Source organism: Dryas octopetala, chromosome 9 (genome assembly GCF_963921425.1).
Source record: "Dryas octopetala chromosome 9, drDryOcto1.1, whole genome shotgun sequence".
In the NCBI taxonomy this organism is placed as follows: Eukaryota; Viridiplantae; Streptophyta; class Magnoliopsida; order Rosales; family Rosaceae; genus Dryas; species Dryas octopetala.
This window is the reverse complement of record NC_141374.1, coordinates 13,035,469-13,173,397: the sequence shown is the minus strand read 5'-3', so window position 1 is coordinate 13,173,397 and position 137,929 is coordinate 13,035,469. Positions and strand designations below refer to the sequence as shown.

At 35.9% G+C, this 137,929-nt stretch overlaps 15 protein-coding genes, 1 non-coding gene and 2 pseudogenes across 19 annotated transcripts; 11 read left to right on the top strand and 7 right to left on the bottom strand.

Annotated features, from left to right (window-relative positions):
• The first annotated feature begins 12,228 nt into the window (after positions 1–12,228).
• Positions 12,229–14,859, top strand: LOC147274321 (BTB/POZ domain-containing protein At3g05675 pseudogene; annotated as a pseudogene). 2 transcript variants are annotated; one of them, XR_015124264.1, is made up of 2 exons: positions 12,229–12,387; positions 13,142–14,859. The product of XR_015124264.1 is annotated as a BTB/POZ domain-containing protein At3g05675 pseudogene, transcript variant X1 (transcript). The 2 variants fall into 2 exon arrangements; XR_015124265.1 differs by having other exon boundaries at positions 12,236–12,387; positions 13,184–14,859.
• Positions 14,860–15,306: 447 nt separating this feature from the next.
• On the top strand, positions 15,307–17,716 carry LOC147274320 (uncharacterized). Its single transcript, XM_086257527.1, has 3 exons — positions 15,307–15,748; positions 16,770–16,918; positions 17,296–17,716. Exons 1-3 carry the CDS (start codon positions 15,572–15,574, stop codon positions 17,432–17,434), a joined length of 465 nt encoding a protein of 154 aa, XP_086113653.1. The 5' UTR covers positions 15,307–15,571; the 3' UTR covers positions 17,435–17,716.
• A 2,141-nt stretch (positions 17,717–19,857) lies between these two features.
• Positions 19,858–22,047, bottom strand: LOC147274319 (dof zinc finger protein DOF4.6-like). Its single transcript, XM_086256308.1, has 2 exons — positions 21,868–22,047; positions 19,858–21,281 (listed from the first exon to the last, which is right to left on the bottom strand). The coding sequence occupies exons 1-2, from the start codon at positions 21,889–21,891 to the stop codon at positions 20,370–20,372; spliced, it is 936 nt and encodes a 311-aa protein (XP_086112434.1). The 5' UTR covers positions 21,892–22,047; the 3' UTR covers positions 19,858–20,369.
• Positions 22,048–40,336: 18,289 nt separating this feature from the next.
• Positions 40,337–44,551, top strand: LOC147274318 (Transducin/WD40 repeat-like superfamily protein). Its single transcript, XM_086256314.1, has 9 exons — positions 40,337–40,474; positions 40,588–40,743; positions 41,014–42,211; positions 42,324–42,414; positions 42,568–42,725; positions 42,817–42,868; positions 43,273–43,352; positions 43,439–43,532; positions 43,633–44,551. Exons 3-9 carry the CDS (start codon positions 41,072–41,074, stop codon positions 44,220–44,222), a joined length of 2,205 nt encoding a protein of 734 aa, XP_086112440.1. The 5' UTR covers positions 40,337–40,474; positions 40,588–40,743; positions 41,014–41,071; the 3' UTR covers positions 44,223–44,551.
• Positions 44,552–47,318: 2,767 nt separating this feature from the next.
• LOC147274317 (transcription repressor MYB6 pseudogene) lies at positions 47,319–48,253 on the top strand (annotated as a pseudogene).
• Positions 48,254–50,683: 2,430 nt separating this feature from the next.
• LOC147274316 (copper ion binding / methyltransferase) lies at positions 50,684–54,926 on the bottom strand. The gene is made up of 12 exons (XM_086256315.1): positions 54,735–54,926; positions 54,356–54,621; positions 53,996–54,069; positions 53,769–53,863; positions 53,454–53,551; positions 53,268–53,351; positions 52,689–52,769; positions 52,478–52,561; positions 52,257–52,352; positions 51,898–51,980; positions 51,407–51,495; positions 50,684–51,244 (listed from the first exon to the last, which is right to left on the bottom strand). Exons 1-12 carry the CDS (start codon positions 54,868–54,870, stop codon positions 50,910–50,912), a joined length of 1,521 nt encoding a protein of 506 aa, XP_086112441.1. The 5' UTR covers positions 54,871–54,926; the 3' UTR covers positions 50,684–50,909.
• Positions 54,927–56,918: 1,992 nt separating this feature from the next.
• Positions 56,919–59,154, bottom strand: LOC147274315 (short-chain dehydrogenase TIC 32 A, chloroplastic-like). The gene is made up of 7 exons (XM_086256316.1): positions 58,848–59,154; positions 58,522–58,753; positions 58,333–58,412; positions 58,078–58,234; positions 57,873–57,954; positions 57,643–57,730; positions 56,919–57,541 (listed from the first exon to the last, which is right to left on the bottom strand). The coding sequence occupies exons 1-7, from the start codon at positions 58,969–58,971 to the stop codon at positions 57,294–57,296; spliced, it is 1,011 nt and encodes a 336-aa protein (XP_086112442.1). The 5' UTR covers positions 58,972–59,154; the 3' UTR covers positions 56,919–57,293.
• A 7,782-nt stretch (positions 59,155–66,936) lies between these two features.
• On the bottom strand, positions 66,937–72,405 carry TRE1 (trehalase 1). Its single transcript, XM_086256550.1, has 11 exons — positions 71,577–72,405; positions 70,676–70,795; positions 69,890–70,005; positions 69,640–69,740; positions 69,418–69,527; positions 68,685–68,757; positions 68,438–68,605; positions 68,271–68,358; positions 67,928–68,027; positions 67,555–67,768; positions 66,937–67,392 (listed from the first exon to the last, which is right to left on the bottom strand). The coding sequence occupies exons 1-11, from the start codon at positions 72,188–72,190 to the stop codon at positions 67,309–67,311; spliced, it is 1,788 nt and encodes a 595-aa protein (XP_086112676.1). The 5' UTR covers positions 72,191–72,405; the 3' UTR covers positions 66,937–67,308.
• An 8,358-nt stretch (positions 72,406–80,763) lies between these two features.
• On the bottom strand, positions 80,764–81,292 carry LOC147274313 (uncharacterized). Its single transcript, XM_086256552.1, has one exon. The coding sequence runs from the start codon at positions 81,267–81,269 to the stop codon at positions 81,036–81,038; it is 234 nt and encodes a 77-aa protein (XP_086112678.1). The 5' UTR covers positions 81,270–81,292; the 3' UTR covers positions 80,764–81,035.
• A 608-nt stretch (positions 81,293–81,900) lies between these two features.
• Positions 81,901–81,971, top strand: TRNAG-CCC (transfer RNA glycine (anticodon CCC)). Its single transcript has one exon. It is a non-coding gene; the product is annotated as a tRNA-Gly (tRNA).
• A 670-nt stretch (positions 81,972–82,641) lies between these two features.
• ABCF3 (general control non-repressible 3) lies at positions 82,642–89,195 on the bottom strand. Of its 2 annotated transcripts, XM_086256346.1 has the most exons (18): positions 88,802–89,194; positions 88,299–88,517; positions 87,909–88,098; positions 87,498–87,706; positions 87,244–87,390; positions 86,701–86,829; positions 86,503–86,604; positions 86,235–86,381; positions 85,916–85,978; positions 85,679–85,725; positions 85,491–85,550; positions 85,185–85,267; positions 84,795–84,889; positions 84,332–84,418; positions 83,680–83,767; positions 83,345–83,430; positions 83,147–83,209; positions 82,642–83,000 (listed from the first exon to the last, which is right to left on the bottom strand). In XM_086256346.1, the coding sequence occupies exons 1-18, from the start codon at positions 89,000–89,002 to the stop codon at positions 82,878–82,880; spliced, it is 2,139 nt and encodes a 712-aa protein (XP_086112472.1). In that variant the 5' UTR covers positions 89,003–89,194; the 3' UTR covers positions 82,642–82,877. The 2 variants fall into 2 exon arrangements, with proteins under 2 accessions (XP_086112472.1, XP_086112471.1); XM_086256345.1 differs by having other exon boundaries at positions 86,503–86,829; positions 88,802–89,195.
• Positions 89,196–91,337: 2,142 nt separating this feature from the next.
• LOC147274310 (carbon-nitrogen hydrolase family protein) lies at positions 91,338–97,029 on the top strand. The gene is made up of 14 exons (XM_086256140.1): positions 91,338–91,456; positions 91,553–91,763; positions 92,024–92,329; positions 92,851–93,074; positions 93,298–93,401; positions 93,623–93,757; positions 94,107–94,275; positions 94,732–94,867; positions 95,059–95,197; positions 95,347–95,523; positions 95,751–95,918; positions 96,092–96,187; positions 96,405–96,533; positions 96,656–97,029. The coding sequence occupies exons 2-14, from the start codon at positions 91,570–91,572 to the stop codon at positions 96,878–96,880; spliced, it is 2,202 nt and encodes a 733-aa protein (XP_086112266.1). The 5' UTR covers positions 91,338–91,456; positions 91,553–91,569; the 3' UTR covers positions 96,881–97,029.
• A 613-nt stretch (positions 97,030–97,642) lies between these two features.
• On the bottom strand, positions 97,643–101,389 carry LOC147274309 (endoplasmic reticulum chaperone BiP). Its single transcript, XM_086256141.1, has 8 exons — positions 101,225–101,389; positions 100,097–100,364; positions 99,791–100,005; positions 99,450–99,692; positions 98,883–99,362; positions 98,642–98,796; positions 98,454–98,536; positions 97,643–98,364 (listed from the first exon to the last, which is right to left on the bottom strand). Exons 1-8 carry the CDS (start codon positions 101,280–101,282, stop codon positions 97,866–97,868), a joined length of 2,001 nt encoding a protein of 666 aa, XP_086112267.1. The 5' UTR covers positions 101,283–101,389; the 3' UTR covers positions 97,643–97,865.
• A 7,299-nt stretch (positions 101,390–108,688) lies between these two features.
• On the top strand, positions 108,689–113,170 carry LOC147274308 (importin subunit beta-1-like). The gene is made up of 3 exons (XM_086227410.1): positions 108,689–108,850; positions 109,768–112,193; positions 112,300–113,170. Exons 2-3 carry the CDS (start codon positions 109,774–109,776, stop codon positions 112,496–112,498), a joined length of 2,619 nt encoding a protein of 872 aa, XP_086083536.1. The 5' UTR covers positions 108,689–108,850; positions 109,768–109,773; the 3' UTR covers positions 112,499–113,170.
• A 1,341-nt stretch (positions 113,171–114,511) lies between these two features.
• On the top strand, positions 114,512–119,836 carry LOC147274307 (beta-amylase 1, chloroplastic-like). The gene is made up of 4 exons (XM_086256938.1): positions 114,512–115,217; positions 116,885–117,095; positions 117,181–117,297; positions 118,738–119,836. Exons 1-4 carry the CDS (start codon positions 114,673–114,675, stop codon positions 119,542–119,544), a joined length of 1,680 nt encoding a protein of 559 aa, XP_086113064.1. The 5' UTR covers positions 114,512–114,672; the 3' UTR covers positions 119,545–119,836.
• Positions 119,837–122,645: 2,809 nt separating this feature from the next.
• Positions 122,646–123,767, top strand: LOC147274306 (uncharacterized). Its single transcript, XM_086228477.1, has 3 exons — positions 122,646–122,729; positions 122,822–122,874; positions 123,364–123,767. Exons 1-3 carry the CDS (start codon positions 122,669–122,671, stop codon positions 123,478–123,480), a joined length of 231 nt encoding a protein of 76 aa, XP_086084603.1. The 5' UTR covers positions 122,646–122,668; the 3' UTR covers positions 123,481–123,767.
• A 2,182-nt stretch (positions 123,768–125,949) lies between these two features.
• Positions 125,950–126,678, top strand: LOC147274305 (uncharacterized). Its single transcript, XM_086228108.1, has 3 exons — positions 125,950–126,093; positions 126,184–126,212; positions 126,369–126,678. The coding sequence occupies exons 1-3, from the start codon at positions 126,021–126,023 to the stop codon at positions 126,504–126,506; spliced, it is 240 nt and encodes a 79-aa protein (XP_086084234.1). The 5' UTR covers positions 125,950–126,020; the 3' UTR covers positions 126,507–126,678.
• A 2,211-nt stretch (positions 126,679–128,889) lies between these two features.
• LOC147274304 (protein KINESIN LIGHT CHAIN-RELATED 1-like) lies at positions 128,890–132,677 on the top strand. Its single transcript, XM_086227643.1, has 3 exons — positions 128,890–129,811; positions 130,813–131,721; positions 132,165–132,677. The coding sequence occupies exons 1-3, from the start codon at positions 129,159–129,161 to the stop codon at positions 132,403–132,405; spliced, it is 1,803 nt and encodes a 600-aa protein (XP_086083769.1). The 5' UTR covers positions 128,890–129,158; the 3' UTR covers positions 132,406–132,677.
• Positions 132,678–137,929: the final 5,252 nt, after the last annotated feature.

The following is a 137,929-nucleotide window of genomic DNA, read 5'->3' as shown; positions in this document are numbered from 1 at the left end:
ATTTTTTTTGTTTAGTTCAGTTTCTGAAACTGCAGTTTTCTGCAGTTTCAGAAACTGAACTAAACAAAAAAAATCAAGAACCTAAACATACTCATGCACAGACCTTGATAAGAAGATAGAAAAGTCAAGATCTGAATTATTTGATTAATTGATAAATTGAATCGAAATTAGTGGCGAGCAGCAGCAAAATGGCAAAGCTGGATGACGAGAAGATTGCGGAGCTGCTCGTGGTGGTGGTGTTCGTCCTGGAGGTGCTTGCTCTGCGAAGAAGAAGAACAAGAAGATGATGAAGAAGAAAGAGAAAAGAGACATAGTGGGGGGGATAAAGAGAGAAGATGAGCGTGAAGAGAGAATATAGAAGAAAGAGAATGACAAAAATGAAATAAAATGGCAATTGACCAGATTTCAAGATAGCAACTTACCTTGTTATTAAAAAAAATTAATTGGTGTACTAGAGAATAAAAATAATAAATAAAAGGTAGCTTAGGGTAATTAATTCAAAAAAATATTCCCAATATGAAACAATGAAAAGCACGCAATAACTCACGAGAAGGTCAGCATCAAAAAGCCACAAAATACAAAACCCTACGTCCCTATCTATCTGAACTCAAAAAAGAAAAAAAACACAGCACAGCCTACTAAACATTGAAGTGGCAATGATATTATTATGCAAAATCTTCTTTGCCCATTATTACTTCTATAAATATACATCCTAATGCAATGAATAGAAAAAGCCACTTGCTAACTTGCGCCACAAATCCCTGGCGCACCCTCAGACCACCCCAGTGTATCACCCAAACTCGGGTCTTGCGGACCACAAGCCTACGCACAGCTGCGCAAGTTAGTAACACCGATTATTATAATCCATGGACGGTGCAACTTTATAGCATCCTTATTTTACTATGGCTTTCTAAGAATACCATAACCATATTATTCTGCTTAATTTTCTTCTTTTTTGTTTTTCTTATATTTTCATTCAATTTAAACTCACACTTTCTATCCTCTTTCTCTCTTTTGTACGTATGACAAAATAATGTACTATTTTTATAGCTTCAATAGCAATAAGCTACTAAAATTAATTTGAGTTACATTAGAAATTGTTTGTCATGAGCCATCATCCTATACACTTGATTCATAACTTTTTCAAATGAATAAGAATAGAGGACCATTAATGTATAATAAAAATGATATTCATACCAGCTGTATTATTAGTTTCATGATTATAGCCTTAATCTATTAGGAAAAATGATTAAATTGCAAGGCAAATGAAAAATATTGATGAGAGCTTCAGTTTGCATCTAAAAAAGAAAAATACTCAATACATCCATGATTCAATGATCTGAAAAATAAATTACACTTATATTATAAATCTACCTATGTGTATACTTATTAATATATTTATTTTAATAATATTACGGTACTACGATTACACCTAAAATAATTTTCAAAATGTGATAGAGAAATTTGGTTTACTCTTGTAGCAGTGAGTAATTAAGTGACAATTGTAAGACCATCATCCATTTGGGTGCATCATGTGGTCATTAAGCAATCAAGATGATGGATGATGTGATGGTTGGGGGAAGAGTGGTGGCGGCTAATGGTTATAATGGGCAAGTGGTCATCGCCGGAACACCAAGATTTTGGGCCAGAGAATATTCCGGATGGGAAGAGCTGAGAATGAGATGTTGGTGGGGGCCAGTGGGGGAGGGGTGGAGGTGGGTCCCATCCTCGGGAAATGTAACATTATAAAAGTGCAAAGGGATAGTGTTGGTGGGGTGGTCCCCAGCTATAGGGTTGTGGGGTTTGTAGGGATCATCTTCTGATTTCACGTCCCCCCCCCCCCCCCCCCCCCCTCGTTTCCTACGACTGCAAGTCTACAACAACTCTACACTCTATACAAGAAAGAAGAGCATGTATGCCAATAATTAATTAATTGGCAATTGCCTACAATTTTAATTCATGTATTTACATATATCTAATCCATCAATCATCATGAAGATGATGGGTATCAACGGTTGATGGTCCATTCATGTTCTACACATGTGAATCAACTCGATCAACTAGTGTGCATTTCCATTGGGAAAAAAAAAAACGAAGAGAAAAATCATTAAGTGTGCAATGTGCATGGTTCATTAGTCACTAATCCCATTTTTAAAGGTTTTTTATTTGATATTTTGATAGATTTGATTTTTAGAGTATAAATTGTCCTCACATTTTAGGTTTTCCTGTTGTTTATTTATCTAATTCAACATTCAAATCTTCACCTAAGTATTGATGTGATTCTTCCTATAGTATAAATATTACTGATGTCATTTAAGATGATTTCTTAATTTTTATGGAATTTAAAATTGATCTTTGTTGTTTGTTATATTTTTTTTTTCTTTTTATTTAGTAAAAAAGAAAGACAAAAGTTACATATATAAATCTTATACTGAATGTCGGGTTAAATTAAGTATGTACATCATCATTAAGTTATAAACCCCGTCTTTTGGTACCTGGTACATCTATTCTACATACTAATTGAAGTATATGTATGCAAATTCTCATTCAATTTGGAATATACCCTTTATCCCATATCCCCTTGTACCAATTGAATTATGGTTGATGGCTATACATGTACAGTTCCATATATATATATATATGTTGATCAAAACAAAAATGCATTATGCTGGTGAAAAGAGATCTTATGCAATATTTATGAATAGGGCTGGAAACCAAGTATATATATATGTATATCTTCTTCTTATATTCCTCTGTTCACAATTCATAGCCTTTTGAATCTGATGCATTGCCCCATATTGGTGAGCCACGGCAACCTGCACAATTTGTTTTATGCTCCCATAGGGCTTAGTCAATGACTTCAGTCTTAATTGATACAGCTAGCTAGATAGTTCAAATTAACCAAAGCTAGCTACAATATTAATTGAAACAAGTGCTCTCTCTCTCTCTCTCTCTCTCTCTCTCTCTCTCTCTCTCTCTCTGTGTAGGGTATCCAAGGTCCCAAACTCTAAAAGCTTAGGGGACATCCATTATTCTTCATAATAGAATGAAAAGAATGTTTGGTTCACCGCTGCATGAGATGTATATCTATATGGGTCCCCATACATATATCCCAATCTCCTAGCTAGTCTGAGAATCTTGACCTTAATTGCACAGTGCATTACTACACCACCACCACCAAATTGGCAAACCCCTTCTTTACTCTTCTTCCCTAATTTAGACCTTTCACACTCTTATTTCATGTCTCCTACTCATCTCTCACCCAATCCCCACCCTCCATCTCAATCCTATTTCAATAAATTACCCAAATAGCTAAGGACCACCTTCTTTAACTTCTTTTTTGGCCCCATTTCTAATTAATTTGCGGAAACAATAAAGCATATATACATGATTGAGACTCACATCTAATACCTTTGTTTTTCTAGAACATGTTCATTTTGGTGTTTATTTGATAGTTAGCAACTAAGCACTGTTAATTATAAGGTCTCTCTGGCTTTTAAGCCATCCTTAATTAGCAGCACCTCATTTTTGTGTTAGTGGGTGGGTGTGTGTGTCAGAGTGGGAGGGTGTGAGAGAGACCCACAAGTGATTGCAACCCAAAGTTGATGATCCATTTTTTCTTAGCATCACCACCCTTCATATATCTTTATCTACCAAAGGGACTATGATTTTGTCTCCTGAGGACAACACACGCTTCATCATAGCCGTTGAGAATTAAGTCAACGGCATCGAAAAGTTTGGCTTTAACACTTTATTTTTTTCTGCTAAAAAAAGGGAGGAATTGAAATCCAGCAGGAGGATTTGGATTGTTGGTTTTGTCTTTCCCTTTATTCTTTCACTTTAATTTTGTTTGTGAAGAGCAAAGAATAAACAAAGCCTGATTAATTAAGAACCAAATTGTTTAGTTGGTGACAGTGTGGATAAAATGAAGGGTCCTCCATATGATGATTGGAATGACCAATTCTGGTCTTACTTAAGTGTTTAATAATTGTGTCATACTGATATTTAGATGTTAAAGCTTATTTCCTTGGGAAAACATGCCTTGTCCTAAGAAATAAAGGGTAGGGGGCCTATTTAAGGGGTACTGGACAGAAACCATTATTCATAGTCATAATGTTATGTTTTCTTTCAAATAAAAGTGGCACATGTGATTAGTGCATTTCTAATTTCCCAAGTTTGACTTGCAATAATGCAATATTAATACATACTTCAACAATAGCTATTCCCCAATATTAGATAGAAATTATTTTTTAATCTTATATGTTTTCGTCATCCAAGTTGTACTAATATTGTCTTCAACTTAGCCATTTTTAATGTGTACATATGTGGAGTTTCATTTTAAAAGGCATTGATGCAACATAAACAAGTATATATCTCACTAATATATTCATAGCTATTGAGATAATTGTATTTGATTCATGAGTAATTGCACAAGACTGCAACTATATAGCTGTTCATAGCTGATCATTTTACATTACTTTGAACTTTGTCCCATGCATGCATGTATAACCACTTTCCCCAAAATTCCAACTATTGGAAATTGTTGAATTTATTTAATTTGCTACTACATTCTATATCATGCAGGTGCATGTATTCTTCTTCCAACTAAAAAAAAGTTATGGATTTTATTTATATAAGTTTGGATAGTTTAATTACTTATATATATAATTGCCCCCTTAATCAATGGATGACAAAGGTTTTGATAAATACCTATATAGCTAGCTAAATAGCTGCTATCAACCTCTTCTTGGCTACTTTGCATGTGAACTGATGAGACTTAATTTTACTGCAGAGAATAACATATATAATTTGAATTGTAAGTTTGACCCATATATTAATTATAATTAAGTAGCACTGGGTAAAGAATGTTTAAAATAAATAAAGTTATCATTTTAGATAATAACATGTGTACTCATGCTAGATTCTCTTCTTAAAAAGGCTGAAACTTTTTAAGCTTTAATTAATGGGATTCTCTACAAAAGCTAGTTATCACTGAAAGCATGTTTTTTTCTTTGCTGGTTTGATTGAATTTCCTTCAACAATAACTTAATATAATAATTTTATAGTTAATCCATGTTAAAAACTAATGACAAAGTACCTTTTTCTTCTCTTTTTGGTTTTAGTCCGAGTAGTTTACAGCAAATTGAGTTCCCTACAATAATTCACACACACAATCAGTTTATTTCATTAGCATATTAATATTCTTTAATTTGAATTGTCATATAGTTTGATATATATGGTACATTGTCAAATTTTGAATTTAGATAATACATTTAAACTAAAAATTCATTTAATTAGTCAAATAGTTTAGATTACCAATCTAATAATTATGAAAACCATTTTTTTGAGTGTACTCATTATGTTGTTTGTTGGACCTTCCCCCTCTCTATATTGTTTTCAACCTCATGCCTAAGGGCTCTTGGTGTCATTTGGTCCAAGGAAAAGGAAGATGGGTTTTATCTTAATTGGTTGAAATCTTGTCTTGGATTTCTCTTGTTGAAATCTTACAAGGAATCTCAGTGCTCTTTATTGGAAGCCAAAGCTGACAAAGCATTTGAGAGCTGCCACATAAGCTTTATAATGTCCAATAAAAGTTCAGCACAAATAAATGCCAATCTTATGGCCTCTCTCTCACGTTACCATCAAAGGGAATACAATGCCACACCAAGCCAAACTCAAAGCAAATCTGTGGTTTAATTTGAAAGCTCTACATTCCATTCTAATCAAGAGTTTAAATAGGTCCAACAATAAATCACAAATCTAAATATCGCTGCTAAAAAGTGAATTCGTTGATCCTAAATTTTAAAAATAAAATAAAATTTGTATGACATTATAATTAAAGAAATTAGAATATTTAATTCAAATCAATTGACAATTGGTAGAGATGTCCAAATTTTTATAAACTATTATGTAAGACTTTATATTCTTGATATAAGATCTATAACATAAATTCTTACTCTAAAATTTTCCTCAAATCAATTTATGGACCAATATGGCAATATTGGCAATATATATCAACATTGTCCTTGGTTATGTGTATATGTAGGCATTTACAAAGGAAATGCATAATTAGGTAACAAGTTGGAAGCTAGCTAGAAGTTGAAAGACCAGTTGAAATGCAAAATGATATTTGGGTTGGTAGCTAGGGAAAGTATGCATTATGATTACTATATATGTGTGTGTATATATGGCTTATCTTGCTTTGTTCAAACAACCGCCAACCAATAACAAACAGAGTCACATAAACTTTGGGCTGTAAAAGTTAAAACTAGAACAAATAGAATACCCTCTGATATTGGCAGTACGTACTGTAATACTGTGTGTGGTGTGTCAGTTCACATTTGGGTTAGTGCATCTATAAAACCATGGACCCTCTCTCTCTCTCTCTCTCTCTCTCTCTCTCTCTCTCTCTCTCTCGCCTACACAGCCTTCAATAAGGTGGAGCTCACTGGAGACTGTGAGCTAGTCAAGGTGGTTACCCTGGCATATATAGCTTAGCTTAGCTCCCTAGCTCCTCACTAGCTTTTAACAGTTTGTCTGGATTTTACGTCAAGGAGAGGGCTCCAATAAGTGAATTTTTTATCTAACTAAATCTTAGGGTACTACATGCATTTTAATAATTAAGCATCATACCTTTAATAGAAGTGGAGCCTTCAACATTACGCTATATTTAAATCGATCCAGCTCAATCGGTACAAATCCAACTCCAATTCTAAAAAATTATTCGAGTAAAATTGATCTCCCCTAGGAGTAAAGATAATCATTAAGTTAGGTAAAGATAAACATAAATTCTAGCTCAATCTAAATTAAAATTCTATTTAACAAACAGGGATAAAAAAGTTTACAACTTCTAAGTTTGATGTGACTTTGACTGATCTAATAAATTAATTTAGTGCCGTGAAAATTGATTTAGGATACTCAATTATCAAAAAAAAAAAAAAATTTACAACTGGAATAACTTATAAATAACATATATCAACTCGAATATTCTTTTAGTGGAGAGGAGGATTTTATTAACAAAAGAGCGAGAGAGATTAAAAACCCCATTAATGATCCAATGATGATATATTGATGCAATCAAGAAGGTGGTCTCCCCTCTCCCATCCCCTCACCTCTGCTACTAGCAGGCGGCAGGCCCAGCCGTACCCACAGGTCCCTCCCCCGGCCACGTGGACCCCACCTCCATTCGAAACAAACAAAACTAGTGGGTTGCCCCTTTTTTTTCTTTTACTCTGGCCCATTACCCGATAACCCGAAACACCATCCGACAATCATTTTTTTCACCCCCCGTCTAAAACTGTGCGTATCGCCAGAGAATGTCTACTACGCTAATTACAAAACCATTGTGAATTGCGCTAAAAGCCATCTATGATTTCTCTTTCACAAACAACTCTCTTGCTTACAAAATATTGATCAAAATTCAAAGCCTTTTCTTCCATGTACACACACCTCTATGCAAGTCTAGTAATTAATATCTGCAATGTGAATGTATATTATTGTTAATTTATGAATGCTAATTATACGGCTGAGGAAGTATCATAATTAATTTAATTATTTTATGGATAATGGGGTTCGCATGAGGGCGGTTGTGAATTCCAAACAACACACTAATTATGGGATTGGAATTTCAAAATTTTATATTGGAGGTGGAGGGCACTCAACAAATGAATTGCCCTATTCGTTGGACTACTTAGTAGATAACTAGATAAGAGTCAAGTCTTTGATAGAGCCATAGTGTAATTATTGTGATCATTAGTATAAAATGAAATTGTTTTTTAATTAGAGTAATTTTATGTAGAGGATAGTTTAACTAAGACTTGGCCAGTTTGGTATTGCTGTGTGAAAAAACAGCTGTGCGGTAAAATAGCTGTGAAGTAAAGTCAGCTGTAAAGTAAAGCAGTTGAGTGTTTGGTAAAGTATGTTTTCAAAAGTGCTGTGAGTGCAAAAAACAGTATCAAAGTGTTTGGTAAATGTTAATGTAAAAGTGCTGTGACTGTGTACAATTACTAAAATAAACATGATGCTAAAAATGTCTTTCACTTATTTGTTTGGTAAAAATAAAATGTGTTTTACTTGTTTTTAAAATTGTTGGCTACAAATTTTTATTAGCATTAATTTTTCTAATAACAACATTATTAAATAACTATGTCTATTATTTTTTTAGGTATATTATAATTTTAATCGTGCAAATAAAATATCATAATTAATTATCACAATATAAAATATAAGTAACAATTAACATATTTTTTAATTTAAAATAAACAAATTAAAAATATAGAAATCAATGAGGATATTATGGGTAAAATAAAATATTCATTGTTGCTGTGATTCACTGCAGCTTTCAAAAACACCTAAAAACCTGCTTTCTGTTTTTGTTGTGGGGAAAAGCAGTTTTTAATTTTTTTACCAAACACCAAAACTGCTGTAGGTGATTGAGAATTGTCATCCACAGCAACTTTTGGGTATTCCACCGCAATCCCAAACGGGGCCTCAGAGACACAATTAATAGTTGATTTTGTAAGATTGTGAAATTAATAATTTAATTAAGTAAATTCAACCATTATTTTTTATATGAGCCGAATTAATGTGCATATACTCAAAAATTAATTATTAATATGATAACTATTTAGAACATATAAGTAAAAGAAGCCTGTTTTGTTTTGTTTTTGATAAGTTGATGGACATTTCATCACATAAAAAAAGGATAAATTATCTACCAAAACATCAACCAACCATTTAGGACAAACCTTCCAAACCACTTAATCTAAACAAGACAAAGCCGCATGGTTACATATGTGAGGGCTAACCTAGAAATGCACAAATGTCATATTAAAATGCCAACCTAGAAATACCTTACCATCTCTTGAATAATGTTGTACCATATTGATTTCATTCTCACAAAGGCGAGAACCATCTACATTTTGCATGATTCTCACAAGTAAAATTTAGTGATGAACTAGCATGGTTGGTCACTAGTTCAACACTATTTGTGATCAATGTTAATTTGGTCATCAATTGTTTAACTTTTAATTTTATTGTCGTGTGACCTTCAAGTGAATTCTATTTATATCAAATACGAAGAAAAAAAAAAAAAGAATGAACTATATAGTGTACAAAATCTTGGAAATAAATGTGGTATAGAATATAGATAATTGTATTATTATTATTATTATTTTTTCACGTTACTGCCATGTGCAAAACTTGTACTAAGCAAAATACCTGCATGAGTGCCATTTTCAGTTGTGGTACTGGCTCTGGGTTTTCCCATCAGCCACAAAAGCGTATGGATCACCCATCACTTTGGTGCTCGAGCATCGAAAACGCGATTCTCTTCCTCAAGCCCCGACACGTGGCGTGCGGATGATGTTGATGGATGCGTCAATCAGACGGCGGTCGTTTTGAGAGCCCGTGCCGGTGATAAGGGGAACAAACAGCCGGACGGTTCAGATGCTTTTTCTATTTCCGCACTGTGATTCGTCAGTGCCGGTCTGGGAGGGAGGGGCTCGCTGCTGGGGGGACCAGCTTAAGAGTGTGTGGGCCCCACGGTGGGATGTTGACGCCACGTCATGTGTCATGCTGGACGGAATGATGACCCTGTCAGGTACGATGATGGAGGTAGACGTCATCGCTTTGCTTTCTTCTGAGGGATGTCTAGTTTTGTCATTTTCGTACTTCATTTAATTGGCACGTGTGAGAGCCGATTATTCTCTCCTGGACTCCCTCTCTTCTGCCTCTATTGAAGCTCCAGAGTAACTGTGAAATGGGCTTGTTATGTACATAGTTTTTTTAGACATGATTGCCATCCAGCTCCCACAGGTCCATGAACAAATGGGTTTGGGTCTTGAAATTCAACTTGGGCTTCCAAGCCCGAGTCAATCAACATGGATTCATACATTGGGACATTACGTCATATTCTTATTTTTATTGAATCAACTGTTATCTATGAGATTTGAATTCATGACCTCTCCGACTAAGAGAGACATACTGATACCATTCCAAACCAAATAATAACTGAAATCTACGCCGGTCACTAGAGACTAGAGCACTACATTGAGGTCTAATAAATGATTAAGTGAAGTCTCTCACAAAACAATGGATCTCACTTATAAACGTTTTCATTGAAATCCATGCCGGTCGTATCAAATAAATCTTGCAAATAACTCTATTTAAACTCATACACAAATTAGGAGAACTTTCGTCTATACCCTCTATAATCACGTGTTAGATCACACAATGAGAAAGAGGTTGATACAGAGAAAATATATACCCGTTACAAACAAAAATGTTCTCAACAATTAAGGGTCAAGAGAAATGCTCAGTCTCATAAAGAAGTCATTTTTTTCTTTAATAAAAGAAAGGCCATTATTATTCACCATCTTGTACATAGTAGCTAATTGGGTGGAGCTAGAGTACAACAGCAATGGTTTCCACCAGCTGGGCTGGGAACACACTTCACAGCAGAAGGATTAATATTATTCATCCCCATCAACATGGCAGAGCACATTGGGCCACACTCCTCTCTGTCCTTGCATTCACCGGCCCAAAGGCAACCCTCTACGCTCACATCTTTTGGGTTCAATCCATTGTCCAAATCAGACTCGTCGTCGAAATTACAAAGATCGCTTTCTGCAATATCACAAAAACACATACCATGTTTAGAATATACAAAGGCAATAAAGTAACTTAACATGTCTAATTAATTAGATCTCTCAGTGTTTGTGAGAAAGGGAGAGATTGAGCATACCAGGAGGGTCTGCAATGGCAAGAAAGAAGAGCTGGAGGAAGATGAGAAGAACAGCAAGCAAATGAAACTTGGATATAGGCATAGCCATAATTTTGACACCCAAATGGGTGTGACTACTAGTGACTCTTAAGGAAGCTAGCAGAGTTGGGTCATATAGGGACTGAGGTACCCACATCATCAAACTACTTGCATTTACTTCCACAAGAGTCCAACCTCATAATATTAATTGCTCTTGAGAGTCTTGCATTGCATGGTCTTATCTCCAAGTTGGAAAAGTTGGAGAAGGGCCTTTCATCATCCTTCCATGTTATTGTTTGTCAGAGTTGCCATAACAAACCTCCATGCATGTTATGATCTGTTTCAAAGCATTAAATTGCCAGTTTTCTCCTTCATTTGAAATTGGCAATATATGATAACTTGATAATGTTCCCATAAATATAAGCTCTTTGGGACATTAAGACCACATTATAGTTTATACAATTGATCGTTACTTATGAAGTTTATTTGGTTTATACAATTGACCACATTAAAACATATTTGGTTTATGTGGTTCATTCACGTGGTTTCAAAATTTCTCATTTGATCTCTATGTTTAATATTATTTACAATTTTTGATTATTTTGCATCACACATAAAAATTGTTTTCAATTGACCGAATATCATGTATGTAATCTTTAATTTAATTTCAACAAAAATTTAATTTCAAACCCTTAAAATTTTGTGAGTCTTAATTTATTTAGCAAATAAATACGAAAATGAAAAATTGAAATTAGTTTTAGAAAACCCATAAGGTGGTATTTTAATCCACAACCAAATTTTTCTTGAAAACATATGGTTAATTTATCTCTAAATTAAAAATTGAGTTTTGTTAAAATTTTCTTAAAATTGCAAATAACATAAAACAGAGAGATCAAATACGAAATTTTGAAACCACATCACCAAAATCATGTTTTTCCCTAAATTTATTTGTTGACATTAAAATTTGGCAGTGGTAAGTGGTAACAACTTAAAGCCTTTATAAAATTAATGAAAAACTACTAACCTTTGTACCTTTGTTTTTTAAAATTTTATTTGAGCAACTTTTGTACTTTGATCCTATATACCAATGGTACTATGTCCGATTAAAAATTCTCCAAAAATGAATTCTGAAAAGTTACTCAACAAGTTGTAAATAAAGTATAAAGATGAAGAGCATAGGAACAAGTGGGTCTGTTGGAACCAATCAGATAAATAATTACATGCAACCCCTGTCTCTAGACTCTCTACCAATCATTTGTAGTCATTTTAGCCTTTTTAATTTTAGGGTCATGTACTAATGTCCCATGTTTGATCATACGAAATTGCCCTTAAACTACAGATAAATTTGCTCCTGTACCTTGTAGTTGTGCAAACACATTATCCTAGTTAGTAGTTAAGATAAAAACAAAAGGGTACTCTGGTCATTTACAAACTTTTGGCCTTTCACTCCAAGTTTTGTTTCTCTCTCACTTCTCACAACTGAAGCTCAACTCTGAATCAGAGCCTCTAAAAAAAACCTAATGAAGGACTTCATCTGCTTGCCGGAATATTCAGCTATCCACAGCAGATCTGTTTTCTACAGTTAGAGCTTGGAATCCATTTGCTGCGGTTGATACAATTAAGGGGTGAGTTGTTTTTCTTTTCCGAATTCCCATTTTGATGGGAAAAAAAAATCTATATTAAAAGATTGGAACTTTGAATGTTTTACTCCAAATAATTGAAAAGGAAGTTCATGAACCAAATGGGTTTTACAATTGGTCATCCATATGGGAATTCAAGTTTTATCCCTTTTATTTATTAGAAACATTTTTGGGTTCATTTCTTAATCTGTCTCCAGGTCTCTATGATTATCTGCTTACAGTATTCAATTCAATTAGGGTTTCATTAATTGATTTAAATGAATGGTTTAGCATAATTGAATTTTTTGTGAGCTTTGTTGGGATCATCCTGGGTTGTTTTGTTAATTGGGATACTTTGTGGCTGCAATAATCTTCTCTGTTACAGGCGTGTTTAATTAAATTTATTAGTGTATGGATGTGCATCAATAAACTGTGGTCCATACCAGGTTTGACAGAGTCATTGTTACCTGTGAAATATATTGGTTAATGAAAAATGAAGAAGATTGGGGTCAATTTGGTGACGTAGATCATTGAATACACATTCAGAGACATCCCCATGCACATATGCAAGTTTTTATATGTATGGATCAGCCAGTGTTGCTGCAACTGCACTTTGCAAAATTTCAATATTGATCCATTTTCATGTTGTTTTTTAGATTATATTATTCTTCAAACTGTTCCAAGCTTGTAAGTTTATACTTTGTTTGTCTTTTGTCTAGAATTTATGTGGATTGACTATCTATGCCAATTTAATTTTCAGTTGAAAACCACTTTGAAAGTTTGCTCTTTCAATTGTTTAAAGCATGAACCTTGTTCGCGCACATGGACAAAGCTTTAAAAACCAAGCCCTGCAGACTTGGTGATCAGAATACTAGTGATATTGTTATATGCTTGAAGATTGGAGAAGGAAGACCCCAACGATTCTACTCCCACTCCTCTATTCTCAGAAATAGGAGCAAGTACTTTTCCAATTGCCTGTCTCGTCCAGACTCTAGTAATTGCATTGATATTCATTGCTCAGAGTCGAACTATGATCACCATGTCAACCTGTTGAGGCTGTTGTATCTTCCAACTGACTCAATTTTGGATTTATTGGACTCTGTTAGATCTGCTGTTGGCATTCTTCAGTTAGCGGTTGCCTTCCAGTGTGAAGAGGTTGCATGCTGCTGCATCCAGTACTTGGAGGCCGCTCCTTGGGAGGACAAAGAAGAAGAACACATCTTAAAAGCAGTATCAAAATTGGGTCCAATAGCTATGCCCATATTAGCCAGGATCCAACCTGTTGATTTAGCTGCCACCAAAAATGTTTTTATCTCAGCAATTCGCGTTGCCACGTCCATTTGTGGGCCATGTCCTCCATTTGGTAACGAGCTTAAAACTTCTGCTCAAGAACAGGTTGAATACATGTTAGGAGAAGATGAAGATGCACTGTTGGTCACAGCTGATGATGAAGTAAAATCAGTGGTAAGAATGGGTCTTTCGCACATTTATTCGTCATTTGAAAAGGAATTGTCTTCCCTACTTTTGGAGCCTGACCTTGCATCTGAGAAAGCAGAGGAGAAAATAGTGCATAGTTTATCTGATCTTGAGTGGATGTGTAACATACTTGGGAAGATGGATTTGATGAAGGATTTTGTTTCCAACTGGGCTGAAAGCTCCAGTAATGTTATAGGAGTAGTTGAGAATAAGAAACTTGATTCTTTTATGTGGGTTTTGAAAATCAAGCTCGTAGAAGTGACTGCTAAAGTCTTGGAAGCAGTTGGATATGGCAATGTGATTGTTCCAGCCCCAATCCGCTTGACATTACTAAAGACATGGCTTCCTTATATAAGGAAGATGAAGCCCCTCTTGGATTCAAAGGGCAGTGAGGAGACAGGTTTTCCATACAAGATGAGTGAAGACTTGTGCCAGAGCATTGAAGGGGCCTTAGTGACCTTGGTACTGGCATTGCCGTCAAATGATCAAGCTGAGATTCTGGCAGACTGGATGAGAGCCGAGCAGGTTCGGTATCCTGACTTGAGTGAGGCCTTTGAGGTCTGGTGTTTCAGAACAAAGTCTGCAAAGAGAAGATTGGTGGAGGGCTTGGATGGGGCTGGTAATGCCACTGTTACCCTCTGAAAGTTTTTGTTCCTCATGTGTTGTACAATTACTTTGTCAAATGGGAAGGACATTGGACCTGAGGTATTCATGTATTTTGACATAATTAAAGCTCCTTTTTGGAGATTGGGCTTCATTTCGTTGCAGCTTCCAAGCATTACTCCCCCCCTCACAGCACAAGTAATGCCTCCCATAATCCCACTTTTGTGGATAGTATAGAATTCTTCTCTTTTAATATGGATAGAGATGGAAACCATAACCATGGTGGTAAGGAAGCTAGTTTATTTAAATTTAGTTTTATTTTAAGTAACTGTGAGGAGCGATTATGTATAATCATCATTGATTTGTAAGTGTTGAAATTAATAATTCATTGAATCATTATATTAAATGTTCAAAATTGATCCCTTAGATAAGCATTACTTATTTTATATTTATTTGGATCAAGAATAGTTATCCTAACAACACGTCCTATACACCCTATAACGCATTTTCTATGAAAGAATCTCTTCTTATACACAAGTCGAACCTAGTGTTTCTATTCACAGTCGAAGACTATATATATCCAACTAATTTAATGGCAATTATAATAAAAAATAAAAAATTATTTTGAGATTAGCCATGAGGCCCATGACCAGTAGTACGCTGGTAATTAAAAAAGAAAAAGAAGAAAAGAAAATGCATGATAAGTTGATAACTAATTAACTATACTACTAAGCAAGTCTCAGTGGGTCCCACCAACTTCATCACCGACCATCAATATTCATCATCACCATCATCATATCATCATCCCCAAATTTTAACACCAAACCCCAATCCCGAATCTCATCTCTCTCTCTCTCTCTCTCTCTCTCTCTCTCTCTCTCTCTCTCTCTCCTGCAACTTTCACAACTACAAATACAAATACAATATTCGGGGTCCTCCCCTTTGTCATGTCGGTGATGATGAGCTCCTCCTCCTCATTATCACTATCATTATTCTTATTTCTTAATCTTCATTTCATAGTCTTTTATTGATTATTATTAATATTTTTAATACTCCATTTCATCGCCGAAAAACAAAAAAAGAAAAAGAAAAAGAAAATTGAAAGGAGGAAATGTACGTAACGGCGGTGCGACCGACGGATCTGAATCGGAACACCGAATGGTTCACGTACCCGGGCGTGTGGACCACCTACATTCTCATGGTCTTCTTCTCGTGGCTTATCGTCCTCTGCGTCTTCGGTTGCTCTCCCGGCACCGCCTGGACCGTCGTCCACCTCTGCCATTTCCTCGTATTCCCTTCTCTCTCTCCCTCTTTATTCTTAATTTGCTTACTTTCATGTTGAATTTTAGATATATATATCTAAGTGTTTATGTGTATGTTATTGTGGTGCTGGATGTGGAAAATTGTTGTTTGGTTTAGTGGATTGGGGGGATTGCGAATCTGAATTATTAGGGTTTGATGCCAATGGTGAAAATTTCAGTAACATGAATGAATCACACAATTTGGAATCCTATATTACATTTTGGATCGAACTGGGTAGCTGGGCTTCTTAATCCCATAGTAAGTTGACCAAGAATTCAATAAGTAATCACTGATACTGTTACCATGGTACGAATATTATCTACAAGATAACAAATTTCTAGTGGATTGGATGAAATTTCAAAGAATCCCACAATTCATTATATTCTCTTTATTAGATACATGTTTGGAGGAGAAGAAGCTCTCGTGTCTTGTTCTGTAGTAGAGGTGGGGTTGAATTGATAAACAACCATCAATTATATAACCCCCAAAAAACCAGATTTCACAGGCAACATAGAGGAAGAATGAAAGACATGTCTTATTGACTTAATCGTACAGACTAATTATATAATTTGGAATGCGGGGCAGTTGCAATGATTTTGTATTGGGAAAATTAGGTTTGGTTTCACAAGGTTCAATTTTTGGATGCTATACTGTAAATGTTTCTAATCATTGTGTATAATGGAATGATCCATTTTTTTATATGGACAGACAGTTTGCTTAGCACACTTCATGTTGATAAATGAGGTCCTTATATGGTTTTCACAACTCTTGAGTTGAAGTTAAACCTTGCTTTTAATTAGTTGATGCTGATTTTATGTTTATAATGTGTCTGTTATGTGGTTCCTTGTGAAAAGTGAAAGTTGATGTATTGCTGGATGTTAATCAGTTGTGTAATATTCTACCCGCCTTATTGATCTATACAGAAATTTGATGTCTTGCAGTCTTCCTGATGTCACTTTTAGTTACTTATTGACATGTATTTTGATTGTGTTTGCATTTCCTTTCAGATTACTTACCAATTCTTTCACTGGAAGAAGGGAACACCATTTGCTGATGACCAGGGTATCTACAATGCGTTGACTTGGTGGGAGCAGATAGACAATGGCAACCAACTCACTCGAAATAGAAAGTTTCTGACTGTTGTACCTGTTGTGCTGTAAGTACATTAAACTTTCCCATATAAGCCTTTCAGATTGGATTTTGAAATGCAAAATTGGAACATATTCATAAATTATAGAATTTTGCCCATGGTCCTCACTCCTCACACACACAGACTTTTACTACCGAGTGAAATGGAATAACTATACCCAAAGTATAATCCTTTAGTTTGGTTTAACCTTGCTGTTATACCCATGTCAAATTTTTGCTTGTTAAGACTTATTTTGATCTATGAATTATTGAATTCCACTTGACTTATTAGACAAGGAAGACACTTGACAGAGTATAATAACCCTTTTTTGGGCATATGCTGCTAGTGTATCGAATGCTGCTATCTCGATACAAAGTTTTTCTTACCCATCCATCATTTGGCAGGTATTTGATAGCCTCTCACACAACAGACTATCAAAATCCAATGCTGTTCTTTAACACACTTGCAGTTTTTGTGCTGGTAGTTGCAAAGTTCCCAAACATGCACAAGGTTCGTATATTTGGAATCAATGCTGATCACTGACTTCCATAAGGTCAAAGTTTGACTTCAGTTTTCTTCGTCTAATCATATTGGCATTCCAATTTACTGGTAAAAATCCCTGTGGGGGATGTTGAAACTGGAAACACACTGTATTATTCTTCTGGATGAAGTGAAATTTTTACCCCTCCTGCTCTTTGTTACATACTAAACGAATGGGGAAATGTCTGCAATTTGTTTTTCTCATTGTAAGAGAGAATTTTGTTGAATTTCATCACTCATTCATTGTTATTCATTTCCAGATAGAAGAATATCCCTTTCATTGCCTCATGATTGCATTATCTTAAAATCCTAGGTTATATATATATATATATATATATATATATATAATCTAAATATGGTTGGTCCCTATGCCTCCTAATGAGCAATGTTCCTGGGATGGGAAGTAGGTCGAAATGTAATTAAAAGTGAGATCCTGAGTCTCGTCTCTGTAGCTCTGCAAGGTTGGCCCACTTAATTGGTTTGGGCTAGTACCTTGTCAGGCTTTGTAGGCAGACTTATAAGCCCAATTCCCATCCTAGGTCTTGTAACATGCTTGACGACATTTGGAAAGAGAATTTGAATTTTTCCACCAAAAAAAGGAAAGAGAAATTGAATTTGGGATCTCATATGTAATTAAGGGTACCCAACTCCTCTAGAGCAGAGCCAAAGGTTAATTCTAATTTCTACCACGTGGAGCAAGTCATCTTTACTTTAGACAAAGAATTAATCTGTGGATAATGTCTGGCCACATTTGTCGAATAATAACATTTTTCCCTTTCTCCCTATTCAAATGTACGTGTTATTTTGGTACCAATTAAGTGTGCATAATTATAAACCATGCAGTCGATTTGATTTGATTTGTTTTTTCTCAGTTACAAAGGCAAATGAGTGAAAGACTGCCCTATGATTATACGAGGGCTATGAATGAGCAAGTATTACTTTCTTTAGTGAGGTTTAAACTTACAGATTCTTTTAACTCCCATAGCGACAACGTGGAGGATATGTACGTCATACGAAAAATTTGAAAGTTAGAAATGTTTGTATGACTTACGAATTTTCATTTGGGGTGTAAAGTTTGGAAGGGAAAAAAAAACAAGAAAGAATCTGGATTGCAGGCAGGTATTTCACGCATTGACAAAACACACCAGGATACTTAATTTGATGGTTTTTACTGAAGAAAGGGTATGCTATAAATTGGGGACACCTGCCTTTAATCTGTTCACTGAAAAGCCTAAGCACTAAAGCACAACCAGAAGAAGCCAAGGACAACACAACATAACCGGCAACAACCATTCAGATCCAGTTTTCATCTTTTCTCTACTTTTCAATTGATCTTCTTTTTCTATAAATAGCTGGCATGACCCATAGTTTTTATGAAGCTGTGCTTGGTGTTCAAGGAATATGGTTTGTCATTGTCAACTTGGACTAAAGTGCATGGTGTGTGAAATAAGTACTGTGGACATATGGCTCATGGATGGCTTGACATTGTGGAATTCCCAAACAGCCCTCAGAGAAGGCCAAGTACTCAAGTAGTAACAATTTAAGAATTAAGAGGTTTCATATAAAATATACCGTTAAAATTTGGCTGGAAAAAGACCTCCATGATAGGGGGGGTGGTATATCTAACACTTGCTAGGTTATTATGCACACATATACTAAGTGGCTTACAGCAAGGAACAAAAAAGCATATATAAAATTAATTTAAAAGTTGGGAGTCCAGATCTGGATGGATCAACTTAGTGGGGTGTATTATTCTTTCTTTAGCACACTTGCCAAGGGGAATGTTTGTGGGTCCCAACCCAAGACCAAAGAAAGAAGGGTTTGTCAGATCTTTCTCAATTGGAGAAATAAAAACTAAAAATAAAAATGAAAATGAAAAAGGAAGGGGTGGCATGGAAGCAATGATCATTCAAGGAAATGGGGGCATTGTGGATTTGTGGGTGAGTCTTCAAAACTGTTTTTGGATATGATCTCATCAGTAGGTGAGCTTTTTGGTTGAGGCAGGTTTTAGTGGTTCTAAATTAAACATGGAGCTGCTGCTTTTTTGATGATCATCAAGACTTATTCTTTATTATTACAAAGTCATGTGGAAGGGATCAGAGTTCTTACCTGGCTGAGATCTCATGATCATCATCTCTAGCTAGCTCAATAGCTCCCCCCACCTCCCCCACTTGCTTCATGGAGATCATATTTATATATCTTTCTGTAATGGCTAGAAGAATCTCCGTTCTGAATAAGGCCTTAAACTAAAATCCTGCTAAAAGGACATCAGATAGAACAGAATTGGAGATAGAGATGCATGGAATTAAATTAACAAATTCCAAGGCATCCACTGCAAACCAATTGAGTATGTATGACTTTGAGTGTGCCACATTAAAGAAGAGCTAGCTAGGTAGCTATTTAACATCCACATGATCCATACAGAGTTGCACATTATACATTTATTTATTGTACCAAGCCAACCAATGACACACATTACAGTGGGCTGCCCTTTGCTTTCTAGCACTACTACTACTGATAGAAGAAATTACATGAAATAAAGGGCACATTAATACAAGTGCATGCCTCTTCTACTACTTGCTACACCCTAAAAAAATCTGGGCTGGTCTTGATCATCATCACTTTTATCCTCCACAAAGTATCCCAATAAATCACCCTTTGTTTCTGAAGCCAATCTAAAATAAGCTTCAAAAATTAACCCACCATGTACTTCAAAGAGTAAATAAAGATAATATCCCAAGACAAAAAAAAAAAGCAAAGTGATCATGATAAATTAAGAAACCCATGTATCCCCTATCTGTTAGTTATGAAGAAATCCAAACCAAGTCATCACCCAGCATGAGAGAGATTAATAAAGGAGTTTAAAATCAGCACCAAAAAGAAGAACATAAGAAAAAGAAGAAGACCATGATTGTTTTTGATCATCTGCTTGCTTAATTTACCATGATCCTCCTCCTAACATTCCAGTCCAATACCCAGTTGAGTCCCCATGCTCCTTGTTCTGCTGCTCAGTTCCTTCAGCAGTAGTATTGCTTGACACTTGTTTCAAGTCTTCAAATGGAAACAAAAGCCTCCCACTGCTCTCTTGATGATGGACACCTTGCAGACTACCATACCCACTTCCAAGCCCATCCAGTGAAAAATTAAGGGTTGGCTTGAATTCCTGCATAGGATTGAACCCAGATGTATATACAGTAGTACTACTGTTGTTGGGATCTGGTACTGAGGATGATGGCATAGGCATGAAGGAATTCAAGCCCCTTGAAGTGAGTCCAGTGAGAAGCTCCAAAGCTGAGAGGTGGGATGTTGTTGTAGTAGTATTAGAAGATGAGGAAGAATTAGCAGAAATGTGGTTCTTGTTGCTGTTAAGTTCAATGTTGGCAGGTACTTGAAAGTGATCAGAGATGTTCCTGAAATCTTGATGATGATGATGGGTTGTTGGGAAAGTCAGGTTTAGATCCTGGCCTTGATTGATATTGATCTTTGGGGTTTGGCCTTGATGGGGCTGTATCAGATCAGGAAGCCTAGCCTTTGATGATGAAGAAGAGTTGTTAGAAGAAGATGAGGAATTAGAAGACCTCTTGTTCTTCCTTGATCCCCCTCCAACTGGGATGTTCCTGAGGGACCCACCTTCAGTCCAATACCTCCTGCAAGTCTTGCAGAAGTACCTGGGTTGTGTGAGGCTGTAGTTGTTGTAGTAACAGAACTTGGTGTTGGTTGAGTTGCACCTTGGACAGTTTATGGCTTGTTCTTTCTGAGGCCTTGCCTTCCTCTCTAAATTATTGGCTGCTGCTGAAGGCTTAGGGCATGGATTTGTCACTATCTCATCTATGGGTTTCACCACAATCCCCTAAAAATAAAAAATAAAAAAGCCAAGAGAAAGAAACCATAATTAATTTCTTCAGATCAAACAAAGAAAAGAGGGTGGAGAATACTATGAATTTAGAGAAGAGAGCTGAAAGACAAACAAAACAAAACAAGTGAGCAGCAGCAGCTGCTTTTTTACAGTACTTTTTCAAAATTGTATATCATCAGCCAACATGAAAAAGAAAAGAGAGATCAGAAAACAAAAGAAAATTGGAGTCTTTTTTGCCTTTATCACCTAAGCAAAAGATAAAGTGAAGAAACACATGTTTTGATGAAAGAACTGATAAAAACTAAATCCCATGCCATTTGAGTGGGGACTTATTGCACTACCCTTATGAACATGGCCATCATCTCTCTCTCTCTCTCTCTCTCTCTCTCTCTCTCTCTCTCTCTCTCTCTCTCTCTCTCTCTCTCTCCCTTACAAATAAAAGAGAGGAACCAAATTAAGACCATGCATAATTCATTAAGAAGAAAAAGCCCATACTCTCTTGTAGTATATGGTCTAAATTATTCAGGAAGAAAAGAGAAGAAGAAAGAGTTGTTGATGATGAATATGTTTCTCCCTATACCTGTGGCCATTGAGCAGTGTCCATGGCTGATCAACTGGAGTAGTACAAGATGAGCAAAGCTGAAGAAACTGTTATCCTCAAAAAGAGAGAAAAATTCACTTTTTCTTGAGACTGGCTACAAAAGCTGGAAAGAAAAAAGAATGTTTTTGAGGGGGTTTGTGTGTGGACGTTCTGTGTATGTATGGCCCTTGCTTTATGTGTTGGGTGTATGAGAGAGAGAGAGAGAGAGGTTGCTTTGTTTAATTTATATAATATACTAATTATATTCTTTCTTATTCATTTTAAAGTATTTTATTCTAAACTCCCGAATGGGAATAATTTTTGTCTGCAGATTTAGTAATTTAATATGGTTAATTTTGTAGAATTTAAAATGAAACTTTGAGGGTGGCTTTGGATACACATATCTCTTTTGGTCTAGGCTTTAATTCTCTTTTCTGACCGGAAAACACGGCCAAGTCAGATCAATTCATTCAATTAGCTAGCTAGCCAAATTTCACTTAACTCAGATATATATTAACACTCCTGTTTCGAAAATTCTACAGTACAAACCTTGCATATGATGAAAACATCTTTTTACTTGTAAACGTTAACTGATTCATTTTTCACTATTAGAATATATATTCTTCGTTATCAAATTAGATGTGTTTGTCTTAAATCTTCTCCTCATTTTTAGCTTATTACACATCCTCGCGGTAAATACATGAAAATTATAAAAATATTCACTTTGAAGTGACAGGAGCTAAACCTTGGATTAAGCTTGATTACCCTTCACTTATCCTTGTAAGTTGTTTGTCCTTTGGGACAGCCATGGATTAAGTTTGAGTTTGGCTTGTTCTTTTCTGGGGAAAATAAAGTGAACAAAAAAGATAAATAATGTTTGTTATAGCATAAGCACTGTACGGAAAAAAGGACAAACATGCAGCTTACAACAAAATCCATTTTGAATTTTTGAGTTTGTTTTGTTTTAAACTAGGTGTATTACATTATATAACTTTTTTTTTTTTTGGTCGGAGTCATATATAACTATTCAATGGGTCATATTTAATAGACCAAATATGTGTGTGGAAATGAAGTTTTTGATTTGTGGATCCACAAATCTGCAACTACATGTGTTTCTAGATCAATGGTACGTTTTAGACTTTTAGTGCACAGTTGCAAAGCTAACAATTTTGGGTTGGTACAAGTAGGGGTGGGCACGGGATTGAGTGGGGGGTGGGGGGGGACGAGACTTATCTTATCTCGTTCTCATCTCATGATTTAAGTTCGGGATTAGTACGGGATGAGATGAGAATTTTGGTACCATCTCGTTTCGTACCAAACTGGTTCGATACCATTCCAATCCCAGACTGAAAAATAATAAAAATTCAATTATTCAATTTTTATTCAAGATTCATCTTTAAATAATAACATGTAAACATAACTTATTTTATTCAACTATGCAAACGGAACAAAAATTCAAGTAATAACCTGTTTTTATTCAAGATTGAAAATTCATCTTCAAGACTTCAACAATTCAACAATTCAAATAAACAACAATACAATTATACAACATAAACTTCAACAATTCAAATATTCAAAGTTTTAAAGTTCAAACATAAACTCATAAATCAGTAAATCACAATTAAGCCTCATAGCTTATTTACCAAATCCAAACTAAAAAACATAATTAATTCTTATGACTTATTACATCCCAAACTAAAAAAAATTGAAAAACATAATTAAGCATATGGCTTATTACATCACAAACACAACAATCATAATTAAGCCTTATGGCTTATTACATCTCAAACTCATAAGTAATTGAAATCCAAATTACTTTCCCTTTGCTTTTGGATTTGAACTCTTTAAACTACAAGTGGCATTAATGGTAGTACTTGCATATTCTACACAAAATAATTCATAACAATTAGTAACTTAGTCCATGAAACTTGCAAAGAAAACCAAGTAAAGTTTAAGATAATAAACAAAACATTACATGCTTCAACACTTTCATAAAATTCAAGTTCTCTAAGACAAGGTTCATCTTCTAAATCCAAATTAAAAAATGAACTGGGCTTAGTGATATTTGGGCCCATTAAATTAAATAATTAAATTTTAATTAATCGGTACGGGACGAGACCATCTCGGTATTGAACATTCAGGACCGATCTTATTCCGTTTGAGATTGGTATGGTACGGGATTAAAAAAAAAAAAAAAAACCAGATGATACCAAACGATACGAAATGACACGGAATGGTATGGTTTCGGTATTTTCGATCTTAGTGCCCACCCCTAGGTACAAGTAAGAGCTAGTCTATGCTATGCCTATGAACATGTCCAAGTTGTTATGGGTTTACTGACGAATAATACATATCGATCACTTGAGAGACAACCAGACTCCAATAATTTCTATATCTGTACATATCATCATGCATGTTCAATTGTTCATGTACAAACCCTTTATGCATGAAGCATCTAAAATGATGACTCAGCATTCAATCCAAGGGATATGAATATGGCAAGGCCTGTTGGTAGTGCTACTTGCCACATGGGTCACATAGTACCCATTTCTGTAGCTCAATGTATAGAGATCAGAGTCTAATTATATAGCTAGGAATTGATGTATGGAGTTATAATGTCTGGGAATTAAAAAGGCATTTGACCACTTAAAAAGAGGATTCTGATCATTTATATGCTACAGCACACAGTAATGCATCTTGTGATCACCTATGAAGTCTTGCTTTATATAAAAATTAACCATGCTTAGTCTAGTTGGCCCAAAAAAAACCAGGCTTATTCTAGGTCATCTAGGACATGATCATATTGTCTTTAATTAAATTTTGAATTATTTTTTTATTTCTGTGTGAGCGAGCTTTTTTATCGTTTTCACCAAACAAATGAGGTTAAAGAGAAAAAAGTCCGAAATACTCTCTATCACTAAAATTACAAGTCATCATGTATGACTGTATGAGTGAGCAATAACTTATTTACAGTTTTTCTTATAAATTTATACTCTATACAATGATCTGTATGAAATCATGTCATAGAGTAAAATAGTTCTGTAACTTTAATACCCTTTATATATTGTTACTAAAATGATCCATAGACATAATAAAAGCCTTCTCTTTGATAGATTTGTCATAAATTTGAACCCAAAATGGATCGTATATGACTTTTTTTTTTTTTTGGCCGGGAATGGCATATGACTATATGTGCATAAAATTAATGCAGGTATGAAAAAGCGACTTGACAGCATAATTACTAATTTTACATTTCCTTCAACGCCGACTTAACAAAAACCCATCACTTTCAAAAAATGACTCTCTAACATCAGACTTGAAAAAAAAAAAATAATAATATATATATATGTATACCACCAAATTAAACGGTGGCATTTACTGATAGTACTTGCTAATTCTATGGCATTAATGAAGTTAACTACGCAAAAGAGATGAGCTTGCTGGCTTTTGTCTAATGGAAGGTTGATAATTAACGTCACGACATTATCATCAAGCCTAGATTGATAATCTGAACATAATATATTAATTGTCTCATAAAAGAATATATATGTGTGTGTATAAATATAGAGCAGGCTCATTCAAGTGCGAACGTCTGTACGTTTGTATCTGACGCTAAGCTCTCGGCGGTGGTCGCCGAGCGCTTGATAGTGCAAAATTTGCAGCTACATATCGAGCGCTCGATACTGGTTTAACAGTGTTTATGTTATGGTTTACCTCTAAGATTTTGGGCAGAATCCTCGAGCTAAACTCTAACATAATGCCTTCACCAAGCTCATTCTATACCCATGAGAAGATGGGGTGAAAAGATGAGAATTTACCCTCAAAACTCGGCGGTGAAAGCAGCGGTGAGTGCTTGGTGGCAGGTGCGCACATTCGTACGTTCGCATGTTCGCACCTGATCGAATCTAGTATATAGAGTACTTCAAAAAACAAAAGTTTGGAATCCAAACACGTATTACGCTTGTGACGTTTTCGCCAGATGATTTTTACCAGCTAAGGTTGAGGGTTCAAATCCCTCATTATGCTCTACCTCGTATGAAAGAAGGAAAGTCATAGAACATGACATGCAACAAAGATTTTGAGTCTCAATTTTTAGTAGAGCATTCAAATGCTCAAATATTGAGTGTTCAAATGCATCGGTGTCCAAAATTTCAGGGGTTCATTTTAAATGTTTTGTCTAATGAGTTTAGATAATTAATTAAGTTATTGACTCTTGACTAAATGTGTGGTCTAAATTCACATTTAAATAAGTTTGTGTGACAACTAACGAAAGAATATAACTTGTGAAAAATATATATATATATATAAGTATACTTTGAAATCGGGATCAACTCAATGAAACCGTACATGCAACTGCTGCAATTTCGGGTCTAATGATGTCGTAGTCCTATATTTTAAAGGTGAATGTGTTGTAGTATTAGTAATCAACCAATTAATGAGAGATAGATAGATGATATTGCTCAGGCTAAAACTCGGTCACTCCAAAGTATGACACGTACCTCCACGTAATATTTTCATGACATCAATCTCAGAAGAGCACTTATATATCATTAGCATTCGAAAAGAAAATATGATAAAATTAATTCTTGCATTCCAAGCATATATACAATTATGTTGCTGATCATTCGTCTTCTAGTTTAATTCACATCTTATTTTATTTAGCACATCAATTACCACCCAATTAGAGCTTCTGATTACAAATGAATGAATTGTTGATAATTACATAAATGTTTTTTCTTTTGTTAAACAATCTCATACGTTATTTAATTGTGCTTGACTCCTTAACATAACCATCCCATTACACTTTTTTGCACTTAATTATAACAAGTACAACAAAGGGATAACACGTTGCACTTCTTCTCCAAATGGAATCCAAATCCAAAAATGCAGCTTGGAAAAATGAACTCTCAACCAAACATTCCCTTAACCTTTCGCATGCATATATTATTATGCATAGCAGACTCAGTCGTTGTTTCATGCCTGAGTTTTTTTACAGGCATTTCTCATAATGAGATGGTCGAAAGGCCCACCTCTGAGAGATGAGACATGTCTCATAGAGGACTCGCTTGTTGTTTCACTTGTCACTTAAGATTCCACAGGGTTTGTGCTTGTCAAGTGAATGAATGATACGTGGACTGTGCACTGATCCCCTGACATCTAGCTTGAATTGAAGTTGATCAATGATTGAACTTGGACGGCTCTGATTGGCTGGGCCCCTCCTTGTAATCATAAACATGGCCTTGAAAACTTGATTGATAAAATGGGACCTCTCTGCCTCTCCATTCATCAATCATGTAGGGCCATGTGATATACATCTTTTCTTTCTGAACACAACTGCTGTGACATTATTAGCAATACCTAATCATATTTCCACAATGGCCCACCTAAATTCTCTACTCAAACTTCACCTGGCTCTATAGCTTTTGGAGCATGGCACGTGGGAAGCAGTCATTGGCTTGATTAATTATAATGCAAAAATACCTTAATATTTGGAAGTTCCCTTCACTACTGCTATCCATTAAAAGTTTATTTTGTCACAATTAACTTTGCTAAAGATTTAAACTTTAGAGTGATGACATTTTGTCCTACTCTGTCAACCAATTAGCCAAAGAATTAATGAAAACAACTACATGTACTTGTAAGTCTTGTATATGATTGTCCCATAGCATTTGAGTTTTAAAGACATGTTTTCAGCACTTATGGAAGTGTTAGGTAAAGAAGGATTATTTATATATATATGTATACTAAAATCAATATACAACTTGTATAGTGGCCAAAAATATATTCAACTTGTATAATATATGCTGATGAAACGTTTGGGAGAGATGAAAAGGAAAGTAATTAACAAGAGTCCTCCCATGATAATTATGATTATGAGGAGAAAATTAATTAGTACTATTGACTCGTTATTATTAATTGACGTTAATCATAATTATCGTGAGTATTGTGTTCATAATTTTTACTAGCATTGTTGAAGAGTGTTATATGTGTTCAAGCTTGATAAAAGAGTATGGCTAGGTTTTTCTGAGGTTTTGTGAAAACAAATATGCATTGAGGAGACTTGGGAAGGAATAGAATACGAAAAGACAAGGTGCAATGTATTTTTTGAGATTTTTTTATTTTTTAAATAAAAGTTAATAGTATTAACAGATCGAGTTAACTCACTATTAAAAGGGAGGTCATGTGTCAAACAAATAGGCAAGTGATAGGGAAGACACATGGATTTTGGTGACAACAAATTTGGACCCAACGTATTCGACCTAGGGATGGCAAAATTTTCCGCCTTTGAAAATCCCTACGGGGACTGCCCTAATTAAGCGGGTATGGTAATACCATTCTCGTCCTCGCTCCATATATCCGTTTAATAAAAATATTATATTCTATAATTATATTTAAATTTTTTATCATCTATACTATATTATGTATTTATATTAATTTGGTATGTTATTAATAAAAAAAATATTTTAAAAAATAATAATAGGGGCTTCAAATACTTGATGAAGACTCGATTACTCGGCAGAATGTGTATGGTATTGACAAATTTGACCCGTTGCCATCCCTAATTCGACCTCATGCTCTCCAACGGGAGTTATGTAGGGGATCCCCATTTTCTATCGAACAAGCATGAAATCTTTCTAGCCAAACAATAGAAAAAATGAATTTTCAAAAGGTTATTTTTCAAACAAAAATGGTTTTGCTTGAAAAATGTTTTCCTTGTAAACAAACAACAAGTAAAAATTTAAATATCTTTTTAAAATAAACAACTAAAATAAAAATAAAAAGGCTTAATTTCCTTAAAAAAAATAATAAACACAAATAAATAGTGGCTGTTGCTGTGGCAGAAGACTCCAACAACTGTACCGTACTAGTAGTAGTGTAGTACCGTAGAAAACGGCGGCGAATAGAAGCCGTCAGACGTGGGGGCATCATCTCTGATGGCGGGACCCACACGAAAAAAAGCACCAAATTCTTGGCCTATTGCCACGTGTGCTGTTACGACGTTGAGGCCATGCACAGCCATTGAAATCTCCCAAACAAAAATGGGCGGTGGTGGTGGAGGAGCGTTGTGGATGGGACCCACTCTTGATACATGATGATGCGCATGCCCATTTCAATTCCTAACCCAACCGACGAAGGAAGGAATAATCCAATCGCTATTCACAGCCGTCCGATCTCGAAGAACTCGTCCCAACCCAATCCCCTTTGCCTACCTAGGCAGATGATGTCACGTGAGCGGCTCGTCTCTTGACGTGGACCGCACGTGATAGTGCGCAAACACGTCAGCACAAAGGATTTTTATAGCAACTTGGACGATGACTTTGTCATGCACAATTGCACATCCCTTTCGAAACACATCCATAGTCAAACTGAATTTAGATCAATGTGAACTTGTGGAGTTGTGGGAGTATTCCAGCCGTCCGATTAGGCCAGGATTCCTTAGAAACTAGCGTGCAAGATTTTGTTCGGGTCCCACTAAATCTTACTTGATATAACATCTTCTCTCTCATTTTTTTTCATGAACAAATATACAAATTTGAGATTTGGAGTCAATAACATAACATTTATCCAATACTAATAAAATGAGCAGTACTAGAGCTACTAACTAGTATCTTAACCCAGCCTTTTAGATTCCAACTAATGTGCCATAATTTTAATTTTATTAGTGCTAATTGGACTCGTTCGATTTTGGTCGGTTTTTGACATCAAAACATTGGAAATAAATCCAATTAAATTGAACTTTCAAAAATTGCTTCCAATCCAGTTTTACTAAAATGAAAATTCGATTTGGTTGGTTTGGTTTGAAGTTTGCACACACCTAGTTGTGAAGTTACTATCTAGTAGTCTCTTTAAATGATGATTTGATTCACAACCATTAAATCATATAAATATACATATATGAAATCTAAAGTAGGTGAGATGTATCTCAATCATTCATATTTAGGTTTTAAAAAAGTAGTTCACACTAAGAATCCTTGTAGTAGAATGATTATGTATAAATATGCTTTCTTATTTATATATGTTAATCATAATTTAAATGAGAGGAAATAATTAAGCCAACATAATACCTTAAATAGTGAACATATATGTTTAACTTTAACTAGATTGGTGTCCTGGCCAAAAAAAGAAAAAAACTAGATTAATTGGTGTGGTTAACCTTGCGAGAGGGTGAAGTTGTGCAGCATCAAACACATGGCCAAATCTGTGCAATTCAAATATAATTGGCTACAAAAGCATGGAGGGGGCAGCCTATATGGCTATATATGCCTATAATAGAAATGAAGGCCGGTGTGTAGGCCAGAGGACTCAAAAGTGTCCACACCACCTACATTTCCCTAAGCAGCCTAGTTTGCAGGTGAAAAGTATGCAAGTCCTAGGTTTTCAGGTTAATCTTTGGAACCGATCCACATGCTAATTCATGCCGATCAAGATTGAAATTATAAAAGCAAAAAAGTAGGGGTTAAAATATGGTGGAATACTAGTTAATGTAAACTATTCAAAACCCCCTAATTAGAGTTTAGTTATTTCAAAACTTCCACCCTTATTAAAAATAATTCAAAACCCCCTATTAGTCATTTAAACTCTCCCAAAACCTCCTGGTCAACTAACATCCACTTATGTTTGACCCACATTTTTTTAAATATTCCTATTATAACCCTGTTATTCAAATCAGTTTTTTTTTTTTAATTTCTCTCATCCTCATCCTCACGCTCTCTCTCTCTCTCTCTCTCTCATTCCTGCACCTTCTCTGTTCTCTCTCCTCCGAGCGCGGCTGTCGTCGGCGCGTGTGGTGTCGTCCGGCAACGGTTGCCAGCAAGACCACCACCATCAGCTTCGTCTTTCTCTCCTCTTTCTCCCTCTGTCATCACTCGCCCCGAATCAAGCCCAAACAGCCCAGATCGCCGCCACTACGATCGATGGTGCTCGCCGGCGATCTGCCTTTTTCGACGGAGTTGGAATGCCGGACCACCCAAGTCTTCTTCCTCTCGACGTCCTGAGCACGATGGTATGCTCGGATTCTCCATCCGATCAGCCACGGCGGCAGATCGATGCCACAAAGGCCGCGGCTTCTCCGCCGGCGATCTGCCTTTTTCGGCGGAGTTGGAATGCCAAACCACCCAAGCCTTCTTCCTCTCGATGTCCTGAGCACGATGGTGTGCTCGGATTTTCCATCTGATCAGCCACGGCGGCAGATCGAAGCCACAAAGGCCGCGGCTTCTTCGTCGGCGATTTGGCTTTTCCGGCAGCCATTTCCGTCGAGTCAGGTACTAATATTCTTCTCCTCATTGTACTCTTCAATGCTATGTGTTTGGATTGGACCAATTGCTGATGAATCAAAAAACCCCAAATCGAACCTCATTGTGTGTTGTTGTAACTGTGTATAGGGAACTTTAAGCCTACATTTATTGATTAAACAGTTTCAGTTCGTGAAACAGTTTCAGCTCGTGAAACAGTTTCAGCTCATGAAACAGTTTCAGCTCGTGAAACATGAGTTTTAAATGAATTTTGAATGAAATTATGGTTCTGAAATATGATGAATCAAATTTGCAGGTAGAAACAGATCGAGGCAGTGGCGACTGTCGTGTACTCGTCGCGCGTGAGATGATCGGACGACGTTGTATTGTTGGCTACTCCTCTCATCTCAATGCCTTATTGTATTGTTATTGTTTTTTTTTTATAAGGTTGCTGTGTTCTTTTTAGTGAAACGGAATTCAGTAAAGGTGTAACTGTTTTAGTGAAGTGTAATTGTTTTAGTAAATGTGTAATTGTTTTTTAATTAAGGTGTAATTGCATTTTAGTCGATGTGTAATTATTTCATCACTTAATTCAGTTTCAGTAAGTGAATTCATAACTGAATTCTTCAATTTAGTGTAACTGAATTTCTGAAATTCAGTTTCAGTGTAACTGAATTTTTGAAATTCAGTTTCAGTGTAACTGAATTTTTGAAATTCAGTTTTAGTGTAATGAAATTCAATTTCAGTGTTTGATTTTAGTTTTAGTGAAATATTGAGTTTTAGCAAAAACTTCAATTCCAAAAAAAAAAAAAAAAAAAAAAAAACAGTTTCACCAAAATACAGTTACAGTGACGTCAGCATGTGTCAGCATGCGTCAGAAGGGTAATTTAGGATTATAAGTTTTAGGGGGTTTTGAAAGAGTTTCTAGATGGGTGGGGGTTTAGACAAATTTTTTTGGTGAGTAGGGTGTTTAAAATTAGGCACTATACTAGTTATCCTTTTTTTTTTTTTTTTTCTTTCTTCTTCTCCTCTTATTTTATATGCACTTATTTAATAATAATTAAATAACTAAACAAATTTTAATTTAGTAAAGATATTTTTAAAAATTGATATAAAAATAAACAGTTCAAATTATGAAATTATACTGGGAATGAACAAAAGAAGAGAGTGTACAAAAGAGAAGACAACTAATATTCATCTAAAATATGAAATAGTAGTTGGCTGGTTTATATCCAAACAACTTTTTTTTTAAATAATATTGAGGCCGGGAGAGAAATTTTGAATTTAGAATCTCTAAACTTCATGTGTAAGGATAAATACTTTTAACCACTAAAGATACAAATTCTCATCTAACCTCTTAAACTTTTAAGAACAACAATAAACCTTGACGAACTTTTAGGAATAATTGATGATCTATATACTAAGTTCAAATATGTACAATTGTAGCCTCGCAATATTTAAGTTGAATTGTACATATATATTGGATAGATGATCGAGCTCCAATGATGAAAAAATGATCCACATATAAAAAGAGTGTAAACCAACAAATTTTATCACTAGCACTCATTTGTTGGAGAAGATTAAGATCAATCAAATTACCCATTATATCTATATATATACAGTACGTAGTGTGACTGATATATTTATATTGTGACCACTGACCAGAGATAGTGCAAGAACTATATATTTTGATTTTTAAATAAATAATGCATGTACAATTAATATTACTAGCTAAATGCATGCACGTACGAGCACGCACAACACAAGAAGTGCATTAATTTTCGTTCATTTGCTAAGTTGGAGTTGGGATTTGGCATGCATGCCTAGTTGACCTAATGACCTCTATATATACAAATTAGAAAAGGAAGCACAGAAAGCTGTTTTCCACATGTTTATATAGTTGGGATTTATTTCATTGTCGGATTAATTAATTCCTAATTAAATATATAATATTTTTGTTTATTAGGTGGGTGGGTTGGTGGGTGGGTTGGTGGGTGGGTGGGTAGGACTATCCTGCACCAACATTCGTGGATGCTATGTTATGCATAACAATTAATGAAATGATCTCTGGTCAGTTTAAGTCAACATAAAATAAACAATCTAACATTACGTGCATATTTTATTTCTATTTGTTAATAAATGTAAAATTTTATTTTATCTTGTTTAAATATCGCAGCATGGGTATCCTGATCGATATTTGAGGAGGTGCATGCCTAAAGACCTTAGAAGTGTGGTGCCTTGTCTCATGTATGTAGGCATAAGTGGGACCTTAAAAGGGTGGTGCGTTGTTTTATTTATGTAGAAGTAAGTGGGGTCTGTCGATCCGCTTAACCAAATTTAATCTAGCAAATTCCTTCAGTAACTCAATTTACATAGTAATATATTTTATTTTTAAGCAAAAACTAAGGTGCTCGTTGAAATGTCTTAAAAAAGATTGAGATAAGTAGTTAGTTTTATTTTTCCGTCCTTAAAGAATAAATTTCTAAAACCGCCGTTGGAAATTCATAATATTACGTGACAAATGAAGTCTACTTATTATATTAATTATTATAATTCATCACCCGTAATAGTTTACAGACATAGTGTAAACATGCCATTCCCTTTAGCATTTTTGCAAGGTGATTTAGTATGGATGATGGGGTTTGAACTGCGAGTAATCTACTTGGAAGACTTGTCCAAAGTTGCATGAATTAGGAATAGAATTGCTTATAATCAAGTAGTGAGCCATCAACAGTGGGGAATAGTACCAACCGTAAGAAGATTGAAGGGCCACAATAGCTTTGAAAAATTAGCAGAACGTACCCACTTGGCCTTGGCCTGATTAGTGTGTACTGTGACTAGTACTGTCTAGTGTGTAGGAGGGCCTCACCAGCGCACTAAGCTTAAAAAGCCTCCAAAGAATGGAGCCCCAATATATAGTCTCCCCAAATAGGGCACACAATTACTACTACTTCTGGACCACCAGCTCTGTGGCTGGTGCATGCCTTTTCTGTAAAGCTTTCTTCTTAAAACGACATTACATTGGAAAAGCCTTGTTTACTTGTATTATTCCAACTTATTTTTCTCGTCGGTTTGTATTATTATGCTAAGATCGACCGCCAAGACGGTTTGAAAAAATACTTTTGTTTTTTGTACACTTCTCAACCCCAAATGCATGGAAACAACTCCCACATCTCTATTATCTTATTTTTCGATTCCCTCTAATACAACAAATGAAAAAAAGACCTTTGGACACGTTTTAACCATGAATTCTACTTTCATGACCCAGTAAAGCATGGCCAACCAGCCAGGACTCCTAACCCAGCTTTGTGTAGAACAGGGCCAAGGCCTGTTTCCTATGGGCTTTTTCTTTTCTTGGCCATGATCGAAATTATATTGGATGGGAAAAGTTAACTTCTTGTATCTTCCATTATGTAGCTCATGTTGATCGACTACAATGAATGAAAATACCATTTTAGGATTAATTGAGTAATAAAAAATTGTGGATAATATAGCAACGAAAGATTGAGAGGTTGGCACTTGTTCAAAGCACCAGCCTACAAGGCTTGAATCTTGAATATTTCTCAATAGAAAGGGACCAAAGCTCCAAAAGGTGGTATATTCTCCTCTCTCGAGTAGCGTTTAATCAAAGCATGAGGAACAATACTTGGTGTTGTAATAGTACACGCACGCAGGCACACATTCACTATAGACAGTTCATAATGATTAAGATTTAAGAGTATCTTATTCTTAAACTTCAGCTTCTGAATTTTAATTTTTTTTAAATATAAAAATAAAGCATGCATAATCATTAATCTTTTCTTTTCTTTTATTATAATCCGGTGGAACTTAGAAAAATAAGATGACAAAGGCTAACAAACTCATCACGATCAAATTAAGTTCAATCACAAATCTTAATAGAATCTTATGTGAAATACAAATTGAATTCCTATAAAACTATGTTTTGATATACAATAATTAATTTTCTCACTACATGTTCATTGTCAACCACTTTAATTAACCTTCCTTTTCAAAATCTCTCAATCTAATACCAAGTTCTGACCTTGAGATTTACGGGGTAGTTCGAACCACACTTCAACTAAGCTATGTAAGTTGTGTAACTGTATGTAAAATTCTATCTAAACTACATAGATAAATAGTCAAGTGAACAACACATTAAACGATTAGGATTCAATATCTTACATTGAAAAATATAAAACATCTTTAGCTAGTGTAGACACATAAATTTTGGTGATATAAAAATCACTAGACAACTGTTTTGTGGTCAATAAGTCAAAGTTTGATCGGTTAAACCCAAAATGACATGTGCTATGTGACTTATGAAATTATGACATGTGGCACATATCTCATCCAAATCAGACGGATCCAAGGGAGGACACATGGCAACATCAGAAAGGGACTTCCAATTAAATCACGTTGATGGCAAAAATGGCAAATTGCCCGTTAATTGGCTCCGATTTAAATCAAGCATTAAATTAGATCAATTAATTTAAATTAAGCTAATCAAATTAAGTTGATTGGTGGGTGATTAAAATCAGACATTCAATTAGTGCAATCAAGATTGGTAAATTCCCAAATTATGGGAATTAAATACCCAATCAAGCCAATCAATTTTAAATTGGTATCAATTCAGTTGAAATTCTCTCTAATCAAGACCCTAATTTCGAAAATTAGGGATTTGAAATCAGGAGCCTAGAAGTGCCTATAAATACTTGGCTCCAATTGATCGAGAAGGGGGATCTCTTGGCCAAAGCAAACTCCCAAAAGACAGAGAAATTCCCTACACACTTCACCAAGTTTGTGAGAAAGTCAAAAAGCTCCACTCAAGTGCCGACCTTCTCACCATTGCATACTTGTTCAAGATCAAGTGATCATCACCCTTGAATCAAAATTCAACTTTGGAGATCGAATCAAAGAAATCTCTTCTTGTAGAGAACCCAAAAGAGAGATTGTAACCCTGAATCATTAATACAATACATTTATTTTGTACACATGTTCTTGTTTATTAACTTTTGCAGGAATCATGATTACAGCTAGTATATAAGCTCTTGAATACAATTTATTTGCTATCCGTTTCTAAAGGTAAGCTCTATTTATATATATGTTGTTACTGGTTTGTATGTCAGAGCAGATTTCACCACACAAATTCGCAAAACAAACAACCTATATAGAGCAAGACTGAGATGAACTAAATTAAGGGCCGGTTACTCTTATATGTGTCATATGTACCCTAATCTGGCTAATATGATCATGAGAAAGTTACTCTTATTTTTAATTTGTCATCGCTTTGAAATCTTCCTTGATATATTAGAGCGCTAGAGCTCTCTTCAATAAATTTTAGTTATGTATTTGTCCAAGGCAAATAGGGAAATGGGACAAAAGAAATTCACAATTGAAACTTTATCATATGATCCAAAATGAAAATTTTCACCCCACTCACAATTGAGTCATGGGCCTATTAGTCCCTTCTACGTTCCCACCTCGATGTGCCTAAAGACAATAGCAGAATTTTTTTCTAACAGTTATGCATTACACTTTTGTTGGGCCTCTAATCCTTCAAATAGAACCTGTACTCCATCATCCTAATTAGTATCATGGTTCTGCTAATATTACTCACAGCCAAATGTTAAGGCATGCGTCCTACTTTGACAGGAAAAGCATTGCATGGAAATTAAAGGGAAATTCATAGCAATTTGAATGGGAAAAGCCAATAAAATCAACCCTTAATTCACTACACCACTCTGTATGTTTGCCAATGAACCCCCAACAATCACTAATAACCCCCAACATTATGGAAGCTAATACTTTTTGCGTTGTAATTTCAATTTGATTATTAGTTAGATGCTGTTTTGATTGAAATATTGTTGTATCGTCCATTGTTTTAACTGTATGCATCATTCTTTGATTTAATTATAGAATTCGTAGTTAAAGACAAACAAAAGTTGTAATCACTAGGATCATCAGATCCTACATCCAAAACTGCAGAGCAGAAAATCTGATTGCGAAGTTAAGAAGTTGAGTTTATCCTCTTACATTTTAGCCTTTTAACCGTTTAACCGTGCACTCAATGCTAGATTGGTATCATTGTTTGCCAGAGTTCTGCAAATGAGTAGCCGAATTGAGATTCACGTTCCGATTGAGAGGAAAAAAAAAAAAAAAAAAACACTCAATCCAATTATTTGGTTTAGAATTAAGGGTTGAGGGTTTAGGGAGGAGAGCAATTCATAGGAGAAGATAACAACAATTTATGGGAGAAGAATTGTTGTTCGGATTTTTTTTTTAATTTTTTTAGTGATCTGGACGTGGGTTGCAAAGTATGAATATGAAGAAGATAATAAATTAAGTAAAAATTAAGACTTTAGATTTGGGTTGGATAAAATGGTCTTTCAATAAATATGATATTAATTTCATATTAAAAATATATGATGGTGTATACTCAAAAAAAGACAAAAGAATGATGTGTAATTATGTATAATTTAACTTTGCCATATAAAATTAGGGCACATGATTCATGTCCTAATAGGACATAAAATCTTTTCCCTTCACGGTATTTGTTTATAACTTTTATGTTTTTACATATTAGTATTTTACCATTTAGTCCTCAGGTTGGTTTTTTGGGAACTCACTAAACTTAAAAAGAGAGGTGTTCCTAACATGGGTTGTATGTATTGTTATTTTGTTTTTTTAAGTTTTAAATTCAAATAAATTGTTTTTTACACTTTTACCCTGATTATATTAAATTATTGTATGAACATAATATTATCCTAATCTACTTACTCATTCAACCTGCTCAATTTCTCTCCACATATTCTTTTGTGCATTCGATCCATCTAGTTATAATCTAATAAGGTGGTGTTAGGTCATGCTCATACTTTTTATTCTTGCAACAAAAGTCACGCTAAAAACAATAGTTTGTGACCAACCATTAAAATAAGGCTTGAATTTCACGATAATTTGAGCTTTCAACACGGGCCCATTGCCATTGCTATTCAACAAGTCCCGGTTCAAAAATGACGACGAGAAATTCAAAGTCAGAGACTCAAAAGCGGGTCTTGACACGTGGAACGCGAAAATAAACACTGAGCTTGCTGAAGGCTCATTTAGTCAACTCCAATTTTTTTATCGGTGAACAAAATCGATTATTTTTCACTCTTTTTCTTTGTTTTTACGGGTAATAGCCAGTTTAGTATTGTTGTGAGGAAAAACAGCTGTAAAGTAAAATAGTTATGAAATAAAATTAGTTGTAAAGTAAAGCAGTTGAGTGTTTGGTAAACTATATTTTCAAAAGTGCTGTGAGTGCAAAAAACAGTATTAAAGTGTTTAGTAAATATTAATGTAAAAGTGATGTGATTGTGTATAATTACTAAAATGGATATGATGCTGAAAGTGTCATTCACTTATTTGTTTGGTAAAAATAAATTATTTTTTTACTTATTTTTAAAATTTGTGGCTACAAATTTTTATTAGCATTAATTTTTTTAAGAATAACATTATTAAATAAGTATGCCTATTATTTTTTTAGATATATTATAATTTTAATTGTACAAATAAAATATCATAATTAATTATTACAATATAAAATATAACTAATAATGAACATATTTTTTAATTTAAAATAAACAAATAAAAATTATAGAAATCAATTGGTATTATGGGTAAAATAAAATATTCATTGTTGTTGTGATTCACTGCAGCTTTCAAAAACACCTAAAAACCTGCTTTCTGTTTTTGTTGTAAGGAGTTGAGAATTGTGGAGAAAAGCAGTTTTTAATTTTTTTACCAAACACCAAAACTGCTATATATAGGTGATTTAGAACTGTCATCTACAGCAGCTTTTGGGTCATTCACTGCAATCTTAAATAGAGCCTAAGTCTTTTCTTTTTTCTTATTTTTGAGGCTTTTGTAATTTACTATTATATTATGTTTAAAAAGATAGTTAAATGCCACTTTGGACAATGATGATATGAATTTTTTAAATGATGTGGACATCAAATTTGCTATATATGGATTAATAATGTCACATTGATTAAAAAAATAAAAATAAAAACTAACAAAACTTTTAAACCTATAAAAATAAAATTAAATATGACATCATTAATCCATGTGGTTTAAATTTGGTGTTCACATCATTCAAAAAATTCACGTTAATACTGTTTACATTTGCATTTAACATCCTTATTGACAGAATTTGTAACAGATGCGCTATTTTGTAAGTTTCTATTAGTTATTGTATTAATATGAAACAATTTTTTGTTCATGGACTAATATGAAATACCCTTTATATTTGGTGGGTACATTTTGTAATTGAGCCTTAATTTTATGTTAATTAATAGTTTACATTTATTCACATGCACGTTAGACAATTGTGTTTGATGGGTATAAAACTATGGAATGTTGTCCCATATTATAAAATTATAGTCTTACATTGTGGTTTATAAGGTGTTTGGCCTCTCTACTCATAATTAATTGATTTTGATGAATACTCACATATTAGGTCGATCGGTCAAACGTGCAGGAGCGTGTGAAGTGAGAATATAGAATGTTATCTCATATTGAAAAATTATAGTCTTGTATAAATCTAACTAAGATAGATTTATTTACTTCCCTAATATATGTATTTCTACTTCTATATATAATATTATATATATCAAGCTCCTTCTGTTATATATATATATATATATATACCTTCAAAGGGAGATAATAGCATATCAGCTGCAGTTTAACAAACTCAATATTTGGTAGGCACATAAGAGAAACAAATTGCTCGAGGTCTTCCAATATTTGGTCAAAGAGATACGTCTACCTAAAAATCACACAAGAAAAACGAAAAAAATAAAGAAGCCACTTCAATTTCCTGCCCACCATTTTAAGCCTTGTAATTAACAAACTCCCAACAAAAACAAATAAAAAAAATGCAGATTAATTGGTTTTTTTTATTGTTAAAAAAAAAAAGAGAAATTTAAGGCCAAAAACAAAAAAATTTATTCTCTTGGAGAGCGTAACGATAAGAAAACTTTAAACGATAAAAGAAGCAGAAGCAATAGTACAGAGTACAGACACTCCTCTCATGTTGCTGTAATAAATGGAGGGAAAAATATGTTGTGGTCAGTAAAAAGCAAAAAACCCCAAACTCAAGTCGTTCTTTGTTTTGTGGTTAAAAAAAAAAAGGAAAAAAAAAAACCGCGGGATAAGTCGTTGGAATATGGAAGTACGACAACAAAGAACAGTTTACAAAGGTTTAAGATCCGTACCAATCACCAAATTGAATCAGACACTGTGCGATTTAGAGAGAGAGAGAGAGAGAGGACACAGCATACAACACACAACGCAAACAACGAGCACCTTCCACTACTCCGGGACCTTCTCTCTTCTTGGTACTAACGCACAACTCGAGGCAAAGCCAAATTTTTGCCTTTTTTCATTTTTTATTTATTTACTTTTTTGTTTTTACTTTTATTTTATTTTGTTTATGTTTGGGTTTTTGTAGTATTCTTTGCCTCCCCAGGTGGGAACTCTCTTGCTGATGAGAGAGAGAGAGAGAGAGAGAGAGAGAGAGAGATTGGAAGGAGTTGGGAAAGTGGAAATCCCTATGAGGGAGTAGATTCTGGGGTTTGTGTTTGACCCAAGTTTGGTGGTGACCCAGGTGAGCAAAACTCAAAACTCAAAAGTCTCCCCTTTTTGATTCATTCTTTCTCTTCCAGATTTTCATGTGGTTTTTGGACACAATCTGTAACTGGGTTTTGCAAGATCTGTATTGGGTGTTTTGATTTTCTGCAGTTTATGGATTCTATTGTTGACAATAAATTTGAAATTTCTGGTCATGGATAAGGAAACAGATTATATTTTTTCTGCTATCTAGTTGAGGGTCTGAATTTTTCTTTTTTCCTTTTTTGTTTTTTGTTTTCATTTCAAGTTGTTGACTCAGAGTCTCATGGGTTGAAGACAAAATTAAGGAAGAAAACAGTTAATTGATGGGTAGTTATAGTGAAGAGCGTGAGGATCAATTTTATGACACCCGGGAGGACCTCTCTTCTGTGTCGGATTGGGGTTCGGACTGTTCTGAGGATTGTAGTTGTAGTCCTTCGAGTTTCTTAAGGTCTGAGGTTTGGGCTAACAACCTGGGAACTGTTCATGAACGCCGCCATAAGTTCCTGAAATGGATTGGTTTGGATTTAGATCGGAATTTGATGATGAGAGAAGAACTAGAAGATGTGTTTGTTGACAAAATTGAAATGGGTATTGATAGAATTAAAGAAGAAAGTGGGGTGGTGTTGAGAACTTCGGGTTTGGAAGAGGGGTCTTGCTCAAGTCAGTCTACTGAGTCTTCTTCGTCAAATGAAGCTCGGGAGTCACTAGGAAATGGTGCTTTGGATGAGAATTGTGAATGTGCAATGAGGAATTTGAATGATGGAATGGATGTCATTGTGGATGATTTGGGTCAGGATCAAATACCCAGCAGATTAGGTGAAGTGGGACTGAATCATTTGGTTAGTGTTGGGACAAACCATTCACCATCTCTTCTGGTTAAGCAATTATTGCAGAGAGAAGTTGACAACGCTAAGCACTTTTTTGATGCAAAAAAGAAAGCTAAAAGGGGATGGCTATGGAAATTAGGAATTGGGATGTGCGTTGCTGATAAACATGGCGCTGCATTGAGCCCCATCAGTCTTAAATCTGCATTGGGGAAAAAGATGCAAAGAGTTCGAGTTCATCCAAGTAGGAAGTGGACTAAGGAACTGTCTTCTCTTTATTCGGGGCAAGATTTTTTGGCTCACAAGGGGTCAATTTTGTCCATGAAGTTCAGTCTTGATGGGCAATACTTGGCAAGTGCTGGTCAAGATGGTATCGTGTGTGTGTGGAAGGTGATTGAGGATGAGAGAATCGACAAATTTGATATTTCTGATGATCCTTCTTCTCTATACTTCAAAATGAATCCATTTTCTAAGTTAGACTCTCCGAGTGTGGATAAAGAGGAGAAGAAACTGAGGAGATCATCAGACTCCGCTTGCGTCATTTTCCCTCCAAAGGTTTTCCGCTTATTGGAGAAGCCTCTGCATGTGTTCAAGGGACACAGTGGTGAGGTCTTAGATCTCTCATGGTCAAAGAAAGGGGTTAGTAATATTTTGGATTTTATTCCCTATTGTGTTTTCCCCCAAAGTTTGTGTTAGTTTACTGAACCTGATGATTCTAATGTTGTCTTCAACTAATTTGTGTGCGCTGCAGTTTCTGCTCTCATCCTCTGTTGACAAGACAGTTCGTCTATGGCAAGTGGGATGTGATAGATGCCTGAGAGTTTTTTCTCATAGTAATTATGGTGAGCTTTGCCACTTGTTTGCATTTCTTGTTTCAATGTTATATATCAATAACTTGGTTTATGCTGGTTGTCTATATTGGTATGATTACAATCCTTTCTCCCATTTTCAATTAGTCCTGCAATGCTTATTTATTGTTGTGATGATTGATGCAGTGACATGCGTGAATTTCAACCCTCTGGATGATAATTATTTCATCAGCGGTTCAATAGATGGAAAAGTTCGCATCTGGGAAATTATTCGTTGCCTGGTTGTTGATTATATTGATGTTCGTGAGATAGTTACTGCTGTATCTTATCATCCTGATGCAAAGGTCTGTTGGATTTTTTTTGCCTGGCAATGAAATATTAAGCATGAAACTAAATGTATTTTGTTTACATAACTTTTTTACTTGATACCTGCAGGGAGGAATTGTGGGCTTCATGACTGGAAACTGCTGTATTTACAACATCATAGGTACGAAAACATTTGGCTTGTAGTGAAACTCTTTTAATAGTATGCCACTATAATGCTTCTTCTATAACTAAAACCAGATTTGTGAAGCATAATAGAAAAATTGGGAAGTTCTGACAATTAAATGCTTTGGTTAATCTCCTTTCTTCCCTGTAATCCCATTGACATGAGATGATTTGCAAAGGTTCTAATGTTAGGTCATTATATGCCCTCTGTGCTTGAGCTATGTCCCAAACATCTCACATTGCAAAAATAAAATGTCCTGGATTAGTATATGAGCCTTTTAGGCACCCTTCTCTTGCAAGCCAGTGTTGCAAGGGCTAGATCTACCCATGGGCCATTACAGCTTGTGTTCTTTTTTGTTATTCTGTTTTAGTAGATCATGATCATGGTTTCTGTGTTTTCAGATAATCATCTGCAATTGGGTGCTCAGATATGCATACAGGGCAAAAAGAAGTCTCCAGGAAAGAGGATAACTGGCTTTCAGGTGGTTATGGCAAATTTGTTATGTTATTTCTACCATTTTCACTTCTTTATTTTACTGTTGTGTACTAATTTAATACAATTCCTCAGTTTTCTCCAAGCAACCCAAGCAAAGTTATGGTCACCTCTGCCGATTCAGTTGTCCGTGTAATTTGTGGGGCTAATGTCGTCTGCAAATTTAGGGGTGTGTATCATGTTGCTTTTTCCCCCCTCCTCCTCCAACATACTTCATGATTAAGTTCACATTGATTCTATCGCTAACTGTTTTTATCCTTCTTCATTAGGTTTTCGAAGTGGAGGAAGCCATATGTCTGCATCTTTTACTTCAGATGGAAAGCACATTGTCTCAGCAAGTGAGGATTCAAATGTCCACATCTGGAACTACAATAGCCAGGACATGACCTCTTCACGAACGAAGAACATATGGTCTTGTGAGACTTTTGTGTCCCACAACTCATTGATTGCTATACCTTGGAATGGTGTGAACAACATGCCAGAAATACTTTCATCCCCTACATTCAATGGGGAAATGCCGGGAAGTAGACTTGATAATCAGCTAAGGCATCTCAGTTTTGATGAGCAAGTAGAACAGAGAAATGTGCACCTCTCTTCACCTGATTGCTTCTCTTTGGGTCGCGGTTTTTTGTTGGAGTCCTTACCAAGGGGTACTGCAACTTGGCCTGAAGAGAAACTCGTAAGCCCAAGTCCAGTGGTCGCTACCCCAACAATGTGTAAATCCGAGTACAAGTTTTTGAAGAGTGCCTGCCAGAGCATGTCTGGTTCCTCTCATATGTGGGGCCTTGTGATTGTAACCGCCGGAGGGGATGGACGGATTAGAACCTACCACAATTATGGGTTACCGATTCGTCGTTAAAATCACTGAGGCTGGATCATCTGGCCTCAAGCTGGCATTTTTTAAACAGTGGTTTGCATCCTTGCAATCACCGCTGGTATTGGTTTAAATAATTCTTGGCGCTTGTCCAATGCAGAGTGTTATTGACAGTTTGCTAAGAGAACCTAAGTGGGTTTACCTAGTGTGGACCCTTGAAGATTACCAAGTGTATTATAATCCAGTCAGGTCATGCCAGGTGGCAACAGTTATCCAATTTAACTGCAGTCCCACCAGGTGTCAACAATTGGCTGGGGGAGTGCTTTTGTTTTGTATTGGATCATCTTATACAAGTCAATTATATGATTCTTTAATTTGTTTTGTTCTGAGCTCAGAAATTATACAAGGTGTCATGTGGCAGTAAGTCCCCTAGAGTACATGTGTATACAATACAAGTGTGTATAATGTATTATAGCTTAGGTGTCTGTGGGGCATCTTCTGAGAACCTACATTCAGAAAGATTTGTATGTGTGCTTGAAATTTCATTTATGAAATTTTGGGTGGTTTGGGGCAGCTACTCTCTGTCCCAATTATCTCTCTCTCTATCAGTTGTACTTCCTTTTCTTTTCATTGCTCTACAATTATTCCTTGGCTTTTAAGAAAAGGGTGATGATGGGTTGTGTTTTACAACACTGCATTATATGAGGAAAGTTAGGCAACGTTAAGTTAAGCCCTCATTCATTATGATAGAAGAATCCGAACTAACCCCAGCATTAAGTGTCATAGAACTTCCTGATTTGGAAAGTGATATATACTGTTATGGGGAAACAAAGACTTATTTGAATATTGAAACTGTGAATCTGTGATTGTGATAAGTCTATGAGATTAGTCCAAGTGATGAAAGAAACAGGGAAATAAGTTTGGTTAAAATAGGTTGAGCCTCTGAGGTTAGTCTCAAGTGATGAAAGAGACTAAACGGGTTAAGATAGGTTAAGAATTTGATCCCTTGTAATGTAACAAAAAAGAATGCGACTAATACTGAAAATGAAGATCTGCTATAATCAATAAATTAAGAGCATGCTAGTACCAGGAAAAAAAAATGTAAATTAAGAGCATTCTTTTAAAAAATTAGACGTTGAGAGAAATTTTGGCCTGCACGCATATCAGAAACTTTTTATTTAGAAACTCGAAAGAATGTATGTTCCATCCATAAAGAAGAAGCATGAAAAAGTGTATTGAAATCTGATATTGAGACACTGAAAGAGCATAAATATGGGTGGTGTAGGGCACCACAGGCTGCAACTGTTACGATATGCTAATGCTAACTACTAAATAAGATATGCATGCAAATAAATTATAAATATGATGTACGTGGTACTATTGAAATGAAGCAGCAGCCTGATGTGAGAGAGAGAGAGAGAGAGAGAGAGAGAGAGAGAGAGATCCATTTGGTTGTTAGACAGTGATTTTGTGAAAGAGAGTTTCAATATGCTTCTTTGATTAATGTGCACAATGAGATTATCAAATCATCTTGTTATGCTGATATAATATGAGGCTTTTAATTACTGATTAATCTTTTTTTTTTTTTAATGCGGTGGCTTCTTTTTCTCGTTTTTTAGTTATAATTGGAAACTAAATCGTTATGTTAGCTTAAGTGGTGAAAAAGAATAAAAAATGAGTGGGGATATATTAAGACTGAGATACAATAATGCTAATTGTCCCAACTTTTTTTCTCAATATTTGTATCCTACCTTATGTATCATTATTTTATTGCATAATGTATTTCTTTTTCTTTTTTAAGTTTTATTTTTTATTTTTTAGTATCCAATGTATGAATACTATGTAAGTTGAGAAAAAAATATGGAATGTCTAGCATTACTAATTAAGATAGGTTAATAGTTCGATCTTTGTCATATAAATAAAAATTATAATCAAGAACTATAATTTGCCCTCTAAAATCAACCTTGTACTTATACAGTTATACATTTATAGATAATAGCCTCATGTGTGAGAAATTAATTTTAGAGTGTATTTATCATTTTTCTTATAATTTATATACCAAATCAACAATACGTATTGCACGACCTCGTGGAAACAAAGGCAGGTAAACAATTGATGGGTGGTTTGTAAACTTGTGGTTCATATTTTATATGGTAAATTACAAAAAAGTCAATAAAAAGTTTCAATATTACAAATAAGTCATTACAAAATTTCTTATCCCATATTAGTCAATGGTATATTTTGAGAAATTATATTTTAGTCAATGGGCCAGCCTATTTTAGTTACTAAGCCCAATCTACTTGATGATGTCATGTATTTTAGTGCATTAGAAAATACCAATTTGCTTTTTTTTTTTAATTACTTATGAGCGTAAAATTATGACATTGCCCTTAATTTAGTTTATGGTATAAAAATGAAGTGCATGGTATATAAATGAGGTTTTAAGGTTTAGAAATGAGGTTTAGGATTTAGAATTAAGGTTTCGGAGCTTATTCCCAAAACCCAAGAACTAAACCCTAAGTCGTTTTGCTACATAGCAGTCAAATACAAACCTAATACAAATCTAAATATAAATAGTAATGTATGTTTATTAATTTATTGTAATTCATATTTTTTTCATTTTGGTCGATAGTGATTAAAATAAAACTATGAAAAAGTGCATTGATTAAAATGTAATTGTGAAAAGTTTTATTGACTTATTTGTAATTAGTCCAATTTTATAAACCCTAAAATTCAATGATTTATATGTTAGATAAAAAGTTATGTCATGACTCATGAGTTAGATACCAAAAAGGACAGAAAAGAAAAGTCTTGTTTTTTCGTTTTTTAAACTCAGTCAAAAAGAAAAGGCAAATAAAACAATGATAAGGACAACAAATTAATTAGAAACAAGCAATACAGAACCAAATACATAAGTGCAAGTCTATGTATTGAAAGCACATCACATAATAGAGTTTAATTATAGAGCTTAATTATACATAAATATTTCTAGAATGTTCATAATGCTGATGGTATAAATAAAATCCAAGAAGGGAATTAAACAGGGTTTGTGCTTTTATGGTCTCTCTGCCTCTCTAGCTGGTGCTGTTGAGCTTGTTCTGTGGCTGAAGCTGAGTGTGTGTGTGTGTGTGAGTGAGTGACATGGGAAGATCACCATGTTGTTCAAAGGTGGGGTTGCACAGAGGTCCATGGACTGCCAGAGAAGACACATTGCTCATTCAGTACATCCAGTCCCATGGTGAAGGCCATTGGACGTCTCTGCCTAATAAAGCTGGTAATAATTAACCACATAGTAATCTACCCCTTTTTAGATTTGCTTCTCCTTTTTTTTTTTTCTTCTCTGTTTTGGTTTTTATAAATTATGTATTTATAATTTGGTTGTGGAAAAACCAACTTTTTTAGGACTTCTTCGATGTGGGAAGAGTTGTAGGCTAAGGTGGATGAACTATCTCAGACCTGATATAAAGAGAGGCAACATAACTCCTGATGAGGATGACCTTATTGTGAGGCTTCATTCTCTTCTGGGCAATCGTTGGTCTCTAATTGCTGGAAGACTCCCGGGCCGAACTGACAATGAGATCAAGAATTACTGGAATACCCACATCAGAAAAAGGCTAAAAAACTCAAAATGTATTGGGGAGCCCAAGAAAAATGAACAAGAAGAGATCACAACAAAGATCAAGGTTCATCTCCCAAAGCCTATCAGAGTGTCTCCATTGTCAATCACAAAGAACAATATGGTTTTTGGGTCATATAAGCAAGTAGCTGGCAGTCATGATTCGGAGGTTTCTAATCGTCATGATGAGTCTTGGTCTGGTGAGATTAAAGCTGGTGATGATAATGATTTTGGGGAGGCCTTGGTTTGTGATAATATTAAAGATTGTGTTGATTTTGTGAATCCAGGGTATGAAGGGTGTGGCCCATCTGGTGCCTGCTGCAACCAAAATGCTGAGCCTGCAGCAGCAGAAAGATATAGTACTCTGCCATGGAAAATGTATGAGGAATGTTTTCAGCAGCTTCTGAAGGCAGAAGATCATGTTCAATTGGACTCTTTTGTTGATTCCTTACTGGTTTGAATTATCAGTATGTGTCAAAGTTGGCTTTTCATGATTTAAATTGTAGTGTTAGTCATGACTGAAGCTAGAGTTGTTTAGATTTCACATGTCTACATTAGTTAATCCTTATTTGAAAAGATGCTCCAAGATCTGTCCAAAATCTTTTGCCTTCTGTCACAAGCTTTTATAGGCCTGCATAATTTGATCCCACTTACAGCTAGATAGAAGTTAATTTGGCTGAAAGTCCAAGAGATTCAAATTGCGCCAATCACAATGAATTATTAGAGGGCAATATTGGAGGAGGCCTAGGCTAGGGTTCCCTTATAAACAAGGTGCAATTAGTGTAGACAGTCATACTTGGATCCTATATATAGTGGCATAGTCTATAAATGACAAAGCAATGAAATTATTGAGCTAAGGAGTAATATTAGGGCGTAAAGGGATTATATTTTCCAATTACACTAGCATATCGTATTATGTGACAGAAAATGTGTTAATTAACTAATAATTGTAATATTAAATGTAATAATTAACAGCTAATGGTATTGTTTAACAGTTCATATAATCACCTAATGGGCTAAGAAATGATGGTTACTCTAGCATTATTCTTGAGCCAAGTGATGGGATGGAGGGAGGCAGGGAGCTCCCTCCATGGATGCTGAAAATGGGACATCAAAGTTTCAAAATGCATCAGCAGCCTTCACCGTTCTTTTAATATTGTATCCTTACAAATATACACAAATGTACACAACAAACATGCATGATGCATGTGGCTGAGAGGGACTGGTTCACCTGTCACCCTTTGCCTTGTACAAGTAGGTAAGTGGAGCTGTTTTTGCACCGTCACCTTCAATCTTAAGGGCATTATTTACTCTATTGTGTACAACGTGTTTGTTTGTGGGGAAAAAAAAATTATCTCACTAATTATATATTTGAAGTTTTTGGATTTTTTAAATTTTTTTTTTTTGGGTTGGTAGTTGGTACCATTAAGATGTCAAGTAGTCATATATTAACATTTTAATATGTATGTATAGAAATTATCTGTGTAGGACAAGAACATATATGGATGTTTTTATAATATTTCATCATTTTTTAAGAGTATTTTTTTATAGGGTTCACCATTTTAGCGAATAGGGTTCTATATTGTAGGCCTGTAAGGTATAAAATTATCATACGAGATTATATTTTAGGTTTTAACTACCGAGTTTTGGGTGAATGTGAGATCAAAACCAAGAGTTAAAGCCGAGGAACATAGCTCAATTGAAGGTTTATACCCTAAATATTAAATTCTACTAAGAATAAGATCAATGATTAAAAAAGACCATAAAATATATGTGTCTATTCTTTAATTGAAGAACAGACGTTCTGTAAAAAGAACAATTGTATGTATGTATGTATGCATATTTTTTTAAAATAGAATTTATTTTATTTTACTTGGTGATTTGAATTTGGGACCTCTCCTACTAACATAGGAGAAAAAAATATCACTAAATCACAAATTAGTTGATTAACTTTTAGAGTTAAAGGACTCACGGTATACTACGAGAGTGCATCTGTTTTTTAATTTTTCCAGTAAACACTAGAGTTTTTAATAGAAAAATTTTATGTGCTTCCTGAGTAATATTGAGGCCTTTATCGAAATTCCACAAAACCCCTTTTCAATAATAATGCTCTCTCTTATTTGGTCAATGACTGAACGCTAACGCAGTTTGATGGTGTTGGTGTTTTTGACAATTGAGATCTCCCAACACCTTCTTGCCCATGCCTACGAATTAGTCAATTTAGGTTAAGTGAACTTGGATTGGCTCTAGTATAGTCGACCTAATTTTGAACCTCTTACTATATAGGATTGGTTAGGCTACATATAAGTTTGATACTGGACTTGTTCAAAACTTTTTCATCAAGTTAATTCAGCATGTACCCTTAATGGTCATTCTACTTAGAAAAGCGACTTGATAGGTACAGCTTAATTTAGTACTCTATTTGTCCCATTGCAATGGCTTTATATCACTTTACAAACTACTCCAAGGTATATTTGCACTATTTTCAAAAAGTGAATCTCATTGGAGGTTAATCAATTACAATTATTCTATACCACATTTATGGCTTGCCTTACTAAGCTATTAAATTTTGTTCCCAAACTGATTTCAGTTTAGCCCAAACCAGCAAATGAACCATCCATTGAACACTCACCGACACTCTGGTCTATTTTGTACCTCATTCAGTCCAAAAGCAATGAACCTCATTGAACCAAAAAAATAAAACAGAGAACTTATTTGCTTCTTTACTAGACTTTCCAATATGTAGCACACAAAGGGTACTTGTAGCTGTTACTTTGTTAGCCGTCGTGTAACCCGTTTTGGCAGTCAGACGGCAACCTTTCCAAAATTATTGAAAGAGAGGGGTCAATTATATCATTCATTGCCAAACATACTAAAACTTACAGAGGTGCAAGGAGTGCAGAAAGTTATTTTCAAGTCCATATTATGAAAACCCATTTCCCATTTTCAGTTATAACACACTCACACAAAACTAAATTCACTTAATGGGACACAAAACATGCAAATTACTATAAGAGGGAAGACCCTTAATGAATATTACTAACAAATAGCATTGAGCATAACAACATAGTTTCGTATACAGTGGTTACAACTTCAAGAACTATAGGCATCTATCTTCAAAAGGGCCACAAGTCTCCCCACAGAGATTTTCGGGCTTGATGATGTAATGTAGGGTTCTTACTCTTGGTGACAATCACTCGCTGAAGCGCACCTTCTGAACAATCTCGTTTGGTTGATCGACAAACATCCATCGTGACCTGCCTGCCCCTCCGAACAGGCATAAAGAGAATCCTACCCCAACCACCCCCAAGATCAGCATTACCTGTTTCATCTTCCTCCTCTTCATCATTATCATCAACAACATCAGTTTCCATAACATCAGAATCATAGGTAACTGGATCTGGTTCTTCATATGGAATCATGTCAGCTTGTTGCGAGCTAATTATGTCCTCTGTCAAGGTCAAACACAAAGCATTAGAATTAAAAAAATCAAAGTTTAGAACTTCCAGACTGATGGTAATTAATGCAAGTTAACATATCATACCGGAGACAAGTTCATAATGGAGCTCTTGGAGATGTTTTAAAGTAAGAAATGTGCACATGTTAGACATACCATAGTCAATTTCAAGATCTTCAGGAAATCTGTTAGCATGTTGTTCCTTCAAAGTCTCAAATGTCATACCATCAAGAGGCCACGGTTCCCTGTTCAGTAACAATAGTGAAACCATCAGAGAAAACATTCAAAACATAAAAGTTTTTATGAACAAAAGGACCTGAGACTGTAAGAGAAGGACATATTTGGATCAGAGTTATTTGATTTGAAAAACTATTGATCAGCATAAATCAAAATATTTATGATTATAATCATTTAATTAAGATCAATGAAAGTTAAAGTATGTGTTTAATAAGAAAGAATCTGAGTTCACCAGAACCAAATTATGTGACGAAAGATTTAGCCCAAAAAAATCTGCCTAAAATGAAGGGATGGTTTTCATGTATCATATATGGCAGTGTAGCTTTATGAGATTGGATTTTGAGCATGCATTGTCAAAGAAGAATGCATCCAATCCACAATTTTGGATATAAACACAAAAAAATACTAACCGTGGTCTATGTCCTCGCCTGACAGCAATGAAGCTAAATTTCTCATCTTCAAAGCCACGTAATGGCTGGCCACCCTTGGAACGCTAAAAAAAGGTCAAATAAGAGAAGGTGTCACCAATGAATAATTTAATGATCACTTGTTTTAATCATAATGTAACAGCTCTTGTTTCCAAATGAAACCCCCACCATCCCCCACAGACACTAGGAAAATATAGACGTTCCTCTACAAATGTCTAGCCATTGGATAAATCCCACAATTCAACACCTGCCTTTAAAATCAGTACTAAGGTTCACATAACATGTTAACCACATAAATCTTTCAAGAACAAAGAGGGTAGGTCATGGATTTAAGGAGGAACCTTGTATGCACGCTGTGTAGATGTCCTCTCCAAGCGCTGAACAAAATGACAATATTTTCCAGCTTTCTCCAGTGGACATGGTCCATCATGAGGGCACTGCATCAAGAGAACTATAAAATAAAATGAGAGAATTCAAATTAAAAAAAAAAATAGATGGAGAAGTTGGGCAACATATTAATTTAGAAAGAGAAAAATATGGGCTGAATATATATTATACTCACAGGAGCAACTATATATGCACCACTTTTTTGAGTCACCAAGTCCTTCGAAGTTTCATCGATTCCATCTTTAGATTTACGGCATTTCTGAAAAGTCATGATTATTTCATTGTACATGAATGATAGAAAAAAAGCATGATTGACACATAAATTGAACAAGCATCCAAACTAAAATTTCATCTTAAAGAACAAGGGTAAAAAAGAAACAACTTACCCTTTTTTCCATCCATAATATATGCGACCGCATCTGAGATATGATATTAGACCCTTGTGGTGTTCCAGGTTCAATCAAAATCTAAGAACATATGGATTTTTAAGGAAACCAAAAGGTAAATTTATTAGGCTGAAAATTTGGAAGGTCAAAACTGAAAATTCCCATGAAAACAATTATAACATGGCAAGTGATATGATTACAACTATTTCTTTCTTTTGCCCCTATTTTCCATAATCATTTGTCAGAAGAGTTTTGAACAAAACTAAGCAAAAAAATTAACCCCACTTTTCAAGAATAAAAAGCACTTGTTATACAACTTTTCTTTAATTGCAAAAACTGTGGGTGCATAGGCCTATGCACCCCTATTTTTTTGCTCTTCTTGAACAGTTTTAAAAGAAGTGCTATTCTTGAAAAGAATGGGTGCATCTTTTGCCAATTTTGTTAAAAACTCTTGTCAGAATAGCACAAAACATATAATACTAGATCCCTTAGTCCATGGTACAAACATAGGATCATACAAATTGCTTTGTCATGAAATCATAGTGAAACATTAAATTCATCCATAGGTTGAAAGTATACCAGGACATCCCGTGTAAGATCCCAGAGCTGGCGTACTACAGTAATTCGATCCTTCAGCGATGGTATCTCTCCAAGCACATAGGACTTCACCCCATAGCAACAAACATCAGTTATTATTAGTACCAACCACGCCAAGGCCAACATGATGTTTATAATTGGTAGAAGTTCTAGATAAATACAACTTACAGCAATTACAAGGTCATGTTCTCTCTCTGACTTGTTGATACTTTTAGTCAACGATTGGATGCTCTCATAACTATGAATAAGTGGCAAGTTCTTCAGCCCTAAAATAACCATGACATAAAAAGGTCAGAATTTTGCTTATTCTTTGAGAATGTATGAACCATCGCAACAAGGACAGTCAGAAGTTGGTAGATTGGCCCTTTAACAACTGTAATTCTACCAGTTGTTAACAATTATCTTTGCAATCTTATTACTGTATATTAATCGTTAAGAATATCAATTAACTAGTTGGAACATAGAATATTAATCATTAAGAACCTTGTAAAAGGCTCTGGCCTGCACGCTGCATTGATTGGGATGGCTCCACTAAATTAACTTTCTCCAAGGAATTTGGCCAGACTTCTCGTAGTGCCCTACAGCATTCCATTCCCATAATGTCAAAATTCAAAGCCACAGACAAACGGGAATCCAATATTCTCATGTGAATGGGAATCCAATATTCTCATGTGAATGAGAATCCAAAGATAACCAAATGAACTTCTCACCAGAAAGCTGAACCCGTTCCAGCACCAAAATCCAACACTTTAGCCGGAGAGAAATCAGGCAGTCTTCTACGAACCTGTAAAACAACAAAACACAAACATTTTGCTGAAAATTATCCAATAAAAAACACAACTTCAGAACAACTCTAACTCTAACTTTCACCAATCCACACTCAAAAGGAACAATAACTTCCACCCAATTGAAAACCTAATACATCTATATAACAAAGTCAAGCTAAGCACCTCATTTCTAGCAAACAGGAACATCACTTTCTCTACTTTCCTCCATTTTCAAACAGAGAGGACCAACACCCATAATTCAAAATTATGCCACATACCTACATAAAAAATTCCTTAATTTACCTCATTGAGGACTCTGTAACAAGCAGAGAACACTGCAGGCATTCTGGAAGCAACATAAGCGATGGTCTCATCGCCTCTGTAGGTGAGACCTATGTCTCCATAAGAGCTCTTGATCTTCCACCTCTTGGATTGGTCCACAGACTTCAAAGGGTCCTCAACAAGCTCTTGTGAAGTCGCTGAAATAAGCTGCGCGTTCACGTCCTTGATTTGGCTGAACGATTCCGATAGCCTCAGCACCTTCCTCTTCATATGGGGCTCGTCTTGCTCTAAAATCCCAAACCCATAGATTGAATTGCATTATTTTCGCATATAGATATAGAATATACACTTTTAGAGAGAGAGAGAGAGAGAGAGAGAGAGAGAGAGAGAGAGTTGAGACCTCGGAGGTACTTTTTAATGGCTCGGCGGAGACGGACGGGGGCTGTGAGGCAACGCTGGGACTGTTTGGCTGCGGAGCGGAGGGTTTCTTGCGTTAGGAGCTTGTGGGCAGTCTCGGGGATCAGGGTGGTCGCCATTTTCGGCAGGGTTGAGCCGTTTGAGGAGGAGCTTGTTGAGCCTCTGTGACTGGGAATGAGAGAGAGCTGGTATGGTTGGGTTTCCTTAACTTTCTTCAGGGGTTTATGGGTCTTCAGGGTTTTAGCCTTTTGGGCTTGGATGTTGAGTGAGCCAACATGGGCCTAACAAGTGGGTTGGGTTTGTAGTGATTTTGGGTATGTATCACTAATAGTCTAAAATAATGAAATTTGACCCCTTCAAAACTTTCTGTGAACAAAAAATGCTAGACTCACTTACCAAATTTTCTTAAAATAATTTTAAATATCTCACATTGTTAGGATATAGTTCGGTTGTATAGTATATAAGTCTTGGGCAATTGTCCCTTTATAAGTCGGTTTTTAAGGATGAGTTAAGCTCAATGTCCTTTTACATAATATCAAAGTCCATATATAATGTGTATTCTTAGGCATTTGAGTCCGACTGATGCATCCTGGCAATTGGGCCCGATAACTCGTTTGCCCAGATATAGGTATATGTATAATGTAAAAGATCATTCACAATTTGTCTGTTGGTAAAGCAAATACAGGATCAACTTAATTGTATCGTTGGCTATGTGGCTTTTTTTGTGGCTTTGTGGTTTTAAGGGAGTTATAATCTATAATACTAAAGTCAGCACTAAGGGAAGTTGGTAACTTGTAGTTTTTGCTAAAGCCTGTAGAAGTTGACTAGCTAGCTTCGCTAATGTCATTATTCTCAACGTCAAGATCATGTGTCACCTCTTTATATGCATGCTAGCTTTTATTTAATTTTTTGTTTATAACTTGTATGGGCTAAAGAATAGAGGAAATTCGGACGTAGAGGTAAACGGTCTTAATTAGTAGCGTTTTAAGTACCATTAATTAAGGAGTTATGCTGATGGGGAATGGGATATATAGATCATAGAATATAGTTGCTGAAAATCGTTAAACGCCTATATATCATGAATAATGAATTATTGAAGGCTAGAAGAAGCCGAAGTCTTCTTTTTGGCTAGAAGAAGCCGAAGTCTTCAATTACAGACAGTACGTGTCATATACTGTCAAAACAGTAATAATCAGCATGCATGGGAAAATTGGCAGAGAGGCAGAGAGGCTTATCGGGGGAGACAGACTCTGTCTATCTTTGTCTTTGGGAATTCGTGTGCATGTGTACATGGAAAACAGGAAGCATCGATCAAAAGTGTGAAACTTAAAAGTTATCTAGCTAGCTAGGCACCTAGAAACTAGAAACTAGGGTTGCTGTAACTCGATCCACTTTAATGCATGCCTTCCTGTGTTGTGGCGCAGCCTGTACCATGCATTGACTATTTGACTACAAAGCTTCCTATTGCATTTGACACTTGACAGAGCCCTCCTTCGCAACAGCAGGTCTTCTTTTCTCTTTGCTTGGGATGCACACCCCATTGTGCTGTGTATGCTTTCCTTTGCAACAATGAATTGGCATCAATATTTTTATTTACCACCAAAAGTGTATTATTGTTATTTTTGGAAAAGAAAAATTCAAGTGGGAATTAATGGTGATGATCAGAATTAGGAAAGGGAGAGAGGTATTTTAAAAGCCTCTTGATGAGTCTTGAAGTACTTCCTTTCCTTGAACGCATGCATCAGCCACCGCGCATGTTAGTAGTAGGCCCCATACATACTATATAGTCCCAAAGAAAGAAAGATACTCTTCAAATATTAATTCAACCACCACATGCAACTAACCCACCCCCATGTTCTTAATGTCCTCTTAATTTCTTTTGTTTATATACACGTACATTTTCCATAAAGAAAATTAAACCAATATATATATATTATGCTATTCAATAATTATTATATATTTAATCCAAACTAGGGTTCCAAGCACTTTCATCTCCAACCAAAGTCCATAGCACAACTCTAATTAATTCCATGATATAATATCTTTTGTATCATTATTCATTACCAATCCAATCTAATACCAGCCTCATCTAACCCCAAACATGAGATATATAAAAACCAACACATGTACAATACCAACTTGCACTGCTCTATCATGACTTGTTCCAACTAAGAAAACCATTCATATATATATATATATATATGATATGTATTGCATACAATAGAATACATCATAAGCTTTCCTTTACCACTATACTACTAAAAGCTACTATATATAATAATATTTATATAAATACAATCAAATATGTGTACAAGGTATATATATTTCGGTGGATATTCCTTCTTCTTTTCTAGCTCTCCCCCACGTACAGGACTATCTAAACATATATGCTATTATATATATATATTTAATTAAACAGACATTAATTAATTAATTAAGAAGTAATTATAATTACCTGGTAAGATGCTTTTCTGTTTCTCCATCTCTATCTTTAATTATCTATATATATATAATTAAGGGATGATCATATATGATCTGGTTTCTAATCTTTTAATTGGTCTGGAAAAATAGCACTAATGGAGTCTTTGGACACCATGATTTCAGAGGAGGACCACAGCCGAGCAGCTTCGCTTAAGTTCGACCCCAACTTCGACGGCGTCGTTTCGTTGCAATCCGCGAAGTACTTCCCCGACACGTCCTTCAGCCTCGGATGCGTCGCCACGTAACACGTCGTCGCCGCCGCCTGAGGTATCGTTTTCAACAGCTTCGAAGCCAACAGAAACGCCAAATCTGCAAAAATTAATTTAAATATTTAATTTCTTCAAATTACTACACCAAAAATAACTAAAAAACTTTTAATTTCTACATTTTCGGATAATGAATAACCAAACCTGTGGCGAGTCCTTCACGTTCTCGGGTGAGTCGGGTCCGAACGATTCCTGGATGGACACAGTTTACGGTCACGTTGGCCTCCATTTGCTGATCATTTTAGTAAAAAAAAAAAAAAAAAAAAAACAATAAATTAGAAATAATAAATTAAAAAAAAAATCTGAAGGAAAAAACAAAATTCACTTTTTAATTTATATTCGAGTATTTGTCTTTAATGATGAAAATGAAGCACCTTGAGTCGCCGAGCGAGTTCCTTGGTGTGCAAAACGTTGGCGAGCTTGGAGAGCGCATACGCACGTGTCTCGTCGTAATGGCTGGTGAGGGAGGACCCAGACAAAATTTCCCAAAAAAAAAAATCAGTCAAACTCTCTCAAACACACAAATTTCTAATTAATTAAATGAAATGAAACTGCAGTTCCCGATTCTCGGCCGCTCACCTTCCGCTTCGGCTTATCTCGCCGAGATATCGGATTGTATCGCCGGAAAACCAGCCGTGAATGGCCGACGAGACGTTCACGATTCGGCCTTGGACGCCGGTAGACGCCGCCGTTTCGGTCAATTTGTTGAGCAGCAGCTTCGTCAGCAGAAAGTGACCTGAGAAAAACCAAAATCGATCATGCTTAATTAGGTCTGATTCATTCGTTGACGACTAATTAAATATTAATTTTAGTCGGCGGTAGAGTAATAAATACCTAGATAATTAGTGGCAAAGGTCATTTCGATTCCGTCTTCGGATATGGCGTGCTCGTGCGCGAACTTCCCGGCGTTGTTTCTGAGATATAAACCAAACAGAAGCAGCAGGTTTCGTTATTTTTCCTGCGTTTTCTCGGCAACCAAACAGATAAGAGAGAGTATTAATTTTGAGAAGTTTGTGGAGTTACATGAGTAGATTGAGAGGTAGCTGGAGGGACTCGAACTCTGCGACGAAGTTCCGAACGGAAGTGAGAGAGCTGAGATCGAGCGCCATAACGATGATCTCCGAGTCCGGACACTCGGAGACGATGCGAGCCTTGGCGTCCTCCGCGGCTTTGAGGCTCCGAGCCGGGAGGACCAGCCTGGCTCCGCGCTTGGCCAAAACCCGAGCCGTCTCGGCTCCGATCCCCGACGTCGCCCCTAACAATAATGAAAATCAATAATCATGATCATCGCAAACTGATCGTAATCGGACGGCGAGCGATGATTGCGCGAATTGATGGAACGAACGTACCTGTGATGATGGCGGTGATGGAGTGGAGGTCGGGGGAGGTGTCGGTGACTTGCTCAGCCGTGGTCTTGGAGCCGTATCCGCTGGCGCCGGCTGAGCCGATCAGATACATCACCGTCTCGAGCATTTCTTTGGTTTGTTGTTGGTCGATCTTGTTGTTCAAACTGTGGTTGATTCGTGACTTAGCTAGGACCAGTGAGCTAGACTGATTTGACTACGTTGACTGTAACACGTACAAAAAACAAAGACAGAGAACCAAACCAAGTAGTACGTACGTGTTTGGTTATTATAAACGACGCACAGAGAGAGAGAGAGAGAGAGAGAGAGAGAGAGAGAGAGATGAGTGCTGGACTGCTGGTTAATGAGTAGCAGAAAAGAATGGATTAGATTTTATAGTGGTGATCTTCTTCTTGGCCTAATTGGGTGGAGAAAGAGAAATCAATGGAGTTCAAACTTAAAGAGAAAGAGAAAGAGAAAGAGAAAGAGAAAGAGAGGATTCCATATTTGTCAGTGATTGATCGAAAGAGATTAAATTTAATTTTGCATGATTGGATTAATTAATTGATTTAATTTGGTTTTTTTAATTTGTTGGTCTAATCCAACTAATTACTTTAATCAAGAAAACAAATTAACTTACTCATTCATGCTTATTTATTTCTTTTTATAAAATAAAAAATATTGTTTATATCGGTAAGAGATCGGGATTTTAATCAGTTTTCTTTCTTTGGGAAATCTAGCATCATTTAGACATTTACTACTACATCTTTTTTCAAGAATCCAAAACATTAAATTTAAGATATCATTTTATTTGTTTTGTGATTTTCTTTTCTTTTTATGATTAAAAAAAAACAGGACTAAAACCTGAATTCTTGTCACGAGCTATAAGCCATAACTTTTTGTTGATGCAAATATGCATGATGTATCATGACGCATCTTTTGCATTTATTGGAGATATGAGATATCCAATGTTTCTAAGATAAATAACCCGCACAATTGTCAAATTAGAAATAAGATGAGCAGAAAGCAGAGTTGTAAATTCAAATGTCCTAGGTTTTAACTTCACGAATAAAAAATATATTCCAATTTACCATGATTTTTTTTTTTCGGTGAAGTAGAGTTTACCGTAATTTATGGAGAAGAAGCTTGTACTGAAATCTAAAAACCCTAAAACATAAATCCACCATTTTAAGGAAGTTATGATTTTAGGGTAAGAAAAAGTTATAATGTTTTCCAAACTAACCTGGTCATTTTTTTTCATATAATCTATCTTCTATCTATATATTATAAAACATTTGAAATTTTATAAATTGTTGATACTTAATAAAAATAATAATCGAAAAAATTATACTTAACAAAGATAAATTGGTAAAATAAACTAAGTAAATTGATAAAATAACATCAAGAAAAACATGTCCTAAAAGATAAAAACCACTACCATAATAAATAAATAAAAAATCCATTCATACATACGTACTAAGCAATTACTATTTATTTAGATTTTTTTGTCCGGGTATTTAGTTACTTTTATCGAATTGAAAACTTTGTAAATGTGAAGATCTAAAAGTATTTTCTTTCTTCGAGTTTAGATATATATTTACTATAAACAAATTATAAGCCAATAAAAAACCGATTGAGACGAGACGCTAGTATAAGAGATGAGTAAAATATTTCTCCATTTCTTAATTTTTCTTGATTGTATTTGTAGATAATATTAGTCTTATATATATTTGAATATATATAGCTATATTATACAAATACAATCAATTGTATTCGAAAAATTGAGCTGGAATGGAACTTTCTATATCCTAACGAGAATGTGGACAAACAGCGCATGGGCATAAGGCTAATGAAAAAACCAAGTATGTAATAATTAACCTCGAAATTACAAGGGCACAAGTGTCTAGGGAGAGAGAGTGTGTGCAATTGTCAAATGGGAATCGCACGTGAGGTTCCAATTTTTGCAGATCAGTCAATGTTGCACCCTCGAATCTTGCATTTTCTTGGGATAAAAAAGTCGCCTCCAGTCAATCATTTCTGTTCAAACCTCACTCTTTTCTTTTTTCCGTTTTATTCGTTTTCTATTATCTTTTTTGGATTTTGAATCAATTTTATTGCACCAATATCACTTGTCTCTCACTGAATTCTATTTTCTTTTTGATTCCCAGCTTGTTATCGGTAATGGCAGTGTTATTAGTAGTGCTATTTCCTTACATTCATCACTTTCTTGGTCATATAGTTTAAGGATTCTGGTATTTGGCTCTAGTATTTCCCTCAAGTTGTGTCAAAATTATCTTTTTAATGAATGAGGCTTGGTTGGAGTATGTGTTGTTGTAGGTTTTTGGTTTACATTCTTTGCCAAAAATGAAAAAAGAATATTTTACATATCTACATCTCAACAGTTTTAAAGAATATATTACCAATTCAACCATACAAAATTGTGGCCCAAATCGATCGGCACAAATTTATCATTTTGAATTTTGGACGTCTAAACTCTAAAGTAATAGTTCCACCTCTACACCATAAAGTAATCAGCATGTTGAGAATGAGATGAAAAATGAAAAAAATTCAAAGCCATTGCCAATTGTTTATAAGAAGGTAGAATTTTGCAACATTATAACATGTGGATCAATCCACATTCTCTGCCAATCGATTCACACTATATTCACGTAGGAAAAGATGGGGTAGTTGTAGTTGTAGTTGTAGTTGTATCCTTGGAAAATCCGAATATCGTGGATAATAAAAGCTCATTTAATAAGGTCAAATAATTGAGCAAGAGAGTATCATTTCTTATGGCACGTTCGTTGTAATTTGGTATAGTTTGAGAAAGGGTGGGTAGAGAATAGAGATAGAACCTTTATTATTAGCATTATTATTTATTTATTAATTAATATTGGCCAAAAGGTGGATAATAAAGGAAAAGAAGTACTGAAATTCAGCTTTTTGGAGCACTTGTATTTGTATATCCCCCGTGCCCTCATGCGGGGACCTTATGACATCATATCCTTCCTCCACAACTCCATATATTATTAATATTGGAAGGATATCTGATCCCCTCACATTGCTGGTTCCCCCATAACCCATGCTCTTACACCATGGTGCTGCCACATGTCCAATTGTTTATTTGGTTCCTTTGAGTGATTCATAAGTAAAAACTGCTTTAAAAGAAGAAAAGAATCTACAGTTTTGGGTATAGTGTCAACTGTCAAGCATGAAAGAAGTGTGATGGATTAATGTTATGTCTTAAATGTCTCATATTGATGAAAATACAACATTTTGACATGATGTATATATTATAAACTCTTGAATACTCCTTAACTTTTGACTGGTATATTTGTCATTTTAAAAGTAAATTGCATTTGAGTCCACCAATCCCATTATTTAACCAATTAAACTAATCCCCTAGTTGTTATTTAGTCTTTGAATATGATAAATAATATTTGCGACAGCGATTTGCCTCATTTATTAGAGAAAGAAACTTAAAAAATAAAAAAAGCAAATGTTGATCGACAAAATACCACATAAGATAATAAAATCATATATATTTAATTTAACCTATGTATTTGGTATGGAGATACCCCTTTTGTTTTCAAGGACATATGAGAGTATAAGTTGTATAACAGAGTCACAGAAAGTACTGTTGGGTTAATATGGAGATGAGGTCCCAAACCCCAAAAGCTTCCAGTTCATGAACCCCAAATCCATGTATATAATAAATAGCATTAATTATGGTACTTCCTTTTACTTTAAGAGACCATCTGTAAATTTCGAAGGCCATTGAGGAGGTCTTGAAAGGAGGGGAAAAAGTGTTGTTATCCACTTATCCTAATCCTATCATGCTGAGTGCTGTGCTGACATGACCCGATCAGTGTCATCTTACTTTCATTGTTGCTATGGCAAGCTCTTTATGGTGTTGCCACTGCCCTGCTGGCTCTAAAGGAGGAAACCTTTGTACAGCTTTCACAATAATTTTCTTCATTGTCCCATGTCCCCAACCTAATAGAGGAATTCAATTTGCAGGGTGCTTCTAAGTTTTAACTGAAATTCAATGCGCTGTTTAGTACTTTTGGCTTTCCAACAATTGCCCTAAGCTATATATACACAGCTATAGCTTATTGTCACTTCACTTATTAGACTAAGATTTCACATACAATATACTTGTGATATTCTCTCTAGTTCCGTCGTTAGCAAAGAAGCTCAGTATTAGTGTATGTGAATTTTTACTTTATAAATCAATAGATGATTCTTTACTTATCCAACTTCAAATTACACACATAACTCTATTTTAAATAATTTATAAAGGATAATTTTAGCAAAATGATTCATACTATACCCGGTGTCATAATTGAAGATGCAACATTCACTTTATTCTAATTAAAGCTTTCAAACTTTCTTTTTGGCTCAATTAAGAGTTTTTGGTTAAAAAATATCAATTTTGAAGGGCAAAAATGTCTATTTACCTAAAAAAAACTAAACAATTAAAATAAAAAATGAAAAATAATTAAACTAAACAAAACTGGGTGGGGGGTTGCAACGAGGATGGGGGAGGGGAGGGGAGGGGAGGGGAGGGGAGAGGGAAAAGGCTGGGCTGGGTTGGGGCCTTGGGGGGGAGCTGGGTGTGCGGGCAGACAGAAAGAAAGAGAGGAGAGATATAGAGAGATGAGAGAGAAAGTGAGGCAGAGAGAGGAGATGGGCGGGGCTGTGTGGGGGAAGGGCGAGGTTGGGGTTGTGTTTGGGGGAAGAGGAAGGGGATGGGGATGGGGATGGGCTGGGAGGGGAGAGAGAGAGAGAGAGAGAGAGAGAGAGAGAGAGAGAGAGAGAGAGAGAGAGAGAGAGAAAAGGGGCGGGCGGGCGGGCGGGTTAGGTGGAGCTGGCTAGGGGGCAGAGAAAAAGAAAGGAAAGACAGAGAAAGATGAGAGAGAAAGTGAGGCAAGGAGAGAAGAGGGGTGGGGGAAGGGGGAGGGTCGGGGCTAGGTGGTGGGGGAAGGAGGAGGCCTCTTTTTTATTTTTACTTTTTAAAATTCAATTAGTTTTATTTTGTGGAATTTTTTTATTTTTTAGTTTCTTTTAGTTTTATTTTGAAAACTATTTTTTTATTTTTATAATTTTTTATAATTATTTTTTAAGTAAAAAGACATTTTTACTTCTTAAAATTGGTATTTTTGACCGAAAACCCTTAATTGAGTTAAATAGAAAGTTTGAGATCCTTAATTGGAACAAACTGAATGTGACATCCTCAACTGCGACAAGAGGTATAGTTAGAATACTTTTTCTAAAATTATCCCAATTTATAATAACAATATTGAGGTTCACACAATTAGGAAAAATTATTGTGTATATCTGATACACCGTCACATGGTGTAACCAATTAAATGTGTAAATGTATTATTGGACGGTATATTTATATTAATAGGATATAGTATTAATAACATCCACTCATATTATAATACATTGAATTAGTTACACCATGTAACAGTGTATCAAATACACACAATAATTTCTCCACAATTAGGCCTATGAGTCTTAACTCAGGGGGTATGAGATAGCCTGATAGGTGAGATGAGTATGGCAAGGATAAAGCTCCAATTAGGTAAGCCATTTCGAAATGAATCAATCAAAATCATTTTAGAGTAAAATTAAGGTTTTAAAATCAGTGGCTTCACCTTTAAGTTTGAGTGCGGCTTATTAGATTTTCTTCCTTTGATTACTAAATACTAACTAGAGACAAAAAAGTAAATAAATAAAGATGTTTATTTATTAAGTATTGGGATTATGGTCCCGTTTAGCTTAATAAGCTTGATTAGGTCACCTTAGTATATATATAGCTCTGTAAGTGAAACATGTGTTGCACTCCAGAAACCTCATAATCCCAAAGAACACTTCCCTGCATTAGACCTGCAGCTGGTAGTTGTAGCCTTGTAGGCTTAGTAGCCTAAAGTTGCTTTCCCTCTGATTTGTTTCCTATATTTTAATACACTCCCACCCACATTCAAACCTTGGATTTGGGTGTTTTGTTTAGTTTGCCAACTCTATTTGACTAATCAAGCCATTTGAGAAAAAGGACCAAATCCCATCACACTATTCATATAATAATGTGAAAAATCTTGGAGCCATTTGGTCATTGTATACTTTCCACCCACTCATTTCCCAATTCAAATATTAAAACCTCATTTTTGTATTACTAAAAAGCATTACATGATTAATGAGGTGCCATTTGAATGCTACCATGAATCAATGATTGCCACTCTCTACTTTGTACACCCGAATCTTGCAGGGTCCCCCCTTTCCCTTAAAGTTAGGGTTTTAGGGCTTTCAATCTCTTATTCTAAACTAATCTTCATGAGATCAATCATCCCTCCATCTCAATTACAATGTTTAATAAATCTCTAGTCTGAATATATATAATATTAGGTTAATGGGTTTCTTATAAAACAAGGTTGCATCATCACACCATTGTGTCAGAGTCCGGCCACATACCTATTGATATTTTCCCTCAATTTAGCCACCCGGGTTGCCCGACGGGAATGGGATTTTACCAAAAGACATTAGTATTAGTGTGTCTAATTTAATTTCTTATTATATCAATTGATGACTCTTCACTTTTTTAATATGAAATTGCGCTAATGCTCTAATAGAGTCACTTTTCTCCGACAATAATCTTATCAGATATATGACATTATGTTGTTAAATAATAGAGTCACTTTTCTCCGACAATAATCTTACCAGATATATGACATTATGTTGTTAAATTATGAGTATGGATCATTGATTTTAAATTCTCTATACATATGTATTCATTGGTAAACCACACCATTAATGATATATGCATAGAGAGCTTCTATTGAGAAATTTCTCATTCAAGACTAATTTAATCAAAATGAATAAGAGATTAGAGTGCTTAGAAGAGGATCTGCATCCTCTTGCAAGATAAATAAGAAAAATAGATGGAATCAAATTGTTAAGTAATCTCCTATTTAAGATGCATTTCCTCATAAGAACACCAAATTAATTAAGAGAGAGAAGAAAAACTTTACCGAAAATAATGGAGGTGAGCATATTTAAGTGGCTAACACTAGTGCTAATGGTATCACAACTTGGAATCCAATTGATTCGTGGGGAATCTTTTTCTCTCTCAGAATCAGACTCAGACTCAGAGTTTGTATGTATGTATCTGTAATTTGTGTGTGCCTGTGAAGAGTTGTGTCTTTTGGCTTTCTTTTGTCATCAAGTCATTATCATCCCCCAAAAACCAACATGACTTGCTTATCTAATTACAACGCAACAGCCAACATACTCTTAATTAAACAATTGGATCTCTATCATTAGAGGATCTATTATGTATCACCGAGTCAGCGACCCACCACCCACTACATACACATACATACATATATATATATATATATATATATAGGATTAGGCCCTAATTAAATCATTTTCCATTTAAAATTGTAATGAGTCCATAAAGATCAATGTCAATTATGTCAACGATGAGTTGGAGTATGATCAAACAGTTATGCAATTTGATTATGAATAACCCTTTTGTTAGTCCATTCTTTTGTCAAGATGTGAACATGAATGTATCAAGTATTGGACCACTGACTCCACCAGCTTTGGAAAATTCTTGTACAATCCAAGCTCCACCAATCAGTGCTTACTTGTAGAGCAAATTCAACTTTCTGTCCTAATCACAAAACCAATATTTATTCGACCAAAAAATAAAACCAATATTTAGAATCTTGGTAGAAGTTGATCCCCGAAAAGTATATCAGACAATAATCCTTATCACCTACTCGTGGATCAATAGGCATCGTAATAATATATTAATAATAAAATATTTTTTGTGAGCCATAAATTAACAGATTGTATGAATCCACCAAATTAAGAAGTGGTATGATTGCATTTACACTCCAAATGTGTTTCAAAGTGCAATTGGAGAAATTTTGTCTTGTTAGACAATGTGATATGTTATGTTGTTAGATTGTGAATGTGAATTATTAATTTGTAATTATTGTTTATGTGTGTGATATAAATTAATAGTTATCGAATAAGACGAGCATTACTTGGACCATAGTTATTCAACCCAATTCAATCCAGTTTAATGCTATGTACTCACATAATAATGGCAATATATTCAGATGGTCTTGCAGGTTTGGGTCATTCTAGGAGCTTAGCCTTTGAGTTATTCTTGTCCCCTCCCCCTCCTGTCATTAGCTTATTTGAGGCCGACTGTATTGGCTGACTAAGCCCAGATCTGTTTGTGGCTAGTTTTTGGTGTTTGCTGGCTTGAAGCCCCTTTCTACCAAAAATAAAATAAAATAATGGCAACATATTAAATGCTTGAAATCAATGGTGGCTTCTAACATACAGACTACAGAGGTTACAACTGAAATGCTTCTCCAAGACTAATTCACTAATTCACTTCCCGTGTGTTAAATTCATTCCTCTGGGGTTCTAACTCCTAAGCTAGTCAGCAAACTATCTTTCTGTCTTGAGGCCATCCAAACTCCTCCAAGAATGCCAATACAACTCCATTTGACCACCCAAAACCAGTCTGCAATGCAACATACAGAATCAAATTTAAACAAAATTATGTAAATATTAAAGTCATAACGCCTACAGATCTATTTACAGATATAAACAAGTCACCTTTCCATGGAATTTTAAGATGATTCTTGTGTGTAGTCAAATTATAAGTAAAGTGATCAAGCCATACCTGGGGTACATATTCACCACCACCTCCAAATTCTCCACACTTTTCCACATCATATTTTTCATGCATGGTGCCTGTTTTCTTGTAGGCAACATAATTGGTTCTGATCCACCTCACAGCAATGTCTTCTGCCACTAACTTTGCTTCTTTTAGTCCAGATCTTGCCAGGCCTTCAACTATCATGTGTTGGAGTGGAGCCCAACCATTTGGAAAGTCCCTGTTCTCACAAGTTCCATTGGGTCATTGAAAAGTTGAAGTAAATAGCTGATAATGAAATATGAAACTTTTTCCCTCCCCACTAGGACAGCCCTTATCTTTTGGTCTCAGATAGGTCCCAAAATACTCAAAGATGGTTGAATTTAGTTTATTCATTTACCATTGTTCTCCTGATTTTGTCAAGGATGTTGCAATACCAGCAGCATGAAGCAGTCCTGAACTTTGAAGGCTTCTTGTAACTTGCTCTACCAGAGAAGCATCTTCACTCACACACAGGGAAAGAACTTTCTCAGTATACATGGTATAAAACTAAATAAAGATCTTCTTTTATGTTTTGTGGTGCATGATATAGAAAAAGGCATCTAAATCAATATTTGGACTTGATATCTTTCAATGGTAAATTGTGGTATGCTTCCATGTTTCTTGGTTGACTTATTTAAAACAATAGTCACATATTCAGATGTAGCAGTCTAAAGCTTGTACTCAGGTTCAGAAGCACAAACCTGAGTAAAAGGACTCAACCCACAAAGGGATGAAGTTTGAAGCAAATACATTCTGATTTTGGTTACAAGCTTCCCTTGTGTGATCTTCCTGTGAGTATCAATTAGAAGAAATTAAGACAACCACAGTCTTAACTGTCAGAAAATCAAAGAGTTTCGCGATTAGATACCGAATTGCATGTGCTTTTGCTGAGCCAGTAATCAAGCCATTGCCCCTTCTTTGCATTCCAGAAAACAGATTTTATGGCCTTATGTCTTGCTTCAGAAGCTTTCAAGAAGCGCTCAGAAGTGCCACTATCTCCTGTAACTTTTGCCAGGAAGGCAATGTCAAGTTCATTCTGCATTAACAGATACGTATTTTAATGTTCACAGATTGTAATTTATAGGGCCCCTTTTGTTTAGAGTTCTGGGCCATACCCTTAGTACAAAGGCATTTAAATCAACAGGTAAAATTGATGTGGTAGCCAATGTTGTAAAATCCGAATGGTTTCTGCAACAAGAAAACAAAAATCTCACAACTTCATTATGCAAAATGTTAACATCCTAAATGTCAATAATTGACTCAGCCCTATGGCCCTTATCATTCAGTTGAAATGAATTATACTGATCTCTGAAATCAAGTAAAAGTGAAAAATACCCCTTCCAACAGAACTAAAGTGGTTGTTCTCTAAATGTGGATTTGCATGCTTCTTTGGCTTTAGCCTTCTCAAATTTAAAAATTTCACTTTTTATTTTTCTTCAGGGAATCAATGCAGAAAACATTACATAGTCAACGAGTCTTATCATCTTCTAAGCCCTTCCAAAATGTATGCTTTACCAACTTCTTTAAGGCCAGATTTTGATAGGCATAAATTAATTGCAATAAGAATACATTTCCTACAGAAACAGAATAGTATTTTCAAATGTACAAGCTGAACCATGGTTGTTTTAGGCACATGCAGTGCAAAATGGATAATATGAAGACTTACACCATATTGGATGGTGAATAGATTTTTAAGAGCTTCAGATGACAAACATATGCATCACATGACTTAACACCCCATGCCAAACAGTTCCTGAAGAAACTAATTGATATTGATATGAAAATACTGTTGAGAAGTAAATTATAATGCGGTTGAAATGCAAAATACTTCCCCCTCCAAAAATTTACCTCATCCATCTTGTACTGAAATCCCATCCAGACTCGGCAGTGGAAGCTACTTCCCGGTAAAAATGCTGTTTCTCAGAAACATTCAAGATCTTGGAAGCAAATTCCTTGTCCTGACAGACATAAGATGTTAAAAGGAATACACTCTTTTTTCTTCTTTTTTTCCCCACCATTGACATAAACAACACAAAATTGTTGCTAATTAAGCTGCAGAGGAGGACATACAAGGGTTGAAGATTCAGGCCTAGGTTTGTTCCACATTGCATAATATCGACTTAAAGTGTGATTCTGAGCTTGAGCATCCTGAATAGTTACCTTATGAATACCTACAACATCAGAAAATTAAGTAAAACTTGCAAAGTTTAAAACCTACCAATAAACCAAAGAAGATTAAGAAAACATAACTTCACTGCAAACATCAAACGAAGACAATCAAGAGAATGTAAACCTTTTGTGAAAATTTTTCCCATAATACCTGAATTCCAGAATTCATGTTCTTTGATCAGTGCAGGGAGAGACTTTCTAGCTAATTCCACATCACCTGTCCTCTTGTATATCTCATAAACCATTGCACTTAGAAGGGGTGGCTGGCTGCAAAGTTTGCCCCCAAGATAAATTTTGAATTGAACTATAGATCTCAGTGTATATCAAGGAAATTTGCATATGTAAAATTTATAGCATAATGTCAAGAGAAGTACAAAAATTTAAAAAGCATACATTTAGATTCCTAATCTTAAACCTCAGAACAAGAGAGAGTTTTCCAATCAACATAATACAACTACGTTCATGAACAGAGAACTAGAGTTACAAATTTACAAGTGTCTTTTGCACTCTTTGGGTTCCTCATAAATAAAAAGTTAAGTTGGATTTCAATGGAAAAGGCTGCAAAGGCATTCTCTTGATATCAAAAGCATTAGTGCTGATGTTATAAATTGTATATACAGCCGTGTTCATTCCACATTGAACTCAGTGGTTAAGTAGTCTGTGGTGCTCATATAGCATCACAAACTTTTGAACATCAATCCCACAAAATTAATGCTCCAAGTGAAGATTACAAACAAATGGCTAAGGTACCAATTCATCAACTTTAAGAGACACGAAAATAATCAGTACATTAGGCTTGCTTATGTATAAACAGAAAGTACAAGTGATCAAAATGGTGATTGACCGATTAATGTCTTAAAGAATTCTTCCATACATGGAAAGTTATAAGTACTATGAAACATTAAAGCTAGAGGAGTAGCACTGAATGAAGCATTACCTCCTGTTAGTGTAATATTTCCTTGCACCATTAAGGACATAGCCATATTCTTCTATTAAGGAAATGAGATTAGTCACAATTGATTTCGCCGTATCATACATTTTACTTGCTAACAATCCCCTGCACAACATATATACAATCATATTAACCCCAGTAAATAGTACTCCATGATAGCACATTAAGTTTATACCCAGTAAATAGTACTCCATGATAGCACATTAAGTTTATACCCAGTAAATATTTTAGGGAGGGTAAAATTCCCCAAAATGAAGCAGCAAAAAAAGCATAATTTCTGAAATGTTGTACACAATTTCAGAGCATTAAATTTTCTACCAACTGGCCCCTGCCCCACGGAAAAAGACAAAAACCCACCATGCATAAAAGGGTTCATATGATTGTAAAAAGTAACATGAGTCAGGGACTCAGGGGGGTTGCAATCAAGTGTTGATTTAATATCTCTACTTGTTTTACAAATTCTTATAAATTGTCCTCACTAACCTTTGAAATTTAAATGTTGTCCTAGATTAAAAAGTGAATAAAGCTAATCTCATTTTATATGAATAGAATTAGATTCTCAATTCACATTATAAAATTACACCACTTTATAAAATTCAGAACTAGGATTAATGAAGATTTCCCAAGAGAAACCACAATGCAGCAGATGGAGTGCCATGTGACATGAACTGTCAAGCAATTCTATTAAATTTTGCCCCACAAAGGAAGAACCTAGGAATATCCTACATTGATGGCATGGCCAAGTACTAAAAGAAGAAAATTAAAGAACAATAGCATGATGATATATTAGTCCTTTATAAACACAGTTTTATATGGTATATCATGACTAGTGCATATGATAAAAACAACATGATCAAACTTAAAAAAAAGAAAGATCAAAACTTACCTAATTACCCAATAAGAATCCCAATAATAAACCTCTCTAAACCTCGAACCAGGAATCACAAACTGGTGAGGCAGAGGAAGCAGAGTATGGAACTCTGGGTTTTCATGTACCCCAGCAGAGACTTTGCGGCTCAAATTCTTCCAAAGGGAATGAACCTCCAAAGCCCAGGCTCTGACTTCTGGGTTCTTCACCTTCGGCAAGAACCCCTCAGGCTCCGGGACAAAATCCTCTGGCTCAGCGAACACCATATCGTCCCCTGCACCCTCAAAGTACTCCCTCACATAGTCTCTCAAATCCTTGGCCGGTACGGACCCATTTTCCGACTTGGGAAGTCTGTGGAAGGCGTCCTCGGTTGCTTTCAATTCGGACTTGAGCGACAAGTCGACGTACAATTTTGGGTCGAAGTTGGATTTTCCGAAGGAGGTGAGCGCGGTCTGCTGGACTCGTTCGAGGAAGGTGAGTAATGGGGTTGTGGGCTTCACAGGGCCCGAATCGGAGCTGCATGGTGAAGACGCTTTTGTGACAGTCATGGTTGTTAGTGACAAAGAGAAGAAGAGCAGGAAAGAAAAGAAGGAAAAAGCTTGGTTATGGTTGTGGGGAAGAAAGTCCGCCATTGTTGGAACTTGGAACAGAGTGAAGGTTGGGAATGATGGGATTGAGAAGAAGGGTACATGGTTGTGGTGAAGAAGAAGAATATGACAGAGACTGTAATCGGGAAGAAGACAAAATCCGGCACTTGGGAATTGGAAATTGATTGGGTAGGTTGTTGGGTTGGACTGGGTTTCGTTCAATGGAGGAGTGCCGTTTGGCTTTCGACGTGTACAATGTAGAGGTGAAAAGGTTGAGAGGAATCATAGAACGATGACAAGACGAAGGGTCTGTCTGAGTAGTCAAAGCGCAAAAAGGTTTGGTTTGACAGAGTGGATTTGAATGAATTCTATAAAATTGAAGTATTTTAACTCGTGGCAATAAAAAAAAAAAAAATCTTTAACTCAAATTTTATAGATTTTTGTTTTAAAAAATTTATGAATTTCAATAATAAATTTAGATAAATTTTGTTCACATAACACTTACGAGAATTCCAATAAATTTCTCTTGAATTTTAATAGATTTTATTAAACTATTTTGATTTTTTAAAAAAATTGTTAATAATTTACAACCTTTGAATGTATTTATTTTGGCTTATTTATGCTTTTATCATTCATAATTTCGGTTGATTTCTATTTTATCATCCAAATATTTATTTGTTCCACTTTATTATTTACAACTATTTATCGTATCTCATTCTGTCTTTTTTCGTCCATTTCATTCACAAGTTGTCAAAAATGTTGACATGTGAGAGACATTATTGTTACAAAAAAAATTGTAACAATAATCAAAAAAGATTTATGTTAGAATCAAAGATTGTCAATACGTACAAGAAAGGGGACACCCTTATACTTGGATTACTTATCATCTTTGTATATTTTATTTATAAAAAATGGGTGGACACTCTTATACTGCCTATTTATGCATTTTATGTTGCACTAATTTAAAAACAGTAGTGCTAGATATACCATATTTTTATACCATAATTTCATACCACCTTATGTGGCAACTTACATGGCATTCATACATTGGATACTAAAAAATAAAAATAAAAACCCAAAAAGAAAAAGAAAAACTTTGTCCAATAAAGTAATGACACGTGAGATGGTATAAGAATGTGGTATAAGAAATGTGGTAAGAATAGCATTATTCATTTACAAAATCTTATTTAAACCCTTCTCTCTCTCTAAACCACCCCAAATAATAACTGAATAAAACTTCTATTTTTAGTTTTATTTTTAATTTTTTCAAAATTTTGTTAAAAGTTTCAATTGTTTTAGTCTAAATTTTCAACGAAATTGAAATTTTTTTTAAAATTTTCTTCAAAATTGTGATATTTTTGAACCTTCGAAATTTGAAATTTGAAATTTAATTCCTTAGTTAGAAACACTGATTTATGACATTCAGTTTGCCTTAAATTCTAGATTTACTCAATTATAAATCAAATTAGAAATTCAATGACGAATTCAACAATTTGTCTTTGTAGGGGCCTTATGGGTCAAAAGCTCCTAAAATTTGGTTACCTTAAAAGAGAAAATAGCCTAAATTTAACATAGAATAAATAGACATGACATTAATAGACTCTATTGACTCATTTTGGATCCTGTCCCTAGATGTTATATACTTATATGAGCTCTGAAAGTGATGGAAGCCAAATTTAGCATGGAGAAATTATACGGTGTGATATTAGATTATCAATTAAGAATTAAGATTATACATTTAAATTAAAAGGGTTCAAGGAAAGTACTAATTTTGTAGGAAGAGTATCCAAAGTAGATTGGGCTTTTTTGACTTTCTTAGGGAGGAGGGATTCGAACTACTGCAACTCTACAACTCTACAAGCAAGTTGGTTTTTACTTTTATCTTTTTTGGTAAGAGTTTTGGTCCATTTAAAATTATCTTATCATTATCATTTTTTTTAATTTGTTAAAGCATTCTCTTCGATCTAACAAAAAAAAATTATTAAAGCATATTTGATTAAAAAAAATTAATATAGCATACTGTTGAGAAATAAAAAAATTCCAATAGACTATTAACTTGTGATGTTGGCGTATGGATTGGGTACCACCACAAATCACAATGATGGGTGGTCCAAGTCAAATTGCATGAACACAACCTATAAGAGAGTCAAGAGACCATGAAGCATGTGACTATGGTAAAATTATTGTGAGAAAAAAAAAAAGAATTGCCCAATTAAATCGCAAAAAATACGTAGTTGACCATTAGATTCAGGGCAATCATGTGAAAGTTGTGAAACCAATCTATAAGAGCATGTGCATTGATTTTAATTATAGCTATAGTTAAAAGCAATATTTAGCTAAAATTACAAATTTGTACATTGGTAAATATTATAACTAAAACTCATCTATTTAATTTAAAAAGTGTATTCATGTATACTCTTATAAATTAAAATGTATAAATTAATATAGTTTACTAATTATACCATTGTAATTATTTTAATAATTAATTATAAAAAAGTCCACTTTTAGAGCCCTTTGTACAAAAAAAACTCACTTAAAAAGTTGAATGACAAATAAGTCCACGTTATGTTTTTTTCCATGGTTTTTTTTTTTTTAACTAAGCAAATTGTTATAGTAATAATGATTGCTAATGCCAAACAGTAGCAATTAATAGTGTATTTGTACAATTTAATTAGTTATTTTTAGACAATAACAATTTTCAAAGGTACTGTAGCGCGGTATAATAACGTTGCTATAGTAGTACCTAATTTTTAAAAAGTAGGCCAGCTTGAAATTAGGCTTCCGCATTTGGGTTTTTTAAAAACTACTTTTGTCCAAATGGACTTATTTAAAAAGAAACCCTTATGTTAATGAGATCTTTAATAGAGTATAATATTGAATATATTTAAATATTATTATTTCAATAGATATTTTAATTTTTTTTTCATTTGTTTATTTCTCATCTACCTCATTCATCATCTACCTCACATTTTCATCTCTATATATACAACCACACTACACACTCTTCATCCACAAAACACCATATCCAACAACCATGAATCTCAATTCCCCATGGATCCCAATTTTCCCATAGATTTCAATTTCTCAATGGATCCCAATTTCACAATGGCCCCCAATCCGCCCATGGCCCCCAATTTTCCCATGAATCCCAATTTTTCCAATTATTCCATAACCTTTTTTCCCTTTGGTCCCAAATTTTCCCATAGATTTCAATTTCTCAATGGATCCTAATTTCACAATGGCCCCCAATTTTCCCATGAATCCCAATTTTTTCAATTATTCCATAACCCCATATCCCCCCATGGGCCCAAATTTCCCCATGAATCATAATTTCCCCAATTATCCCATGACCCCCATTATACCCTTCGATGGATCGAGTGATGAGGAAAATACAAACTTTGCAAATTTCATTGTTCTGTGGACTAAAATGGAGGAAGAAAACTTAAACTAGGGGCGTCGTAAAGAGAAGAAAAAACGATAATACGTTTACCGAGGAAGCCCCAAAGGCACTCAACGACTTTGAAAAGACTATTTCAGTCCTAATCCAATCAGCGTGGGACCCAGTTGTAGGACATCCTCTAATCAGCTTGCGCCACGTCCTTGGTTTCTCTCTCTTGCCTAGAGCACTTGTGCACATGGGATCCAGTCTTTTCCTGACTTTTGAGTTTGCAATAGCTAAATTTTTAAGTAAACTTAACTATTGCAATTTTAGCTCAGTTAAATGCTAACAAATGTCAAGGATTTTTGTGACTTTTAGCTAAATTTTAACTTTAGTTATTGCTTATAGCTAACGAATACACATGCTCTAAAAAGATAGAACCAGCATGCCATATGCTTACTTTTGACACATTAAAATACATCTAGTGATCTAGACAAGTACCAAGCATGTTAGTTATATCACAAAAGATATCAAACACACAAAATAATGTAAAAAGGCCTTCTATTTGCTTCCCAGAATAACTCACCTTGAAAATTTGGAAAATGTTTTTTGGGGTTCATAATCCTAAAACTACCCGTCATTCAAAAAATTGTGATATGATGGTCAGCCTCTAACTCTTCTGTCTCTACCTGAGTACTTAACAGGCTTACGGTTGAGCCTCTTATTTCATAGTCCGCTTGTGCAGTAGCCTAAAAGAAGAGAAGCAAAGCTAATTTATGGAATATGATATGATTTAACTTCTCTTTTCATTTAGGGAGTCTCTTGGTTTTTCTTCTCGCTAGTTAGCTCTTATTTTGTCTTTCCTTTAATAAATGATAACCACATTCATGATTCATGTAATAATTATTTTTCTTTAAGACTTAACAAGGGCAAAACGAGGATTGAACTATATATGAGGGTATATATTCTACCGCTAAAATTATAAGTTCGTGCATAATTTTTTTATTTTTTATTTTTTTCCGAAAGTTAGCGAGTGATGTATGAACAATTTTTGGTTATTCCTTGAGGGGCCCGGGCCAAAGCCCAAAACAAAACCGGGTATGAAGAGGTTTGCAGATGTAAGTAGAACATCAAAATGGAAATTGAATATGTACAAAATCTAAAAACTATGTGTCACACTGTCACCTGGATATTTATAGGATTTACAATTCCAAATCTATAGTTATGCAAATTTCCATAAAATTCCTTAGATGTTGTCATTCCTTAGTTTTGACAATTTTTTTCAGAATCCCAAAAATCATTTTGAAAAAGTGAATATATGTGTACAATTATAAATTCTAAAAAGTAAGGCCCAAAATCAACGAGCTAATCTGATACTTTTCTCCGGTTAATTAATTTTCAAGGAAAAACAAAAAGGAAAAAGATCAAGTAAAAAAAATGGGGTTAACCTCCTCAGATGTCCCTTAAGTTCCACATGGAAGCTGTAACTGATAATTGATTAAGCTTCAGAAATTGGAACGATATATATATATATATATGCATGAGAAAGCTAGGCATCCAAGAAAATCATCATCGGAGATCAACCAAAATTCATAAAACCCAAAATCGCGATTGAAAAAATAAAATAAATAAATAAATAATGAAAGACTAAAAGTCTAAAACCACAAGGGCTAGAAAAGTCAACGGTCAAGCCGGCTTTTAAGAAGAACCATTGATGGTTTCTGTTTTGTCTGCGAAGAAAAAAAGAAGACGAAGGGAACATCTGGATGTTTTGTATGTTGAGGATTTTGTTTTGTGACTTTTTCTGTGTCCCTCTTTCTGGGATCTGGATTCTGGACAAGACCTCAATGAGGCCAATCATAGCATTCAAGCCCAATAGTAGCCCATAGCATTCAAGCCCAATAACAGCCCAAAAATCATGATTTCCTCTTGTTTTTTTTTTTGGCCGGTCAGAGATCATGATTTCTAATCCCAATGAACAAGGTGACTTCACTCTTTTTTTTTTTGGCCACAAGGTGACTTCACTTAATTGTTTTTTGGGCCACAAGGTGACTTCACTTTTGTTTTTTTGCCACAAGGTGACTTCACTTTTGTTTTTTTGCCACAAGGTGACTTCACTTTTTTTTTTTGGCCACAATGTGACTTCACTTAATTGTTTTTTGGGCCACAAGGTGACTTCACTTTTGTTTTTTTGCCACAAGGTGACTTCACTTTTTTTTTTTGGCCACAAGGTGACTTCACTTAATTGTTTTTTGGGCCACAAGGTGACTTCACTTTTGTTTTTTCGCCACAAGGTGACTTCACTTTACAAAGACCAATAACACTGAATCTTTTAGGTCTCCTTACTTCCTTGTATGGTTTCGACAAAAAAAAGAACCTTCCTTGTACAGTTGTACGGGAAAAGGAACTGTCAGCCTCTGATTTGTTTCAATGGTCAACTCCATTAGTTTACTTACATTCACTACGTGTGCAATGAAATTTAATGTGAGAAAAGAGGAGGAAAAAAGAGGTGGAGTGGGTGGAATTTGAGCAAATGAGTAATGTTTAAGAATGTTAAAAAACTTTTTGGTTACATTGAGGGTTGAGGGGAATTGAACCCTAATTGAACCTAATTCTTAAATTTGGATTCTAAGTGATACTGTAAGGTTTCATTGTTTTATATCTAAATATACTTTAAAATTCATTTATTTACAATAAGACCAACACTTATATTGATATGATTTGAGATCTCAAATTTGTTCCATAACTGTTAGAGCTGCTTTTATATATCTGTATATAAGTATGGAGTTTGAAGTCGGTGGTCATAATGATAACTATTAGAGTAACTATTACCATGACCACAATATAACTGATAGGAAAGTTGTTTGAAAGTCGGTGGTCAAATGATATATTATGAGACTGACAGTGGTCAAAAGCAAGGCCACCTCATGTTGGCCTCAGCTGCTGAGTTAAGCTGCTTGGTAATCCAATTATCTAACGCACGATAAATAAATAAGTTCATGTACGGGTGAACCCAAGCACTTCCTAAAATGTTCTAAGGGCTTTGATTGTGGTCCATGTCCTGTTTTGCAATAAATCCTAGAACCAGCAGACAACCAACCTGGAAGTCCGGATTTTTAGACCAGGGGAAGCAGAAGACAGCATTTGAGAGTAGAAAAGCAGCTCCCTGGTTGACTGGTTGAGTCAGTCTTCTCTCCAGGCCTTTACCACAGACGACAATAATTTGACTCACTTTCAAACAGAAACTGAAGCAACAACCTCTAGTAAATTGTAATTCACACACACTAAAGATTCCTCTATTTCCTTATAAAACCCGAGTTAAAACAAGGGCGACAAACAGGGCACAAGGGGTTGTAAGAGAAGGAGGGCAAGAAAGCACAGTAGAGAAGTGAGGAGTCAAAGTTCATGGAGCTGTCTACCTCTTCTTGCCCACCAAAGCAAACCAAAGGTCAGGCATCAAAGAGTACTTTGAAGGGGAAGAGAGCGAGGTTGTACATCATCAAACGGTGTGTGGTAATGTTACTATGTTGGAGGGAGCATAGAGATTAATGATGGTGGTAATCTTTTTAACTATTCATATTGCTACTGTTTTTGTTCTAGTGGTAACAGTAGTAGTTGTGGCATAGTTTTGTGAAATGTTTACTCTTGTGGGTTTTTAGCACTGTTGCTAATGGCACTAGGAGTTATAGTATGAGAGAGAGAGAGAGAGAGAGAGAGAGAGAGAGAGAGAGAGAGAGAGAGAGAGAGAGAGAGAGAGAGAGAGAGAGAGAGAGAGAGAGAGATGAAACATCACATTATAAATAGAGAGTATCATTTCAAGTGACTAACTGCTTTCTTCAAAGCTTGATGTAGCAGTATCTGTTACGACAACCTTAGCCAATCAGATGCACCATTTGCACATGAACACATACACAAACATGGGACAAATATACAAAAGAGGATGAACCATAAAAAATTGTAAAGGAAAAGCTTGAGTTGAAATTAGCAAAATCACGACTGGAGTATTTTTCATTTATTTCCTGATGGCAGTTTTTCAGTTTTGAATGCCTTTAAGTTATCCCTCTCAGAATTTTAGATACATCAATACCCCAGAGATAGTTCCATTGTCATCTGGGATACATTCAAACCTCACTTTGTCCAAATCACAAAACCTCAAGACAAAACAACACCTAAAGGCCACTAGAGTCACCACACTTTGAAAGTGTAACCGCAAAATAGAAAGTACAATGACATTCACCAACAAAGAGTGTCAGACCTGTTCACTTCTCAAAAGCTGATTTTCCATTACACTTGTATGGATAGAGATAGGTGAAAGATATTAGGAGCTACATACACATTCCAAGGACAATTAAAAGCAATAAATTCTACAAGAAATTCAAGGGAACTCCTACCATCTAGCATGACCCCTATGGAGAGGAAAAGGGTTAGCAGAAGAGCGGCAAAAATATCAGGGGTTTAAACTCTATGTGGGTTTAAACTCTATATATCTATTAAAATCTGCAGAAGGTATTGCACTTATGACTTATTCTTTTTTTATTCAGAGGAGAGGGCAAGAGTTGAACTATTGTTGTGAATGTGAGGGTAAGTACTCTTTACCATTAGACCTATAATCCCCCACACAGTTATTCAAACAGTGAGCTGAACATGCGAGCTGTGAGGCTGTAGCTACAATCATCATCACATGCTCATGATGAATAAGCACACATCAATCTTTCTAACTTGATCATGCGAGAATGCAGTATGAGTTTATGCCGAGCTGTTCAATGGTGTAAACAAATCTAATAGTAGCATCCTATAACCTGACATTAGAAATAGAAGAGGAAATATGGTATATTTTCTTACACTGCCCTGCATCTATTATTTACTAAGCATATACTATATGTCTATGAGACTATATCCCACAACAGGAAAGGGATTGCGTTCTTATAAATTGTGTATCCAAGTAGGAGATTACGAAAGCACTAAACCATAATTCTACATCAACTTGGGAAGATTCAATCCATTCATTTATTCACCAATACTTACATGCCCTCCAATCCAATAATGCGTATCCCTTTCACCAATACTAAACCATAATTCTAAACTAAAAAAATTGTACAGTGAACTCAACTTAACTCAATCAAAACCTTGAATTCGATTCAATGGTAATTGGGTTGAGGCATATAAATCCCTTTTTGCAATTTAGCCCATCTAATGTCAGATTCACTCTTCAATTCGATTCCTGACAGTGCATGCATGATTCAATGAAACAAGCAGAAGCCAATCATCTTTCATTTAAAGAAAAGAACTTTATTAAATTCAACAATTTCAATTATGTTCGGAAAAAAGCAAACCATACTACAAACTAAAATAATCCTAAATCACATACATACAGATACGCATTCACCGATTGACGCACACATAAAATTCAAAATTGGAAGCTGTTTCGGTAAACCCTAATTACACATAAGTACATAACCAAGGTCTAGCTTAAACATCAATACCAGAGTGAGAGTGGGAGAGAGAGAGAGATCAGACGGGGAGCTTAGCGACGTCGTTTGGAGGGTCGTTGAGATTGGTGAGGGTGAGAGGGCGGTCCTTGGCCTCGTCGTCGTTGTCGTCGTCGGAGTCGGTGGTGGCGACGTTGACGCAGGACCAGCGCTCGAGTGAGGAGAAGAAGGCGGTGGAGACGGTGGCGCTGACCCAGCTGGCCGCCTGGTCAATCTTCTCCCGCGATATTATACTACTGCTGTTGCCGGTTTCCATTTCTTTTACTCTGTCAAAAAATTGAAATCACGCCATGTCTGATTTTGATTTATAGGTTGAATTAGATAGGGTGGGCCATGGACTCATGGACTATGGGTGGTGTTTAAATTGAATGGGCCATAGAGTCCAATAAAATTCAAAATTAAGCCGAATGGTTATTGGTCTTGACAAAGAGTTGGAAGTGCGTATTGAGAGTTAATAATTGGTTTCAAATAGCTCGATTTTTGGTAATTACTTACTTCATTAGAAAAATGTAATGTGAAATGTACCACATCTTTGGGACCACATATGTATCGTTGTCCTAATAGAGGTTGAGCCTACCTATTAAAAAAAACTCAAGTTCGAATCTCCCTCCTCTAAATAAAAAAAAAAACTTGCTTTTGTTAAGTGTGAGTTCTTAAGTCCTAATTAGACTCAAACTGGAAAAAAAAAAAAAAAAAAAGTCCTGACTAGACTAACTTTAGTGGTAAAACACATTATTCTCACAATCCAATCAACAATTCGACATGCCTATAGGCCCTATATGGCTAAAGCCCAAAGTTCCAAACCCCAGCAATTAGCAAAGAAAGTCAAGAGTGAAATGCAATTTCTAAATATTTGAAAAAATATTTTTGTTCTGATTACCATCAAGGCGCATCTGGTGTAGTGGTATCATAGTACCCTCCCACGGTACTGACCGGGGTTCGATTCCCCGGATGCGCATTTTTTACGTCTTTTGGGTGTAACAAGACTAACAAGTTACAGCAGGCCTACTGTTTTTCGGACAAATCCCAGTGTGAAGTGTTTTTTTGTTTTTTTTGTTGCATGTCTTTTCTTGTCAGTAGTTGAAAGAGACAAATTTACGTGTATAAGTATAACGAGGGTATACATCCATATTTTCACAACATTTTTTCATTAAATGATAAGCTCTCTTTGTTGGGCCGTGGTTACCATGTAAACCACTCAGAAATATTCCTATTTGGAAGTTTTACTTATATCGGTGTCAAATGATACTTGGTGACAAACTGACAACCTCTCAGCTATCACAAATGCATATATCCATTACATAAAATTTTTACCTTATCACAGCGTCAGTGACCTGCTAATGCTATCATGGATGTATTTAATTTTTACCCATCACAGTATTAGTGACAGTAGGCGACAAATGAGATTCTTGATTAGAAATGAGATTGAATTGTAATGATATAAAAATCCAAGCAGAAGCTAGTAAATTGAGCACAGCATGAATAAACTTTTATTCAGAACCCCGCCCCCCCCCAAAAAAAAAAAAAAAAAAACATTAGAGCTCCTTTTTTATCAGGCAAATACTGTATGGCCATTTCCTAGGATATTATTATAAACCTTGGCCGGTAAAAATCTTAAAAAAAAAAACTATGAAAATCCAATGATATTAATTTAGCATTCAACCATTAAATAGGAACAGGAAACAAAACTATAATCATATTGTGTTACACAAATAAGCTATTTCAAAATAAGTATTTTCACACGCGTTGGCATGCACAAGCTCCAGAACTGTGTATTCTTCCAAGTTTTCCTATCATTTTAATTTCCTGCAATCTTACTGTAGTACATCCGCTATGAGAAGGATGAAATGCTCCAAACTCTTGTCTAAGAGGATTGCAGTATCTTCTTGTAGTCGTGGAAAGTGCCATGGAATGGTGCTATCTTACCTTCTGATACCACCCATAGCTCGTCCACACTTCCAGAGATCAGATGCTCGTCATGACTAACCTGTAAGCAAGAGCACACACCTAGATTATACCACAAACTAGTATAAAACGATGACAGTCATACTAGTTCATTAAATAACTCTGAAACCTAAGCTATTGTTGTGAATGGGAATCGTGAAGAGTATAGGGATAAAATAGTAAAAATACCATGAGAATGCCTCCTTGGAAGATGACAAGACCTTGAATTAGTGCCTCCACAGCATCCAAGTCCTACATGTAAACAACCATTGCAATGTGAACAAATCCGGTGGTGTTGTTTTGTTCATTTCATACAAGCAATTAGGAATCCAAAAGACCATTATTTCTTTGCAAAACATTAAAATAACGAGAAGGATTGTGACTTGCCAGATGATTGGAGGGCTCATCAAGCAATATTATGTGTGGTTTCTTGAAAGTAATCTTTGCAAATGCAACTCTGCTCTTCTGACCACCTAATACATCACTCGGCAATTAAAAGTAGTTTTAATTTAAGTATTTAGAGAACAATGCCAAAAGCTATAGATCAATGTGAGATGGACTTTGTGAGTAACACCCATTGCCAGTACAGGTTGTAACTTGTCTTGGGAAGTCTTCAACTTGACCAACCAGATGCCAGTCTTATGAGGTTCAACTCAAATACTGGTTCTAGAAAATCAAATAATCTCTTTAAGAGTATTCACAATATGGAATAAAGAAATTACCAGACAAAGTGTACATTGGCTGAAGTGCAAGGTTTCCAGTTACACCAAAAGAACCTAAATGAGCTCGGAGCTTCTGTTCTGGCACTCCCTGCAAGAAGGATACTTTAATTATTATTACTACGTAAAATATTGTGATATCCTAATAGTAAAAGCATGGCAATTAGGAACAAGAAGATTTGTCTGCCCAAAAGAGATTAAAGCACTACAAAGGGTTGATCCAAATCCATTAGAGACCTGCCCCACCCAAATTGAATTTGTGCTGGTAGTGAAATAAATAATCTCAGATCCCATCCTAGGGTCAGAGAGATAGGGCGTATGCCTTCAGCAACAATTTCACCTAAACCTGAACTAAAAATGGAAACTTGTTCCCATGGTCAAAATGATTGACTATTATAGTGCTGTTTCCAAGTCGTGTTCAATGATGTAGAATTGGAGAGGGAAAGAGCCAAAATATCCTGTCTAGGTTGGTTATATTCTAATTTTAAGCAAAATTATAATTGATGCAGAGGAGGGTAATATTGCAGGATATAAATCTTCCTATACATAAGAACTTCAAGAGCAACTCACAGATACCACCCATAGAAACATGAATAGAATGAAAAGTTTTCCCATATTATAGAAAAGCAAAAAAATAATAATACCAAGGACTTACTGGGTAGCAACGCATCATATACAATAGGGGATTAGAAGATAAATCTAGCCCGTCAACATGGTGCTGACTGAACACAGCAATACGAACCTGTAGACAGAAAAATATAAGTCCCCCTCCAGGTTCAAGCATATAAATTAACTCCAACTTTGCAAGGAGTTGCAAACGCCAAACAGCAGTTAACTTATGTTCTTACACAAGACAAAGAATGAAAATGAGGTGCAGAATACCAGTATGTACATAAATAATGATATATATATATATAACTGAAGTAACTTGGTGGACAACACAGTGACATTTTTATTTTATTTTTTTTATTATAGGAAACAAAATTTCATTAGTGAAAATGATACAGTACAAAGCAATGGACAATGGACAATGGACATGTTAGTCAAAATTGGAAATCAGAACTATCAATTTTAAGTTATTATCCAGTATAGGTAATCCCAAGAAACATGAAAGATACCTTAGCCGAACGGAAAACTGTCCCAGAGGTTGGTTGTAGCTCCCCAGCAATTAGTTTGAGTATCGTTGATTTACCAATACCATTTGGCCCAACCACTGCATAACAATTTTGACACCCACATATACAAGGTGAATAAGGAGAACAAACAATATACCAAATAAACTCCAACTTATTCAACTGGAAAAAATGCATCTATATTTTCCAAAAGAAAGTAGAGGCATCAAAATTAGATTGTTCCAATGAAAGGTCATTTTGCACTAGAGTGTCATTGATTTATGTTGCAAATACACTTGCAATTATATAACACATAATATGGAAAGCATCAAATGCATATATGGATCATTCTCAAATAGCAATGTTTTTTAACTTTAATTGGAGTAGCATCCTTACTTGCGATGCGGCTGTCTAGGTCAATTCCAAAATTTAAATTCCTAAACAAAATGGGTCCCCCAGGATAACCAAATGATGCATCACTGCAAACACACATCATCAGAAAGATTCAATAAGTGCTCGATATAAGGAATGAAAAGCAGAATAAACTTGAAATTAAAGCAAGGGATCTCAAGTGACTTGCAGAGACAGAATACAAATTGCAATTACGGCACTCCACTAAAGTAATAAAACCAAAGAGAACCAAAGAGGAGGGGGGGGGGGGGGGGGCGGGGGAACATAATTTTGCTACATGAGCTGACAAACCTGAAACTTATTATAGGAGGACCGGGTCTGTCATCTGGAGTTGGAAACTCAAATTTATAGCTGCATATGAAAAGGCCAGAGACATTAATAAACTAAAGCTGGAAAGAGAAATAAGAAGCAAGTTCAAGAAAAATGTTGTTTCGAGAAGCTTCTATCCACATAGACCACGAAAGCAAATCAATGCATACTCAGGGTCATTCACAATTTCATCCACATGTCCCAACCGGTCCAATGCCTAAATCAAAGTAAGAAGAAAGCATGTAAGACATATAGATCAATACAGCAAGCCAAATTATTTGAACAAGAAGAGAATTTGTCGAAATCAAAATTGTTTAAACAATGCACTATGAGCCTGACAATATCAGGTAAGAGAGCAGGATTCAGAGATGTAATGGTTTTATATACAAAAATACAATAAAAAGCACCTTAATTCTTGATTGAACAAGTGCAGCCCTCTTGGCATTGTAGCGGAACTTATCAATAAAAGTCTGCAGATCAAAGTAAAACATTTGAATGTCAAACAGAAGTTACTGTAATTCAAAAAACATGCCAGAGAAAAGGGAACAAGAAGACAAAAGAAGATGATGAAGAGCAAGCACTTTAACATCTTCAAGACATAATTATCTATCCTTATGATCTTAAACAGAAAGCTACGTGCAGAGAGTAAAATCTAATTGCTGTGGACATCAAGAAAATAAGAAAAAGGATAATAGTATCCTTTTGTCATTAGCTACAGTGAAGGACCTGCATATGAGCTCTTGAACGCTCATTGGAATCAAAAGCTTTCTGTTGGTTTTTGAGTTGTTCTATTCGTGTCCTCTCATATATATCATAGTTTCCCTTGTAAGCATTCAATTTTTGCCCATGAAGATGAAGGATGTCGGTAACTACCTGAAAAAATACAGAACATAAAATGAGGGATACCAAAGATATTGTATTTTACAGAAATCGTACCAATTAATACTGTGCTTGATATACTCAAATGAGAAAATAAGGCACACAAGTAAGTTACCGTGTTCAAGAATTCTCTAGCATGAGAAACAACTATACATGTTTTTGGCCACTTCACCAGGTAAGTCTCCAGCCAGAGGACAGCATGAAGATCAAGATGGTTCTGAAAAGAGAAGAATAAACATAAGGGAAAAAATGAAGAACTTGCGCCAAATTTAAAGAATAATATGAAAATCATAAGGGGGTATGAACAACACACTGTGGGTTCATCAAGTAGCAATAAATCAGGCTCTATAAACAGGGCACGAGCAAGAGCTATTCGCATTCGCCATCCTCCAGAAAATGTTTTAGTTGCTTTTCTCTGCATCTCTGGAGAGAAACTAAGACCCTGTAAAATTCCTGGTCAGTAGGATAGTAATTCAGAAAAATGAACAAGCTGACAAGTAATACTGCAGAAGCTGACAAGTAATACTGCAGCTAAATATACAAGCTCCTTTCTCAACTTAGAGGACATTCCATACATCACACATGCACATTTAATGCACACAGCCAGAGCAACCCATCCAAATTTACTTGAATGGCATGGTTCAATGCCAGCAGACAGGATTTTCTGTTTCAGTAGTTAATTAGTATTGGTGAGCTTGGTGATTTATACCATTATTCATAAATTCAGCATAAGAGCAATAAAATTCAAAGGAGAATGAAGTCAGCCCGAACCATCATAATTTTTCATGCTTAAGACCAAGCTTAAGTCAAGCAGACACTTCTAGGCCATTGATACAGCAATAAATGGAGAACTGACCGCAAGAATGGAAGCTGCACGTGACTCTGCAGAATCAGCATCAATGAACTCAAGCCTTTTGTATATCTCCTGAAGCCTTCGTCCAATGGCATCTTTGTCAATTTCCCCATTGCTTTTTTCCGTTCCGTCCTCAAACTCCAGTTCTCTCTTCAGATTTTATAATAAGAGCGTATAAACATTAAATCCATCAAGAAAAAAAAAACTTGAAAGCTGAATATTGCCACATCAGCAACTCTCCTCAGTATGTATTCAACCTGTTGAGCGACGAGGCGAGCTTCTTCTTCCAAAAGCTTACTTCTTTCAATATCAGTGTTAAGAACACATTGCAAGGCTGATGTATCATCCCCCACCACTTCTTGCTCCACATGCAATATTTGACAGTTCTTAGGAATGCCATCAATGGCATGCATAGCCAAGTACCTAAGAAATGTTGTTTTCCCTGTACCGTTTCTTCCAACTAGGCCTGCATGAATTGCAGCACAATATCTTATGTCAATGCCGAGTGAAAACTTATCATCACAACCACAACATTGTTCAACAACCTTAGAGTTAGAGATAAAAAAAATACATGTACCATCAACTCACTACCAGGAGACCTAACAAATGTCCCTCTCAACTTGAAAATCAAATTGAGAGCATCTTAATCCATTGAAAAGCAAACTCACCATAATGCCTTCCAAAAGAAAGTGTTACTGAACCATCCACAATTAGTTCACGGCCGCCCACAGAAACATTGAAGTTCTCCAGACGTATATCCTTGACATTTGGTCCACCACCACTATCATGATTAACACATACAACAGGCATTCCTGCCCTTACTGCTTCCATTTCTGCTAAATGTATTTGATATTGTTGCTGCATAATAAAAAAGAAAAATTTTAGAAGAACATAACAAAACCAATGTTTCAACCACGTAAATCATCAAAACAAATAATGACCTAGCTCAGATTCAGACATAAACCCTCACATAAGCAGTAGGATATAACAAGTAAAACTCATATACTAAATTCCTACCAACTTCATTGGCGTGATCATATCTTACACATAAACCTTACCTCTCTTTGGCGCTCATCCTTCCTCTTTCGTCTTTCGATTTTAGCTCGGTCACGTTCAGTTAGCACGGGGCCATCAAACACCTCAGGGGCCTTCTTCTTCGGAGCTTCCTCCTCATCCATTCCATCATTCATTCTTACTGGTGCTGCAAGGCTCCGTACAGCCGGTTTAGCCTTAACCAACCCATGCTTCCCAAACTTTTCGGATATTTTACTACAAACCTATCATATACCTCCACAAATGTCAACAACAAAACAAATCAAAATCGAAAAAACTAGTTTCATCTCAACCACGCCTAATCATAAGTGTCTTACTAAGCTAACAACATAAAGCCTACAAATCCAAAACTCAATCTATCAATCAGATTCGAAACAAGAACTCTTAAAACTAATCAAATTAAGTTACACTCTAAGATAATAATCTAACCAAATTTACTTTCTTTCCGAGCATTATTTCTGAGCTACCAAACAGACCAAATGAAATGAGAGGGAAAAACCAGACTCACCAAACGACACTCGGCGAAGTCGCTTACGCAGTCAGCGCCGACGAGGAGCTCGCCGAGAGCGTCGAAAGCGCCTTCTCCGTCGTCGCCGAAATCGAAGTCCTCGTCGGCGAGTACGTTGACGATGTAGTCGATTATGGGCTGGTCCACGTCCTCGGCCCTCGGGCCCAGCACTTCGAGGACCACTGAGCTCGCCACCGTCATTCTCCGAATCCGAATTTAAGAAAAAAATGGTTCACTGCGCAGAGGTTTTGCGGAGATTGAAGAAAAACGATAAAAAGCTCGGCGCTAAGCCTTCAACTCTCTCTCGCTATGAAGGAGAAGGGTGTTCCGTATACGACGGCGTTTCGGTGAAGCTTAATGTTTGTTTGCTGGATATGTGGCAATCTTACGCCGGGGCGGGAATGACCAACAACCAGTGCGGGAGTAATGGATCCTTTTGGCAATGTCAATATGGGTCAGGTCCGACTCGCTGGTCCAATTCTTTCGGGTTAGCACATTGACAAACTGAATCGGCCCATTTGCATAGTAACAGGGCCTGAACCCTACAAAAAATTAGATTTTTAACTATGATAAGTTAACAACAGTTTACTAGCATTGGTGGCCAAAAAAAAAAACAAAACAGTTTAGCATCTAATTCCTCCGAGATATAACCTACCATTTGGGGTTCTATTTTCATTTGGATACCCCATTTGGCCCCAAAATGGTACAAATACCAAATTTTTTTGATGTTGCTCCAATAAGGAAAACATTTTCGTTTTGGTAGCTCTCCATTTCTCCCATTAGGTATGGCCCTTTGACTTACGGTATCAAAATGAAATAAAACCCCTAAATTGGCATCTATTGGGGATGTTCTAAGAAACATAACACAATTTTTTGGTTGCTAAGAATGAGAATACTAGAATAGAGATGATGTGCTTTAAAAAAAAAAAACTATAACACTTAAGTCCATTTCTATTTGAGTGAGTTTCTAAAATTACAAGAGACATTTTCATCTCCAAGCTTCACCACACTAATCCTATAATTCCTATCATTTCATGCTCATCATCACTAATATTGGAAGCTTCATTTTAGAGTTTTGAAATTGAAAATTTTATTAGGTGTAACCGATACACTATTATATTGTGTAATAAATTTAACGTGTAAGAATATTATTAAACAATATATTTATATTAATATAGTATAATATTAATAATATTTACTTATATTATAACATATTAAATTAAAGGCTTAATTATCAATTTACCACCCAAAATTGTAACTTTCCCACTTTACCACCTGAAAGTTTTTTTGTCCCAGATTACCACCTGTAACTTACATCCGTGTCCCATTTTACCTTGTTTCGTCAATAATTCCGTTAATGCTGACGTGGCGCGCTGGATGTGCGCCATGTGTCACATCTTTTTTGTATTTTTTGATTTTTTTGATTTTTCTATTTTTATAAACTTTGAAAATTAATTAAAAATAGCTCCGAACTTAGAAAAATACACGGAAAATTCCTACCGACTTGTCTTAACTAGTACTAATTTACTATGGGGTCAAAATGCCAATTTTCCCTCTAAAAATTTCCAAAAAATTTGGAAAGTCCAAATTTATTTCTAGAAAATTAAAATACTCTAGACTCTTTGAAAATTCATAGAATAATCTCCCGAACTCCAAAAAATATGAGGTCTGCACCGTTAGTCTTCTAAAAACTAACAATACCTTTCTCGTGAACACTTGCTACCCAAAAGACCTCTCGGTCTTAGAGAAAAATAAAATTCTCTATAAAATAAATTCTAGAAAAATTCTAAAATTTCTGTAAAGTCTCGAAATAATTCTCTAAAACAAGCTTTTGGTAATTTTTCAAAATATTTTTGAGAATTTGTCCAAGAGTTTACGAAAATTCTAGAATTTTTTCTAGAATTTATTTAATAGAGGAAAGTTTATTTTAATTTTTTAGAAATAAATTTGGACTTTCTAATTTTTTTTGAAAATTTTTAGAGGGCAAATTGGTAATTTAACCTTATATTAAATTAGTGCTAGTTAATACGAGTCCGTAGGAATTTTTTTTGTATTTTTCTGAGTTCGGAGCTATTTTTAATTAATTTTCAAAGTTTATAAAAATAAAAAAATAAAAAAATGTGAAAAAATAAAAAAGATGTGACACGTGGCGCACATCTAGCGCGCCACGTCAGCATTAACGGCCAGATCGTCAGCATTAACGGAATTGTTGACGGAACAAGGTAAAATGGGACACGGATGTAAGTTACAGGTGGTAATCTGGGACAAAAAAACTTTCAGGTGGTAAAGTGGGAATGAGTTACAGTTTTGGGTGGTAAATCAATAATTAAGCCTAAATTAAATACTGTGCGTGTGGATTTATTTCTACAAAAATTGGACCAAACAGAGTACTTCAAAGAGTCAAAGTTGACTTCTAACCTCTAAATCATTCCCCGTTCGGCACGTCGTCCAGTCATAGTTCCACGTCAACTTCGAAGCCGGAGCCTTTATACGTGTCAAACCCGCGAGACCATGACCCGTCCAGAGGTCCGGGAGCTCAAACACACGAAAACCACAAGAGTCCACTTTCCAAGATTCCAAACACAAGGCCACGAACCTCTCTCCTCCATTGTTCAGGCTTGCTCATTAAGCTCTCTAATTCTCTCAGCCAAGAAGGTGAGTCAAAAACCTCGAATTCGTTTCAACTTGCTCCTAATGTCATGAATTTTCCAACTTTTTCGTAAATTTTGGGTTTTTTTTTTTGGGGTGTAGAGGAAGTGTTGGAGAAGATGAGGCTGCTGAAGGTGGCGACGTGCAATTTGAACCAATGGGCTATGGACTTCGATTGCAATTTGAAGAACATCAAGGAGTCGATAGCAAAGGCTAAAGAGGCTGGGGCTGTGATTCGGCTTGGTCCTGAGCTTGAGATTACCGGCTATGGCTGCGAAGACCATTTCCTCGAGCTCGATACTGTTACTCATGCGTAAGTTCTTCGTGTTTCTGTTGAAGTTCAGCTTTGAAAAAATATGTGTGAATTGAAGTAATAATAATAAAATTGGCTCTTTTTGTTTAGTTAGTTAAATTGCATAGACTCTCAACTAAAGCTATTTGATGACTGATTCATGCAATTATAGTAAACTTATGTTAAACAATAGAAATGACATCATTTTGGTCTCATTTGTTTGTGCTAAAAGTTATTGATGGGTAAAGTTTAACGCTTTCCGGGAAATGTGCTTTTTGCAGATGGGAATGCTTGAAAGAGCTATTAGTTGGGGATTGGACTGATGGCATATTGTGCAGCTTTGGGATGCCTGTGATCAAAGGGTCGGAGCGTTACAATTGTCAAATTCTTTGTATGAACAGAAAGATTATCATGATACGCCCCAAGATGTGGCTTGCGAATGATGGAAATTACAGGGAACTTCGGTGGTTTACAGCATGGAAACAAAGAGACCAACTTGTGGACTTCCAGCTGCCGAATGAAATTTCCGAGGCTTTATCACAGATATCAGTGCCTTTTGGTTATGGGTTCATTCAGTTTTTGGACACGTAAGTGCTATTGTTATTAGCTCCATTCCTGTTGCTGTTAGTCGGGTTAATACTTTTGTGTATCATATGTTGCTTTTGTAGTTATATGTAATGAAAGGTAGGATTGGTTAGGTGAGATTGAATTATTAGAAAAACTCAGTGCCACAATTTCCTTGAAAGTTGTCTTTAGGATAATTCCTCAGAAATGGATTACTATTGAGCTAACTAAACAATGCATGGTCATTTTAAGATTAACTTTTGTTGGGGACTTTGCAGTTGTCCACATTTTAAAAAATAACATATTTTGAGGGGTTTGTTTTGTGCACAAGAGTTGGTCTATCCTATTGCTGCATAGCTGAAATGTGTTTTCAGTACAACACCATACAGCACCAGATGGGTCCAACACCTGCCTAAGTGTTGCAGTAGTTGTGAGCTTTAATTCAAGTCAGCATAGCATTTTATCTATTATCAGTTTCTGACAATTTCACTCCTAAGCTGATGTTTGTTGAAATTCTAAACCTTAAGCATTGTTCCTTTATTAGAGCTGTTGCTGCTGAAGTTTGTGAAGAGCTTTTTACTCCTATTCCTCCTCATGCTGATCTTGCATTGAATGGGGTTGAAGTGTTTATGAATGCAAGTGGAAGTCATCACCAACTAAGAAAGCTTGATATTCGTCTTCGTGCTTTTATAGGTGCGACTCACACTCGTGGAGGGGTGTACATGTACAGCAATCACCAAGGGTGTGATGGTGGTCGCCTTTACTATGGTACATGACAATCTCTTAATTTTATTTTTTATGCGTTGTTGCTTAGTATAATATACCTTTCAGCACTGCATATGTTAATGTAAGGACATAATACCGTTTCCTTGGTAGTCTATTTGGTCTATCTCTTCTGGAAGCTCCTTTTGGAATTATATAAGAGTTCTTGTAATTAAATTATTGTTATGGGATGAATAATGGAGTTTGTTTGATGGTTGATTTGTATCAGATGGTTGTGCTTCTGTCGTTGTAAATGGAGATCTGGTTGCTCAAGGCTCACAATTTTCTTTGAAGGATGTTGAGCTTGTGATTGCCCAAATTGATTTAGAAGCGGTATGCAATTTTTGCACTGCTTTTATATGCAGGAGTGTGTTTGTGTCTGCAAGTTTATTTAGAGGTTAATCTAAATCACAATGTTTTTTCATACCACTAAATAATTAAGCTGTCAAAGCACACATACTTGGCTACTCATTTTGTTAAACTGAGATTTCTTCTTTTAATATAGAGTTCTGGAATTTCTTACTTTACTTCATTTGCTTTATTCTTTATGGCAGGTTGCTAGTCTCAGAGGATCTATAAGTAGCTTCCAAGAGCAAGCAAGCTGCAAAACCAGGGTTCCTTCAGTGGAGGCTCGATACAACCTTTGTCAGTCTTTTAATCTGAAAATGTGCCTTTCTAGTCCACTTAAGGTTGGTTCCATTTCTAGCTAGGACCAACTCAAGTAGTTGGGGTTAGTGTATTATAAAGTTGAAGAAAAGCCTTTGATTTTACAGTCTTGGTTCATCAGGAGATTGCCTAGTAATATATTTTCTTTTTTCGGTTACATATTTCTTTATTTTGTTACAACCAGACCAAATCTTACAATACCACAAAAGTGATATGCTTGAACTTGATTGTTTTGGCAGAGTTTAAATTTAATTTCACCTGGCAATTCTAGTTATCTGGATAAGCTGTGTTCTTTTGACAACATTATCAAACTATGGTTTAAATTTATCAAGAATCCGACATTTATAATTGAACATGATTTATAATCTGCAGATTAAATATCACTCACCTGAGGAGGAAATAGCCTTTGGTCCTGGTTGCTGGTTATGGGACTATTTGAGAAGAAGTGGAGCTTCTGGGTTTCTGCTTCCCCTTTCTGGTGGAGCAGATAGCTCCTCTGTAGCTGCTATAGTTGGCTGCATGTGCCAGCTTGTTGTAAAAGGTTAGTTTTTGTAATCTACTATATTCGGGACTATAGTTTCATTTCTTGTGCCATTGACAATTGGGCTGCATGCTGCATCAAATGTAGGGCCATTTATTTCTAGATGGATGCATGGGGGGTCTGTAACCATTACTTAACAGGCTTGTGTGAAATGTATTTGATTGTTGACCTGGCATAGTCTGTCGTTGTAGAAATTACATATGCCACATTTAGAACCATACTATTACAAGTAAATTTGTGCAAGCTTATCTCACAACGTAATCCTTAGTCATCAAACCAGTGTCTTAGGTTGGGGGAGTGAACATAGAGGTATCAGGTAGTCTCTTTTTTGAATCTGTAGAGTAGTCAGGGTGCAGCAGAGGCAGAAGAAACACCTCTTTCTTATCTTATCATGAAACGTCTAATTATCATCCTTTGAATATATATCATTCATTTGTAATGCACTCTTTCATACAGAAATTGCAAGTGGGGATGAACAAGTCAAAGCTGATGCAATACGGATTGGACACTACACTGATGGACAGTATCCTACTGATAGCAGAGAATTTGCAAAACGCATATTTTATACCGTTTTCATGGGTTCTGAAAACAGGTGGGTTAATGTACCCAAATACTTTTTCCTCTTGTGCATTGTGTGCTGTTGTTTTCATTGTCTTGCACAATAATTCGTGGGCAGTAGGTACTCAAGTGCCAAGGGCATAGATTTCCCATTTCCACAACATCCTGCAGATATGTGCTCATAATATGATAAACTACTCTATTAACAGGGTTTGTTTCTTGCAGTTCTGAAGCCACAAAGACACGGGCAAAGGTTCTAGCAGATGAAATTGGCTCTTGGCATCTTGATGTTTGCATAGATAGTGTTGTTTCCTCACTTTTGTCGTTGTTTCAAACCCTAACAGGAAAACAACCACGATACAAGGTTAAATTGTCTGCCTTCAAATTCCCCCTTCCTTTCCAGTGTGTTTATTTCTGTGTGGGTGATGGTAATTGCGATTTGACCATAATCACATCAGAAATTTTAAATAATTGTGCTTTAATTGATTCTTCGACCTGGTTTTCTTCTGGCAGGTAGATGGAGGATCTAACATTGAGAACTTAGGTTTGCAAAACATTCAAGCTCGAATCAGGATGGTGCTAGCTTTTATGTTTGCATCGCTCTTGCCGTGGGTTCATAACAAACCTGGTTTTTATCTTGTTTTGGGTAGCTCCAATGTAGATGAAGGATTGCGTGGTTACCTTACCAAGGTACTGTACGATTTTAACATTATGCTGGGGCTTAAATATTGCCTTATCACTGTGGATTTGATTGGTAATCCATGTCTTCTGGAAGTTTTTTTTTTTTTTTTTGAGCTCTGCTTCAACTTTTGGTGTATGGTAATAAATGGTATTACTTGTGGGCAATTCGTCTTATCTTAATAATCTTGATATACTTAGTAGTTTGTCTGTAAGTACTCATCCTTTTTCCTGCACAGTATGACTGCAGCTCAGCAGATATAAATCCAATAGGAAGCATCAGTAAGCAGGACCTTCGGACATTTCTGCGATGGGGTGCCATCCATCTTGGTTATGTGTCCTTGGCAGAAGTTGAAGCAGCTCCACCCACTGCTGAACTGGAGCCTATACGTTCCAATTATAGTCAGGTAATAAATCGCCTTACCTATTCAACTGCACTATTTCAGTAATTTCTCTTCAATTGTATTTTTCTTCCTGGAACATGCTAAATATAACAGAGGAATAATCATGTAAAATATACTCTTCTTCCGTCATACCCAAAAGAGATAGGTGAATCTAATAGTGCATTCTGTGTGAACAGCTGGATGAAGTGGACATGGGAATGACATATGAGGAGCTCTCAGTCTATGGAAGGTTACGGAAAATTTTCCGCTGTGGTCCCTTATCTATGTTCAAGGTTTGTCTAATGCTTTAACATTTTTCTTCCTCAATGGCTTTTATGGTGACCACTGGAGTAGCAAGTGTTGGTCCGCACTCAATTTCTGCTATCGAACAGATTTTTGACATGGAATTCTCATAGGACATATATTTTCTTGTTGCATTATCAATTTTATAAAGTTGTGGGAATCCATTGCAGTCATCTTATGAGTTCGGTTCTGATTTCCTTGTTACAGAACCTCTGCTACAAATGGGGTGCAACATTGACTCCACAACAGGTGGCTGAGAAAGTGAAGCACTTTTTCAAGTACTACTCCATTAATCGACACAAAATGACTGTATTAACACCTTCTTATCATGCTGAGGTATGAATATGATGGCCTTAGAAACTAAGTTCAGACTAAAATGTTCTGAGCTGTGAAGCTTCTACAAGAATACCTCATGTAATTTATCCTATAAAAACTTATGCATATTTAACTTCGTGCAGAGTTATTCACCAGAGGATAATAGGTTTGATCTTCGACAATTTCTATACAATGCAAGATGGCCATATCAGTTCCGAAAGATTGATGATCTTGTAAATGAGTTAAATGGTGACAGAGTTCATATACAAGAATCAAGTGACCAAGACAAGTTGGGAGATACTTCACAAGGTGGAGGTGGGATGGGAGTTGTGGCGGCAGGCTCAGGCAATCCAAATGTTGGACTCTAGTTCTTTTCTTTCTCTTTTTCTGAAAAAAGAAATGATAAGCTACTGAGCAGAAAGATACCTGTGCTCTGTTCTAGCTCACACTTTCACCGCTCGTGCAAGGTTACTGTATATTCTTTCATTGATATAATAAAAGGATTCAGGTTATTCTTCGTTGCTGGAATTTATTTATTTCACAAATGATGGGAATATTGCACATGCATTTTTTCTAAGAAAAAAATACCATTCAATAATCAACTCCACATGGGTTCTTGGCAACATCTCCCATAAACACTCAAGCGCAAAAACTTAGAAATCATTTGAAAAACCAGTATACTATACAATTATTGTGAGAGAGAGTAGAATTTCCATATAACAGGTGTATAGATAGGTAAATTTTTCTCAAAGAGAGAAGCTAGGAATTTACTCTCAGATTCATTTGCCAAAGGAATTTCAAATCATAAAATTCTGTAAGCAATACTTGTAGATCATCGAATTGACCTTTCTTTTCTATTTTTCCCCACTTTTCTAGTCCAAATTCACGAAAAACATAAATAAATTCTCCGTACATTGGATTCTTTATTAAGCGCTTATATACTTGTAAAACACTAAAAACCCATAATGCTTTCTAACCTATCTATTTCAACCAAACATTAGAAATTTTCACAGTCAAAGGCTCAAAAGCACTCCCATCCACACCAGTCGTGCCTACATTTTGCAAGTTCAAATCGCCATCTAAGTCAGAAGATAGTTTAAGTATAGTTTAAAGCAAGAAACAAATCCAACTTGGAAAAGGCGTTCTTTATCAAAAACAAGCAAATTACAAGCACTAACAAAACGACCTGATAATGTATCTCCACCCCAAAAACACAAGCCAAAGGAGAAGAAATTCTGTCTCCTTCAACTTCTAAAATCAGGAAAATTACAGTGAAGTCTCCTTACCCTAAACCTATAACCTCTCATTTTCCGCTTCCACTCTCACCAGTGGTTAATAAAACTAAAAGACTTTTTAGAGCTCATCATGTGAGTCATCATCCTCCTCTGACGATCCAGCACCGGGGGCACCACCTGACCGCTGGTAAACAGCTGAGATGATGGGGTTGCAGACGGCTTCAACCTCCTTCAGCTTCTCCTCGTAGTCCTCCTTCTCGGCGGTCTGGTTGTCGTCCAACCATTCGAGGGCTTCCTTCACAGCGGTCTCAATCTTGTCCTTCTCGTCAGACTCAAGCTTGTCAGCAAGCTTGTCCTTGTCATTGATCTGGTTCTTCATGTTGTAGATGTAGGTTTCCAGGCTGTTACGAGCGTCGATCCTGTCCTTCACCTTCTTGTCTTCCTCAGCAAACTCTTCTGCCTCTTTAACCATGCGCTCAATCTCCTCCTGGCTCAGGCGACCCTTGTCATTTGTGATGGTGATCTTCTCAGATTTACCAGTGCCCTTGTCTTCTGCCTTGACATTCAGGATACCATTTGCATCCACTTCAAATGTGACCTCGATTTGAGGAGTTCCCCTGTTAAATTGAGGAATGAAATACAGTTAAATCCCTGAAAGCAGAGAGGGGGCATCATAAGAAAATATTTAATGGCAGTAGAAACAAACCTTGGAGATGGAGGAATTCCAGTTAGATCGAATTTACCGAGGTTCCTGCAATCCTTTGTGAGACTCCTTTCTCCCTCAAAGACCTGAGACATCAAAACAGGATTTGAGTCCACCAAGAATCTAACATGCCTTTGTATGTAACACTAAGGTAAGTATTTTGTGACCACGGAACAGTCAAAGAATAATACCTGAATGGAGACAGTAGTCTGCTGATCCTGGTAGGTGGTGAAAACCTGGGATTTCTTGGTTGGGATCACGGTGTTTCTCGGGATCAACTTGGTCATCACTCCACCAACAGTTTCGATACCAAGGGTGAGAGGAGCAACATCCAATAGAAGGATATCTGCATACCATATGAAATGTTTGTTAATAGTTGTTATAATGAGCAATGCATATAACTGTCTGCATAGTAAGAGAAGATGAGTATACCTTTGGTTTCTTCACCACCCTCTCCACTCAAAATGCTTCCTTGTACAGCAGCACCATAAGCAACTGCCTCATCAGGGTTCACACCCTTGTTTGGTTCCTTGCCATCAAAGTAATCCTTGAGGAGCTGTTGGACCTTTGGAATCCTGGTACTTCCACCAACAAGAACAATCTCGTCGATCTGGCGCTTCTCCAAGCCAGCATCATCCATAGCCTTCTTCACAGGTCCCATGGTCTTTCTGAACAAGTCATTGTTCAACTCTTCAAATCTAGCTCTGGTCAAGGGTTCAGAGAAGTCCACTCCATCGAAAAGTGATTCAATCTCCACGCGGACCTGGTGCTGGCTACTCAGAGCTCTCTTGGCACGCTCAGCTTCCCTCCTCAGCTTTCCAAGAGCTCTGTTGTCCTTGCTGATGTCCTTTCCGTGCTTCTTCTTGATCAATTTGATGAAGTACTCCATGATCCTATGGTCAAAATCCTCACCTGCAGAGAAATTATGCACACATCAACAACAGATCACAAAGACCATGTATAAGCAAGTGGTAAAACAAGAAAAAAAAAAAATCTCACCTCCCAAATGAGTGTCTCCATTTGTGGCAAGAACCTCAAAAACACCATTATCAATTGTCAAAATGCTGACATCAAAAGTACCACCACCAAGGTCAAAGACAAGGATGTTCTTCTCACCACCCTTCTTGTCCAAACCATATGCGATGGCAGCTGCAGTGGGTTCATTGATAATCCTAGCAACATTCAGTCCAGCAATGACACCGGCATCCTTTGTAGCCTGTCTCTGAGCATCATTGAAGTATGCTGCATATTGGACACGAAGATAATGTCAATTAGGAACAAGACTAATACGAATCAATATAAATGAGAGGCTATTAAGCTACAATAGCCGCCTTACTCACCAGGAACAGTAACAACGGCGTCCTTGATTTTCTTCCCAAGGAATGCTTCAGCTGTTTCCTTCATCTTAGTCAGAATCATGGCACTGATCTCCTCAGGGCTGAAAACCTTGGTCTCACCATCCTTGATCTTCACTTGAATGTAAGGCTTTCCATCCTTGTTAACAATCTTGTAGGGAACAAGCTTCATGTCCTTCTGGACCTCTTTGTCCTCAAACCTGCCAAACAATAAGCACTGGTCAGTATACTATCGACTTCCAATCACCACCAATGATTTTGGAAACATCAACAAATAGGGAAAAAGATTACTTTCTTCCGATAAGCCTCTTGACATCGAAGATGGTCCTCTCGGGGTTGACAGCTGCCTGGTTCTTTGCAGCCTCACCGATCAGTCTTTCACCATCTGTGAAACCAACCCACGATGGGGTGATACGGTTTCCTTGATCATTGGCTATAATTTCCACATGACCATTCTTGTACACACCAACACAGGAATAAGTTGTTCCAAGATCTATCCCAATCACTGTCCCTAACTTGGTGGCTTCCTCTTTTGCAATGGAAATTGCAAAAAGACACCCTGTTATGCAGCTCTAAATACGTCAGTACAAATAAGAAGCACATAAATAACAATAATACTACGAAATTCATTCAAACAAGCAATTGAAGCATCACACAATTAAAATATGACAAAAATGTGAAGTAATTATCATAATACATTTGGCTTAATAATAGCATATGCGATTACTGAATGGAATTCTTCCGAACCAACACAACAATTAACAAACACTCTAGCAGCGGTACAATCATAATGATCATCATTTAAAACGCATACATGCTTAGTAATATAACAATTCTATCTATTAGCATTACCAAAATAGTAGCAGGACCAATATTTCCTCCATTTTTGAAAGTTTCACCGAAAATTCCTGCAATTATCAGTTGTTTAATCCTAATACCGATTCGTAAATCACCATTTTTGTTTCATCTTCGCTTGACGGAAACAAAATCAAGCAAAATAGATTTCACACTCACATTTTTTAGTAAAAATCCAAAGGCATGCGCACATGCACAGTAGCACAGATATCAAACTAGTCACTTCCAGATCTCAAGCGACATAATATTGGATCAATAATTTTTTTAATAATATTTTACTCCTAGTAGATCTACTCCTCCATTAAACATATTCGCGCATAACCTTATGAACAACTACTTCAAATATTAAACCAAAATTCACTCATCCATTAATGAAAAACCAGAAAAAATTTCAAAACGATTCGTAATTTCATCGATTTCTGAGCTACAAACGATCTCAAACACACTCAAAACCATCAAATCACAGACAGATCCACCGCATTTCCTCGATCAAAAACAACAATCCATAAAAAACGATAAAAACAAAAAGAAGCAGATCTAACACTCAAAAACTCAAACACTTACCGAAAGAAATGATCGCCAACACGATCAGAGACCCTTGCGCTCTCCAGGAGCCAGCCATTACCGCCTCTGCAACTCTCTCGCTCTCGCTCTCTCTGTTTCTCTGTGATTCAGATACGAATGGTGGCTTTGGCTTTGGCTTCGGCTTCGTAGCTTTTATGGTTTTGGTTTCTGAGTGTTCAACCGCGCGTGAGACTCAGCTTTTATAGAGGAGGATTAACGTATGCTGTCCGCATCTGTGACTGAGCGTCTATTAGCAATTCGTGGAAACATGTCATATTTGGTGACGTGGACCAATCAGGTATCGAGCACAGATTCGTTAGCCAATGAAATTAGATCTCATGTTGGGACGATCTGGACCTTTGGCTCTCCTAAGAGTGTGTACGTGTCTGGGGCAGATGCAAATCAACATTTGCCTTTTATGAACCAACGTCACTGAGCTAAAACGCAGCGTAGTTCAACCAATAAATTTATTTGGAAATGCCATGTCGTTCAGCTTATATCAACATGTTGTTGTTGTAGACTTGTAGTTAATCTTAAATTTCATGTTCGTGGCCGAAAAAACAAAATCTTAAATTTCATGTTGGAAATATTTACCCATTTTAATTATTACACTCATGTATTTTAAACTTAAATATCATTTATGATTTTTTATGAACTTATGACGTGAACCAATCGGCTTTCGAGGATAGATTTTTTTAATTAATGTATTAAGCTAAAAACATTATCTCGAAAGATATTAGTTCACGTTGTCACAAACAACATTTATATCTAATATATTGATCTAATAACATATTATTGTATGCGATATTGGTGTACATAGTTAATGCATAATGAGAAACAAAGAAAAATGGAAAGTCGGATAATTTACAATTATCATACTACACTTTCTTTTTACATATATAGTTACTACTTGTTTAAATAATAAAGCTAATTTAGCACAAAAAAATAAATAATGAGGTTATTTTCTTTTTCATATTTGTTGATTATAAAGAGAGTTTTCTTTATAATAGTACAATACGGATCACAAATGCAATTGTGTGTGTAATGTGATGGTGGAGAAAAAACTTACAGATTTAAAGAAGGAAGTGTATAATTACTATAGCTACTTGATTTATAAATAAGTTCTTAAAATTGTTTGAAGAAGAAAAAAAATATATATATATAATCACATTTCTTATGTGAAGAATGACAAAAAGTGTTATCTTAGTAATATAAATATTCACACAAAAAGTAATTGATATTGTTTTGTAATTACCATGAGTGAAAAAATAAAGAAAAAAATGTAATCAAGGTGAAAGAGATTGTTAGATTAGAATAAAAAAAAAGTGAGATGTTTAGTTGATTTTGAGAGAGGAGAATTCAAATTTGGAACATATTCCAATAAAATAGAAAAAACAATGAAAATATAAGTTATGATAAATTACATAATTAAGGCTCGTTTGACAATACATTTAGAACTATCAAAAACGCTTTTGGATTAGTAAAAATGTTTTTTGTAGTATTTGGCAAAAATAATTATAAGTGCTTATGGGTTACAAAAACGCTCTTAAGAGATTTTTTGGGAAACCCATGTCTAAAGCACTTATAATTTTTATAAAAATTTGTGTGTGCTTCTAAACAGAAGCGCTTCTAGCAGAAGCGTTCAGAGCAAAACCGCTTCGTAATAAACAGTGCCAAACGGTCCCTTAGTCTTTGTGTTTTGACCCGAAATCACATTTAGTGCTAATAGTTTTAATTTTGCCAATTTGGTCTATGTTTTAAGTTGTTGAATTTTTAGGACATTATGCACCTGATATGAAAGTTTTTCTCAAATTGAGATTACTAACTTGTTTAAACTCACGAATTTTAGAATGATCGAAAATCATGTATGTAATATTGAATTTGATTTTTGAACAAGAATTCAAAGAAATTTCCAACTTAAAGTTCAAACCTTAAAAGTTTTGTGAGCCTCAGGGTCCGTTTGACACTGCTTTTTAAAAGCGCTTATATTCAGTAGCGTTTTTACTAGAAGCGCTTATGCTCATAAGCACATACAAATTTTTATAAAAATTTCAAATGCTTTATGCAAAAGCACTTGGAAGTGCTTCTTGAGGAAGCATCTGACATGTGCTTCTCAAAAAACCACTTAAAAACGCTTTTATAACCCAAAAGTGCTTTTGTTTATTTCTGCCAAATGCAACCAAAATCGTTTTTACTAATCTAAAAATGTTTTTGCCAATTCTAAAAGTAGTGTTAAGTAGACCCTAATTTATCTAGCAAATAAACATAAAAATTTAAATTGAATTACTTTTAGAAAGTCCATAAGATGATCTTTCAATTGACCAACAAAATTTTTCTCGAAAACAATTGGATAATATATCCTCAAATTGAAAATATAAGTTTTGTCAAATTAATTGACAAAATTTTAAAATTGTCCTAAGATTGTAAATGATATAAACAAAGACCAAATTAGCAAAATTGAAACCATGATGACTAAATGTGATTTCGGGTCAAACACACATGGACAAAAACATATTGTAGTTTACCATATAAATTAAATACCAAATCTCAAAGATTTTTTAGCAAGATAGTACATGACCATTTTTTTTAAGTTTGGATACTAACCTGGAGCAAAACATTTTAGATTAGGCCAAAAATCTTGTGCAAAATGAAATTTTTTTTGTTGTGTTGATCGATCTATTGTTATGTCGGTCAATCAATGGCTCACGGATCGCTCCATAATGCTCTGGTACAGTGTGACTGCCGCAAATTCACTGTTGTGAATATCATGTCGTCGCACTTACTGTTGTGAATATCATGTCGTCGCACTTGTAACTGCATGACATGCATTCATAAAAATTCAAGGTTTACAAAGGTTTAAGGCTTCATATTTATAATTAAGGGCTAAACCCCTATAGTTAAGAAAGTAAACACTAAGCCTTAAACCAAAATCCAAACACTAGAAAAACACAAATGACATGAGATGTGACTATTACTAAACAGAAAAATTGTGATTGTTATGCAGCCATAATTGAGTTAATTTGTAGATAATAAAAAAAAAAGGTTGTTTGGCCAATCGATCAGTAGAATGACATTTTTGTTACACTCAAATAAAATAAATTTAAAATTTAAATTGAAAAAAAAAATCTAAGTTAATACTTAAAATCAACAAATCTAAAAAATATTACTAGATTAATAACTAGTTAATACCCATTTTAATAACTTGTTTCAAATACAAATTATATTTTCTTTTAGCTTAAGCTTATTCAATCCAACCATTATTTGACATTACTCCAAATTATTAACAAGACTTAATTCAAATAATTTAGCTGAATTAAGATGATATCTTTTTATACTTGACTCAAACACTATAAGTGAGGTAAACATACGATAGATCTTAAATTTAGTTATAATATAATAGTAATAATTACTATTATTATTAGTGAGGAATAATCTTAAAAATTCATAAAGAATATACTAATCTAACTACTTACTTTTGCCTCTGCTACTCCTCATTGTATAGAATTATGTCGGGTTTGTGGATGATATGCGTCGATAAGACATGTCAAAACCCCCCATCATTCTTTTCCTTTTATGTATATGTTATAGTCTTGTTGATTTCTTGTGGGCGTTGAAATGGGCGATGCTAATTGGTGATCGATGGTGTTTTTAGGGTTTGGATCTTTACTTTTTTGGACTTTTGATGTTGGTTTTGTTATGCCTTGGTGTTGTCGTTGCTTCTACTGAATGTGTGTGGATCTTTTCACGAAGTCATGGTTGACGATGAGTGTGCCCATAGCGTGCTGCTCTTCTCTTACTCTAGTGGCGACGCATGTTTATGATGTTAGAGCTAGGGTTTTATTTGCGTTTTTGCTTTTGTTTTCTTGTTGTGTTGTTTGGGCATTTTTTGTGTATCTTGGGCCTCTTTTCTAGTTTGGACTTCTCATGTTTCTTTATTGGGCTTTATTTGACATTTGTAATAGAAGCTTCTAGTTCTAGATGTACCCCCAATTTTTTATCTCTACCCCTACTACAAAATTTTGTTTATATTTTCTTCCAATTTTACCTTTAATTGCAACACAAAAAAAAGACATCCTAGATAGATCCCCCTCTCTACAACACCATCTCGTCCCATCCCACCTGCCCACTATGTTGGCCAGCCCCACCATTAGCCAACGACCTCTCTCTCCTCATATATTTTTTCCCTTTGGCATGAAGAAAAGAGAGATGAAATGGACGACATAGAGTGGATTAGTAGAGATAGGAAAAAAGGAAAGTAAAAATAGAAAACCCATTGAGATATGAAGGTAGGCATTGTGCATATACCATATATAGGGGAATATAGAATTTTTGGTTTACCAAAACCAAGAAAAAAACAAAGAATAATAACTAGGGGGTATTATTATCTCATGTACACAAATTTCAAGTTTTTCTATAGCTTCGTTGTATAAATTAGAGCATTTAACCCGGCCAAAACTAATTAATAATGGACGAGAGGGGGGGACTTAGGATATTATGTATTATAAGGCAAAGTTTCACATCCTTAATGTGGGTACTCTCAACAAGCTTCCTCACGTGTGGTGTGACTTGATTCAAACACATAGAAAAATTATGTTTAATGACATAAGAGCACATGTGGTTGTTGTGCCTGATAGACCTGGTAAATGGGTCGTGTTTTGCGGGTTCATGTTAAACCCAACATGACCTGTTAGTGCTAACGAGTTTACATGACACGACATGATAATGTGCGGGTGGTAAAAACCCCAACCCGAATACGACCCGAAAATTAACAGGTATAAATGACACCACCTGTTTCACCCGAAAAAAAAAAAACCCACAAAAATAAAAGGTGAGCATTAGCAAAATTTCCTTAGCATCCAACATAAAAAAAAAAAAAAAAAAACCCAAATAGTTGAGCATTTCAGACATCAACAACTATGTCCTAAATCTAGGCCTTGATGATCTTGTCGATGTGGATGCTGCAGGTGGTGAACTCGACACCAATGATTCACTTTGACACGAGGCTAAGGGTCGAGACTCGAGAGGGGGAGATCGCAGAGAGAGAGCATAGAGAGTGAAAGAGATTGCAAAGAGTCGAGAGACAAAGAGGGTGAAGTGAGGTGAGGCGCGAGTGAAGCACACATGTAGAGAGAGATCGAGAGGATGAAGCGGCAAGTCCATTGCCGCTGACATCGGCCACCAGACTGGTTGAGGGAGGGAAATATAAGGAGATCGGGGAAAGAGAGAAGCAGGGGAAAAATGAAAATGAGGAATGAAGAGGTGCATTTGTGGGTTGACTGGTTGAGGAATCAGGGGAAAATGAAAAAATAAAGGCTTTTTTACCCAAATATCACCTGAACTATATGAGGTGTGCTCTCGTACCACCCAAATTTTTTTTTTCTTGTCAATTTACCACATGAAATTATCAATATGTGCTAATTTACCACCTAACATCTATTTTTCTGTTAAATCATTAAAAAAATTTCTAAACTTCCCATTTTGTCCTTGAATACAATAAAAAAATAATATTATTTTAAAAACTTTTTTTAAAATATAATTATAAAAAAAACTTTAAAAGTAAAAAATAGAAAATGGAAATACCTTTTTTTTAGGGGGTTTACTTAGATTTTTTTTTAATATTTAATATGCTTTTATCATATAACTTGACGAAAATATCCTTGACATAAACAGAAAATTTAACTAAAGTGACGGTAGGTGGTAGATTGACCAATATATGAAAGTTTAGGTGGTAAATTAACAAACAAAAAAAAAGTTTGGGTGGTATTTGAGCACATCCTCTATAGTTCAGGTGTTATTTGAGTAAAAAAGCCAAAAATAAATAAAGAAGAGAGAAAAATGTCAAGTTTGCCCTTTTCTTAATGAGTGAAACAGGAGACTCGCGAATTCAACCGATACGACTCGTTATCTTAACTGGTCACTAACGGGTGACACTAATATCAAATTGGCCCGATAACCTCGAACCCCAAACTCGTAAGTTTGCATGTCGTTTCATGTTATATTAACGGGTCGTGTGCGTTTTTGTCAGGTCTAGTGTCTGATACGTAAAATGCATGCTCTAATGTCATATAGAAATTAGAGCATTTAACCAAAAACAAATTGCCAATGAATGAAAAGAACCATGATATTATCAATTGTAAGCTAAGACTTCACATCATTGATGTTAGATACTCTCAACACATTGGTCCCTAGACCATATCATTAATTGTTTTTCAATTTATTATCAAACCTATTTAAAAATGATTGGACTAGATTTGACATTTATGCACACTGAACAAGAAAATGATTGATTCAACAATATAACAATTGGTTTGATAGTAAAATTGTTGGGATTAGAAAAAATGTAAAGACTGATATTACATGTAATTTGTACCCATAAACATACTAAATATTTATTCCATAAAAAATTCTCCTATTTTTCTTTCTAAATGTTATCATCATTTATTTTCATTTGAAATAAATAAGAAATTAAGCAAAAAAATGACCAATAAATCATCACCGGTCGATTCTACCATTTGCCTTTTCCCTCGTGGCACTGTGGTCAGAAATGGGCATAGTCGATCTTTAGGTAGGGTGATGAAGGGAAAAAGGCCAAAATTTCACAAAAACTAACCAATTAGCCATTGCCGGTCAATCCCACCATTCTCCATTCCACTCGTAACTGACTCGTTGCACTACGGTTATAAAGGCCATAATCGATCGTTACAATTGTGTATGACATAAAAAAGTTTGTAGAAAAAAATTGAATAAAAAATGATAAAATAAAAATGAATTTTAAAAGTGTAATTACACATTAAGTGTGTAAATAAATACTCAAATGAAAACCTACATTATAAAGAATTTTAAAAACTCAAATTGATGTTAGAAATGAGATAGTATGAATTGTATTATGCTATACCAATTTGTGAAATTATTTATGTAAAAATGTTTTTACATCCATATAACTCATGAAGATGGTTGAGAATGCCAATGGTTATTTGGTCAATAAATAATAAAGGTCAAGAATTCAAATCTGATTATGGATTATAGTTGTTGATATAAAAAAGAAGTGGTTGAGAAGCTAAGAACAAGAACATACGAAATTTTCAATTTTTCATAATAACACAATAATCAAAGAAAAGCGAAAACAAAAAAAATGAAAAAAGTTAGACTAATTAGAGGATTCCAGCTGATCAACCTCTCACAAAATTAATAAACAACTGTAATACCAACGGTGACAATAATACATGGACATCCAATCCCACGCACCTCACAAGCGCGTATCAAACAGAACCAATCAACTCGTTGCCTTCTCAAACCAGGCCTCGCGGATTTGGATCCACCTCTCTAGGCCCAATACTTGTATCCAATCATCCAGTTCCAAGTAACCACACGCTCCCACTCGCCGAGACGCTCGCGTGGGAAATCTGAGAAACTATAAAAATCAGATATCGTAGTTTTTTTTGTAAATCCCAGGCTGCCCAGCTTTACAATATTGGCATTTTTGCTTTTTTGTTCCCACACTCTGCTAGGGTTTCAGAGTCGCCGCTTCTGCTTCTTCGTCTTCTCCTTCTAGTTGTTCTTCGTGTTCTTGTTGACTCGGATTGATCACTCACTCGCTGTCTCACCGAGTCTACTCATCAACTCGGGGTAAGTTGAACTTGTAATTGTTCTTTTATATGATATTTACTGGCACTTTGTGTTTTCTGATTGCAGTTTCGTGCTCCGATCTGATTATTTGATCCACGATTTGTTATTGTTTTATGCTTAGTTTGTTCATTTTTGATCTTAGAATTAGTGATTTATTGCTTCTTTTTGCTGAATGTTTTATGTGTGATCAGTTCGAGTTATGCTTAAGGAAATGAAGGAATCAATTCGTTTAAAAATCTGATTTTTTCTAGGAATTAGGCTAATTCTTACTCAGTGTGTCTAGCTTTGATTGATGACTATGTTTTGCATAGTATACTGCAATTGCTTATTTCGCTCCCGCTAAGTTGGGAATCGTTTTCAGAATGGATAACAAGAAGAAACGATAGACCTTAGATTGAAGTTTTGTCAATAGAGCTGATTATTGATTTGATAAGTTAATCAGGTATCTATGACTTTTTTGCGTTCCATCTATAAACTGTAGCTTTGTAAGAATTCTGAAAAACTTTGTGGTATTTGGTGGATTATTTTCTTCCCACTATTGATGTTATTTATCCCCACTTGCTCTCTCTCTCTCTCTCCACTCCTCTTAAAAACTCCGTTCCTTTGAGTAATTCTGATAGATGTGTGTGATTGACTCTTGTATTAATTGTATGATTTGAACTGCTAATTGAGTTGTAGTATGGATGATTTTTGTTGATTGTTTCAAGTTTTATTTTTTTAGCCGTACATGCCTTTCCCCACCAAATGGTGGTTTATAAGGTGTATTTACAGAGTTCTATGATGTTCAGTTCTACTTGGTTAGTGCATATGTGGGTTACAGTTTGGTTTGGCTTGTGTAGATCTGAGAGTGGGGTAATATGGTAAGATATGTAGAGCTTTGATACTATTAATGATTTTAATTAGTTTCTTAATTTCAGATTTAAATGGCGATGGAAGTCACCCAATTTCTTTTAAATGCACAAGCAGTGGATGGAAATGTACGCAAGCATGCAGAAGAAAACCTTAGACAATTTCAAGAGCAAAATCTTCCAAGTTTCTTGCTCTCTCTTGCTGGAGAATTGGCTAATGATGATAAGCCTGTTGAGAGTCGTAAATTAGCGGGTTTGATCCTCAAAAATGCCTTGGATGCGAAAGAACAGCACAGGAAGTTTGAGCTTGGGCAGAAATGGATATCTTTGGACCCATCTGTGAAGGCCCAGATCAAAGCTTGCTTGTTAAAGACCCTATCTTCTCCTGCCCATGATGCTCGGTCAACTGCATCTCAAGTTGTTGCCAAGGTTGCAGGTATTGAGTTGCCACTTAAACAATGGCCAGAACTGATAGAAGCCCTATTGTCAAATAATAATCAGCTTCCAGCTCATACCAGACAGGCAACTCTTGAAACTCTTGGGTACATATGCGAAGAAGTCTCCCCGGATGTCATAGAGCAAGATCAAGTCAATAAAATACTTACAGCTGTAGTTCAGGGCATGAACTCTTCTGAGAGTAGCAATGATGTCAGGCTTGCTGCCACAAGGGCCCTTTATAATGCTTTGGGTTTTGCTCAGGCAAATTTCTCCAATGATATGGAGCGTGACTACATAGTAAGAGTTGTATGTGAGGCTACTCTTTCCCCTGAAGTGAAGATTCGACAGGCAGCCTATGAGTGTTTGGTTTCTATATCTTCGACCTACTATGAAAAGTTGGCTCCTTACATCCAAGATATTTTTAGCATTACTGCAAAGGCTGTGAAGGAAGACGAGGAAGCTGTTGCACTTCAAGCCATTGAGTTCTGGAGTTCAATCTGTGATGAGGAGATTGATATTTTGGAAGAATATGGGGGTGATTTTACTGGGGATTCTGTCATTCCCTGCTTTTATTTTATTAAGCAAGCACTTCCTGCTCTCATCCCTTTGTTGTTGGAGACACTTCTTAAGCAGGAAGAGGATCAAGATCAAGATGAAGGGGCCTGGAATATTGCGATGGCTGGAGGCACTTGCTTGGGCTTGGTAGCGCGGACAGTTGGAGACGATATTGTGCCACTTGTAATGCCATTTATTGAGGAGAATATTACAAAACCAGATTGGAGGCAGAGGGAGGCAGCCACCTATGCCTTTGGTTCCATTCTGGAAGGGCCATCACCTGACAAGCTCATGCCTCTTGTTAATGTCGGTCTGAATTTTATGCTAAATGCTCTGCTGAAAGATCCAAATAACCATGTGAAAGACACTACAGCATGGACGCTTGGAAGAATATTTGAATTTCTCCATGGGTCAACTTTGGAGACACCCATAATTACCCAAGCGAATTGCCAACAGATTATCACAGTTCTTCTTCAGAGCATGAAAGACGTCCCAAATGTTGCTGAGAAAGCATGTGGCGCTCTATATTTCCTGGCTCAGGGTTTTGAGGATGCAGGACCTTCATCCTCCCCACTGACTCCCTTTTTCCAGGATATCATCCAGGCTCTTCTTGATGTGACTCACCGAGAAGATGCTGGAGAATCCCGCCTCCGAACTGCAGCCTACGAGACTCTGAACGAAGTTGTAAGATGTTCCACTGATGAGACTGCTCCAATGGTGATGCAATTAGTTCCTGTCATTATGATGGAACTCCACCAGACTCTTGAGGCACAAAAGCTTTCATCTGACGAGAGAGACAAGCAGAATGAATTACAAGGCCTTCTTTGTGGTTGTTTGCAGGTCATCATCCAGAAGCTAGGGTCCTCTGAACCAACAAAATATGTCTTCATGCAGTATGCTGACCAGATGATGGGTCTGTTCTTGAGAGTATTTGCTTGTAAAAGTGCCACGGCTCATGAGGAGGCTATGCTTGCCATTGGAGCTCTTGCCTATTCAACAGGCTCTGATTTTGCAAAGTACATGCCTGAATTTTATAAATATTTGGAAATGGGTCTTCAAAACTTTGAGGACTACCAGGTTTGTGCCATCACAGTTGGTGTGGTGGGGGATGTATGCAGAGCATTGGAGAATAAAATATTGCCTTATTGTGATGGGATAATGACCCAGCTTCTCAAGGATTTGTCCAGCAACCAGTTGCACCGATCTGTGAAGCCTCCCATATTTTCATGCTTTGGTGACCTAGCTTTGGCAATTGGGGAGAATTTTGAGAAGTATTTGATGTATGCTATGCCCATGCTTCAGAGTGCGGCTGAGCTATCAGCCCATACATCAGGTGCTGATGATGATATGATAGAGTACACAAATACTTTGAGAAATGGAATTTTGGAGGCATACTCTGGTATCTTTCAAGGATTTAAGGGCTCCGCAAAGACCCAGTTATTGATGCCTCATGCACCTCATGTTCTCCAGTTCTTGGATAGTTTATACATGGGGAAGGACATGTAAGCTCTTCTAGAACCTATACCTTTGGTTTATTATTGTTTTGTTCTTTCTTTTTAATCATTAATTTCTAGTATTAATGTTTGATCTTTTTATTTGCTTTTATAGGGATGATGTGGTGATGAAGACTGCCATTGGGGTCCTTGGAGATCTAGCTGATACACTGGGTAGTAATGCTGGTCCGTTAATTCAACAATCTCTGTCAAGCAGAGACTTTCTAAATGAATGTCTGTTGTCAGATGATCTATTGATTAAGGAATCTGCCGAATGGGCCAAGTTGGCCATCAGTCGGGCAATTTCTTTTTGAGGCCAGTGCTACCTACTATGTTCTTGTTCTTGCATGCATTTGGGTGTCTTGAGTTGGGGTCAGGGATTGCATATCATGAGTCAGGTCATCACCATTTTTGGGCTGATATATTTGCGTCGTCGGCGGTCAGTATATCAAATCAGCAGCAGGGAGTCAGTTTTTTTTTTTTTAAATTATTTTTTGATTTTATCATCGCATTGCATTGGAGGAAATCGGTGGTGATGACCCCTGTGTCTTCTGCTATCTTGGCAGAAAGAGATGAACTTATAGAAGAAAAGAAACTGGTTCAATGGTGTTGGAGGAATGAGATAGATAATACCCCATCATGCCCTACCGATATGCTATCTTCTGTGGGCTGGCGATACCTGTTTCATTTGTTTGAAGTTGATGGTGGTAAAGGTTTGGTTCAGGAGTCGGGGCCCATCAGCAGCCGCTGTAAAGTCGGCATTTTTCTCCCCATATCTTTGGCCTTCTTTTTCCTTCACCAGAATTTGGTGGTCTATAAGTATTGCATTGTTACATGTCAATTGTCATAGAGTTGGGTCTCTTTGCCTTTTGTAGTCATTCTGTATACTTGCTCGTTATGGGCATTCATGCATATCATTAGTCATGTTTCATCTTTGTTGTACTCACAGAAATTTTCATTTTCTCAGTCAAATGTTCAATCTCATGCATATTTGTTTAATCTTCTGCTGCCTTAGTATGGTTGGGCTTTGTATAGCTTTGTGTTTCTGTTTAGGTTGGTTGTGGGGTTGCTCTCATGCAGTCGTCAAGTCCAGGCCTTTTTATTGCCTTGATCTTGTCAAACATAGGGTTTATTAAATCGTCTATGAAATCAATCTTTTCTTTTACATATATTAATGAATGCCTACTTAACCATTCCTGCCCTGATTGGCTGACTTGCCAAGTGCTTTATCTCCCTGTTTTGTGTGCTCAGAAATAAGACACCCCAAAGGCATTGGCGAAGACTTACATGTAACATTGCATAAATAATCAAACACGTGGAATTAAAGGGTGTGAAATATGGTAAATTTGTATGAGGCCAAAATAAAATTGTAAATTTGAAGCTGCATTGTGAGCATGTTTGGGAGTGTTTCTGGCATTGCTAAAAGCCCTTACCAGCATTTGACATGAATAAAAAATGCGCTTGTTATACGTGAATTTTCTAAGCTGTTCAGAGTTGTCCACTTAGGTAGCATAGCTCTATATCAAATTTTACCAACATGGAATGAGAGTGGAAAAAATAGGAGTTACTTTTATTCCATTCCAATCTTTACCTATATTTAGGAAGTAGGAAGCAAAAAGTAAGTGAGGCTTAACTCCAAAATTAGTAATCAATTTTTTGTTTTTTAGCAATCACACTCCTTTAGTCCTTTAGGAGCCTTTTGGAGAGTTAGTATTGATTTCGTATCCATCAAATGTCATAGCTTCATATCAAAATTACTCTCAAACTTTTTTAATAACTCCAAAATATCTATTAAGAAAATAAAACTTTTTAACAATCCTAAAACTTCTTAGTAATCAAACAAGTTTTGATTAATGATCATTAATAAACATAGGTTTGGATATCAGCTTCATTTCCATTCTGATTCTATATGATCAGTAAACAACTTAATGTGAATGGTTCCTCTTCACCCCATTTTATTCTCTCCAATTCATTTTCTCAAATTCCCCAAATTAATAAACGTACTATTTTAGGGTTTGAGTTCCAATCCCTCATCATAGATAATGTTAAAAATATAGCGTTAACAGTATTGTCCGACGCTTATTATTAAAAATCGAGTAATTTTTCAGTGGAATTATAATTACTAATTGATCTATATTATAACACATGTTTATTTATTAAAACAATATTTTAAAAGTATAAACCCATCATCTATCCATTACAGTACATAAACTAGTAATTACACTAGCTAAATTTTTATCATTAGAAGTCCAACAGAGAAATCAAGAGGGCCAAATAATAAAAGCCCAATCGGAGAAATGCGATAATATTGTAGACTTGTAGTCTCTCTCTCTCTCTCCTCTGGTCCCTCTGTGGCTGTGGGCTGTGGAGTACATCCACCCGAGTTCACACCGTTAAGCGCATTCCGCCACTCACTCACTCACTCACTCGCTCACTCCGTCAGTTCTGCAAAACAACCGCACACACACACACCAGAGGATCTCCGACAATGGCGATCGCATCTCCATCCGCTCCAACTTTCTCAGCCTCCTTTTGCCGCACTCGCACCGAGTCACCATCGCCCTTCACTCGCTTCCCTTCCATTTCTGCTCGCACTCACCGAGCCAAACCTCACCCCCTACCTCTCCGACTCACCCTCTCAGCTCGGCTAAACTCATCCAGCCCTTCCGGTGCCGGCGGCTCCGTCTCGCCGGACAACGGCGACCTCCAGTACGAGCTCTTCCATGGCTTCTCGCCGCAACGCCGGAGGAGAGGATCGCCGGTGTTCGTCACGCTACCTGTGGACTCCGTGGGCCAGCTGGGCCAGGTCCGGAGGCCCAAGGCTATGATGCAGTCGTTCAAGGCGCTCGTCGCTGCCGGAGTGGAAGGCGTGGTCGTGGAGGTGTGGTGGGGCCTGGTGGAGAGGGAACAGCCTAGGGTTTACAATTGGCAAGGCTACTTGGATATCGTCGAGCTGGCTCGACGGTGCGGATTGAAGGTTCGAGTCGTCTTGGCGTTTCATCAGTGTGGCATTGAGCCCGGTGACCCTCATTGGTTAGTTTTATCCAATAAATCTTTGGTTTTTATTTTTTTTATTTTTTTAAGTTCTAATAACATTAATTGCTTTCCATTAATTCAGTTTTTGATTCTGATGAAGTGACCAATTGTTGTTTGTGGGATGTTTTTGTTTTGATTCTGTTGTTGAAAGAATTCCTATTGTTTCTTTATGGAGTTATTTAGCATGTTGTTGGGAATTATATGTAGAAGTCTTTGAATGCCAGTCTTGTAGGTAGTGGAGCATGTGTGCTCATCCGAAGCAGGTGATGCTTTTAATGGATGTTTACTTTGCCATTTTACTTTTCCATTGGTTTCATGGACGTAATTTATTAAATCTCATCTTTCTCTATTGCTTTCATATGAGTCTTGTTTTTGTTACATTGTTGCTAGAGACGTATGGGACAGTGTAATAATTTTATGCCCTCTTGTGTTCTTGAGGCTTGACAGTTTTTGTTTGTTCATGGTAAAAAAACTTGAAATATGTAAATGGACTAGTCCTTCAGATTCTGTTGTACAGTTCCATTGTCATACTGATGGATATGAAATGCATGGTTTGTCACCCTACAAGGATTCATTGATTTCAAACAATTCTAGAGTGGGAATCTTTTGTCTAGATACCGTGTCTTCTACATAATAAACAGAAAGACACTTACATAAGCTTATAATTCAGTGATTTGAACCAAGTCTATACGTTATTTGAAGATCCTAGCATTAACTTGCAGGTTCGTATATATAATTCCCAACTACACGCTACATAACTTCATAAAGAAACGCTACAAGTTTTCTTGTTCAAGAATAGAAAGACAAAGAAACCAGTTACAATATCTCATAATCCAATCCAAGTTAAGAAAAAGCAAGACATAATAGAATCAAAACAAAAACTTCCACAAACAACAATTGGTCACTTCATTAGCATCAAAAAAAGAATTAATGGAAACCGGTTAATATTATTCAACCTAAAAGAATCAAACATTTATCAAATAACTCTAAAATAAGGGTCCTTGGCTCAATGCCACACTGATGAAAAGCCAAGATGAGTTGAACCTTGAATCCGAACCTATTAGCCAGTAGCCTTGCTGATTGTCGATTGTAAACCCTAGGCTGATCCCTCTCCACGAGGCCCCACCACTCTTCCCTGACCAAACTTTCCACTCTGGCAGTGACGGGGCCTTAAATGACTACTTCATAGGCTGGGCCTTCGGACATGGCCCAGTTGACTCACGGAGTCACGTGTCACAGTGATGAACACCGATGATCCTCTTCTCCGGTTTTGATCAATCTCCAAAGTGAGGAATTTGTTTAAAGCTTGAGTGGTACTATTTTAGATAACTTCATCGATCTTGATATTGTAGTGGGTGCCAAGTTAATGATTTCAAACTTGTCAGCCAATTTCCCGTTTATTATTTTTGGCTGTAAACTTTTCATGAATGTTATTTGTTAGCTTGTTTAAAGCTTGAGTGGTACTATTTTAGATAATTTCATCGACCTTGATATTGTAGTGGGTGCCAAGTTAATGATTTGAAACTTGCCAGCCGATTTCCCATTTATTATTTTTGGCTGTAAACTTTTCATGAATGATATCTTATAGCTTGTTTAAAACCTCTGGAGGCTGAAACTTGCCCTGCAATGTCTTGAGGCTGAACCTTGTCCTTTGTGCATTTCAGGATTCCTCTTCCTCTGTGGGTACTTGATGAGATTGATAAAGATCCAGATTTAGCATATTCTGACAGATTTGGAAGAAGAAATATGGAATACATTTCTCTTGGGTGTGATATCCTTCCTGTTTTACGGGGGCGTTCACCACTTCAAGCATATGCAGATTTTATGAGGAACTTCAGAGACACTTTGAGACCTTTTCTTGGTGTTGTCATAACAGTAAGATAACATAGTTGAGCACATTAAGGTTTTGGTCATAGTGGTATTATCCTCAATGTATAAATTAAGTGTTTCTTTCTTGCAGGGAATTCAAGTTGGGATGGGTCCTGCTGGTGAATTAAGATATCCTTCTTGCCCTACCCAAAGGCTGGCATGGGTTTGGCGATCTCGTGAGCTTGGAGAGTTTCAGTGCTATGATAAGGTAGGAAGTAAGGTTAAACTTCATTCACTAGCTAATAGTTGAATATGTACCTCTGCTTGAATGAGGTTGCACTCGTGACCTGACCATTTTTGCTACATTTTTTTTGGGGCAAATTACACAAAAGTACCTCAACTAACCACCCTATATCACTTGAGTACCCCAATTAAAAAAAGTTGCTCGTAGGTACCTCAATTACTGATTTTGCACACCTAGGTACCTCCGTCAACTTTTCCGTCAGGCCTGCCGTTAATTGCCTACGTGACACACTAGAAACATGCCACGTGGACAAAAAAATAAAAAAAAATTTAAAAAATTTAAAAAATGAACTAATTATTTAAAAAAACTCAAAAAAATTTAAAACTCAAAAACTAAAAACAAAAAAACAAAAAAAACAAAAAAAAATGGAATTGCAGGGGCTAGCTCCCCGCCTCCCACCCCTCCCAGCCATCCCCCCCTCCGACCCCAGCTACCCTGCTGCCGATCCACCCACCGCGCCGCCGACCCACTCGACCACTCACCCCCTCTCTCCTCTCTCTGCCTCACTCTCTCTCCTCGCCCCTCACTTTCTCTCTCGGCCTCGCTCTCTCTCTCTCTCTCTCTCTCTCCCCGACCGAGCCACCCACCCCCTTTTTCTCCCCTCCCATCTCCTCTCTCTCTACCTCACTCTTTCTCTTTCTCTCTCTCCCCGAAACCCCAGCCCCGACCCGCCCGCCCTGAGCTCCACCTTCGTTCAGATTTATAAGAGAGAGAGAGAGAGAGAAACAGAGGGAGAGGGAATGACAGAAAGAGAGAGATGAAGCTGGTGGCCGAAGAGGGGAGGGAGGTGGGTAGGTCACTGCGGGAGGCAAAGGGAGGAGGGGGTGGGTCACTAGGCTCGGGCTGGGCTTAGGCTAGGGTTTCGGGGAGAGAGAGAGAAAGAGAGAGTTAGAGAGAGAGAGGAGAGAGGCGTGGAAAGAGATGGGGTGGGTTGGCGGCGTGGTGGCTGGGGTCGGCGGCAAGGTGGCTGGGGTGGTTGGGTGGGTCTCGGAGGGAGGGGTGGGAGGCGGAGGGAGGCTGGGAGCTAGCCCCTGCAACTCCCCTGCAACTCCTTTTTTTAGTTTTTTTTTTTTTTTAGTTTTTGATTTTTTAATTTTTTTTAGTTTTTTTTAATAATTAGTTCATTTTTTTAAATTTTTTTAAATTTTTTGTCCACGTGGCATGTTTCTAGTGTGCCACGTAGGCAATTAACAGCAGGCCTGACGGAAAAGTTGACGGAGGTACCTAAGTGTGCAAAATCAGTAATTGAGGTACCTACGAGCAACTTTTTTTAATTGGGGTACTCAAGTGATATAGGGTGGTTAGTTGAGGTACTTTTGTGTAATTTGCCCTTTTTTTTGTTATCCTTTTATTATAATAGTAGTCCTCGTATTAATTTCATAATGTTTTTAATTCCCTTGCCAGTATATGCTTGCATCTCTCAATGCATGTGCAAGAGAGATTGGGATGCCTGAATGGGGAAATGGGGGTCCTATTGGTGCTGGCAATTTGATGCAGAATCTTGAACAGACACAGTTTTTCAGAAGTGATGACGGATCTTGGAACACACCATACGGTAAATTTTTTCTTGAATGGTACTCTGGGATGCTTATTCGGCATGGAGAAAGGATATGCAGGGAAGCTGAGGCCATTTTCCGGGGTACAGAAGCTAATACATCAGCAAAAGTCGCTGGGGTCCACTGGCATTATGGCACTCAGTCTCATCCATCGGAGTTAACAGCTGGATATTACAATACTTCAACAAGAGATGGATACTTACCAATAGCTCGCATGCTTGCTAGGTATGGATTTACTTTGTGCTGCTCATGTTTTGAATTGCAAGATCTGGAAGAGAAGCAAATGAATCCTGTCAGTAGCCCGGAAGGCTTTCTCAGACAGCTGCTCTCGGTTGCTAGGGTGTGTGATATACCCCTAGAAGGTGAAAATTCTGCAGTCAATTTGGGCAATGAATCGTTTGAACAGGTGGTAAAGATGTCAAAGTTTTACTCGGATGGTCTTGAAAAGCCTTCCTTCTCATTCAACTTTGTGAGGCTGGACAAGAACATGTTTGAATATCATAACTGGGTCCGTTTTACTCGTTTTGTGAGGCAAATGTCCGATGCCAATATTTTTCGAGCCAAGCTAGATGTTGAGGCAATGTCTGATATGCGTCGATCTCCCACTTCCATTTCAGATGTTGCAAAATTTGGAATGGCTTCTGCATATTGTTAGGAATTGGTTCGTTCCCACTTACACAATTCATAAGAAATGTCATATTCTCACACCCCCTTTTGATGTGGATGCGTACATAAAAACAATTACCTCTGATCGATATTGTTAGATGTGTAGTAATGCCTCATTTTTCCTGTCGATGATTCTCATAAGCATTGTTCTTCTGGAGAGGGTTATTACATTGCATTGTAAATTTGTAATACACTGCCTTCCTCGTATTTTTAGAGTGGTTGGCTTATCATCAACTGTAGCTGTAATCCAAGAAGAAAAAAGAAAAAAATATTAAATCTTTCCTCTTGGTTGTTCTTAAAGCTGATACTTGTGATATTTGTTACCTTTAATACTGGGTTGCCATGCTAAGATTTTTTGCTAGCTGGATGCCATGTCTTGAATAAGTGGAACCATTGAGAAATATTTACCAGGGTGCTTTTTTTGATAGGTCCACACCAGTAAGTTATTAAGCTAATTATGATCCAACACCTCTTTTAGAGCCAAAATGATGCTACCTATGGCCCTGATTGAAATGAAATGATATTTGCTTTAAAGTTAAAGATTTCATATGACATTCGAGTAATGGTTTGTAAGTTTCTCTGTCCCCCCAAAGGATAGAAGCTAATTGCATTTTTATTCACATTTCTGCATGTCATTTTCGAATATTCTGTAATGCATATAATCCAAAAGTCCATTGGTTACCAAATAAATTCAAATATGAAAAGAGTAAGGGAACAAAATCCCAAATCTTAAAATTTTGATCTGATTAATGTAATAGTGTTTTATTTGTTTATATTTCAGTTCGCTTGAAATTTTATTTATTTCATATTGTCTATTGTGTGGATTTGCATGCCATACCAATAGATCCAAAGGTTCATAAATCTAAACACTAAGAAAACAAACCCATCAAATTCAAGGATTAGAAAGTGATATACTTATTGTTGGTATCGTCTTCAACGTCATCAACTTTTCCGTTGCAACATGAATTCATGATGATGTGACTGGTATCATCAAAATTGACTACCACATTCGTCCTTCGAATACAACAAATACAATGGATTTTAAAGTCATGAGGTCCACTGTCCTTTCTTATCAGGTCGTTTAGGACACCTGTTCGTCGTTTGATGAACAAGAAAATATTGTCAGCCTATATTTAGCTCAGAAGCATCATGCAAATTGCACTGTGGTGACCCATTTTGTAGGTGAATGTGACTCATCCTAATTGCAATATTGAAAGAGAGCTATGAAACGTTACTCTCCAATTGCATACATCACCAAACAGAGAGAACCAACCCACTGAAGTGTGCTGCCGACAGAGAACAGGGACTGAAGCTCTCAGCACAGAATGGTGATTAGTGTTTGTGAGGGAAGAGATGAGGGTTGTGTGGTCAACTTTAAAGGGGTTTCTTTGATATGACTACCAATATATTCAAATATCATTCTTTGATACCAAACAAAATGAAGTGGGATGCATGCATGTGTTTTAGATCCATTTCTCTAGCTGCAGGCCCCCTATCCTTGGGACCTTGAGAAACCGAGTCTCTCCATTACCATACAATATGAGTTGTGACACTAGAAAAAGATAAGTTACATGGAGAAGGATGTAGAGAGGTTGCTTTGATAAAGTAAGCATGCAAGATGAATAGTACATGTTGTGATCAGCTGCATATCTAGAGTTTGACCATATATCTGAATGGCCTTATATATATCCCCGAATTGAAAATAGGACAATCCAAAGAAGGGCACACGATAGATGTTAGGGATCATTAGTGCGGATCCGGATCCTTTGTTGAGATTTTCTCTGTTTGTTTTTGCTCGACTTTTAATTTTAATCATATATTATTAATCCGATAGTGTATAAATAGGAAAGTGATCAATTCATAATACTTTTTGAGTGCGTTGGAGGTCACATCTATATATTTATAACCCTTAAATTTGTAATATATAGCTATGATCGAAACAAGTAAAAACAAGCACAATAAAGAACCCATTTACCATTAGTGCTTCCAAGCCTCACACAAGTAAACCATTAGTGCTTCCAAGCCTCACATAGTGATCAATCAGTCCTCTTTGAACTCACCCTGTGGTACAACATTGTAATCATTTGGTCCACTCAGACAATGACTAATTCAATGTGCATAAACTGTAAGCTATTGACTAATTCAATGTACATTACCTGTAAGCTATTGATTCATTAATTCTGGTGTTTAAAAGGGTTTTATATATTATAAGTGGTCCTGCCAAAGGTGCACTTAATCTAACCCTTCAAATGCTTTGACAATGACTTCATTTGTTGGCAACTCAGTTTATGAATATGAAATTGTGTTTGAAGGCGAAAAGCACCAGTCACTAATTTAGTAGTAATTGAATATTGTGCCAGTGGCTCATGCTGTTGATAAAGACTTCCCTCGACTAAATAATGAATTAGGCCAACCTCAGTTAAAGAGGAACTTCCAAGTTCAAATCCATATTCCCAAATATTGCAATTTGATGAAAATGAAACTAAGTTTTTTGCAACCAAAGTGGTACCTCTCCCCTCATTATGTAGCCTACAAGTGCTCTGCTTCATCAAAAAAAACTTTAAAAACAAAATGAAGGTGATTGAAACTAACAATGGCCTGATACTTTGAATGGTCGAATAGATATGAAGAGCTTTGCTTTGGATAGTTGTACATGCATGCATGTGTGACTCTTAGATATTAATATATGTATGTGTGAGTGACTCTCAATCGTTAATGTATGTGCATGATTGCATGAACATGCTAATGATTGTCATTTGCATTCACCTACCTACATATTAAAAGATAGTTCGTGTCTTGAGATACGTGACACATCCAACAATCCACAAGAAGAAATATAGAGGTTGAGCCATGCAAGCGTCACTCTTGTTTCTATCCATAAATTGTTGTGGTATCTTAAAAGTTCAGGCCATAATTACAGAAGTTAATGTGGTTGACTTTGCAAAGGTTTGCTAATGGGTACGAAATTTTGTTTACCACTATTCAAAGCTTTTGAGCAATTAAGTTGCACCATGAACAGTTGTCATGGTTCTATCCCCATATAAAAAGCATACAACCCCCCACCCCCATAAAATCTCAACGTGCCTTCTGAAGACACCACCAGTACATCCACCATGGCTCCTAAAATCAAAACCTTTCTTGTCATTTTCTCACTCTTTATTGGCATTTCTTCAGGTGAGCATGTTATCTATTAATGTGTTACCAATTAAGTTTGCAATGTAATTGATTCATAAAGCTTAAGTAGTATATACATCTGTTTCCTGCAGGCAGAGTCATAGGCTTCAGGAATGGTGCAAATCCTGCAAACCCATTAAGCGAGGTAATTACATTTTGAAAAATCCTATGTTTTGCTTAGCTTGATATACAGTGTTGAGCCATTCTCTGACTTCTTAAACTTTTGGGGTCTAGCGAATGTCTAGCATGCTTATCCAAATTAAGCCTACTTTATATTATGGGATATGATGCTCAGCGGGGCAAACCATTATGCAAGTAGCTAGAAGTTACAGGGTGTTGTTAAGATGCTTACTGAGTTATATGGTGTTCATCATTTTTTTTTATGGATTTTGTTTGTTAGTGTGATACACATTGTTGATTCATTCTTTGACAACTTAAGCTTTTGGGGGTTTAATGGTTTTCTAACCTGTTTACCCTATGTACGAATTAAGCCTACATTATATATGATGCTTTATGTGGGCAAACTAATGAAATAGAGGGTGTATTAATTAAGATGCTTATTGAGTTATATAATGTTCATAATTTTTTTTTTGGGGTTTTCTGCTAATTAATTTGTATTGTGTTTGTATTAAAGGTGATTGTTGGAATGAAGATGAGAGAGCTCATAGCAGTTGATGCTTTGTTGGACTATGATAAGCCAATGCCAAATCCTAGGCATGAAAAAGGGAGGCCTGGTGGTGGTGGTAGATAGAGTAGCAATACAAGCTACTCTATCTATAAGAAGAGGAAAAGGTGGGGTTGTCAGATCATTAACTATATTCTCAGTATCTGGTTTTTATTAATTCTCCTCACTATGTCATAATTCATAAATAAAAGGTGGAAATATTTTAGAAGGAAATGCATAATTTCCTAAATGGATGGATGAGTAACACAGATCATATGTTGATCTGCTAACAATATGGGGTATTGCTAGTGATAGCATTCACTGGGGTCAACATGAATAGGAGGGTTGAAATGAGCAAAATGGCTAATTGGTGTATTATCGTTATTGTTGTTATAATAATAATAAGTATTACTATTATTATTAAGATTATCCTGTTCCAAAGATGTTTGACCTATATTTTCATATGCTCTTGACAAGTTCTGCAATATTACATCATGCCTGCGATTAATTGAATATGACTTGCTGCAATATACCAAAAAAATCATTGCTAAGATGCCAACCTGTATGAAAGAATAATTTACTGAGCTATTAGTGGATAGTTTCTGCTGCAGCACTTATGTAAAATTACTATCAGGTGATATGGCCTGTACTACTTGTTCAATGATAAGTTCTCCTAACACATTCAGTAAACATGAAAAGTTTTTATCACTTGTAGGGTTATCAAAACCCAATATATCCTTATTAACAAAAAACCCAATATATCCTCAAATTTAAACACCTCAGGATTCAGTTAGAAAAATAGCCATAGCTAAGATCTAAGGTTAAGAAATATAGATAAAAAAAGCAGGAAAGTTGTATATATGATTGACAGCTTTAAATTGAAATGTTGATGAGCTGCTGATATAATTATAAGAGGCTAATATGAAAGGTGGTAACAGTAAAGCAAGAATCATCTTGCCAGCCACAGATTTCAGGGTTAAGGCACTGTGGATATACAATAATTAGGCAATAGCAGAAAATGTGTGCTAGGATGGCACTAAAGCCTAGTAATAATGGGACTAAAGTCTTCTTCTACGGAGCTGGCAAGTTCTGTAAGTCAACTCTTGAGAAAGTTCTGGGGATAAAATGATTTGATAATGACCTCCATACATATGCATAACAGACATCTATAAACATAATGAAGTAAGAGGGGTGACATTTCCAACGCGTTATTTGGGGAATCCCATGCCAAAAAACCATTATTTGATAGAGAAACAACAAACAACCTAGCAGTAAAAGAAATTTGACAAAAATAGAAACAGGGTTTGTGAAGTGACAGAGCAATACAGCATGTGATGGAGACAGCATTTCACAGACCTCTACAACAATGGCTAAGAGTTTGAATGTGGTGAAAATGGGTTCTTGTTCAAACTGTGAAGAGCTCTATTCTGAACTGAGAGACAGTAAATTCTCATTATTGGGTGCATGAAAAACAAAACACAAAAAGCAGAAAAAAAGTTGTTTACAACAGGACTTGAATATTGTTTGCAATGGCACTTGAGCTAAAAACTCATGCGCTTAATTAGGATTATAATAAGGAGAAAAGGCAAGGCAAAAGGGCTTCAAATTCTGTGTTTCTAAATTTCTTGGGATCAGCATCTGGCAACACCTGGAAAGCCTTTGTTATGATGTTTTCCGACAACCTCAAGTTGTGCAAGCCAACATGGGATTGGAATCTTCATCATTTTGCTACTTAATAAATTGCTGTAAGGGTCAGCATTATCAACCTGAAGTCCTTATGGAAGTGATTTGTTTAATACCAAAGAGGAGCCAACTCCACTAAAACTATGATTCTTATCAACTGGGTCATGTACTATATGAATTTTTGTGCCACCCCTAGAGGATTCATGTACTATATGTGACAACACTAATATGTACTATATGTACTATATATACTATATACAATTGGATGTCAATCCTCCATTGCAACCAAAAATTGAAAGTGACATTTACTTAAATTTTTCACATACAATTACACAATTACACAATTCCACAGATCAACATTCAACAACACTGAAGTTTACAACTAGCATTTTCTTTCTAAAGAGCTCCCATTTACTGGTTCAACTTTTTAATCCAACACATGTTCTTTCAAAATGATTTGGTTAACAAAATAATGTTCTATTTTTACATCCCCAGGTGCAGCCTGTTACATTAGATCAGTTGAGCATATATCATATATGGGGATGAATGGAACTAATTGCCATGAGGTAACTATAAAGGGAATGATACCTAACATCTGAAAGTGACCCACATTAAAGCTAGGAGTTTAGTGAATTGTTAAATATATCAAATGGGAACTGAATTCTAAAAGGTGAACAAAAGCCACAAGCTAAGATGTATTGTCCCACACCCACACTAATGCCTATGACACATAAAAGGAGAAACCAAGCTTTTCATGTTACTGAAATTTTGTGCAGTTGACTTTTGAGGGTGGGGGATAATGGGTATTTGTATTTTCACAATCATATCACAAAGCTTTTGTGCTAGGGTCATCATGGCTGCCTCTTTTGGCTCCATTCCCTCCCACTTAGAATAAAAAGCAGACTAACACTTGTCCTCCAAACACTGAATCTCATACAACAGGGATGAAACCTAAAATGGTTCCTCAAGTCAAGATATTCATCATCCTCCTCCTACTCTTTAATTTGTCAATTTCAGGTAAGAGGTTTAAGCATGCAACCCTCATTGTTCCAAGTTTTCTACAGCTGAGGTAGAGCATGAATTAAACCCTCTTCTTTTGCTTTGTAGGCACAGCTGACAACTTCAAGTATGGTGAGGTAAGCTATATATATATACAATACATACATATTGGTGACTCTGTTCATCAATCTCCATGCAAAAGAACTGTGTAATTTAATTACTGGTTGTAGTAATTCTTAATAATGATGTACTTTGATAAATTAGATTAACTTCTACTTTATTATCATCTCTAGGTGATTATTCAGGTGATGAAAGGGAGAAAGCTGCTTATTGCACTTGATGCAATGTTGGATTACCAGGAGCCAGGAGCCAATCCTGGGCATGAACCACATAAAGGAAATGGTGGTGGTAGAGGTGGCAATAATCCTTGAATAAAGATCACCTCCTTTGCAGCCTGTGAGCTCTTGTGAAAACCTCAAGAGAGAGAGAGTGAGATGTCATGTGTTTCTGATGAGTGAGACTTTTATATTTTAGGTGTGAAACTGTGAATACCATGAATGTCTTTTTGGAATAAAATCTTAGAAACTTAATATGTATTAATTAGATCATGTGTGAAAACCTCTATGTAGTGCAAGTACTGTGTATATATATATATATATATATATATATGCTTATCTTGATTAAACCTAGAATCACATATAAACAAAGTATATATGTTGGGGGTTATGTAAGTGTTAATTGCAGTTTCAGAAATGCTAAGACAGTGAGCAACCATGGCAATAAAATGACATCAATTATCAAAGACTAAGAGAAAGCTCATGCTCTAAGCTGCCTCATCTCCAACAAGAAGAGGAGACAAAAGCTATAAATTAAACAAGGGAAATCTTGTTCATCCATTATAGGGCTTATATATTAAGATCTGTAAGCTTTTATTCTAACTCCAAATTAAGTGAAATTCATAAGAAACTAGATTTGACATCTGCCTGCAGAAAATATAGCAGAACCTTTCAGATAGCTGCAAGAATTAAGTGAGCAAAAAAGAACAAAAAATAAAGGACAAATAATTCAAATAGTTTCTATTGTTTTGCTCTCTGTAACTTGCCATTCTTCCTAGCTAGGTGTCAATCGAATTTCAAACTCTTTTTTCAACTACTTCCTTGAAATATGTTTGCATGCTTCAGCTGCTTCTTTGTTCAGCTTTCCTGCATTTCCATGTAGGCAAAAAGAAAAGTCCAGCTATTCCAGTATCAGTCTCATTGTCTCTACATATGAATGCAGGAGAAGGAAATAATCTGTCAAATGAAGGAAGCATAAGGAATTGAATCTACATATAGGTGAAGGAATTGAATCTACACTAGTACAAAATCAATATAAACTAGATGTCAAATTAAAAATTAGGGGGCTAGCATAAGTACTATTATTTTACTCCTAACTCCATTATATCTGTAGTTTGTGCTACATTAAAATTTATAACAGCTACTTCATGAAGTAAATAATTCTGAGCCTAATAGGTGCAAGGTAATTAAATCCAAAAAAGTTAAAAAGAAAAATGGTTAGGTGAAACTACACAACATGTCTAACTTACTGTTGTTGGCTTTTATCTTTTACTAGGAAAGTTTGTAACTGTGAGGGCACAAAAGCATCGAAAGAATAACATATGCTCATCATCATCACACCGTGTATTTCACTTGACTTTTAATCTAATTAACCTTCTCTTATAGTATTATTTCAACTTTCAAGTACTCAAAGTAGTAAAATGTACAATTTGATGATAAGCCATTAGCCTATTAAGCTCAATGATTTTGCCTCCAAATACCAAAACAAGATCTTCCTTATGGCAAATGCATTCCATTCTATAAAGGTTTTTTTACATTTACTCACCTGAACTTTAGGTTCAATCTCACTTCACCACTTAAAAAAAAAAAAAATTGTCTTAATTTACTACTTGAATTAAAAATTTATTGCAATATACCACTTTTGGCTAATTTTTGTTAAAAATAAGAGTGTTTTGGTCTTTTTTAAGTTTCTATTGTTATAAAAAAATGGTTTTTTTTATTACACTTTACTTACTTTGACACAATAAAAAATTGACTTGAAAAGACTAAAATACCCTTATTTTTAATAAAAATTTAGATAAAATGAGCAAGAGGTGATACATTGCAAAAAAAAATTTAATTCAGATGGTAAATTAAGACAAATTTTTTTTTTTTTTTAAAGTGATGAAATGAGATTGAGCTCAAATTTCATGTGAATAAAGTATAATAAAGCCTTCTATAAATAACATATAACTCCAAATGAAGGCAACCAATTGTAGTTCCAAGTCCTAAGTCAAAGAACAAAGATGGCATTGTGTAACTGAGCTGCTTATGATATTTGATCGCACGTACATTGCTTTATTCACAACTAGCGAAAGCTTGCAACAAATGTGTAGTTAGTTATAAAAAAACTTGTGACCTTATAAATTGCAAGAACTAGATTTTTATTAAATAAATAGAGTAATGATACTTTACATATATCTAACATGTTAGAATGTTAAACAGTAGATGAAACATACTGATGATAATAATATGTTGAAGCTCACCAAAATAACATAATATGTTGAACTATCACATGTGCAATGTAAAAAAAAAGAGAAAATGGATTAAAATAGAGCATACAGTTGGACCAGTCACGCAGTGCCATGTGTCTGCTAAACGGTACAGTTGCGTCCAACAGGACGCTGCCAACAACCGTTGTTCAAAGTCAAAACTAAAATGACGATTTTGTCCTGAAACTCAGTGAAAAAACTGAAACCAACCACCACCTCCTAGCTCCTTCACACTTTGCCAGCACAGTAGACAGACATCTGATCTGTATCTCTCTGTCTCTCTCATATCACTCATCAGAGTCTCACATAATTAATCACTCAGTTTGTTGAGCATGGTAGCAGGTTCTAATCCATAATTAACCCAATAACCCTCCGCTTAATTACATAATTAACACCCAACCGAACACACACACACTCTCTCTCTCTCTGTTTTATTTATCAAATCCAAGTCCTCCATATTTTTCTCTACGATTCCAAAGCTTCCTCTTCTTACACGATGCCGGGTTTAGTCTCCGTCAAAACCCCACCCGACGCGCCACCGCTCCGAATCTCGGTCCCGGAGGCCCAAGCCCAAAGATCCGAACCCGCCGCAATTTCCAAAACCCCCTCACCCGTCCCCAAAAAGCTGCCCTCACCTTCACCGTCCCGATCCAAGCCCTCACCGGACCGAATCAGGTCCAAAAAGCCCCAACCCGAATCCCCCAACCCGATTCTCTCCGATGCCTCGCTCGACAACCCGGATCTCGGTCCGTTTCTACTGAAACTCGCCCGAGACACCATAGCCTCCGGCGAAGGCCCGAACAAGGCTCTCGAATACGCGCTCCGAGCCTCCAAGTCGTTCGAGCGGTGTGCCGTGGAAGGCGAGCCGAGCCTGGACCTGGCTATGAGCTTGCACGTGCTGGCGGCGATATTCTGCAGCTTGGGCCGGTTCGAGGAGGCGGTTCCGGTTCTGGACCGGGCGATTCTGGTCCCGGACGTTGGGAGAGGCGCGGATCACGCGCTCGCGGCGTTCTCTGGACACATGCAGTTGGGGGACACGTACTCGATGCTGGGCCAGGTGGACCGGTCCATTGAATGCTACGAGGAGGGCCTGAAGATCCAGATCGAGTCCTTGGGCGACACTGATCCCAGAGTCGGCGAGACTTGCAGGTCCGAATTCTCATTAGCTTATTTTATTTTTTATTTTTCAGTTTGTGTTTTTGCGTGCGCGCGTTTTTTTGGGTTTCGTTACTTTCGTATGGGTTTAGGGATCTGTTTAAATGTTTACCCAAAAAAAAAAAAAAAAATTAAACGGATTGGATTGGGTTTTGAGATTTGGATAATGGGTCGGAGATGGATGGATGATTGGGCTTAAAAATTTGGTGGGAATTATGTTGTAGATTGCTTAGCCAAATTCGGTAAATTTTTTAGATTCGGAGAATTTATTTCTGTGAGCATTTTACTCGGCTGAAAGTTTGGCGCTTTAATTCGATAACACAATAAAATTTGACCAAATGTGAAAGAAGTAAAAAATGATGGGGTGAAATTTGAGAAATTTTTTTATTTTATGGATACGGGTTGGTTGACTGTAACTTGAATTTTGATTAGGATGTTGCCTCAAGTTTTGTATAATCGACATTGGTGTTTTTTAAAATTCATTTTCCATATTGATATATTTTGCACGCATTTGCATGTAATGTGGCTGTTGATGCAAATTTGAGTTGGCGGGACAGAATAGTTAATGGTATAGACTTCTATGCGCATTAACAAACATGGGCTATTGGTGTGTGTCCATGTTTGTTAATCTCGCGTCTTTTCTCTTTCCCTGAAGCTGACAGGCTTAAGTTGTAACATCTGGGATACATTAGTAGGTATAGACATTGTCCAGCACAGTATTGGTGGTTTTATTTCTACGTATAGGATCCCCAGTAGAAATGCTTAATGTTATGAACCACCATTTAAGGAATACAATGATATTAATCCTACCTTTCTATTACAGTTGTGTAAGTGTTCTGCTTCCTCTGATGTGTTTTGTGTTCTTTTTTTGGGGTTAATATTTATTTAAATGAGTGCTTAAATTCTTCCAAGTGAACTAAACCAGTTTTAAATAATAATAGTTTGACAGAATGTTAGAGTAACCTTGTTTAATTGAATTGGTGTTGGACATGCAGATATTTGGCTGAGGCCCATGTCCAAGCAATGCAGTTTGAAAGAGCAGAAGAATTGTGCAAGAAAACTCTTGAAATTCATCGTGCTCATAGTGAACCAGCGTCTCTTGAAGAGGCAGCTGACCGCCGGCTGATGGCTCTCATATGTGAGGCAAAGGGAGATTATGAATCAGCACTTGAGCACCTTGTCCTTGCCAGCATGGCAATGATTGCAAATGCACAAGAAAATGAGGTCGCTGCTATTGATGTCAGCATAGGCAACATTTACATGTCTCTTTGTCGCTTTGATGAGGCTGTCTTCTCCTATCAGAAGGCACTCACTGTTTTAAAGTCATCAAAGGGCGACAACCACCCTTCTGTTGCCTCTGTCTTTGTACGTCTTGCTGACCTATATCATAGGACCGGAAAGCTTCGGGAGTCCAAGTCATATTGTGAGAATGCCTTGAGGATTTATGTGAAACCTGTGCCTGGAACAACAGCAGAAGAGATTTCTAGTGGGTTGACTGAAATTTCAGCCATTTATGAGTCCATGGATGAGCCTGAGGAGGCACTTAAGCTATTGCAGAAGGCGATGAAGTTGCTGGAGGATAAACCGGGACAGCAAAGCACAATTGCTGGTATAGAAGCACGGATGGGAGTGATGTTTTGCATGCTAGGGAGATATGAAGAAGCAAGGAACTCTTTCGAAAGTGCTATAGTGAAACTTAGAGCCAGTGGAGAGAAGAAGTCTCCCTTCTTTGGGGTTGTGTTGAACCAGATGGGATTGGCTTGTGTACAGTTGTTCAAGATAGATGAGGCTGCTGAGTTGTTTGAAGAAGCGAGGGGGATATTAGAACAAGAGTGTGGTCCTTGTCATCAAGATACTCTTGGAGTATATAGCAATCTCGCAGCAACCTATGATGCTATGGGGAGGTAATATATTTGAGTATTCTGCTTGCATTTTGGCTCTAGCTGTTAGCATGTTTCTTATTTGCTTGAATTCTCCATGAAAAACTATTGTTTATTCTATATGGGTTGGCCCTTAACTTGTGGTTCTTCTTTGCAATCGGAAAATAGTCCAGACTATGAAGTTACATTATCTTGTTTACTGACATTGAATGAGCTTTACTTAACTGCCTCAGTCAATGCCTGTATTCCAAGTTTACATCATTTGCATGAGTCTGGCAGTGGATTCTTTTTGCATCTTTTGCTTTTTATTTAAGCCAAGTCCACTATGTGTGGCAAAATTACTGAGAATGCACCACTTGAATTGTAGTTGGTTCTGGTATTGTCTAGTATTTCTTGTTAGTACTTGAAGCAAGCACTTGAGTATTACGATATTCAATTTTTAACGAATTATTATGGATCTTTTTCAGAGTTGAAGATGCAATTGAAATTTTGGAGTATGTCCTTAAGTTGCGAGAAGAAAAGCTTGGAATTGCAAATCCTGATTTTGAAGATGAGAAGAGAAGGCTATCCGAACTTCTGAAAGAAGCAGGCAGGACCCGAGACAGAAAAGCAAAGTCACTGGAAAACCTCATTGATCCAAACTCAACCTCGAAGAAGTCAAAGAAAGAGGGAACAAAGAGATGGGCTGGATTGGGTTTCAGAATTTGAAGGAAAAACAGGGAAAGGTTTATCCCAAAAAGAAAAAAAAAAAAAAAGATCTCCACTTTCATATCTTATCTGCTCTGGTACACGTGCACATTCTGTAACATAGAAGCTCATGTATAGGCTTGAAGTTTTAATTTGGTGAGGTTTTCTGTTTCTTGAGTTTTGAATTTCTCATTTTTTATTCTCTGATAATGTTTTATTGAATGTCTGCATTGTGAGCTTGAAGCTGTTCACTGAAAAGAAAGAAAAATATGCATTTGAGTGAATAAAATTCACATGTATGTTTTCTTCTTTGTCATTCATCAGTTCTTGCATTGTCCTAGCATCTCAGTACATCTCAGTACTCTCTGCAAAATATCTCTCATACTCCACAAAGGGGTTTATTAGAATTTCACTGGACACCCAGCAGTGCAGAGCCCACAGGGAAAGCTTAACATGCACATCTGTGCTGTGCCTACACCCAGTGTAAGAGGATAGCCTTAACTAATTATAAAACATTGATCAGGAAGTTAACTGAAGGACAATTTTGTCCAAATCAATGTGTGCAAAGTTGGACTGTGAGAGAGTGAAAGTGAAACCACTCAAACAAATGAGATATTGCCTCATCAATACTTTATAAAAGTACTATAAAGTTGAGCCCTTGGGTTTGCCCAAGTTGTGAGGGGGAGTGCATATGAGATAATGAATTAAAATTAGGATAAATTTATGATTTGATTCTCTCTAATGGAAAAATAAAATAAAATAAAATATTTGGTGCAAATTTATCATTCTTAGTGTAAACTAGATGTGTTCACACATGCTATGTTGATGGAAGTTACAATAGACAGAGAACTAGGGAAAGGGAGTGGGGGGAGAAAGTGAGTGAAAAGTAGAGTTTAGTTACTATAAAGCCCTTGGCTTTCAAATGCACTATTAAACTTAGTCAATGTAAAAAGGGTATAATTATTGACATTTTATACGCTCCAGTTGACAAAAAGTGTTTTCTTAATAATAATATAGATGAGTACACCACAAATGCAATGTCCCTATAAAGTGAATTCCATATATATATATATATATTTATTTCAACTTGATCTCTTTAATTAGTAGTGTCATTACGCATGATTAACTTGAATTAATGAAAAGAAATGCTAAATCCTAAATATCTTGTCTTCTGCACCACTTTGACACACATTCTTGCTTTCGATCTTTCCCACTTTTTTTTACCACCTTCATAAAAAAAAACATCTCTTATGCTTCCCAGAATCTCATCAGTGTAGTTATCAGTTTTCATTTCACAAGGAAATTCCAACATTGACATTATCTCAATTTCCTTAAGAATCTGGTCTCTATTTCTAGTGAATCATATTCTCACTCTTTATATAACTGACAAGAAGTATTAGTTCTCAGGGTCAAAGCAAACAATTCCTGGACCATTTGCTGGAAGAGTAAATGGGATTGTAATGGGGTTGATGGCAAACCAACTAAAGCGAAGACTTCTTTTCAATGACAAAAAGGAGAATAATTAAAGAGGCATAAAAATTGCAAGGTTCTCATCAATTAATAGAACTTTAGCAATATAAATAGGCAAGTAGATATTTTCAACACCTAGACATTAAATACGTGAGGATCGAGTTGTTCCAATTTCCAACTCAGATATACAATGAAGTAAAACGTGATAAAGATGACAAAGAATGTGAAGGTGGCGATTGTTAGACAATAATTGATCATAGAAGATGATTGTTGAAAAGAAAAAGATCATAGAAGATGATGGGGAATGAGTGATCAATAATATGTAACAACCTAACACTTTTTCTAATTGTATACAATCTTATCATACATGTGGAGAGGTGGACAATTACAAATAGAGAAAGACAAATATAGGTGCAGTAGAAAATAAAAAGTAATCGAGATTTTGAATTCAGGACCTCTACAACCAGAGTTTTGAAACAATTAATCTTACACTAACCAATCCGAGTGTAGTTAGTTCCTAATGGAATTATAATCCCTAATCATAATGGATTTTGGTTATCCTTATGTGAGGTAGACTAAAACTTAATTTATACTTGTAAAAAATAAAGAAATTAGAGCATTTAATACAAAATCAATCGACATAAAGTAGAGAGATTCAAAATCTTATACATTATTAGTCGTAGTTTTATTTTCTCAATGTGAAATATCACCCTCAATATAAATGGCATGGTCCAATTTTATCAATGAATTATCAAAAATTCAATAACCTTGTAATTAATGGATCATCCACATAAAGTGCAAGGGACAATATTTAATTAGGACTTGAAATTTTCCCATTTCATGTGTGTATTTTTAGCTAGCCTACAGTGCATGTACACATAGTCTTGTCCCATCTCCAACCTTCATGTCCGTCCAATCATCAATTATTCAATTAGAGGCGGAAAGAATTCATGTTAGTCTTTATATCAGAATTTGATTCATCAGACAGATACACACACACAATATCTTTCATTTCCTTATATGGGCCGAAAAGGAATATGTTCATCACCACCCTAAGCTGGTCTAATATGCATGTAAGGCTAATTAGCTCTCACCATAGATTTGGACACTGCCAATAATCTCTTGATGGAGACTTAATATATTAGTGTCTAGCTAGCTAATATGTGCTGTAAGGCTACCATTGGTCTGCATATACATCCCAGAGTTGGTTTTTGTTTTGGTGTGTCATAGTCACATACTCATATCACATGTGTGTGGCTAAACGTCTACTGCATTGAAATGCATGAGACCCAAAAGAACACATTATTCTTTCCCTTTCCTCTTGCTAAAGAGAGATTTGGTGAAAGTGTCCAAATTGGCAATTGTGTTAGGGAGGACTTTGGGACCAAAAAAATGAGTCATATCCGACCAGTCCTTTTCTTTTCTCATAAACGCTACTTGATGAATTTGAAAATGATTTGAATTTCAATTCATGCATGGCTTTGTTCTACAGTATATACGTATTGGCCGGTATTAACTCACATTTTTCCTCAGAAGTCAGAACCTTTCCTCTTGTTAAGAGATGAGTGAGTGTCCAAATTGGATATACTAGGGACTTTAGGATTGCATCGTGAGCCATATATATCCAGTCGTTTTCAATAAGTCATAAAAGGTTGATGAATATGAATTGAACTCCAATTCATGGTGGGTTACTCATGACTCTCGTACACTTCTGTTCAGATATTATATATACACAGTGTTACGAATTCATCAGTTTTTTATTCACATATGCTATATTTTAAGTGTTCTAAAAATCCCTCTAGGAAGTCCCCCCGATTAACACTAGACAATGTTTTAATTTTTAATTAATATTTAATTATTTTTAAGCACAAAGTACTAATAACAACAAGTAACAATTTCTCAAAATTTTCATCTCAACGAGTACCAATTTCTCTGAACAATAGACAATTTCTCTCTTGAATGAAGCTAATAAAGCCCCCCGAGGCTAATATTAGTACTAATAAAAAAAACTGTCTAGGCGCCCGCTTAAGGCCCGCCTAGGCTCCTAGGCGCTAGCCCCCTCTCGCCAACCGCCTACTGCCTAGCAATTTTTAGAATATTGAATTTTTTACATATGAAGTGAAAAACCAAATCATATCTTTTTTTCACACGTTCATAAAAGGTTAATGAATATGAATCGAAATCCAATTCACATATATAATATAACAAAGTGCATTAACTGATCGACACCAGCTAGAATATTAATATATATGATAAGGGAGCTAGAGTACAAATAAATATTGGGTACAATTTCTATATTTTGTACACGTCACACGGCATCTTAATTCTGAATGATTTGAAGGATAGAAATAGAATCGAATAAATATATGCACAAAAATATTCATGCAAATCATTCTTAGACATAGGCCATTAGGCTTGCCTTAAAAAATTGCACAAACCAATCCCCAAATTTCCAAAAAAGAAAAGTGAAATCAAACCCATTCTGATTTTCAATATTTATATTAATCCTAATATCTTGTGCCTTTACAATCATGACTATATATTCCTTACCGTTCGTTTCAACGAAGGAGATAGTTAACCGTCGATCTGTCTTTGAAATTTTTGGACTCCTAGCTAGCTAGTGACCTAATTAGTTCCAGAGTCTGCAGGGTCACTCTCACTGAAATATATACTGATTTGTATATCAGATATATATTAATTATTTTTGCCCATGATTAATATTGTGTGTCCCACTGTCCCCTGGCCCAAAAAAAAAAAAAAAAAGAAGTGAGTCCGATATTACAAATCTAAATTAAGTTTTTAACTTCCAGAAGTGTTACATTAATTTACTAATCATACATATCTGATAGAGGTATGATTTACTTAATTATGTAAATAAGGTTAGTTTGAGGATCAATACAATAATATTAGAGCTATTAATTATTAGGGCAATGCTAGAGTGTCCTAATAAGGCACCTTCCCTAATGACATGAAATTTTCATGTTAATTAAATCATTTAATACATCTAATAATATATTTGCCACATAAGCTTTTAAAAAGACTAATATAACTTCGTATAAAATTCTACAAAAAATTAATTAAATAGAAAATTAGAATTAAATATCAAATATCAATAGTTTTTTAATAAAGCAGAAAAACACTAATTTTTTTTAGTTTAGGTACTAACCTAGAGTAAAACATTTTAGTTTAGGTCACAAATCAGTTTGTTATACAATTGTGACTGTCGAACAGTTACAGTTGTAATTGTCGAACAGTCACAGTTGTGACTATTTAAAATTTATAAAAAATCAAAATTTTTAAGGGTTTTATACTTTTGATTTAAGTTTGGGGATAAAGTCCTATAACCCAAAGACTAAATATTAAAGTTTAAGCCTTACAAATATTGAAAGTACAATAAATCAACAAAAAAGTTATGACTGTTAGACAGTCACAGTTCGATATAACCATATTTTTTAAAGTTAGTACCTAAACTAAAATTTAGTACATAAATTGAAATGACATAAATGTTTTAGTAGTTGAAATGAAAAAACATTATAATTTGGTACCTAAAGTTAATGGACCTTTAATTAAATTACAAAAGAAAAAGATTTCAAAAAGGTTTCACGACAAAATTAAAACTTCTACACATATGTTCATCAATTTTCTCCAATTTTAGAACCCTAAAAAGCTACTACGTCATCTCTCTTATTGCATCTACAATTTAGAAGAATTTTGTTCAACTCTTTAATAATTTGTGATAGTTCATAAAAAAGGTCCTTATTTTTACTTTATTTTATACTTCATATGGTGTACTGTTATGTTGAGATATTTATTTTTTCCCAATGTTGCTGTTAATATGTTGGAGTTACTTTTTGATTTGTATAGTTTAATGTTTTTTGTTTGTTGGATTTCTGGAACCTAAAAGGCTAAAACTTAGATTTCTTTTTTTGTTTTTTTCATTGACCTTTCCACCACAAACGAACAAAATTATTGAAGAAGGGGTGGATGATAACGAACAAAACTGTTGAAGAAGGGGTGGATGATTGTACGGTGGATCTTTGAATGATATAGTTTACATAAGATTGTACAGGTCAAA

What these genes read in the sequence shown, in the direction of transcription:
- LOC147274318 (XM_086256314.1), top strand. Translation starts at nt 41,072, where the DNA reads ATGGGTAGTTATAGTGAAGAGCGTGAGGATCAATTTTATGACACCCGG. An exon ending in TCTCATGGTCAAAGAAAGGG is followed by an intron (nt 42,212 to 42,323) that starts GTTAGTAATATT and finishes TGTGCGCTGCAG; the next exon opens with TTTCTGCTCTCATCCTCTGT. An exon ending in CTTATCATCCTGATGCAAAG is followed by an intron (nt 42,726 to 42,816) that starts GTCTGTTGGATT and finishes TGATACCTGCAG; the next exon opens with GGAGGAATTGTGGGCTTCAT.
- ABCF3 (XM_086256345.1), bottom strand. Translation starts at nt 89,002, where the DNA reads ATGACGGTGGCGAGCTCAGTGGTCCTCGAAGTGCTGGGCCCGAGGGCC. An exon ending in TTCTTTTGGAAGGCATTATG is followed by an intron (nt 87,707 to 87,908) that starts GTGAGTTTGCTT and finishes CAATTCATGCAG; the next exon opens with GCCTAGTTGGAAGAAACGGT. An exon ending in GTGCAGCTTCCATTCTTGCG is followed by an intron (nt 86,830 to 87,243) that starts GTCAGTTCTCCA and finishes GGAATTTTACAG; the next exon opens with GGTCTTAGTTTCTCTCCAGA.
- TRE1 (XM_086256550.1), bottom strand. Translation starts at nt 72,190, where the DNA reads ATGGCGGACTTTCTTCCCCACAACCATAACCAAGCTTTTTCCTTCTTT. An exon ending in ACAAAATCAGGAGAACAATG is followed by an intron (nt 67,769 to 67,927) that starts GTAAATGAATAA and finishes TTGTGAGAACAG; the next exon opens with GGACTTTCCAAATGGTTGGG. An exon ending in GTGGTGAATATGTACCCCAG is followed by an intron (nt 67,393 to 67,554) that starts GTATGGCTTGAT and finishes GTTGCATTGCAG; the next exon opens with ACTGGTTTTGGGTGGTCAAA.
- LOC147274304 (XM_086227643.1), top strand. Translation starts at nt 129,159, where the DNA reads ATGCCGGGTTTAGTCTCCGTCAAAACCCCACCCGACGCGCCACCGCTC. An exon ending in AGAGTCGGCGAGACTTGCAG is followed by an intron (nt 129,812 to 130,812) that starts GTCCGAATTCTC and finishes TTGGACATGCAG; the next exon opens with ATATTTGGCTGAGGCCCATG. An exon ending in ACCTATGATGCTATGGGGAG is followed by an intron (nt 131,722 to 132,164) that starts GTAATATATTTG and finishes GATCTTTTTCAG; the next exon opens with AGTTGAAGATGCAATTGAAA.
- LOC147274319 (XM_086256308.1), bottom strand. Translation starts at nt 21,891, where the DNA reads ATGGACACTGCTCAATGGCCACAG. An exon ending in ACACTGCTCAATGGCCACAG is followed by an intron (nt 21,282 to 21,867) that starts GTATAGGGAGAA and finishes TTTTATTTTTAG; the next exon opens with GGGATTGTGGTGAAACCCAT.
- LOC147274307 (XM_086256938.1), top strand. Translation starts at nt 114,673, where the DNA reads ATGGCGATCGCATCTCCATCCGCTCCAACTTTCTCAGCCTCCTTTTGC. An exon ending in GAGCCCGGTGACCCTCATTG is followed by an intron (nt 115,218 to 116,884) that starts GTTAGTTTTATC and finishes TGTGCATTTCAG; the next exon opens with GATTCCTCTTCCTCTGTGGG. An exon ending in AGTTTCAGTGCTATGATAAG is followed by an intron (nt 117,298 to 118,737) that starts GTAGGAAGTAAG and finishes TTCCCTTGCCAG; the next exon opens with TATATGCTTGCATCTCTCAA.
- LOC147274310 (XM_086256140.1), top strand. Translation starts at nt 91,570, where the DNA reads ATGAGGCTGCTGAAGGTGGCGACGTGCAATTTGAACCAATGGGCTATG. An exon ending in CCCAAATTGATTTAGAAGCG is followed by an intron (nt 93,402 to 93,622) that starts GTATGCAATTTT and finishes TCTTTATGGCAG; the next exon opens with GTTGCTAGTCTCAGAGGATC. An exon ending in GAAAACAACCACGATACAAG is followed by an intron (nt 95,198 to 95,346) that starts GTTAAATTGTCT and finishes TTCTTCTGGCAG; the next exon opens with GTAGATGGAGGATCTAACAT.
- LOC147274315 (XM_086256316.1), bottom strand. Translation starts at nt 58,971, where the DNA reads ATGCTCGAGACGGTGATGTATCTGATCGGCTCAGCCGGCGCCAGCGGA. An exon ending in CTTTGCCACTAATTATCTAG is followed by an intron (nt 58,235 to 58,332) that starts GTATTTATTACT and finishes GGTTTTTCTCAG; the next exon opens with GTCACTTTCTGCTGACGAAG. An exon ending in ACGTGAAGGACTCGCCACAG is followed by an intron (nt 57,542 to 57,642) that starts GTTTGGTTATTC and finishes TAATTTTTGCAG; the next exon opens with ATTTGGCGTTTCTGTTGGCT.
- LOC147274316 (XM_086256315.1), bottom strand. Translation starts at nt 54,870, where the DNA reads ATGGCGACCACCCTGATCCCCGAGACTGCCCACAAGCTCCTAACGCAA. An exon ending in CATTAAAAAGTACCTCCGAG is followed by an intron (nt 54,622 to 54,734) that starts GTCTCAACTCTC and finishes TTGGGATTTTAG; the next exon opens with AGCAAGACGAGCCCCATATG. An exon ending in AGGCGAGGACATAGACCACG is followed by an intron (nt 51,496 to 51,897) that starts GTTAGTATTTTT and finishes GTTACTGAACAG; the next exon opens with GGAACCGTGGCCTCTTGATG.
- LOC147274308 (XM_086227410.1), top strand. Translation starts at nt 109,774, where the DNA reads ATGGCGATGGAAGTCACCCAATTTCTTTTAAATGCACAAGCAGTGGAT. An exon ending in TTATACATGGGGAAGGACAT is followed by an intron (nt 112,194 to 112,299) that starts GTAAGCTCTTCT and finishes TTGCTTTTATAG; the next exon opens with GGATGATGTGGTGATGAAGA.
- LOC147274313 (XM_086256552.1), bottom strand. Translation starts at nt 81,269, where the DNA reads ATGGAAACCGGCAACAGCAGTAGTATAATATCGCGGGAGAAGATTGAC.
- LOC147274320 (XM_086257527.1), top strand. Translation starts at nt 15,572, where the DNA reads ATGTACGTAACGGCGGTGCGACCGACGGATCTGAATCGGAACACCGAA. An exon ending in TCCACCTCTGCCATTTCCTC is followed by an intron (nt 15,749 to 16,769) that starts GTATTCCCTTCT and finishes ATTTCCTTTCAG; the next exon opens with ATTACTTACCAATTCTTTCA. An exon ending in ACTGTTGTACCTGTTGTGCT is followed by an intron (nt 16,919 to 17,295) that starts GTAAGTACATTA and finishes ATCATTTGGCAG; the next exon opens with GTATTTGATAGCCTCTCACA.
- LOC147274305 (XM_086228108.1), top strand. Translation starts at nt 126,021, where the DNA reads ATGAAACCTAAAATGGTTCCTCAAGTCAAGATATTCATCATCCTCCTC. An exon ending in CTTTAATTTGTCAATTTCAG is followed by an intron (nt 126,094 to 126,183) that starts GTAAGAGGTTTA and finishes TTTGCTTTGTAG; the next exon opens with GCACAGCTGACAACTTCAAG. An exon ending in ACAACTTCAAGTATGGTGAG is followed by an intron (nt 126,213 to 126,368) that starts GTAAGCTATATA and finishes TATCATCTCTAG; the next exon opens with GTGATTATTCAGGTGATGAA.
- LOC147274306 (XM_086228477.1), top strand. Translation starts at nt 122,669, where the DNA reads ATGGCTCCTAAAATCAAAACCTTTCTTGTCATTTTCTCACTCTTTATT. An exon ending in CTTTATTGGCATTTCTTCAG is followed by an intron (nt 122,730 to 122,821) that starts GTGAGCATGTTA and finishes TGTTTCCTGCAG; the next exon opens with GCAGAGTCATAGGCTTCAGG. An exon ending in CTGCAAACCCATTAAGCGAG is followed by an intron (nt 122,875 to 123,363) that starts GTAATTACATTT and finishes TTTGTATTAAAG; the next exon opens with GTGATTGTTGGAATGAAGAT.
- LOC147274309 (XM_086256141.1), bottom strand. Translation starts at nt 101,282, where the DNA reads ATGGCTGGCTCCTGGAGAGCGCAAGGGTCTCTGATCGTGTTGGCGATC. An exon ending in AAGAGGCTTATCGGAAGAAA is followed by an intron (nt 100,006 to 100,096) that starts GTAATCTTTTTC and finishes ATTGTTTGGCAG; the next exon opens with GTTTGAGGACAAAGAGGTCC. An exon ending in AGACTACTGTCTCCATTCAG is followed by an intron (nt 98,537 to 98,641) that starts GTATTATTCTTT and finishes TTGATGTCTCAG; the next exon opens with GTCTTTGAGGGAGAAAGGAG.